This window comes from Eleutherodactylus coqui, chromosome 2 (genome assembly GCF_035609145.1).
Source record: "Eleutherodactylus coqui strain aEleCoq1 chromosome 2, aEleCoq1.hap1, whole genome shotgun sequence".
NCBI lineage: Eukaryota > Metazoa > Chordata > Amphibia > Anura > Eleutherodactylidae > Eleutherodactylus > Eleutherodactylus coqui.
The window spans coordinates 45,535,027-45,674,704 of NC_089838.1; positions in this window are offsets into that span (position 1 = coordinate 45,535,027).

The window sequence follows — 139,678 nt, forward strand, 5'->3', positions numbered from 1 at the left end:
CGGCCTCTGTAGAGATTAGCCCGGCCTCTGTGGAGACTCGCCCAGCCTCTGTATAGACTCACCCGGCCTCTGTGGAGACACGCCCGGCCTTTGTGGAGAATCGCCCGGCCTCTGTAGAGTCTCGCCAGGCCTCTGTGGAGACTCGCCCGGCCTCTGTGGAGACTCGCCCGGTCTCTGTGGAGACTCGCTTGGCCTCTGCGGAGACTCGCCCGGCCTTTGTAAAGACTCGCCCGGCCTCTGTAGAAACTCGCCCGGCCTCTGTGGAGAATCGCCAGGCCTCTGTGGAGACTCGCCCGGCCTCTGTTGAGACTCGCCTGGCCTCTGGGGAGACTCGCTCGGCCTCTGTAGATATTGGCCCGGCCTCTGTAGAGACTCGCCCTGCCTCTATAGAGACTCGCCCGGCCTCTGTGGAGACTCACCCGGCCTCTGTGGAGACTCGCCCTGCCTCAGTAGAGACTCGCCCGACCTCTGTGGAGAGTCGCCCGGCCTCTGTAGAAACTCGCCCGGCCTCTGTGGAGACTAGCCCAGCCTCTGTAGACACTCGCCCGGCATCTGTTGAGACTCGCCCGGCCTCTGTGGAGACTCGCCCGGCCTCTGTTGAGACTTGCCCTGACTCTGGGGAGACTCGCTCGTCCTCTGTAGATATTGGCCCAGCCTCTGTAGAGAATTGCCCGGCCTCTGTTGAGACTCGTCCGGCCTCTGTAGAAACTCACCCGGCCTCTGTGGAGATTCCCCCGGCCTCTGGAGAGACTCGCCCGGCCTCTGTAGAGACTCGACCGGCGACTGGAGAGACTCGCTCGGCCTCTGTAGAAACTCACCCGGCCTCTGTGGAGATTCCCCCGGCCTCTGGAGAGACTCGCCCGGCCTCTGTAGAGACTCGCCCGGCGACTGGAGAGACTCGCCCGGCCTCTGTAGAAAGTCGCTCGGCCTCTGTAGAGATTAGCCCGGCCTCTGTGGAGACTCGCCCAGCCTCTGTATAGACTCACCCGGCCTCTGTGGAGACACGCCCGGCCTTTGTGGAGAATCGCCCGGCCTCTGTAGAGTCTCGCCAGGCCTCTGTGGAGACTCGCCCGGCCTCTGTGGAGACTCGCCCGGTCTCTGTGGAGACTCGCTTGGCCTCTGCGGAGACTCGCCCGGCCTTTGTAAAGACTCGCCCGGCCTCTGTAGAAACTCGCCCGGCCTCTGTGGAGAATCGCCAGGCCTCTGTGGAGACTCGCCCGGCCTCTGTTGAGACTCGCCTGGCCTCTGGGGAGACTCGCTCGGCCTCTGTAGATATTGGCCCGGCCTCTGTAGAGACTCGCCCTGCCTCTATAGAGACTCGCCTGGCCTCTGTGGAGACTCACCCGGCCTCTGTGGAGACTCGCCCGGCCTCTGTGGAGACTCGCTTGGCCTCTGTGGAGACTCGCCCGGCCTCAGTAGAGGCTCGCCCGGCCTCTGTAGAAACTCGCCTGGCCTCTGTGGAGACTCGCCTGGCCTCTGTAGAGATTCGCCCGGCCTCTGTAGAGACTCGCCCGGCCTCTGTTGAGACTCGCTTGACCTCTGTGGATACTCGCCCTGGCCTCTGTATAAACTCGCCCGGCCTCTGTAGAAACTCACCCGGCGTTTGTGGAGACTCGCCCGGCCTTTGGGGAGACTCGCCCGGCCTCTGGAGAGAATCGCGCAGCCTCTGCGGAGACTCGCCCGGCCTCTGCGGAGACTCGCCCTGCCTCTGTGGAGACTCGCCCGGCCTCTGTGGTGAATCGCCCGGCCTCTGTAGAGTCTCGCCAGGCCTCTGTGGAGACTCGCCCGGCCTCTGTGGAGACTCGCCCGGTCTCTGTGGAGACTCGCTTGGCCTCTGCGGAGACTTGCCCGGCCTATGTAAAGACTCGCCCGGCCTCTGTAGAAACTCACCCGGCCTCTGTGGAGACTCGCCCGGCCTCTGTGGAACTCGCTTGGCCTCTGTTGAGACTCGTCCGGCCTCTGTAGAAACTCACCCGGCCTCTGTGGAGATTCCCCCGGCCTCTGGAGAGACTCGCCCGGCCTCTGTAGAGACTCGCCCGGCGACTGGAGAGACTCGCCCGGCCTCTGTAGAAACTCACCCGGCCTCTGTGGAGATTCCCCCGGCCTCTGGAGAGACTCGCCCGGCCTCTGTAGAGACTCGCCCGGCGACTGGAGAGACTCGCCTGGCCTCTGTAGATACTCGCTCGGCCTCTGTAGAGATTAGCCCGGCCTCTGTGGAGACTCGCCCAGCCTCTGAAGATACTCACCCGGCCTCTGTGGAGACTCGCCCGGCCTCTGTGGAACTCGCTTGGACTCTGTTGAGACTCGTCCGGCCTCTGTGGAGATTCCCCCGGCCTCTGTGGAGACTCGCTTGGCCTCTGTGGAGACTAGCCCTGCCTCTGTAGAAACTCGCCCGGCCTCTGTTGAGACTCGCCCGGCCTCTGTGGAAACTCGCCCGGCCTCTGTTGAGACTCGCTTGACCTCTGTGGAGACTCGCCCGGCCTCTGTGAACACTCACCAAGGCTCTGTGGAGACTCGACCGGCCTCTGTGGAGATTCGCCCGGCCTCTGTGGAGACTCGCCCGGCCTCTGTAAAGACTCGCCCTGCCTCTGTGGAGACTGCTCGGCCTCTGTGGAGAATCGCCTGGCCTCTGGAGAGAATCGCCCGGCCTCTGGGGAGACTCGCTCGGCCTCCGTAGATATTGGCCCGGCCTCTGTAGAGACTTGCCCGGCCTCTGTGGAGACTCGCCCGGCTTCTGTGGAGACTCGCGCAGCCTCTGTGGAGACTCGCCCGACCTCTGTGGAGACTCGCCCGGCCTCTGTGGAGACTCGCTTGGCCTCTGTGGAGACTCGCCCTGCCTCAGTAGAGACTCGCCCGACCTCTGTGGAGAGTCGCCCGGCCTCTGTAGAAACTCGCCCGGCCTCTGTGGAGACTAGCCCAGCCTCTGTAGACACTCGCCCGGCATCTGTTGAGACTCGCCCGGCCTCTGTGGAGACTCGCCCGGCCTCTGTTGAGACTTGCCCTGACTCTGGGGAGACTCGCTCGTCCTCTGTAGATATTGGCCCAGCCTCTGTAGAGAATTGCCCGGCCTCTGTTGAGACTCGTCCGGCCTCTGTAGAAACTCACCCGGCCTCTGTGGAGATTCCCCCGGCCTCTGGAGAGACTCGCCCGGCCTCTGTAGAGACTCGACCGGCGACTGGAGAGACTCGCTCGGCCTCTGTAGAAACTCACCCGGCCTCTGTGGAGATTCCCCCGGCCTCTGGAGAGACTCGCCCGGCCTCTGTAGAGACTCGCCCGGCGACTGGAGAGACTCGCCCGGCCTCTGTAGAAAGTCGCTCGGCCTCTGTAGAGATTAGCCCGGCCTCTGTGGAGACTCGCCCAGCCTCTGTAGAGACTCACCCGGCCTCTGTGGAAACACGCACGGCCTTTGTGGAGAATCGCCCGGCCTCTGTAGAGTCTCGCCAGGCCTCTGTGGAGACTCGCCCGGCCTCTGTGGAGACTCGCCCGGTCTCTGTGGAGACTCGCTTGGCCTCTGCGGAGACTCGCCCGGCCTTTGTAAAGACTCGCCCGGCCTCTGTAGAAACTCACCCGGCCTCTGTGGAGGCTCGCCCGGCCTCTGTTGAGACTCGCCTGGCCTCTGGGGAGACTCGCTCGGCCTCTGTAGATATTGGCCCGGCCTCTGTAGAGACTCGCCCTGCCTCTATAGAGACTCGCCCGGCCTCTGTGGAGACTCACCCGGCCTCTGTGGAGACTCGCCCGGCCTCTGTGGAGACTCGCTTGGCCTCTGTGGAGACTCGCCCGGCCTCAGTAGAGGCTCGCCCGGCCTCTGTAGAAACTCGCCTGGCCTCTGTGGAGACTCGCCTGGCCTCTGTAGAGATTCGCCCGGCCTCTGTAGAGACTCGCCCGGCCTCTGTTGAGACTCGCTTGGCCTCTGTGGATACTCGCCCTGGCCTCTGTATAAACTCGCCCGGCCTTTGTAGAAACTCACCCGGCGTTTGTGGAGACTCGCCCGGCCTTTGGGGAGACTCGCCCGGCCTCTGGAGAGACTCGCGCGGCCTCTGCGGAGACTCGCCCGGCCTCTGCGCAGAGTCGCCCGGCCTCTGTAGAGACTCGCCCGGCCTCTGTGGAGAATCGCCTGGCCTCTGTAGAGTCTCGCCCGGCCTCTGTGGAAACTCGCCCGGCCTCTGTGGAGACTTGCCCGGCCTCTGTGGAGACGCGCCCGGTCTCTGTGGAGACTCGCTTGGCCTCTGCGGAGACTCTCCCGGCCTTCGTAAAGACTCGCCCGGCCTCTGTAGAAACTCACCCGGCCTCTGTGGAAACTCGCCAAGCCTCTGTGGAAACTCGCCTGACCTCTGTTGAGACTCATCCGGCCTCTGTGGAGATTCCCCCGGCCTCTGTGGAGACTCGCTTGGCCTTTGGGGAAGACTCGCCCGGCCTCTGGAGAGACTCGCCCGACCTCTGTGGAGACTCGCCCGGACTCTCTAAAGACTCACCTGGCCTCTGTAGAAACTTGCCCGGCCTCTGTGGAGACTCGCCCGGCCTCTGTGGAAACTCGCTTGGCCTCTGTAGAGACTCGTCTGGCCTCTGTGGAGATTCCTCGGCCTCTGTGGAAACTCGCCCGACCTCTGTGGAGACTAGCCCGGCCTCTGTAGAGACTCACCCGGCCTCTGTTCAGAAGCGCCCGGCCTCTGTGGAGACTCGCCCGGCCTCTGTTGAGACTCGCCCGGCCTCTGTGGAGACTCGCCAGACCTCTGTGGAGACTCGCCCGGCCTCTGTGGAAAGTCACCCAGGCTCTGTGGAGACTCGCCCCGCCTCTGTGGAGATTCGCCCGGCCTCTGTAGAGACGCTCCCGGCCTCTGTGGAGACTCGCCCGGCCTCTGATGAGACTCGCCCGGCCTCTGTGGAGACTCGCCAGACCTCTGTGGAGACTCGCCCGGACTCTATGGAGAGTCACCCAGGCTCTGTGGAGACTCGCCCGGCCTCTGTGGAGAATTGCCTGGCCTCTGGAGAGAATCGCCCGGCCTCTGGTTAGACTCGCTCGGCCTCTGTAGATATTCGCCCGGCCTCTGTAGAGACTTCTCCGGCCTCTGTAGAGACTCGCCCGGCTTCTGTGGAGACTCGCGCGGCCTCTGTGGAGTCTCGCCCGATCTCTGTGGTGACTCGCCCGGCCTCTGTGGAGACTCTCTTGACCTCTGTGGAGACTCGCCCGGCCTCTGTGGAGACTCGCCCGGCCTCAGTAGAGACTCGCCCGGCCTCTGTAGAGACTCGCCCGGCCTCTGTGAAGACTCGCCCGGCCTCTGTAGAGACTCGCCCGGCCTCTGGTGAGACTCGCCCGGCCTCTGTAGAGACTCGCCCGGCCTCTGTGGAGACTCGCCCGGCCTCTGGTGAGACTCGCCCGGCCTCTGGTGAGACTCGCCTGGCCTCTGTGGAGACTCACCCTGTCTCTAGGGAGACTCGCCCGGCCTCTGTGGAGACTCGCCAGGCCTCTGTGGAGACTCGCAATGCCTCTGTAGAGACTCGCCCGGCCTCTTTAGAGACTCGCCAGGCCTCTGTGGAAACTCGCCAGGCCTCTGTGGAGCCTCGCCCGGCCTCTGTGGAGACTCGCCCGACCTCTGTGGAGACTCGCCCGGCCTCTGTGGAGACTCACCCGGCCTCTGTGGAAACTCGCCCGGCCTCTGGAGATACTCGCCCGGCCTCTGGAGAGACTCGCCCGGCCTCTGGGGAGACTCGCCCGGCCTCTGTGGAGACTCGCCCGGTCTCTAGAGAGACTCACCCGGCCTCTGTGGAGACTCGCCTGGCCTCTGTGGAGACTTGCACAGCCTCTGTAGAGACTCGCCCGGCCTCTTTAGAGACTCGCCAAGCTTCTTTGGAGATTTGCCAGGCCTCTGTGGAGCCTCGCCCGGCCTCTGTGAAGACTCGCCCGGCCTCTGGAGATACTCGCCCGGCCTCTGGAGAGACTCGCCCGGCCGCTGTGGAGACTCACCAGCCTGTGTGGAGACTCGCCTGGCCTCTGTGGAGAATCGCACGGCCTCTGTTGAAACTTGCCCGGCCTCTGTGGAGACTCGCCCGGCCTCTGGAGATACTCGCCTGGCCTCTGGAGAGACTCGCCCGGCCTCTGGGGAGACTCGCGTGGCCTCTGTGGAGACTCACACGGCCTCTGTAGAAACTCGCCCGGCCTCTTTAGAGACTCGCCAGGCTACAGCTACAGTCAGTGAAGCAAATTAGAGTTACGATCGGTAAAGCACGAATATATAATGGTTACAGTTACAGTTGGTGAAGCAAATATATAATGATTACAGTTACAGTCGGGGAGGTACAGATATATAATGGTTACAGCTACAGTCGGGGAGGCACAGATATATAATGGTTACAGCTACAGTCGGGGAGGCACAGATATATAATGATTACATTTACCATTGGTGAGACAAAAATATAATGGCTACAGTTACAGTTGGTGATGCAAATACATAATGGTTACAGTTACAGTTAGTAATGCAAATATATAATAATTACAGTTACAGTCGGGAAGGCACAGATATATAATGTTTACAGCTACAGTCGGTGAGGCAAAAATATAATGGTTACAGCTACAGTTGGTGAAGCAAATATATAGTGTATACAGTTACAGACGGGGAGGCACAGATATATAATGGTTACAGCTACAGTCTGGGAGGCACAGATATATGATGGTTACAGCTACAGTCGATGAGGCAAAAATATAATGGTTACACCTACAGTCGGTGATGCACAGATAGATAATGGTTATAGCTACATTGAGGCACAGATTTATAATAGTTACAGCTACAATCGGTGAAGCACAAATATATAATGGTTACAGTCAGTGAGGCACAGTTATATAATGGTTACAGCTACAGTCAGTGAGGCCTCTGTGGAGACTCGCCCGGCCTCTGTAGACATTCGGCCGGCCTCTGTAGAGACTCGCCCGGCCTCTGTGGAGACTCACCCGGCCTCTGTGGAGACTCGCCCGGCCTCTGTAAAGACTCGCCTGTCCTCTGTGAAGACTCGCCCGGCCTCTGTAGAGACTCGCCCGGCCTCTGGTGAGACTCGCCCGGCCTCTGTAGAGACTCGCCCGGCCTCTGTGGAGACGCGCCCGGCCTCTGGTGAGACTCGCCCGGCCTCTGATGAGACTCGCCAGGCCTCTGTGGAGACTCGCCCTGTCTCTAGGGAGACTCACCCGGCCTCTGTTGAGACTCGCCCGGCCTCTGTAGAAACTCACCCGGCCTCTGTGGAGACTAGCCCAGCCACTGTAGAGAGTCGCCTGACATCTGTTGAGACTCGCCCGCCCTCTATGGAGACTCGCCCGGCCTCTGTTGAGACTTGCCCGGCCTCTGGGGAGACTCGCTTGGCCTCTGTAGATATTGGCCCAGCCTCTGTAGAGACTTGCCCGGCCTCTGTAGAGACTCGCCCGGCCTCTGTGGAGACTCTCCTGACCTCAGTGGAGACTCGCCCGGCCTCTGTGGAGACTCGCCCGGCCTCTGTAGATATTGGCCCGGCCTCTGTAGAGACTCGCCCGGCCTCTATAGAGACTCGCCCGGCCTCTGTGGAGACTCACCCGGCCGCTGTGGAGACTCGCCCGGCCTCTGTGGAGACTCGCTTGGCCTCTGTGGAGACTCGCCCGGCCTCAGTAGAGACTCGCCCGGCCTCTGTAGAGACTCGCCCGGCCTCTGTAGAAACTCGCCTGGCCTCTGTGGAGACTCGCCTGGCCTCTGTAGAGATTCGCCCGGCCTCTGTAGAGACTCGCCCGGCCTCTGTAGAGACTCGTCTGGCCTCTGTGGAGATTCCCCCGGCCTCTGTGGAAACTCGCCCGACCTCTGTGGAGACTAGCCCGGCCTCTGTAGAGACTCACCCGGCCTCTGTTCAGAAGCGCCCGGCCTCTGTGGAGACTCGCCCGGCCTCTGTTGAGACTCGCCCGGCCTCTGTGGAGACTCGCCAGACCTCTGTGGAGACTCGCCCGGCCTCTGTGGAAAGTCACCCAGGCTCTGTGGAGACTCGCCCCGCCTCTGTGGAGATTCGCCCGGCCTCTGTAGAGACGCTCCCGGCCTCTGTGGAGACTCGCCCGGCCTCTGTTGAGACTCGCCCGGCCTCTGTGGAGACTCTCCTGACCTCAGTGGAGACTCGCCCGGCCTCTGTGGAGACTCGCCCGGCCACTGTAGATATTGGCCCGGCCTCTGTAGAGACTCGCCCGGCCTCTATAGAGACTCGCCCGGCCTCTGTGGAGACTCACCCGGCCTCTGTGGAGACTCGCCCGGCCTCTGTGGAGACTCGCTTGGCCTCTGTGGAGACTCGCCCGTCCTCAGTAGAGACTCGCCCGGCCTCTGTAGAGACTCGCCCGGCCTCTGTAGAAACTCGCCTGGCCTCTGTGGAGACTCGCCTGGCCTCTGTAGAGATTCGCCCGGCCTCTATAGAGACTCGCCCGGCCTCTGTAGAGACTCGTCTGGCCTCTGTGGAGATTCCCCCGGCCTCTGTGGAAACTCGCCCGACCTCTGTGGAGACTAGCCCGGCCTCTGTAGAGACTCACCCGGCCTCTGTTCAGAAGCGCCCGGCCTCTGTGGAGACTCGCCCGGCCTCTGTTGAGACTCGCCCGGCCTCTGTGGAGACTCGCCAGACCTCTGTGGAGACTCGCCCGGCCTCTGTGGAAAGTCACCCAGGCTCTGTGGAGACTCGCCCCGCCTCTGTGGAGATTCGCCCGGCCTCTGTAGAGACGCTCCCGGCCTCTGTGGAGACTCGCCCGGCCTCTGTTGAGACTCGCCCGGCCTCTGTGGAGACTCGCCAGACCTCTGTGGAGACTCGCCCGGACTCTATGGAGAGTCACCCAGGCTCTGTGGAGACTCGCCCGGCCTCTGTGGAGAATTGCCTGGCCTATGGAGAGAATCGCCCGGCCTCTGGTTAGACTCGCTCGGCCTCTGTAGATATTCGCCCGGCCTCTGTAGAGACTTCTCCGGCCTCTGTAGAGACTCGCCCGGCTTCTGTAGAGACTCGCGCGGCCTCTGTGGAGTCTCGCGCGATCTCTGTGGTGACTCGCCCGACCTCTGTGGAGACTCGCCCGGCCTCTGTGGAGACTCGCTTGGCCTCTGGGGAGACTCGCCCTGCCTCAGTAGAGACTCGTCCGGCCTCTGTGGAGAGTCGCCCGGCCTCTGTAGAAACTCGCCCGGCCTCTGTGGAGACTAGCCCAGCCTCTGTAGACACTCGCCCGGCTTCTGTTGAGACTCGCCCGGCCTCTGTGGAGACTCGCCCGGCCTCTGTTGAGACTTGCCCTGACTCTGGGGAGACTCGCTCGTCCTCTGTAGATATTGGCCCAGCCTCTGTAGAGAATTGCCCGGCCTCTGTTGAGACTCGTCCGGCCTCTGTAGAAACTCACCCGGCCTCTGTGGAGATTCCCCCGGCCTCTGGAGAGACTCGCCCGGCCTCTGTAGAGACTCGCCCGGCGACTGGAGAGACTCGCTCGGCCTCTGTAGAAACTCACCCGGCCTCTGTGGAGATTCCCCCGGCCTCTGGAGAGACTCGCCCGGCCTCTGTAGAGACTCGCCCGGCGACTGGAGAGACTCGCCCGGCCTCTGTAGAAAGTCGCTCTGACTCTGTAGAGATTAGCCCGGCCTCTGTGGAGACTCGCCCAGCCTCTGTAGAGACTCACCCGGCCTCTGTGGAGACTCGCCCTGTCTCTAGGGAGACTCACCCGGCCTCTGTTGAGACTCGCCCGGCCCCTGTAGAAACTCACCCGGCCTCTGTGGAGACTAGCCCAGCCACTGTAGAGACTCGCCTGACATCTGTTGAGACTCGCCCGGCCTCTATGGAGACTCGCCCGGCCTCTGTTGAGACTTGCCCGGCCTCTGGGGAGACTCGCTTGGCCTCTGTAGATATTGGCCCAGCCTCTGTAGAGACTTGCCCGGCCTCTGTAGAGATTCGCCCGGCCTCTGTGGAGACTCTCCTGACCTCAGTGGAGACTCGCCCGGCCTCTGTGGAGACTCGCCCAGCCTCTGTTGAGACTTGCACGGCCTCTGGGGAGACTCGCTTGGCCTCTGTAGATATTGGCCCAGCCTCTGTAGAGACTTGCCCGGCCTCTGAAGAGACTCGCCCGGCGACTGGAGAGACTCGCCTGGCCTCTGTAGAAACTCGCTCGGCCTCTGTAGAGATTAGCCCGGCCTCTGTGGAGACTCGCCCAGCCTCTGAAGAGACTCACCCGGCCTCTGTGGAGACTCGCCCGGCCTCTGGGGAACTCGCTTGGCCTCTGTTGAGACTCGTCCGGCCTCTGTGGAGATTCCCCCGGCCTCTGTGGAGACTCGCTTGGCCTCTGTGGAGACTAGCTCTGCCTCTGTAGAAACTCGCCCGGCCTCTGTTGAGACTCGCCCGGCCTCTGTGGAAACTCGCCCGGCCTCTGTTGAGACTCGCTTGACCTCTGTGGAGACTCGCCCGGCCTCTGTGAACACTCACCAAGGCTCTGTGGAGACTCGCCCGGCCTCTGTGGAGATTCGCCCGGCCTCTGTAAAGACTCGCCCGGCCTCTGTGGAGACTGCTCGGCCTCTGTGGAGAATCACCTGGCCTCTGGAGAGAATCGCCCGGCCTCTGGGGAGACTCGCTCGGCCTCCGTAGATATTGGCCCGGCCTCTGTAGAGACTTGCCCGGCCTCTGTGGAGACTCGCCCGGCTTCTGTGGAGACTCGCACGGCCTCTGTGGAGACTCGCCCGACCTCTGTGGAGACTCGCCCGGCCTCTGTGGAGACTCGCTTGGCCTCTGTGGAGACTCGCCCTGCCTCAGTAGAGACTCGCCCGGCCTCTGTAGAAACTCGCCCGGCCTCTGTGGAGACTAGCCCAGCCTCTGTAGACACTCGCCCGGCATCTGTTGAGACTCGCCCGGCCTCTGTGGAGACTCGCCCGGCCTCTGTTGAGACTTGCCCTGACTCTGGGGAGACTCGCTCGTCCTCTGTAGATATTCGCCCAGCCTCTGTAGAGAATTGCCCGGCCTCTGTTGAGACTCGTCCGGCCTCTGTAGAAACTCACCCGGCCTCTGTGGAGATTCCCCCGGCCTCTGGAGAGACTCGCCCGGCCTCTGTAGAGACTCGCCCGGCGACTGGAGAGACTCACCCGGCCTCTGTAGAAACTCACCCGGCCTCTGTGGAGATTCCCCCGGCCTCTGGAGAGACTCGCCCGGCCTCTGTAGAGACTCGCCCGGCGACTGGAGAGACTCGCCTGGCCTCTGTAGATACTCGCTCGGCCTCTGTAGAGATTAGCCCGGCCTCTGTGGAGACTCGCCCAGCCTCTGAAGATACTCACCCGGCCTCTGTGGAGACTCGCCCGGCCTCTGTGGAACTCGCTTGGCCTCTGTTGAGACTCGTCCGGCCTCTGTGGAGATTCCCCCGGCCTCTGTGGAGACTCGCTTGGCCTCTGTGGAGACTAGCCCTGCCTCTGTAGAAACTCGCCCGGCCTCTGTTGAGACTCGCCCGGCCTCTGTGGAAACTCGCCCGGCCTCTGTTGAGACTCGCTTGACCTCTGTGGAGACTCGCCCGGCCTCTGTGGAGATTCGCCCGGCCTCTGTGGAGACTCGCCCGGCCTCTGTAGAGACGCTCCCGACCTCTGTGGAGACTCGCCCGGCCTCTGTTGAGACTCGCCCGGCCTCTGTGGAGACTCGCCAGACCTCTGTGGAGACTCGCCCGGACTCTATGGAGAGTCACCCAGGCTCTGTGAAGACTCGCCCGGCCTCTGTGGAGAATTGCCTGGCCTATGGAGAGAATCGCCCGGCCTCTGGTTAGACTCGCTCGGCCTCTGTAGATATTCGCCCGGCCTCTGTAGAGACTTCTCCGGCCTCTGTAGAGACTCGCCCGGCTTCTGTAGAGACTCGCGCGGCCTCTGTGGAGTCTCGCCCGATCTCTGTGGTGACTCGCCCGACCTCTGTGGAGACTCGCCCGGCCTCTGTGGAGACTCGCTTGGCCTCTGTGGAGACTCGCCCTGCCTCAGTAGAGACTCGCCCGGCCTCTGTGGAGAGTCGCCCGGCCTCTGTAGAAACTCGCCCGGCCTCTGTGGAGACTAGCCCAGCCTCTGTAGACACTCGCCCGGCTTCTGTTGAGACTCGCCCGGCCTCTGTGGAGACTCGCCCGGCCTCTGTTGAGACTTGCCCTGACTCTGGGGAGACTCGCTCGTCCTCTGTAGATATTGGCCCAGCCTCTGTAGAGAATTGCCCGGCCTCTGTTGAGACTCGTCCGGCCTCTGTAGAAACTCACCCGGCCTCTGTGGAGATTCCCCTGGCCTCTGGAGAGACTCGCCCGGCCTCTGTAGAGACTCGCCCGGCGACTGGAGAGACTCGCTCGGCCTCTGTAGAAACTCACCCGGCCTCTGTGGAGATTCCCCCGGCCTCTGGAGAGACTCGCCCGGCCTCTGTAGAGACTCGCCCGGCGACTGGAGAGACTCGCCCGGCCTCTGTAGAAAGTCGCTCTGACTCTGTAGAGATTAGCCCGGCCTCTGTGGAGACTCGCCCAGCCTCTGTAGAGACTCACCCGGCCTCTGTGGAGACTCGCCCTGTCTCTACGGAGACTCACCCGGCCTCTGTTGAGACTCGCCCGGCCCCTGTAGAAACTCACCCGGCCTCTGTGGAGACTAGCCCAGCCACTGTAGAGACTCGCCTGACATCTGTTGAGACTCGCCCGGCCTCTATGGAGACTCGCCCGGCCTCTGTTGAGACTTGCCCGGCCTCTGGGGAGACTCGCTTGGCCTCTGTAGATATTGGCCCAGCCTCTGTAGAGACTTGCCCGGCCTCTGTAGAGACTCGCCCGGCCTCTGTGGAGACTCTCCTGACCTCAGTGGAGACTCGCCCGGCCTCTGTGGAGACTCGCCCAGCCTCTGTTGAGACTTGCACGGCCTCTGGGGAGACTCGCTTGGCCTCTGTAGATATTGGCCCAGCCTCTGTAGAGACTTGCCCGGCCTCTGAAGAGACTCGCCCGGCGACTGGAGAGACTCGCCTGGCCTCTGTAGATACTCGCTCGGCCTCTGTAGAGATTAGCCCGGCCTCTGTGGAGACTCGCCCAGCCTCTGAAGAGACTCACCCGGCCTCTGTGGAGACTCGCCCGGCCTCTGTGGAACTCGCTTGGCCTCTGTTGAGACTCGTCCGGCCTCTGTGGAGATTCCCCCGGCCTCTGTGGAGACTCGCTTGGCCTCTGTGGAGACTAGCTCTGCCTCTGTAGAAACTCGCCCGGCCTCTGTTGAGACTCGCCCGGCCTCTGTGGAAACTCGCCCGGCCTCTGTTGAGACTCGCTTGACCTCTGTGGAGACTCGCCCGGCCTCTGTGAACACTCACCAAGGCTCTGTGGAGACTCGCCCGGCCTCTGTGGAGATTCGCCCGGCCTCTGTGGAGACTCGCCCGGCCTCTGTAAAGACTCGCCCGGCCTCTGTGGAGACTGCTCGGCCTCTGTGGAGAATCGCCTGGCCTCTGGAGAGAATCGCCCGGCCTCTGGGGAGACTCGCTCGGCCTCCGTAGATATTGGCCCGGCCTCTGTAGAGACTTGCCCGGCCTCTGTGGAGACTCGCCCGGCTTCTGTGGAGACTCGCACGGCCTCTGTGGAGACTCGCCCGACCTCTGTGGAGACTCGCCCGGCCTCTGTGGAGACTCGCTTGGCCTCTGTGGAGACTCGCCCTGCCTCAGTAGAGACTCGCCCGGCCTCTGTGGAGAGTCGCCCGGCCTCTGTAGAAACTCGCCCGGCCTCTGTGGAGACTAGCCCAGCCTCTGTAGACACTCGCCCGGCATCTGTTGAGACTCGCCCGGCCTCTGTGGAGACTCGCCCGGCCTCTGTTGAGACTTGCCCTGACTCTGGGGAGACTCGCTCGTCCTCTGTAGATATTGGCCCAGCCTCTGTAGAGAATTGCCCGGCCTCTGTTGAGACTCGTCCGGCCTCTGTAGAAACTCACCCGGCCTCTGTGGAGATTCCCCCGGCCTCTGGAGAGACTCGCCCGGCCTCTGTAGAGACTCGCCCGGCGACTGGAGAGACTCGCCCGGCCTCTGTAGAAACTCACCCGGCCTCTGTGGAGATTCCCCCGGCCTCTGGAGAGACTCGCCCGGCCTCTGTAGAGACTCGCCCGGCGACTGGAGAGACTCGCCTGGCCTCTGTAGATACTCGCTCGGCCTCTGTAGAGATTAGCCCGGCCTCTGTGGAGACTCGCCCAGCCTCTGAAGATACTCACCCGGCCTCTGTGGAGACTCGCCCGGCCTCTGTGGAACTCGCTTGGCCTCTGTTGAGACTCGTCCGGCCTCTGTGGAGATTCCCCCGGCCTCTGTGGAGACTCGCTTGGCCTCTGTGGAGACTAGCCCTGCCTCTGTAGAAACTCGCCCGGCCTCTGTTGAGACTCGCCCGGCCTCTGTGGAAACTCGCCCGGCCTCTGTTGAGACTCGCTTGACCTCTGTGGAGACTCGCCCGGCCTCTGTGAACACTCACCAAGGCTCTGTGGAGACTCGACCGGCCTCTGTGGAGATTCGCCCGGCCTCTGTGGAGACTCGCCCGGCCTCTGTAGAGACGCTCCCGGCCTCTGTGGAGACTCGCCCGGCCTCTGTTGAGACTCGCCCGGCCTCTGTGGAGACTCGCCAGACCTCTGTGGAGACTCGCCCGGACTCTATGGAGAGTCACCCAGGCTCTGTGGAGACTCGCCCGGCCTCTGTGGAGAATTGCCTGGCCTATGGAGAGAATCGCCCGGCCTCTGGTTAGACTCGCTCGGCCTCTGTAGATATTCGCCCGGCCTCTGTAGAGACTTCTCCGGCCTCTGTAGAGACTCGCTTGGCCTCTGTGGAGACTAGCTCTGCCTTTGTAGAAACTCGCCCGGCCTCTGTTGAGACTCGCCCGGCCTCTGTGGAAACTCGCCCGGCCTCTGTTGAGACTCGCTTGACCTCTGTGGAGACTCGCCCTGCCTCAGTAGAGACTCGCCCGGCCTCTGTGGAGAGTCGCCCGGCCTCTGTAGAAACTCGCCCGGCCTCTGTGGAGACTAGCCCAGCCTCTGTAGACACTCGCCCGGCTTCTGTTGAGACTCGCCCGGCCTCTGTGGAGACTCGCCCGGCCTCTGTTGAGACTTGCCCTGACTCTGGGGAGACTCGCTCGTCCTCTGTAGATATTGGCCCAGCCTCTGTAGAGAATTGCCCGGCCTCTGTTGAGACTCGTCCGGCCTCTGTAGAAACTCACCCGGCCTCTGTGGAGATTCCCCCGGCCTCTGGAGAGACTCGCCCGGCCTCTGTAGAGACTCGCCCGGCGACTGGAGAGACTCGCTCGGCCTCTGTAGAAACTCACCCGGCCTCTGTGGAGATTCCCCCGGCCTCTGGAGAGACTCGCCCGGCCTCTGTAGAGACTCGCCCGGCGACTGGAGAGACTCGCCCGGCCTCTGTAGAAAGTCGCTCTGACTCTGTAGAGATTAGCCCGGCCTCTGTGGAGACTCGCCCAGCCTCTGTAGAGACTCACCCGGCCTCTGTGGAGACTCGCCCTGTCTCTAGGGAGACTCACCCGGCCTCTGTTGAGACTCGCCCGGCCTCTGTAGAAACTCACCCGGCCTCTGTGGAGACTAGCCCAGCCACTGTAGAGACTCGCCTGACATCTGTTGAGACTCGCCCGGCCTCTATGGAGACTCGCCCGGCCTCTGTTGAGACTTGCCCGGCCTCTGGGGAGACTCGCTTGGCCTCTGTAGATATTGGCCCAGCCTCTGTAGAGACTTGCCCGGCCTCTGTAGAGACTCGCCCGGCCTCTGTGGAGACTCTCCTGACCTCAGTGGAGACTCGCCCGGCCTCTGTGGAGACTCGCCCAGCCTCTGTTGAGACTTGCCCGGCCTCTGGGGAGACTCGCTTGGCCTCTGTAGATATTGGCCCAGCCTCTGTAGAGACTTGCCCGGCCTCTGAAGAGACTCGCCCGGCGACTGGAGAGACTCGCCTGGCCTCTGTAGATACTCGCTCGGCCTCTGTAGAGATTAGCCCGGCCTCTGTGGAGACTCGCCCAGCCTCTGAAGAGACTCACCCGGCCTCTGTGGAGACTCGCCCGGCCTCTGTGGAACTCGCTTGGCCTCTGTTGAGACTCGTCCGGCCTCTGTGGAGATTCCCCCGGCCTCTGTGGAGACTCGCTTGGCCTCTGTGGAGACTAGCTCTGCCTCTGTAGAAACTCGCCCGGCCTCTGTTGAGACTCGCCCGGCCTCTGTGGAAACTCGCCCGGCCTCTGTTGAGACTCGCTTGACCTCTGTGGAGACTCGCCCGGCCTCTGTGAACACTCACCAAGGCTCTGTGGAGACTCGCCCGGCCTCTGTGGAGATTCGCCCGGCCTCTGTGGAGACTCGCCCGGCCTCTGTAAAGACTCGCCCGGCCTCTGTGGAGACTGCTCGGCCTCTGTGGAGAATCGCCTGGCCTCTGCAGAGAATCGCCCGGCCTCTGGGGAGACTCGCTCGGCCTCCGTAGATATTGGCCCGGCCTCTGTAGAGACTTGCCCGGCCTCTGTGGAGACTCGCCCGGCTTCTGTGGAGACTCGCACGGCCTCTGTGGAGACTCGCCCGACCTCTGTGGAGACTCGCCCGGCCTCTGTGGAGACTCGCTTGGCCTCTGTGGAGACTCGCCCTGCCTCAGTAGAGACTCGTCCGGCCTCTGTGGAGATTCCCCCGGCCTCTGTGGAGACTCGCTTGGCCTCTGTGGAGACTAGCCCTGCCTCTGTAGAAACTCGCCCGGCCTCTGTTGAGACTCGCCCGGCCTCTGTGGAAACTCGCCCGGCCTCTGTTGAGACTCGCTTGACCTCTGTGGAGACTCGCCCGGCCTCTGTGAACACTCACCAAGGCTCTGTGGAGACTCGACCGGCCTCTGTGGAGATTCGCCCGGCCTCTGTGGAGACTCGCCCGGCCTCTGTAAAGACTCGCCCGGCCTCTGTGGAGACTGCTCGGCCTCTGTGGAGAATCGCCTGGCCTCTGGAGAGAATCGCCCGGCCTCTGGGGAGACTCGCTCGGCCTCCGTAGATATTGGCCCGGCCTCTGTAGAGACTTGCCCGGCCTCTGTGGAGACTCGCCCGGCTTCTGTGGAGACTCGCGCGGCCTCTGTGGAGACTCGCCCGACCTCTGTGGAGACTCGCCCGGCCTCTGTGGAGACTCGCTTGGCCTCTGTGGAGACTCGCCCTGCCTCAGTAGAGACTCGCCCGACCTCTGTGGAGAGTCGCCCGGCCTCTGTAGAAACTCGCCCGGCCTCTGTGGAGACTAGCCCAGCCTCTGTAGACACTCGCCCGGCATCTGTTGAGACTCGCCCGGCCTCTGTGGAGACTCGCCCGGCCTCTGTTGAGACTTGGCCTGACTCTGGGGAGACTCGCTCGTCCTCTGTAGATATTGGCCCAGCCTCTGTAGAGAATTGCCCGGCCTCTGTTGAGACTCGTCCGGCCTCTGTAGAAACTCACCCGGCCTCTGTGGAGATTCCCCCGGCCTCTGGAGAGACTCGCCCGGCCTCTGTAGAGACTCGACCGGCGACTGGAGAGACTTGCTCGGCCTCTGTAGAAACTCACCCGGCCTCTGTGGAGATTCCCCCGGCCTCTGGAGAGACTCGCCCGGCCTCTGTAGAGACTCGCCCGGCGACTGGAGAGACTCGCCCGGCCTCTGTAGAAAGTCGCTCGGCCTCTGTAGAGATTAGCCCGGCCTCTGTGGAGACTCGCCCAGCCTCTGTAGAGACTCACCCGGCCTCTGTGGAGACACGCCCGGCCTTTGTGGAGAATCGCCCGGCCTCTGTAGAGTCTCGCCAGGCCTCTGTGGAGACTCGCCCGGCCTCTGTGGAGACTCGCCCGGTCTCTGTGGAGACTCGCTTGGCCTCTGCGGAGACTCGCCCGGCCTTTGTAAAGACTCGCCCGGCCTCTGTAGAAACTCACCCGGCCTCTGTGGAGGCTCGCCCGGCCTCTGTTGAGACTCGCCTGGCCTCTGGGGAGACTCGCTCGGCCTCTGTAGATATTGGCCCGGCCTCTGTAGAGACTCGCCCTGCCTCTATAGAGACTCGCCCGGCCTCTGTGGAGACTCACCCGGCCTCTGTGGAGACTCGCCCGGCCTCTGTGGAGACTCGCTTGGCCTCTGTGGAGACTCGCCCGGCCTCAGTAGAGGCTCGCCCGGCCTCTGTAGAAACTCGCCTGGCCTCTGTGGAGACTCGCCTGGCCTCTGTAGAGATTCGCCCGGCCTCTGTAGAGACTCGCCCGGCCTCTGTTGAGACTCGCTTGGCCTCTGTGGATACTCGCCCTGGCCTCTGTATAAACTCGCCCGGCCTCTGTAGAAACTCACCCGGCGTTTGTGGAGACTCGCCCGGCCTTTGGGGAGACTCGCCCGGCCTCTGGAGAGACTCGCGCGGCCTCTGCGGAGACTCGCCCGGCCTCTGCGCAGAGTCGCCCGGCCTCTGTAGAGACTCGCCCGGCCTCTGTGGAGAATCGCCTGGCCTCTGTAGAGTCTCGCCCGCCTCTGTGGAAACTCGCCCGGCCTCTGTGGAGACTTGCCCGGCCTCTGTGGAGACGCGCCCGGTCTCTGTGGAGACTCGCTTGGCCTCTGCGGAGACTCTCCCGGCCTTCGTAAAGACTCGCCCGGCCTCTGTAGAAACTCACCCGGCCTCTGTGGAAACTCGCCCAGCCTCTGTGGAAACTCGCCTGACCTCTGTTGAGACTCATCCGGCCTCTGTGGAGATTCCCCCGGCCTCTGTGGAGACTCGCTTGGCCTTTGGGGAAGACTCGCCCGGCCTCTGGAGAGACTCGCCCGACCTCTGTGGAGACTCGCCCGGACTCTCTAAAGACTCACCTGGCCTCTGTAGAAACTTGCCCGGCCTCTGTGGAGACTCGCCCGGCCTCTGTGGAAACTCGCTTGGCCTCTGTAGAGACTCGTCTGGCCTCTGTGGAGATTCCCCCGGCCTCTGTGGAAACTCGCCCGACCTCTGTGGAGACTAGCCCGGCCTCTGTAGAGACTCACCCGGCCTCTGTTCAGAAGCGCCCGGCCTCTGTGGAGACTCGCCCGGCCTCTGTTGAGACTCGCCCGGCCTCTGTGGAGACTCGCCAGACCTCTGTGGAGACTCGCCCGGCCTCTGTGGAAAGTCACCCAGGCTCTGTGGAGACTCGCCCCGCCTCTGTGGAGATTCGCCCGGCCTCTGTAGAGACGCTCCCGGCCTCTGTGGAGACTCGCCCGGCCTCTGTTGAGACTCGCCCGGCCTCTGTGGAGACTCGCCAGACCTCTGTGGAGACTCGCCCGGACTCTATGGAGAGTCACCCAGGCTCTGTGGAGACTCGCCCGGCCTCTGTGGAGAATTGCCTGGCCTCTGGAGAGAATCGCCCGGCCTCTGGTTAGACTCGCTCGGCCTCTGTAGATATTCGCCCGGCCTCTGTAGAGACTTCTCCGGCCTCTGTAGAGACTCGCCCGGCTTCTGTGGAGACTCGCGCGGCCTCTGTGGAGTCTCGCCCGATCTCTGTGGTGACTCGCCCGGCCTCTGTGGAGACTCTCTTGACCTCTGTGGAGACTCGCCCGGCCTCTGTGGAGACTCGCCCGGCCTCAGTAGAGACTCGCCCGGCCTCTGTAGAGACTCGCCCGGCCTCTGTGAAGACTCGCCCGGCATCTGTAGAGACTCGCCCGGCCTCTGGTGAGACTCGCCCGGCCTCTGTAGAGACTCGCCCGGCCTCTGTGGAGACTCGCCCGGCCTCTGGTGAGACTCGCCCGGCCTCTGGTGAGACTCGCCTGGCCTCTGTGGAGACTCGCCCTGTCTCTAGGGAGACTCGCCCGGCCTCTGTGGAGACTCGCCAGGCCTCTGTGGAGACTCGCAATGCCTCTGTAGAGACTCGCCCGGCCTCTTTAGAGACTCGCCAGGCCTCTGTGGAAACTCGCCAGGCCTCTGTGGAGCCTCGCCCGGCCTCTGTGGAGACTCGCCCGACCTCTGTGGAGACTCGCCCGGCCTCTGGAGACACTCGCCCGGCCTCTGTGGAGACTCACCCGGCCTCTGTGGAAACTCGCCCGGCCTCTGGAGATACTCGCCCGGCCTCTGGAGAGACTCGCCCGGCCTCTGGGGAGACTCGCCCGGCCTCTGTGGAGACTCGCCCGGTCTCTAGAGAGACTCACCCGGCCTCTGTGGAGACTCGCCTGGCCTCTGTGGAGACTTGCACAGCCTCTGTAGAGACTCGCCCGGCCTCTTTAGAGACTCGCCAAGCTTCTTTGGAGATTTGCCAGGCCTCTGTGGAGCCTCGCCCGGCCTCTGTGAAGACTCGCCCGGCCTCTGGAGATACTCGCCCGGCCTCTGGAGAGACTCGCCCGGCCGCTGTGGAGACTCACCAGCCTGTGTGGAGACTCGCCTGGCCTCTGTGGAGAATCGCACGGCCTCTGTTGAAACTTGCCCGGCCTCTGTGGAGACTCGCCCGGCCTCTGGAGATACTCGCCTGGCCTCTGGAGAGACTCGCCCGGCCTCTGGGGAGACTCGCGTGGCCTCTGTGGAGACTCACACGGCCTCTGTAGAAACTCGCCCGGCCTCTTTAGAGACTCGCCAGGCTACAGCTACAGTCAGTGAAGCAAATTAGAGTTACGATCGGTAAAGCACGAATATATAATGGTTACAGTTACAGTTGGTGAAGCAAATATATAATGATTACAGTTACAGTCGGGGAGGTACAGATATATAATGGTTACAGCTACAGTCGGGGAGGCACAGATATATAATGGTTACAGCTACAGTCGGGGAGGCACAGATATATAATGATTACATTTACCATTGGTGAGACAAAAATATAATGGCTACAGTTACAGTTGGTGATGCAAATACATAATGGTTACAGTTACAGTTAGTAATGCAAATATATAATAATTACAGTTACAGTCGGGAAGGCACAGATATATAATGTTTACAGCTACAGTCGGTGAGGCAAAAATATAATGGTTACAGCTACAGTTGGTGAAGCAAATATATAGTGTATACAGTTACAGACGGGGAGGCACAGATATATAATGGTTACAGCTACAGTCTGGGAGGCACAGATATATGATGGTTACAGCTACAGTCGATGAGGCAAAAATATAATGGTTACACCTACAGTCGGTGATGCACAGATAGATAATGGTTATAGCTACATTGAGGCACAGATTTATAATAGTTACAGCTACAATCGGTGAAGCACAAATATATAATGGTTACAGTCAGTGAGGCACAGTTATATAATGGTTACAGCTACAGTCAGTGAGGCCTCTGTGGAGACTCGCCCGGCCTCTGTAGACATTCGGCCGGCCTCTGTAGAGACTCGCCCGGCCTCTGTGGAGACTCACCCGGCCTCTGTGGAGACTCGCCCGGCCTCTGTAAAGACTCGCCTGTCCTCTGTGAAGACTCGCCCGGCCTCTGTAGAGACTCGCCCGGCCTCTGGTGAGACTCGCCCGGCCTCTGTAGAGACTCGCCCGGCCTCTGTGGAGACGCGCCCGGCCTCTGGTGAGACTCGCCCGGCCTCTGATGAGACTCGCCAGGCCTCTGTGGAGACTCGCCCTGTCTCTAGGGAGACTCACCCGGCCTCTGTTGAGACTCGCCCGGCCTCTGTAGAAACTCACCCGGCCTCTGTGGAGACTAGCCCAGCCACTGTAGAGACTCGCCTGACATCTGTTGAGACTCGCCCGGCCTCTATGGAGACTCGCCCGGCCTCTGTTGAGACTTGCCCGGCCTCTGGGGAGACTCGCTTGGCCTCTGTAGATATTGGCCCAGCCTCTGTAGAGACTTGCCCGGCCTCTGTAGAGACTCGCCCGGCCTCTGTGGAGACTCTCCTGACCTCAGTGGAGACTCGCCCGGCCTCTGTGGAGACTCGCCCGGCCTCTGTGGAGACTCGCTTGGCCTCTGTGGAGACTCGCCCGTCCTCAGTAGAGACTCGCCCGGCCTCTGTAGAGACTCGCCCGGCCTCTGTAGAAACTCGCCTGGCCTCTGTGGAGACTCGCCTGGCCTCTGTAGAGATTCGCCCGGCCTCTGTAGAGACTCGCCCGGCCTCTGTAGAGACTCGTCTGGCCTCTGTGGAGATTCCCCCGGCCTCTGTGGAAACTCGCCCGACCTCTGTGGAGACTAGCCCGGCCTCTGTAGAGACTCACCCGGCCTCTGTTCAGAAGCGCCCGGCCTCTGTGGAGACTCGCCCGGCCTCTGTTGAGACTCGCCCGGCCTCTGTGGAGACTCGCCAGACCTCTGTGGAGACTCGCCCGGCCTCTGTGGAAAGTCACCCAGGCTCTGTGGAGACTCGCCCCGCCTCTGTGGAGATTCGCCCGGCCTCTGTAGAGACGCTCCCGGCCTCTGTGGAGACTCGCCCGGCCTCTGTTGAGACTCGCCCGGCCTCTGTGGAGACTCTCCTGACCTCAGTGGAGACTCGCCCGGCCTCTGTGGAGACTCGCCCGGCCACTGTAGATATTGGCCCGGCCTCTGTAGAGACTCGCCCGGCCTCTATAGAGACTCGCCCGGCCTCTGTGGAGACTCACCCGGCCTCTGTGGAGACTCGCCCGGCCTCTGTGGAGACTCGCTTGGCCTCTGTGGAGACTCGCCGTCCTCAGTAGAGACTCGCCCGGCCTCTGTAGAGACTCGCCCGGCCTCTGTAGAAACTCGCCTGGCCTCTGTGGAGACTCGCCTGGCCTCTGTAGAGATTCGCCCGGCCTCTGTAGAGACTCGCCCGGCCTCTGTAGAGACTCGTCTGGCCTCTGTGGAGATTCCCCCGGCCTCTGTGGAAACTCGCCCGACCTCTGTGGAGACTAGCCCGGCCTCTGTAGAGACTCACCCGGCCTCTGTTCAGAAGCGCCCGGCCTCTGTGGAGACTCGCCCGGCCTCTGTTGAGACTCGCCCGGCCTCTGTGGAGACTCGCCAGACCTCTGTGGAGACTCGCCCGGCCTCTGTGGAAAGTCACCCAGGCTCTGTGGAGACTCGCCCCGCCTCTGTGGAGATTCGCCCGGCCTCTGTAGAGACGCTCCCGGCCTCTGTGGAGACTCGCCCGGCCTCTGTTGAGACTCGCCCGGCCTCTGTGGAGACTCGCCAGACCTCTGTGGAGACTCGCCCGGACTCTATGGAGAGTCACCCAGGCTCTGTGGAGACTCGCCCGGCCTCTGTGGAGAATTGCCTGGCCTATGGAGAGAATCGCCCGGCCTCTGGTTAGACTCGCTCGGCATCTGTAGATATTTGCCCGGCCTCTGTAGAGACTTCTCCGGCCTCTGTAGAGACTTGCCCGGCCTCTGTGGAGACTCGCCCGGCTTCTGTGGAGACTCGCACGGCCTCTGTGGAGACTCGCCCGACCTCTGTGGAGACTCGCCCGGCCTCTGTGGAGACTCGCTTGGCCTCTGTGGAGACTCGCCCTGCCTCAGTAGAGACTCGCCCGGCCTCTGTGGAGAGTCGCCCGGCCTCTGTAGAAACTCGCCCGGCCTCTGTGGAGACTAGCCCAGCCTCTGTAGACACTCGCCCGGCATCTGTTGAGACTCGCCCGGCCTCTGTGGAGACTCGCCCGGCCTCTGTTGAGACTTGCCCTGACTCTGGGGAGACTCGCTCGTCCTCTGTAGATATTGGCCCAGCCTCTGTAGAGAATTGCCCGGCCTCTGTTGAGACTCGTCCGGCCTCTGTAGAAACTCACCCGGCCTCTGTGGAGATTCCCCCGGCCTCTGGAGAGACTCGCCCGGCCTCTGTAGAGACTCGCCCGGCGACTGGAGAGACTCGCTCGGCCTCTGTAGAACCTCACCCGGCCTCTGTGGAGATTTCCCCGGCCTCTGGAGAGACTCGCCCGGCCTCTGTAGAGACTCGCCCGGCGACTGGAGAGACTCGCCCGGCCTCTGTAGAAAGTCGCTCGGCCTCTGTAGAGATTAGCCCGGCCTCTGTGGAGACTCGCCCAGCCTCTGTAGAGACTCACCCGGCCTCTGTGGAGACACGCCCGGCCTTTGTGGAGAATCGCCCGGCCTTTGTAAAGACTCGCCCGGCCTCTGTAGAAACTCACCCGGCCTCTGTGGAGGCTCGCCCGGCCTCTGTTGAGACTCGCCTGGCCTCTGGGGAGACTCGCTCGGCCTCTGTAGATATTGGCCCGGCCTCTGTAGAGACTCGCCCGGCCTCTATAGAGACTCGCCCGGCCTCTGTGGAGACTCGCCCGGCCTCTGTGGAGACTCGCCCGGCCTCTGTGGAGACTCGCTTGGCCTCTGTGGAGACTCGCCCGGCCTCAGTAGAGACTCGCCCGGCCTCTGTAGAGACTCGCCCGGCCTCTGTAGAAACTCGCCTGGCCTCTGTGGAGACTCGCCTGGCCTCTGTAGAGATTCGCCCGGCCTCTGTAGAGACTCGCCCGGCCTCTGTTGAGACTCGCTTGGCCTCCGTGGATACTCGCCCTGGCCTCTGTATAAACTCGCCCGGCCTCTGTAGAAACTCACCCGGCGTTTGTGGAGACTCGCCCGGCCTTTGGGGAGACTCGCCCGGCCTCTGGAGAGACTCGCGCGGCCTCTGCGGAGACTCGCCCGGCCTCTGCACAGAGTCGCCCGGCCTCTGTGAAGAATCGCCTGGCCTCTGTGGAGTCTCGCGCGGCCTCTGTGGAGACTCGCCCGGCCTCTGTGGAGACTTGCCCGGCCTCTGTGGAGACGCGCCCGGTCTCTGTGGAGACTCGCTTGGCCTCTGCGGAGACTCTCCCGGCCTTCGTAAAGACTCGCCCGGCCTCTGTAGAAACTCACCCGGCCTCTGTGGAGACTCGCCCAGCCTCTGTGGAAACTCGCCTGGCCTCTGTTGAGACTCATCCGGCCTCTGTGGAGATTCCCCCGGCCTCTGTGGAGACTCGCTTGGCCTTTGGGGAAGACTCGCCCGGCCTCTGGAGATACTCGCCCCGGCCTCTGGAGAGACTCGCCCGGCCTCTGTGGAGACTCGCCCGGTCTCTAGAGAGACTCACCCGGCCTCTGTGGAGACTCGCCTGGCCTCTGTGGAGACTTGCACAGCCTCTGGAGAGACTCGCCCGACCTCTGTGGAGACTCGCCCGGACTCTCTAAAGACTCAGCTGGCCTCTGTAGAAACTTGCCCGGCCTCTGTGGAGACTCGCCCGGCCTCTGTGGAAACTCGCTTGGCCTCTGTAGAGACTCGTCTGGCCTCTGTGGAGATTCCCCCGGCCTCTGTGGAAACTCGCCCGACCTCTGTGGAGACTAGCCCGGCCTCTGTAGAGACTCGCCCGGCCTCTGTTCAGAAGCGCCCGGCCTCTGTGGAGACTCGCCCGGCCTCTGTTGAGACTCGCCCGGCCTCTGTGGAGACTCGCCAGACCTCTGTGGAGACTCGCCCGGCCTCTGTGGAAAGTCACCCAGGCTCTGTGGAGACTCGCCCCGCCTCTGTGGAGATTCGCCCGGCCTCTGTAGAGATGCTCCCGGCCTCTGTGGAGACTCGCCCGGCCTCTGTTAAGACTTGCCCGGCCTCTGTGGAGACTCGCCAGACCTCTGTGGAGACTCGCCCGGACTCTATGGAGAGTCACCCATGCTCTGTGGAGACTCGCCCGGCCTCTGTGGAGAATTGCCTGGCCTATGGAGAGAATCGCCCGGCCTCTGGTTAGACTCGCTCGGCCTCTGTAGATATTCGCCCGGCCTCTGTAGAGACTTCCCCGGCCTCTGTAGAGACTCGCCCGGCTTCTGTGGAGACTCGCGCGGCCTCTGTGGAGTCTCGCCCGATCTCTGTGCTGACTCGCCCGGCCTCTGTGGAGACTCGCTTGGCCTCTGTGGAGACTCGCCCGGCCTCAGTAGAGACTCGCCCGGCCTCTGTAGAGACTCGCCCGGCCTCTGTGAATACTCGCCCGGCCTCTGTAGAGACTCGCCCGGCCTCTGGTGAGACTCGCCCGGCCTCTGTAGAGACTCGCCCGGCCTCTGTGGAGACTCGCCCGGCCTCTGGTGAGACTCGCCCGGCCTCTGGTGAGACTCGCCTGGCCTCTGTGGAGACTCGACTTGTCTCTAGGGAGACTCACCCGGCCTCTGTGGAGACTCGCCAGGCCTCTGTGGAGACTCGCAATGCCTCTGTAGAGACTCGCCCGGCCTCTTTAGAGACTCGCCAGGCCTCTGTGGAAACTCGCCAGGCCTCTGTGGAGCCTCGCCCGGCCTCTGTGGAGACTCGCCCGACCTCTGTGGAGACTCGCCCGGCCTCTGGAGACATTCGCCCGGCCTCTGTGGAGACTCACCCGGCCTCTGTGGAAACTCGCCCGGCCTCTGGAGATACTCGCCCCGGCCTCTGGAGAGACTCGCCCGGCCTCTGTGGAGACTCGCCCGGTCTCTAGAGAGACTCACCCGGCCTCTGTGGAGACTCGCCTGGCCTCTGTGGAGACTTGCACAGCCTCTGTAGAGACTCGCCCGGCCTCTTTAGAGACTCGCCAAGCTTCTTTGGAGATTTGCCAGGCCTCTGTGGAGCCTCGCCCGGCCTCTGTGAAGACTCGCCCGGCCTCTGGAGATACTCGCCTGGCCTCTGGAGAGACTCGCCCGGCCGCTGTGTAGACTCACCAGCCTGTGTGGAGACTCGCCTGGCCTCTGTGGAGAATCGCACGGCCTCTGTTGAAACTTGCCCGGCCTCTGGGGAGACTCGCCCGGCCTCTGTAGAAACTCGCCCGGCCTCTTTAGAGACTCGCCAGGCTACAGCTACAGTCAGTGAAGCAAATTAGAGTTACGATCGGTAAAGCACGAATATATAATGGTTACAGTTACAGTTGGTGAAGCAAATATATAATGATTACAGTTACAGACGGGGAGGCACAGATATATAATGGTTACAGCTACAGTCTGGGAGGCACAGATATATGATGGTTACAGCTACAGTCGATGAGGCAAAAATATAATGGTTACACCTACAGTCGGTGATGCACAGATAGATAATGGTTATAGCTACATTGAGGCACAGATTTATAATAGTTACAGCTACAATCGGTGAAGCACAAATATATAATGGTTACAGTCAGTGAGGCACAGTTATATAATGGTTACAGCTACAGTCAGTGAGGCCTCTGTGGAGACTCGCCCGGCCTCTGTAGACATTCGGCCGGCCTCTGTAGAGACTCGCCCGGCCTCTGTGGAGACTCACCCGGCCTCTGTGGAGACTCGCCCGGCCTCTGTAAAGACTCGCCTGTCCTCTGTGAAGACTCGCCCGGCCTCTGTAGAGACTCGCCCGGCCTCTGGTGAGACTCGCCCGGCCTCTGTAGAGACTCGCCAGGCCTCTGTGGAGACTCGCCCTGTCTCTAGGGAAACTCACCCGGCCTCTGTGGAGACTCGCCCGGCCTCTGTGGAGACTCGCAATGCCTCTGTAGAGACTCGCCCGGCCTCTTTAGAGACTCGCCAGGCCTCTGTGGAGACTCGCCAGGCCTCTGTGGAGACTCGCCCGGCCTCTGTTGAGACTCGCCCGGCCTCTGTGGAGACTCGCCAGACCTCTGTGGAGACTCGCCCGGCCTCTGTGGAAAGTCACCCAGGCTCTGTGGAGACTCGCCCCGCCTCTGTGGAGATTCGCCCGGCCTCTGTAGAGATGCTCCCGGCCTCTTTGGAGACTCGCCCGGCCTCTGTTAAGACTTGCCCGGCCTCTGTGGAGACTCGCCAGACCTCTGTGGAGACTCGCCCGGACTCTATGGAGAGTCACCCAGGCTCTGTGGAGACTCGCCCGGCCTCTGTGGAGAATTGCCTGGCCTCTGGAGAGAATCGCCCGGCCTCTGGTTAGACTCGCTCGGCCTCTGTAGATATTCGCCCGGCCTCTGTAGAGACTTCCCCGGCCTCTGTAGAGACTCGCCCGGCTTCTGTGGAGACTCGCGCGGCCTCTGTGGAGTCTCGCCCGATCTCTGTGCTGACTCGCCCGGCCTCTGTGGAGACTCGCTTGGCCTCTGTGGAGACTCGCCCGGCCTCAGTAGAGACTCGCCCGGCCTCTGTAGAGACTCGCCCGGCCTCTGTGAATACTCGCCCGGCCTCTGTAGAGACTCGCCCGGCCTCTGGTGAGACTCGCCCGGCCTCTGTAGAGACTCGCCCGGCCTCTGTGGAGACTCGCCCGGCCTCTGGTGAGACTCGCCCGGCCTCTGGTGAGACTCGCCTGGCCTCTGTGGAGACTCGACTTGTCTCTAGGGAGACTCACCCGGCCTCTGTGGAGACTCGCCAGGCCTCAGTAGAGACTCGCCCGGCCTCTGTAGAGACTCGCCCGGCCTCTGTGAATACTCGCCCGGCCTCTGTAGAGACTCGCCCGGCCTCTGGTGAGACTCGCCCGGCCTCTGTAGAGACTCGCCCGGCCTCTGTGGAGACTCGCCCGGCCTCTGGTGAGACTCGCCCGGCCTCTGGTGAGACTCGCCTGGCCTCTGTGGAGACTCGACTTGTCTCTAGGGAGACTCACCCGGCCTCTGTGGAGACTCGCCAGGCCTCTGTGGAGACTCGCAATGCCTCTGTAGAGACTCGCCCGGCCTCTTTAGAGACTCGCCAGGCCTCTGTGGAAACTCGCCAGGCCTCTGTGGAGCCTCGCCCGGCCTCTGTGGAGACTCGCCCGACCTCTGTGGAGACTCGCCCGGCCTCTGGAGACATTCGCCCGGCCTCTGTGGAGACTCACCCGGCCTCTGTGGAAACTCGCCCGGCCTCTGGAGATTCTCGCCCCGGCCTCTGGAGAGACTCGCCCGGCCTCTGTGGAGACTCGCCCGGTCTCTAGAGAGACTCACCCGGCCTCTGTGGAGACTCGCCTGGCCTCTGTGGAGACTTGCACAGCCTCTGTAGAGACTCGCCCGGCCTCTTTAGAGACTCGCCAAGCTTCTTTGGAGATTTGCCAGGCCTCTGTGGAGCCTCGCCCGGCCTCTGTGAAGACTCGCCCGGCCTCTGGAGATACTCGCCTGGCCTCTGGAGAGACTCGCCCGGCCGCTGTGTAGACTCACCAGCCTGTGTGGAGACTCGCCTGGCCTCTGTGGAGAATCGCACGGCCTCTGTTGAAACTTGCCCGGCCTCTGGGGAGACTCGCCCGGCCTCTGTAGAAACTCGCCCGGCCTCTTTAGAGACTCGCCAGGCTACAGCTACAGTCAGTGAAGCAAATTAGAGTTACGATCGGTAAAGCACGAATATATAATGGTTACAGTTACAGTTGGTGAAGCAAATATATAATGATTACAGTTACAGACGGGGAGGCACAGATATATAATGGTTACAGCTACAGTCTGGGAGGCACAGATATATGATGGTTACAGCTACAGTCGATGAGGCAAAAATATAATGGTTACACCTACAGTCGGTGATGCACAGATAGATAATGGTTATAGCTACATTGAGGCACAGATTTATAATAGTTACAGCTACAATCGGTGAAGCACAAATATATAATGGTTACAGTCAGTGAGGCACAGTTATATAATGGTTACAGCTACAGTCAGTGAGGCCTCTGTGGAGACTCGCCCGGCCTCTGTAGACATTCGGCCGGCCTCTGTAGAGACTCGCCCGGCCTCTGTGGAGACTCACCCGGCCTCTGTGGAGACTCGCCCGGCCTCTGTAAAGACTCGCCTGTCCTCTGTGAAGACTCGCCCGGCCTCTGTAGAGACTCGCCCGGCCTCTGGTGAGACTCGCCCGGCCTCTGTAGAGACTCGCCCGGCCTCTGTGGAGACTCGCCCGGCCTCTGGTGAGACTCGCCCGGCCTCTGATGAGACTCGCCAGGCCTCTGTGGAGACTCGCCCTGTCTCTAGGGAAACTCACCCGGCCTCTGTGGAGACTCGCCCGGCCTCTGTGGAGACTCGCAATGCCTCTGTAGAGACTCGCCCGGCCTCTTTAGAGACTCGCCAGGCCTCTGTGGAGACTCGCCAGGCCTCTGTGGAGACTCGCCCGGCCTCTGTTGTGACTCGCCCGGCCTCTGTGGAGACTCGCCAGACCTCTGTGGAGACTCGCCCGGCCTCTGTGGAAAGTCACCCAGGCTCTGTGGAGACTCGCCCCGCCTCTGTGGAGATTCGCCCGGCCTCTGTAGAGATGCTCCCGGCCTCTGTGGAGACTCGCCCGGCCTCTGTTAAGACTTGCCCGGCCTCTGTGGAGACTCGCCAGACCTCTGTGGAGACTCGCCCGGACTCTATGGAGAGTCACCCAGGCTCTGTGGAGACTCGCCCGGCCTCTGTGGAGAATTGCCTGGCCTCTAGAGAGAATCGCCCGGCCTCTGGTTAGACTCGCTCGGCCTCTGTAGATATTCGCCCGGCCTCTGTAGAGACTTCCCCGGCCTCTGTAGAGACTCGCCCGGCTTCTGTGGAGACTCGCGCGGCCTCTGTGGAGTCTCGCCCGATCTCTGTGCTGACTCGCCCGGCCTCTGTGGAGACTCGCTTGGCCTCTGTGGAGACTCGCCCGGCCTCAGTAGAGACTCGCCCGGCCTCTGTAGAGACTCGCCCGGCCTCTGTGAAGACTCGCCCGGCCTCTGTAGAGACTCGCCCGGCCTCTGGTGAGACTCGCCCGGCCTCTGTAGAGACTCGCCCGGCCTCTGTGGAGACTCGCCCGGCCTCTGGTGAGACTCGCCCGGCCTCTGGTGAGACTCACCTGGCCTCTGTGGAGACTCGCCTTGTCTCTAGGGAGACTCACCCGGCCTCTGTGGAGACTCGCCAGGCCTCTGTGGAGACTCGCAATGCCTCTGTAGAGACTCGCCCGGCCTCTTTAGAGACTCGCCAGGCCTCTGTGGAAACTCGCCAGGCCTCTGTGGAGCCTCGCCCGGCCTCTGTGGAGACTCGCCCGACCTCTGTGGAGACTCGCCCGGCCTCTGGAGACATTCGCCCGGCCTCTGTGGAGACTCACCCGGCCTCTGTGGAGACTTGCACAGCCTCTGTAGAGACTCGCCCGGCCTCTTTAGAGACTCGCCAAGCTTCTTTGGAGATTTGCCAGGCCTCTGTGGAGCCTCGCCCGGCCTCTGTGAAGACTCGCCCGGCCTCTGGAGATACTCGCCTGGCCTCTGGAGAGACTCGCCCGGCCGCTGTGTAGACTCACCAGCCTGTGTGGAGACTCGCCTGGCCTCTGTGGAGAATCGCACGGCCTCTGTTGAAACTTGCCCGGCCTCTGGGGAGACTCGCCCGGCCTCTGTAGAAACTCGCCCGGCCTCTTTAGAGACTCGCCAGGCTACAGCTACAGTCAGTGAAGCAAATTAGAGTTACGATCGGTAAAGCACGAATATATAATGGTTACAGTTACAGTTGGTGAAGCAAATATATAATGATTACAGTTACAGACGGGGAGGCACAGATATATAATGGTTACAGCTACAGTCTGGGAGGCACAGATATATGATGGTTACAGCTACAGTCGATGAGGCAAAAATATAATGGTTACACCTACAGTCGGTGATGCACAGATAGATAATGGTTATAGCTACATTGAGGCACAGATTTATAATAGTTACAGCTACAATCGGTGAAGCACAAATATATAATGGTTACAGTCAGTGAGGCACAGTTATATAATGGTTACAGCTACAGTCAGTGAGGCCTCTGTGGAGACTCGCCCGGCCTCTGTAGACATTCGGCCGGCCTCTGTAGAGACTCGCCCGGCCTCTGTGGAGACTCACCCGGCCTCTGTGGAGACTCGCCCGGCCTCTGTAAAGACTCGCCTGTCCTCTGTGAAGACTCGCCCGGCCTCTGTAGAGACTCGCCCGGCCTCTGGTGAGACTCGCCCGGCCTCTGATGAGACTCGCCCGGCCTCTGTGGAGACTCGCCCGGCCTCTGGTGAGACTCGCCCGGCCTTTGATGAGACTCGCCAGGCCTCTGTGGAGACTCGCCCTGTCTCTAGGGAGACTCACCCGGCCTCTGTGGAGACTCGCCCGGCCTCTGTGGAGACTCGCAATGCCTCTGTAGAGACTCGCCCGGCCTCTTTAGAGACTCGCCAGGCCTCTGTGGAGACTCGCCAGGCCTCTGTGGAGCCTCGCCCGGCCTCTTTGGAGACTCGCCCGACCTCTGTGGAGATTCGCCCGGCCTCTGTGGAGACTCGCCTGGTCTATGAGGAGAATCGCACGGCCTCTGTTGAAACTTGCCTGGCCTCTGTGGAGACTCGCCCGGCCTCTGGAGATACTCGCCCGGCCTCTGGAGAGACTCGCCCAGCCTCTGGGGAGACTCGCCCGGCCCTTGTTTAAACTCGCCCGGTCTCTAGAGAGACTCACCCGGCCTCTGTGGAGACTCGCCTGGCCTCTGTGGAGACTTGCACAGCCTCTGTAGAGACTCGCCCGGCCTCTTTAGAGACTCGCCAAGCCTCTTTGGAGACTTGCCAGGCCTCTGTGGAGCCTTGCCCGGCCTCTGTGGAGACTCACCTGACCTCTGTGGAGACTCGCCCGGCCTCTGGAGATACTCGCCCGGCCTCTGGAGAGACTTGCCCGGCCGCTGTGGAGACTCAGCAGCCTGTGTGGAGACTCGCCTGGCCTCTGTGGAGAAACGCACGGCCTCTGTTGAAACTTGCCCGGCCTCTGTGGAGACTCGCCCGGCCTCTGGAGATACTTGCCCGGCCTCTGGAGAGACTCGCCCGGCCTCTGGGGAGACTCGCCCGGCCAATGGGGAGACTCGCGTGGCCTCTGTGGAGACTCGCACGGCCTCTGTAGAAACTCGCCCGGCCTCTTTAGAGACTCACCAGGCCTCTATGGAGACTCGCCAGGCCTCTGTGGAGCATCGACGGCCTCTATGGGGACTCGCACGGCCTCTGTTGAAACTCGCCCGGCCTCGGTGGAGACTCGACCGACCTCTGTGGAGACTCGACCGGCCTCTGTAAAGACTCGACCGGCCTCTGTAAAGATTCGCCCGGCCTCTGAAGAGACTCGCCCGGCCTCTGTGGAGACTCGCTCAGCCACTGTGGAGATTCGCCCGGCCTCTGTAGAGACTTCCCCGGCCTCTGTGGAGACTCACCCGGCCTCTGCGGAGACTCGCCCGGCCTCTGTAAAGACTCGCCTGTCCTCTGTGAAGACTCGCCCGGCCTCTGTAGAGACTCACCCGGCCTCTGGTGAGACTCGCCCGGCCTCTGTAGAGACTCGCCCGGCCTCTGTGGAGACTCGCCCGGCCTCTGGTGAGACTCGCCCGGCCTCTGATGAGACTCGCCAGGCCTCTGTGGAGACTCGCCCTGTCTCTAGAGAGACTCACCCGGCCTCTGTGGAGACTCGCCCGGCCTCTGTGGAGACTCGCAATGCCTCTGTAGAGACTCGCCCGGCCTCTTTAGAGACTCGCCAGGCCTCTGTGGAGACTCGCCCGGCCTCTTTGGAGACTCGCCCGACCTCTGTGGAGACTCGCCCGGCCTCTGGAGATACTCGCCCGGCCTCTGGAGACACTCGCCCGGCCTCTGTGGAGACTCACCCGGCCTCTGTGGAGACTCGCCTGGCCTATGAGGAGAATCGCACGGCCTCTGTTGAAACTTGCCTGGCCTCTGTGGAGACTCGCCCGGCCTCTGGAGATACTCGCCCGGCCCCTGGAGAGACTCGCCCAGCCTCTGTGGAGACTCGCCCGGCCCTTGTTTAAACTCGCCCGGTCTCTAGAGAGACTCACCCGGCCTCTGTGGAGACTCGCCTGGCCTCTGTGGAGACTTGCACAGCCTCTGTAGAGACTCGCCCGGCCTCTTTAGTGACTCGCCAAGCCTCTTTGGAGACTTGCCAAGCCTCTTTGGAGACTTGCCAGGCCTCTGTGGAGCCTTGCCCGGCCTCTGTGGAGACTCGCCCGACCTCTGTGGAGACTCGCCCGGCCTCTGGAGATACTCGCCCGGCCTCTGGAGAGACTCGCCCGGCCGCTGTGGAGACTCACCAGCCTGTGTGGAGACTCGCCTGGCCTCTGTGGAGAAACGCACGGCCTCTGTTGAAACTTGCCCGGCCTCTGTGGAGACTCGCCCGGCCTCTGGAGATACTCGCCCGGCCTCTGGAGAGACTCGCCCGGCCTCTGGGGAGACTCGCCCGGCCACTAGGGAGACTCGCGTGGCCTCTGTGGAGACTCGCACGGCCTCTGTAGAAACTCGCCCGGCCTCTTTAGAGACTCACCAGGCCTCTATGGAGACTCGCCAGGCCTCTGTGGAGCATCGCCCGGCCTCTATGGGGACGCGCACGGCCTCTGTTGAAACTCGCCCGGCCTCGGTGGAGACTCGACCGACCTCTGTGGAGACTCGACCGGCCTCTGTAAAGACTCGACCGGCCTCTGTAAAGACTCGCCTGGCCTCTGAAGAGACTCGCCCGGCCTCTGTGGAGACTCGCTCAGCCACTGTGGAGATTCGCCCGGCCTCTGTAGAGACTTCCCCGGCCTCTGTAGAGACTCGCCCGGCTTCTGTGGAGACTCGCGCGGCCTCTGTGGAGTCTCGCCCGATCTCTGTGGTGACTCGCCCGGCCTCTGTGGAGACTCGCTTGGCAGACTCGCCCGGCCTCAGTAGAGACTCGCCCGGCCTCTGTAGAGACTCGCCCGGCCTCTGTGAAGACCCGCCCGGCCTCTGTAGAGACTCGCCCGGCCTCTGGAAAGATTTGCCCGGCCTCTGTGGAGACTCGCTCAGCCTCTGTGGAGACTCGCCTGGCCTCTGTGGAGACTCGCCCGGCCTCTGTGGAGACTCGCCCGGCCTCTTTAGAGACTCGCCCGGCCTCTGGAGAGACTCGCTCGGCCTCTGTAGACATTCGACCAGCCTCTGTAGAGACTGGCCCGGCCTCTTTAATGACTTGCCCGGCCTCTGCGGAGACTTGCCCGGCCTCTGTGGAGACTCGCCCGGCTTCTGTAAAGACTGGACCGGCCTCTGTGGAGAGTCGCCCGGCTTCTGCGGAGACTCGCTCAGCCTCTGTAGAGACTGGCCCGGCCTCTACGGAGACTCGACTGGCCTCTGCAGAGACTCGCCCAGCCTCTGTGGAGACTCACCCGGCCTCTGGAGAGACTCGCCCGGCCACTGGGGAGACTCGCGTGGCCTCTGTGGAGACTCGCACGGCCTCTGTAGAAACTCGCAAGGCCTCTTTAGAGACTCACCAGGCCTCTATGGAGACTCGCCAGGCCTCTGTGGAGCATCGCCCGGCCTCTATGGGGACTCGCACGGCCTCTGTTGAAACTCGCCCGGCCTCGGTGGAGACTCGCCTGACCTCTGTGGAGACTCGACCGGCCTCTGTAAAGACTCGACCGGCCTCTGTAAAGATTCGCCCGGCCTCTGAAGAGACTCGTCCGGCCTCTGTGGAGACTCGCCCGGCCTCTGTGGAGACTCGCCCGGCATCTGTAAAGATTCGCCCGGCCTCTGGAAAGATTTGCCCGGCCTCTGTGGAGACTCGCTCAGCCTCTGTGGAGACTCGCCTGGCCTCTGTGGAGACTCGCCCGGCCTCTGTGGAGACTCGCCCGGCCTCTGGAGAGACTCGCCTGGCCTCTGGAGAGACTCGCTCGGCCTCTGTAGACATTCGACCGGCCTCTGTAGAGACTGGCCCGGCCTCTTTAATGACTTGCCCGGCCTCTGCGGAGACTTGCCCGGCCTCTGTGGAGACTCGCCCGGCTTCTGTAAAGACTGGACAGGCCTCTGTGGAGAGTCGCCCGGCTTCTGGGGAGACTCGCTCAGCCTCTGTAGAGACTGGCCCGGCCTCTACGGAGACTCGACTGGCCTCTGCAGAGACTCGTTCAGCCTCTGTGGAGACTCACCCGGCCTCTGTTGAGACTCGCCCGGCCTCTGTGGAGACTCGCCCGACCTCTGTGGAGACTCGCCCGGCCTCTGTGGAGACTCACCCAGGCTCTGTGGAGACTCGCCCGGCCTCTGTAGAAACTCGCCCGGCCTCTGTGGAGACGCGCCCGGCCTCTGTAGAGAATCGCCCGGCCTCTGGAGAGACTCGCCCGGCCTCTGTAGAGACTCGTCCGGCGACTGGAGAGACTCGCCCGGCCTCTGTAGAAACTCGCTCGGCCTCTGTAGAGATTAGCCCGGCCTCTGTGGAGACTCGCCCAGCCTCTGGAGAGACTCACCCGGCCTCTGTGGAGACTCGCCCAGCCTCTGTGGAGACTCACCAAGCCTCTGTAGATACTCGTCCGGCCTCTGTAGTAACTCGCCTGGCCTCTGTGGAGACTCGCCCGGCCTCTGTGGAGACTCGCCTGACCTCAGTGGAGACTCCCCCGGCCTCTGTTGAGACTCGCCCGGCCACTGTGGAGACTCGCCCGACCTCTGTAGAGACTCGCCCGGCCTCTGTGGAGACTCACCCGGCCTCTGTGGAGACTCGCCCGACCTCTGTGGAGACTCGCCCGGCCTCTGTTGAGACTCGCTTGGCCTTTGTGGAGACTCGCCCGACCTCAGTAGAGACTCGCCAGGCCTCTGTAGAGACTCGCCCGGCCTCTGTAAAAACTCGCCTTGCCTCTGTGGAGACTCACCTGACCTCTGTAGAGATTCGCTCGGCCTCTGTAGAGACTCGCCCGGCCTCTGTTGAGACTCGCTTGGCCTCTGTGGATACTCGCCCTGGCCTCTGTAGAAACTCGCCCGGCCTCTGTAGAAACTCACCCAGCGTCTGTGGAGACTCGCCCGGCCTCTGGAGAGACTCGCACGGCCTCTGTGGAGACTCGCCCGGCCTCTGCGGAGACTCGCCCGGCTTCTGTGGAGACTCGCCCGGCCTCTGTGGAGAATCGCCCGGCCTCTGTAGAGTCTCGCCAGGCCTCTGTGGAGACTCGCCCGGCCTCTGTGGAGACTCGCCCGGTCTCTGTGGAGACTCGCTTGGCCTCTGCGGAGACTCGCCCGGCCTATGTAAAGACTCGCCCGGCCTCTGTAGAAACTCACCCGGCCTCTGTGGAGACTCGCCCGGCCTCTGTGGAACTCGCTTGGCCTCTGTTGAGACTCGTCCGGCCTCTGTAGAAACTCACCCGGCCTCTGTGGAGATTCCCCCGGCCTCTGGAGAGACTCGCCCGGCCTCTGTAGAGACTCGCCCGGCGACTGTTGAGACTCGCCCGGCCTCTGTAGAAACTCACCCGGCCTCTGTGGAGATTCCCCCGGCCTCTGGAGAGACTCGCCCGGCCTCTGTAGAGACTCACCCGGCGACTGGAGAGACTCGCCTGGCCTCTGTAGAGTCTCGCCAGGCCTCTGTGGAGACTCGCCCGGCCTCTGTGGAGACTCGCCCGGTCTCTGTGGAGACTCGCTTGGCCTCTGCGGAGACTCGCCCGGCCTATGTAAAGACTCGCCCGGCCTCTGTAGAAACTCACCCGGCCTCTGTGGAGACTCGCCCGGCCTCTGTGGAACTCGCTTGGCCTCTGTTGAGACTCGTCCGGCCTCTGTAGAAACTCACCCGGCCTCTGTGGAGATTCCCCCGGCCTCTGGAGAGACTCGCCCGGCCTCTGTAGAGACTCGCCCGGCGACTGTTGAGACTCGCCCGGCCTCTGTAGAAACTCACCCGGCCTCTGTGGAGATTCCCCCGGCCTCTGGAGAGACTCGCCCGGCCTCTGTAGAGACTCACCCGGCGACTGGAGAGACTCGCCTGGCCTCTGTAGATACTCGCTCGGCCTCTGTAGAGATTAGCCCGGCCTCTGTGGAGACTCGCCCAGCCTCTGAAGAGACTCACCCGGCCTCTGTGGAGACGCGCTCGGCCTCTGTGGAGAATCGCCCGGCCTCTGTAGAGTCTCGCCAGGCCTCTGTGGAGACTCGCCCGGCCTCTGTGGAGACTCGCCCGGTCTCTGTGGAGACTCGCTTGGCCTCTGCGGAGACTCGCCCGGCCTTTGTAAAGACTCGCCCGGCCTCTGTAGAAACTCACCCGGCCTCTGTGGAGACTCGCCCGGCCTCTGTGGAACTCGCTTGGCCTCTGTTGAGACTCGTCCGGCCTCTGTGGAGATTCCCCCGGCCTCTGTGGAGACTCGCTTGGCCTCTGTGGAGACTAGCCCTGCCTCTGTAGAAACTCGCCCGGCCTCTGTTGAGACTCGCCCGGCCTCTGTGGAAACTCGCCCGGCCTCTGTTGAGACTCGCTTGACCTCTGTGGAGACTCGCCCGGCCTCTGTGAACACTCACCAAGGCTCTGTGGAGACTCGCCCGGCCTCTGTGGAGATTCGCCCGGCCTCTGTGGAGACTCGCCCAGCCTCTGTAGAGACTTGCCCGGCCTCTGTAGAGACTCGCCCGGCCTCTGTGGAGACTCTCCTGACCTCAGTGGAGACTCGCCTGGCCTCTGTGGAGACTCGCTTGGCCGCTGTAGATATTGGCCCAGCCTCTGTGGAGACTTGCCCGGCCTCTGTAGAGACTCGCCCGGCCTCTGTGGAGACTCACCCGGCCTCTGTGGAGACTCGCCCGACCTCTGTGGAGACTCGCCCGGCCTCTGTTGAGACTCGCTTGGCCTTTGTGGAGACTCGCCCGGCCTCAGTAGAGACTCGCCAGGCCTCTGTAGAGACTCGCCCGGCCTCTGTAAAAACTCGCCTTGCCTCTGTGGAGACTCGCCTGACCTCTGTAGAGATTCGCTCGGCCTCTGTAGAGACTAGCCCGGCCTCTGTTGAGACTCGCTTGGCCTCTGTGGATACTCGCCCTGGCCTCTGTAGAAACTCGCCCGGCCTCTGTAGAAACTCACCCGGCGTCTGTGGAGACTCGCCCGGCCTCTGGAGAGACTCGCACGGCCTCTGTGGAGACTCGCCCGGCCTCTGCGGAGACTCGCCCGGCCTCTGTGGAGACTCGCCCGGCCTCTGTGGAGAATCGCCCGGCCTCTGTAGAGTCTCGCCAGGCCTCTGTGGAGACTCGCCCGGCCTCTGTGGAGACTCGCCCGGCGACTGGAGAGACTCGCCCGGCCTCTGTAGAAAGTCGCTCGGCCTCTGTAGAGATTAGCCCGGCCTCTGTGGAGACTTGCCCAGCCTCTGTAGAGACTCACCCGGCCTCTGTGGAGACACGCCCGGCCTTTGTGGAGAATCGCCCGGCCTCTGTAGAGTCTCGCCAGGCCTCTGTGGAGACTCGCCCGGCCTCTGTGGAGACTCGCCCGGTCTCTGTGGAGACTCGCTTGGCCTCTGCGTAGACTCGCCCGGCCTTTGTAAAGACTCGCCCGGCCTCTGTAGAAACTCACCCGGCCTCTGTGGAGGCTCGCCCGGCCTCTGTTGAGACTCGCCTGGCCTCTGGGGAGACTCGCTCGGCCTCTGTAGATATTGGCCCGGCCTCTGTAGAGACTCGCCCTGCCTCTATAGAGACTCGCCCGGCCTCTGTGGAGACTCACCCGGCCTCTGTGGAGACTCGCCCGGCCTCTGTGGAGACTCGCTTGGCCTCTGTGGAGACTCGCCCGGCCTCAGTAGAGGCTCGCCCGGCCTCTGTAGAGACTCGCCCGGCCTCTGTAGAAACTCGCCTGGCCTCTGTGGAGACTCGCCTGGCCTCTGTAGAGATTCGCCCGGCCTCTGTATAAACTCGCCCGGCCTCTGTAGAAACTCACCCGGCGTTTGTGGAGACTCGCCCGGCCTTTGGGGAGACTCGCCCGGCCTCTGGAGAGACTCGCGCGGCCTCTGCGGAGACTCGCCCGGCCTCTGCGCAGAGTCGCCCGGCCTCTGTAGAGACTCGCCCGGCCTCTGTGGAGAATCGCCTGGCCTCTGTAGAGTCTCGCCCGGCCTCTGTGGAAACTCGCCCGGCCTCTGAAGAGACTCGTCCGGCCTCTGTGGAGACTCGCCCGGCCTCTGTGGAGACTCGCCCGGCATCTGTAAAGACTCGCCCGGCCTCTGGAAAGATTTGCCCGGCCTCTGTGGAGACTCGCTCAGCCTCTGTGGAGACTCGCCTGGCCTCTGTGGAGACTCGCCCGGCCTCTGTGGAGACTCGCCCGGCCTCTGGAGAGACTCGCCTGGCCTCTGGAGAGACTCGCTCGGCCTCTGTAGACATTCGACCGGCCTCTGTAGAGACTGGCCCGGCCTCTTTAATGACTTGCCCGGCCTCTGCGGAGACTTGCCCGGCCTCTGTGGAGACTCGCCCGGCTTCTGTAAAGACTGGACCGGCCTCTGTGGAGAGTCGCCCGGCTTCTGGGGAGACTCGCTCAGCCTCTGTAGAGACTGGCCCAGCCTCTACGGAGACTCGACTGGCCTCTGCAGAGACTCGTTCAGCCTCTGTGGAGACGCACCCGGCCTCTGTTGAGACTCGCCCGGCCTCTGTGGAGACTCGCCCGACCTCTGTGGAGACTCGCCCGGCCTCTGTGGAGACTCACCCAGGCTCTGTGGAGACTCGCCCGGCCTCTGTAGAAACTCGCCCGGCCTCTGTGGAGACGCGCCCGGCCTCTGTAGAGACTCGTCCGGCGACTGGAGAGACTCGCCCGGCCTCTGTAGAAACTCGCTCGGCCTCTGTAGAGATTAGCCCGGCCTCTGTGGAGACTCGCCCAGCCTCTGGAGAGACTCACCCGGCCTCTGTGGAGACTCGCCCAGCCTCTGTGGAGACTCACCAAGCCTCTGTAGATACTCGTCCGGCCTCTGTAGTAACTCGCCCGGCCTCTGTGGAGACTCGCCCGGCCTCTGTGGAGACTCGCCTGACCTCAGTGGAGACTCCCCCGGCCTCTGTTGAGACTCGCCCGGCCACTGTGGAGACTCGCCCGACCTCTGTAGAGACTCGCCCGGCCTCTGTGGAGACTCACCCGGCCTCTGTGGAGACTCGCCCGACCTCTGTGGAGACTCGCCCGGCCTCTGTTGAGACTCGCTTGGCCTTTGTGGAGACTCGCCCGACCTCAGTAGAGACTCGCCAGGCCTCTGTAGAGACTCGCCCGGCCTCTGTAAAAACTCGCCTTGCCTCTGTGGAGACTCACCTGACCTCTGTAGAGATTCGCTCGGCCTCTGTAGAGACTCGCCCGGCCTCTGTTGAGACTCGCTTGGCCTCTGTGGATACTCGCCCTGGCCCCTGTAGAAACTCGCCCGGCCTCTGTAGAAACTCACCCAGCGTCTGTGGAGACTCGCCCGGCCTCTGGAGAGACTCGCACGGCCTCTGTGGAGACTCGCCCGGCCTCTGCGGAGACTCGCCCGGCTTCTGTGGAGACTCGCCCGGCCTCTGTGGAGAATCGCCCGGCCTCTGTAGAGTCTCGCCAGGCCTCTGTGGAGACTCGCCCGGCCTCTGTGGAGACTCGCCCGGTCTCTGTGGAGACTCGCTTGGCCTCTGCGGAGACTCGCCCGGCCTATGTAAAGACTCGCCCGGCCTCTGTAGAAACTCACCCGGCCTCTGTGGAGACTCGCCCGGCCTCTGTGGAACTCGCTTGGCCTCTGTTGAGACTCGTCCGGCCTCTGTAGAAACTCACCCGGCCTCTGTGGAGATTCCCCCGGCCTCTGGAGAGACTCGCCCGGCCTCTGTAGAGACTCGCCCGGCGACTGTTGAGACTCGCCCGGCCTCTGTAGAAACTCACCCGGCCTCTGTGGAGATTCCCCCGGCCTCTGGAGAGACTCGCCCGGCCTCTGTAGAGACTCACCCGGCGACTGGAGAGACTCGCCTGGCCTCTGTAGAGTCTCGCCAGGCCTCTGTGGAGACTCGCCCGGCCTCTGTGGAGACTCGCCCGGTCTCTGTGGAGACTCGCTTGGCCTCTGCGGAGACTCGCCCGGCCTATGTAAAGACTCGCCCGGCCTCTGTAGAAACTCACCCGGCCTCTGTGGAGACTCGCCCGGCCTCTGTGGAACTCGCTTGGCCTCTGTTGAGACTCGTCCGGCCTCTGTAGAAACTCACCCGGCCTCTGTGGAGATTCCCCCGGCCTCTGGAGAGACTCGCCCGGCCTCTGTAGAGACTCGCCCGGCGACTGTTGAGACTCGCCCGGCCTCTGTAGAAACTCACCCGGCCTCTGTGGAGATTCCCCCGGCCTCTGGAGAGACTCGCCCGGCCTCTGTAGAGACTCACCCGGCGACTGGAGAGACTCGCCTGGCCTCTGTAGATACTCGCTCGGCCTCTGTAGAGATTAGCCCGGCCTCTGTGGAGACTCGCCCAGCCTCTGAAGAGACTCACCCGGCCTCTGTGGAGACGCGCTCGGCCTCTGTGGAGAATCGCCCGGCCTCTGTAGAGTCTCGCCAGGCCTCTGTGGAGACTCGCCCGGCCTCTGTGGAGACTCGCCCGGTCTCTGTGGAGACTCGCTTGGCCTCTGCGGAGACTCGCCCGGCCTTTGTAAAGACTCGCCCGGCCTCTGTAGAAACTCACCCGGCCTCTGTGGAGACTCGCCCGGCCTCTGTGGAACTCGCTTGGCCTCTGTTGAGACTCGTCCGGCCTCTGTGGAGATTCCCCCGGCCTCTGTGGAGACTCGCTTGGCCTCTGTGGAGACTAGCCCTGCCTCTGTAGAAACTCGCCCGGCCTCTGTTGAGACTCGCCCGGCCTCTGTGGAAACTCGCCCGGCCTCTGTTGAGACTCGCTTGACCTCTGTGGAGACTCGCCCGGCCTCTGTGAACACTCACCAAGGCTCTGTGGAGACTCGCCCGGCCTCTGTGGAGATTCGCCCGGCCTCTGTGGAGACTCGCCCAGCCTCTGTAGAGACTTGCCCGGCCTCTGTAGAGACTCGCCCGGCCTCTGTGGAGACTCTCCTGACCTCAGTGGAGACTCGCCTGGCCTCTGTGGAGACTCGCTTGGCCGCTGTAGATATTGGCCCAGCCTCTGTGGAGACTTGCCCGGCCTCTGTAGAGACTCGCCCGGCCTCTGTGGAGACTCACCCGGCCTCTGCGGAGACTCGCCCGGCCTCTGCGCAGAGTCGCCCGGCCTCTGTAGAGACTCGCCCGGCCTCTGTGGAGAATCGCCTGGCCTCTGTAGAGTCTCGCCCGGCCTCTGTGGAAACTCGCCCGGCCTCTGAAGAGACTCGTCCGGCCTCTGTGGAGACTCGCCCGGCCTCTGTGGAGACTCGCCCGGCATCTGTAAAGACTCGCCCGGCCTCTGGAAAGATTTGCCCGGCCTCTGTGGAGACTCGCTCAGCCTCTGTGGAGACTCGCCTGGCCTCTGTGGAGACTCGCCCGGCCTCTGTGGAGACTCGCCCGGCCTCTGGAGAGACTCGCCTGGCCTCTGGAGAGACTCGCTCGGCCTCTGTAGACATTCGACCGGCCTCTGTAGAGACTGGCCCGGCCTCTTTAATGACTTGCCCGGCCTCTGCGGAGACTTGCCCGGCCTCTGTGGAGACTCGCCCGGCTTCTGTAAAGACTGGACCGGCCTCTGTGGAGAGTCGCCCGGCTTCTGGGGAGACTCGCTCAGCCTCTGTAGAGACTGGCCCAGCCTCTACGGAGACTCGACTGGCCTCTGCAGAGACTCGTTCAGCCTCTGTGGAGACGCACCCGGCCTCTGTTGAGACTCGCCCGGCCTCTGTGGAGACTCGCCCGACCTCTGTGGAGACTCGCCCGGCCTCTGTGGAGACTCACCCAGGCTCTGTGGAGACTCGCCCGGCCTCTGTAGAAACTCGCCCGGCCTCTGTGGAGACGCGCCCGGCCTCTGTAGAGACTCGTCCGGCGACTGGAGAGACTCGCCCGGCCTCTGTAGAAACTCGCTCGGCCTCTGTAGAGATTAGCCCGGCCTCTGTGGAGACTCGCCCAGCCTCTGGAGAGACTCACCCGGCCTCTGTGGAGACTCGCCCAGCCTCTGTGGAGACTCACCAAGCCTCTGTAGATACTCGTCCGGCCTCTGTAGTAACTCGCCCGGCCTCTGTGGAGACTCGCCCGGCCTCTGTGGAGACTCGCCTGACCTCAGTGGAGACTCCCCCGGCCTCTGTTGAGACTCGCCCGGCCACTGTGGAGACTCGCCCGACCTCTGTAGAGACTCGCCCGGCCTCTGTGGAGACTCACCCGGCCTCTGTGGAGACTCGCCCGACCTCTGTGGAGACTCGCCCGGCCTCTGTTGAGACTCGCTTGGCCTTTGTGGAGACTCGCCCGACCTCAGTAGAGACTCGCCAGGCCTCTGTAGAGACTCGCCCGGCCTCTGTAAAAACTCGCCTTGCCTCTGTGGAGACTCACCTGACCTCTGTAGAGATTCGCTCGGCCTCTGTAGAGACTCGCCCGGCCTCTGTTGAGACTCGCTTGGCCTCTGTGGATACTCGCCCTGGCCCCTGTAGAAACTCGCCCGGCCTCTGTAGAAACTCACCCAGCGTCTGTGGAGACTCGCCCGGCCTCTGGAGAGACTCGCACGGCCTCTGTGGAGACTCGCCCGGCCTCTGCGGAGACTCGCCCGGCTTCTGTGGAGACTCGCCCGGCCTCTGTGGAGAATCGCCCGGCCTCTGTAGAGTCTCGCCAGGCCTCTGTGGAGACTCGCCCGGCCTCTGTGGAGACTCGCCCGGTCTCTGTGGAGACTCGCTTGGCCTCTGCGGAGACTCGCCCGGCCTATGTAAAGACTCGCCCGGCCTCTGTAGAAACTCACCCGGCCTCTGTGGAGACTCGCCCGGCCTCTGTGGAACTCGCTTGGCCTCTGTTGAGACTCGTCCGGCCTCTGTAGAAACTCACCCGGCCTCTGTGGAGATTCCCCCGGCCTCTGGAGAGACTCGCCCGGCCTCTGTAGAGACTCGCCCGGCGACTGTTGAGACTCGCCCGGCCTCTGTAGAAACTCACCCGGCCTCTGTGGAGATTCCCCCGGCCTCTGGAGAGACTCGCCCGGCCTCTGTAGAGACTCACCCGGCGACTGGAGAGACTCGCCTGGCCTCTGTAGAGTCTCGCCAGGCCTCTGTGGAGACTCGCCCGGCCTCTGTGGAGACTCGCCCGGTCTCTGTGGAGACTCGCTTGGCCTCTGCGGAGACTCGCCCGGCCTATGTAAAGACTCGCCCGGCCTCTGTAGAAACTCACCCGGCCTCTGTGGAGACTCGCCCGGCCTCTGTGGAACTCGCTTGGCCTCTGTTGAGACTCGTCCGGCCTCTGTAGAAACTCACCCGGCCTCTGTGGAGATTCCCCCGGCCTCTGGAGAGACTCGCCCGGCCTCTGTAGAGACTCGCCCGGCGACTGTTGAGACTCGCCCGGCCTCTGTAGAAACTCACCCGGCCTCTGTGGAGATTCCCCCGGCCTCTGGAGAGACTCGCCCGGCCTCTGTAGAGACTCACCCGGCGACTGGAGAGACTCGCCTGGCCTCTGTAGATACTCGCTCGGCCTCTGTAGAGATTAGCCCGGCCTCTGTGGAGACTCGCCCAGCCTCTGAAGAGACTCACCCGGCCTCTGTGGAGACGCGCTCGGCCTCTGTGGAGAATCGCCCGGCCTCTGTAGAGTCTCGCCAGGCCTCTGTGGAGACTCGCCCGGCCTCTGTGGAGACTCGCCCGGTCTCTGTGGAGACTCGCTTGGCCTCTGCGGAGACTCGCCCGGCCTTTGTAAAGACTCGCCCGGCCTCTGTAGAAACTCACCCGGCCTCTGTGGAGACTCGCCCGGCCTCTGTGGAACTCGCTTGGCCTCTGTTGAGACTCGTCCGGCCTCTGTGGAGATTCCCCCGGCCTCTGTGGAGACTCGCTTGGCCTCTGTGGAGACTAGCCCTGCCTCTGTAGAAACTCGCCCGGCCTCTGTTGAGACTCGCCCGGCCTCTGTGGAAACTCGCCCGGCCTCTGTTGAGACTCGCTTGACCTCTGTGGAGACTCGCCCGGCCTCTGTGAACACTCACCAAGGCTCTGTGGAGACTCGCCCGGCCTCTGTGGAGATTCGCCCGGCCTCTGTGGAGACTCGCCCAGCCTCTGTAGAGACTTGCCCGGCCTCTGTAGAGACTCGCCCGGCCTCTGTGGAGACTCTCCTGACCTCAGTGGAGACTCGCCTGGCCTCTGTGGAGACTCGCTTGGCCGCTGTAGATATTGGCCCAGCCTCTGTGGAGACTTGCCCGGCCTCTGTAGAGACTCGCCCGGCCTCTGTGGAGACTCACCCGGCCTCTGTGGAGACTCGCCCGACCTCTGTGGAGACTCGCCCGGCCTCTGTTGAGACTCGCTTGGCCTTTGTGGAGACTCGCCCGGCCTCAGTAGAGACTCGCCAGGCCTCTGTAGAGACTCGCCCGGCCTCTGTAAAAACTCGCCTTGCCTCTGTGGAGACTCGCCTGACCTCTGTAGAGATTCGCTCGGCCTCTGTAGAGACTCGCCCGGCCTCTGTTGAGACTCGCTTGGCCTCTGTGGATACTCGCCCTGGCCTCTGTAGAAACTCGCCCGGCCTCTGTAGAAACTCACCCGGCGTCTGTGGAGACTCGCCCGGCCTCTGGAGAGACTCGCACGGCCTCTGTGGAGACTCGCCCGGCCTCTGCGGAGACTCGCCCGGCCTCTGTGGAGACTCGCCCGGCCTCTGTGGAGAATCGCCCGGCCTCTGTAGAGTCTCGCCAGGCCTCTGTGGAGACTCGCCCGGCCTCTGTGGAGACTCGCCCGGCGACTGGAGAGACTCGCCCGGCCTCTGTAGAAAGTCGCTCGGCCTCTGTAGAGATTAGCCCGGCCTCTGTGGAGACTTGCCCAGCCTCTGTAGAGACTCACCCGGCCTCTGTGGAGACACGCCCGGCCTTTGTGGAGAATCGCCCGGCCTCTGTAGAGTCTCGCCAGGCCTCTGTGGAGACTCGCCCGGCCTCTGTGGAGACTCGCCCGGTCTCTGTGGAGACTCGCTTGGCCTCTGCGTAGACTCGCCCGGCCTTTGTAAAGACTCGCCCGGCCTCTGTAGAAACTCACCCGGCCTCTGTGGAGGCTCGCCCGGCCTCTGTTGAGACTCGCCTGGCCTCTGGGGAGACTCGCTCGGCCTCTGTAGATATTGGCCCGGCCTCTGTAGAGACTCGCCCTGCCTCTATAGAGACTCGCCCGGCCTCTGTGGAGACTCACCCGGCCTCTGTGGAGACTCGCCCGGCCTCTGTGGAGACTCGCTTGGCCTCTGTGGAGACTCGCCCGGCCTCAGTAGAGGCTCGCCCGGCCTCTGTAGAGACTCGCCCGGCCTCTGTAGAAACTCGCCTGGCCTCTGTGGAGACTCGCCTGGCCTCTGTAGAGATTCGCCCGGCCTCTGTATAAACTCGCCCGGCCTCTGTAGAAACTCACCCGGCGTTTGTGGAGACTCGCCCGGCCTTTGGGGAGACTCGCCCGGCCTCTGGAGAGACTCGCGCGGCCTCTGCGGAGACTCGCCCGGCCTCTGCGCAGAGTCGCCCGGCCTCTGTAGAGACTCGCCCGGCCTCTGTGGAGAATCGCCTGGCCTCTGTAGAGTCTCGCCCGGCCTCTGTGGAAACTCGCCCGGCCTCTGAAGAGACTCGTCCGGCCTCTGTGGAGACTCGCCCGGCCTCTGTGGAGACTCGCCCGGCATCTGTAAAGACTCGCCCGGCCTCTGGAAAGATTTGCCCGGCCTCTGTGGAGACTCGCTCAGCCTCTGTGGAGACTCGCCTGGCCTCTGTGGAGACTCGCCCGGCCTCTGTGGAGACTCGCCCGGCCTCTGGAGAGACTCGCCTGGCCTCTGGAGAGACTCGCTCGGCCTCTGTAGACATTCGACCGGCCTCTGTAGAGACTGGCCCGGCCTCTTTAATGACTTGCCCGGCCTCTGCGGAGACTTGCCCGGCCTCTGTGGAGACTCGCCCGGCTTCTGTAAAGACTGGACCGGCCTCTGTGGAGAGTCGCCCGGCTTCTGGGGAGACTCGCTCAGCCTCTGTAGAGACTGGCCCAGCCTCTACGGAGACTCGACTGGCCTCTGCAGAGACTCGTTCAGCCTCTGTGGAGACGCACCCGGCCTCTGTTGAGACTCGCCCGGCCTCTGTGGAGACTCGCCCGACCTCTGTGGAGACTCGCCCGGCCTCTGTGGAGACTCACCCAGGCTCTGTGGAGACTCGCCCGGCCTCTGTAGAAACTCGCCCGGCCTCTGTGGAGACGCGCCCGGCCTCTGTAGAGACTCGTCCGGCGACTGGAGAGACTCGCCCGGCCTCTGTAGAAACTCGCTCGGCCTCTGTAGAGATTAGCCCGGCCTCTGTGGAGACTCGCCCAGCCTCTGGAGAGACTCACCCGGCCTCTGTGGAGACTCGCCCAGCCTCTGTGGAGACTCACCAAGCCTCTGTAGATACTCGTCCGGCCTCTGTAGTAACTCGCCCGGCCTCTGTGGAGACTCGCCCGGCCTCTGTGGAGACTCGCCTGACCTCAGTGGAGACTCCCCCGGCCTCTGTTGAGACTCGCCCGGCCACTGTGGAGACTCGCCCGACCTCTGTAGAGACTCGCCCGGCCTCTGTGGAGACTCACCCGGCCTCTGTGGAGACTCGCCCGACCTCTGTGGAGACTCGCCCGGCCTCTGTTGAGACTCGCTTGGCCTTTGTGGAGACTCGCCCGACCTCAGTAGAGACTCGCCAGGCCTCTGTAGAGACTCGCCCGGCCTCTGTAAAAACTCGCCTTGCCTCTGTGGAGACTCACCTGACCTCTGTAGAGATTCGCTCGGCCTCTGTAGAGACTCGCCCGGCCTCTGTTGAGACTCGCTTGGCCTCTGTGGATACTCGCCCTGGCCCCTGTAGAAACTCGCCCGGCCTCTGTAGAAACTCACCCAGCGTCTGTGGAGACTCGCCCGGCCTCTGGAGAGACTCGCACGGCCTCTGTGGAGACTCGCCCGGCCTCTGCGGAGACTCGCCCGGCTTCTGTGGAGACTCGCCCGGCCTCTGTGGAGAATCGCCCGGCCTCTGTAGAGTCTCGCCAGGCCTCTGTGGAGACTCGCCCGGCCTCTGTGGAGACTCGCCCGGTCTCTGTGGAGACTCGCTTGGCCTCTGCGGAGACTCGCCCGGCCTATGTAAAGACTCGCCCGGCCTCTGTAGAAACTCACCCGGCCTCTGTGGAGACTCGCCCGGCCTCTGTGGAACTCGCTTGGCCTCTGTTGAGACTCGTCCGGCCTCTGTAGAAACTCACCCGGCCTCTGTGGAGATTCCCCCGGCCTCTGGAGAGACTCGCCCGGCCTCTGTAGAGACTCGCCCGGCGACTGTTGAGACTCGCCCGGCCTCTGTAGAAACTCACCCGGCCTCTGTGGAGATTCCCCCGGCCTCTGGAGAGACTCGCCCGGCCTCTGTAGAGACTCACCCGGCGACTGGAGAGACTCGCCTGGCCTCTGTAGAGTCTCGCCAGGCCTCTGTGGAGACTCGCCCGGCCTCTGTGGAGACTCGCCCGGTCTCTGTGGAGACTCGCTTGGCCTCTGCGGAGACTCGCCCGGCCTATGTAAAGACTCGCCCGGCCTCTGTAGAAACTCACCCGGCCTCTGTGGAGACTCGCCCGGCCTCTGTGGAACTCGCTTGGCCTCTGTTGAGACTCGTCCGGCCTCTGTAGAAACTCACCCGGCCTCTGTGGAGATTCCCCCGGCCTCTGGAGAGACTCGCCCGGCCTCTGTAGAGACTCGCCCGGCGACTGTTGAGACTCGCCCGGCCTCTGTAGAAACTCACCCGGCCTCTGTGGAGATTCCCCCGGCCTCTGGAGAGACTCGCCCGGCCTCTGTAGAGACTCACCCGGCGACTGGAGAGACTCGCCTGGCCTCTGTAGATACTCGCTCGGCCTCTGTAGAGATTAGCCCGGCCTCTGTGGAGACTCGCCCAGCCTCTGAAGAGACTCACCCGGCCTCTGTGGAGACGCGCTCGGCCTCTGTGGAGAATCGCCCGGCCTCTGTAGAGTCTCGCCAGGCCTCTGTGGAGACTCGCCCGGCCTCTGTGGAGACTCGCCCGGTCTCTGTGGAGACTCGCTTGGCCTCTGCGGAGACTCGCCCGGCCTTTGTAAAGACTCGCCCGGCCTCTGTAGAAACTCACCCGGCCTCTGTGGAGACTCGCCCGGCCTCTGTGGAACTCGCTTGGCCTCTGTTGAGACTCGTCCGGCCTCTGTGGAGATTCCCCCGGCCTCTGTGGAGGCTCGCTTGGCCTCTGTGGAGACTAGCCCTGCCTCTGTAGAAACTCGCCCGGCCTCTGTTGAGACTCGCCCGGCCTCTGTGGAAACTCGCCCGGCCTCTGTTGAGACTCGCTTGACCTCTGTGGAGACTCGCCCGGCCTCTGTGAACACTCACCAAGGCTCTGTGGAGACTCGCCCGGCCTCTGTGGAGATTCGCCCGGCCTCTGTGGAGACTCGCCCAGCCTCTGTAGAGACTTGCCCGGCCTCTGTAGAGACTCGCCCGGCCTCTGTGGAGACTCTCCTGACCTCAGTGGAGACTCGCCTGGCCTCTGTGGAGACTCGCTTGGCCGCTGTAGATATTGGCCCAGCCTCTGTGGAGACTTGCCCGGCCTCTGTAGAGACTCGCCCGGCCTCTGTGGAGACTCACCCGGCCTCTGTGGAGACTCGCCCGACCTCTGTGGAGACTCGCCCGGCCTCTGTTGAGACTCGCTTGGCCTTTGTGGAGACTCGCCCGGCCTCAGTAGAGACTCGCCAGGCCTCTGTAGAGACTCGCCCGGCCTCTGTAAAAACTCGCCTTGCCTCTGTGGAGACTCGCCTGACCTCTGTAGAGATTCGCTCGGCCTCTGTAGAGACTCGCCCGGCCTCTGTTGAGACTCGCTTGGCCTCTGTGGATACTCGCCCTGGCCTCTGTAGAAACTCGCCCGGCCTCTGTGGAAACTCACCCGGCGTCTGTGGAGACTCGCCCGGCCTCTGGAGAGACTCGCACGGCCTCTGTGGAGACTCGCCCGGCCTCTGCGGAGACTCGCCCGGCCTCTGTGGAGACTCGCCCGGCCTCTGTGGAGAATCGCCCAGCCTCTGTAGAGTCTCGCCAGGCCTCTGTGGAGACTCGCCCGGCCTCTGTGGAGACTCGCCCGGCGACTGGAGAGACTCGCCCGGCCTCTGTAGAAAGTCGCTCGGCCTCTGTAGAGATTAGCCCGGCCTCTGTGGAGACTCGCCCAGCCTCTGTAGAGACTCACCCGGCCTCTGTGGAGACACGCCCGGCCTTTGTGGAGAATCGCCCGGCCTCTGTAGAGTCTCGCCAGGCCTCTGTGGAGACTCGCCCGGCCTCTGTGGAGACTCGCCCGGTCTCTGTGGAGACTCGCTTGGCCTCTGCGGAGACTCGCCCGGCCTTTGTAAAGACTCGCCCGGCCTCTGTAGAAACTCACCCGGCCTCTGTGGAGGCTCGCCCGGCCTCTGTTGAGACTCGCCTGGCCTCTGGGGAGACTCGCTCGGCCTCTGTAGATATTGGCCCGGCCTCTGTAGAGACTCGCCCTGCCTCTATAGAGACTCGCCCGGCCTCTGTGGAGACTCACCCGGCCTCTGTGGAGACTCGCCCGGCCTCTGTGGAGACTCGCTTGGCCTCTGTGGAGACTCGCCCGGCCTCAGTAGAGGCTCGCCCGGCCTCTGTAGAGACTCGCCCGGCCTCTGTAGAAACTCGCCTGGCCTCTGTGGAGACTCGCCTGGCCTCTGTAGAGATTCGCCCGGCCTCTGTAGAGACTCGCCCGGCCTCTGTTGAGACTCGCTTGGCCTCTGTGGATACTCGCCCTGGCCTCTGTATAAACTCGCCCGGCCTCTGTAGAAACTCACCCGGCGTTTGTGGAGACTCGCCCGGCCTTTGGGGAGACTCGCCCGGCCTCTGGAGAGACTCGCGCGGCCTCTGCGGAGACTCGCCCGGCCTCTGCGCAGAGTCGCCCGGCCTCTGTAGAGACTCGCCCGGCCTCTGTGGAGAATCGCCTGGCCTCTGTAGAGTCTCGCCCGGCCTCTGTGGAAACTCGCCCGGCCTCTGTGGAGACTTGCCCGGCCTCTGTGGAGACGCGCCCGGTCTCTGTGGAGACTCGTTTGGCCTCTGCGGAGACTCTCCCGGCCTTCGTAAAGACTCGCCCGGCCTCTGTAGAAACTCACCCGGCCTCTGTGGAAACTCGCCCAGCCTCTGTGGAAACTCGCCTGACCTCTGTTGAGACTCATCCGGCCTCTGTGGAGATTCCCCCGGCCTCTGTGGAGACTCGCTTGGCCTTTGGGGAAGACTCGCCCGGCCTCTGGAGAGACTCGCCCGACCTCTGTGGAGACTCGCCCGGACTCTCTAAAGACTCACCTGGCCTCTGTAGAAACTTGCCCGGCCTCTGTGGAGACTCGCCCGGCCTCTGTGGAAACTCGCTTGGCCTCTGTAGAGACTCGTCTGGCCTCTGTGGAGATTCCCCCGGCCTCTGTGGAAACTCGCCCGACCTCTGTGGAGACTAGCCCGGCCTCTGTAGAGACTCACCCGGCCTCTGTTCAGAAGCGCCCGGCCTCTGTGGAGACTCGCCCGGCCTCTGTTGAGACTCGCCCGGCCTCTGTGGAGACTCGCCAGACCTCTGTGGAGACTCGCCCGGCCTCTGTGGAAAGTCACCCAGGCTCTGTGGAGACTCGCCCCGCCTCTGTGGAGATTCGCCCGGCCTCTGTAGAGACGCTCCCGGCCTCTGTGGAGACTCGCCCGGCCTCTGTTGAGACTCGCCCGGCCTCTGTGGAGACTCGCCAGACCTCTGTGGAGACTCGCCCGGACTCTATGGAGAGTCACCCAGGCTCTGTGGAGACTCGCCCGGCCTCTGTGGAGAATTGCCTGGCCTCTGGAGAGAATCGCCCGGCCTCTGGTTAGACTCGCTCGGCCTCTGTAGATATTCGCCCGGCCTCTGTAGAGACTTCTCCGGCCTCTGTAGAGACTCGCCCGGCTTCTGTGGAGACTCGCGCGGCCTCTGTGGAGTCTCGCCCGATCTCTGTGGTGACTCGCCCGGCCTCTGTGGAGACTCGCTTGACCTCTGTGGAGACTCGCCCGGCCTCTGTGGAGACTCGCCCGGCCTCAGTAGAGACTCGCCCGGCCTCTGTAGAGACTCGCCCGGCCTCTGTGAAGACTCGCCCGGCCTCTGTAGAGACTCGCCCGGCCTCTGGTGAGACTCGCCCGGCCTCTGTAGAGACTCGCCCGGCCTCTGTGGAGACTCACCCGGCCTCTGGTGAGACTCGCCCGGCCTCTGGTGAGACTCGCCTGGCCTCTGTGGAGACTCGCCCTGTCTCTAGGGAGACTCGCCCGGCCTCTGTGGAGACTCGCCAGGCCTCTGTGGAGACTCGCAATGCCTCTGTAGAGACTCGCCCGGCCTCTTTAGAGACTCGCCAGGCCTCTGTGGAAACTCGCCAGGCCTCTGTGGAGCCTCGCCTGGCCTCTGTGGAGACTCGCCCGACCTCTGTGGAGACTCGCCCGGCCTCTGGAGACACTCGCCCCCGGCCTCTGTGGAGACTCACCCGGCCTCTGTGGAAACTCGCCCGGCCTCTGGAGATACTCGCCCGGCCTCTGGAGAGACTCGCCCGGCCTCTGGGGAGACTCGCCCGGCCTCTGTGGAGACTCGCCCGGTCTCTAGAGAGACTCACCCGGCCTCTGTGGAGACTCGCCTGGCCTCTGTGGAGACTTGCACAGCCTCTGTAGAGACTCGCCCGGCCTCTTTAGAGACTCGCCAAGCTTCTTTGGAGATTTGCCAGGCCTCTGTGGAGCCTCGCCCGGCCTCTGTGAAGACTCGCCCGGCCTCTGGAGATACTCGCCCGGCCTCTGGAGAGACTCGCCCGGCCGCTGTGGAGACTCACCAGCCTGTGTGGAGACTCGCCTGGCCTCTGTGGAGAATCGCACGGCCTCTGTTGAAACTTGCCCGGCCTCTGTGGAGACTCGCCCGGCCTCTGGAGATACTCGCCTGGCCTCTGGAGAGACTCGCCCGGCCTCTGGGGAGACTCGCGTGGCCTCTGTGGAGACTCACACGGCCTCTGTAGAAACTCGCCCGGCCTCTTTAGAGACTCGCCAGGCTACAGCTACAGTCAGTGAAGCAAATTAGAGTTACGATCGGTAAAGCACGAATATATAATGGTTACAGTTACAGTTGGTGAAGCAAATATATAATGATTACAGTTACAGTCGGGGAGGTACAGATATATAATGGTTACAGCTACAGTCGGGGAGGCACAGATATATAATGGTTACAGCTACAGTCGGGGAGGCACAGATATATAATGATTACATTTACCATTGGTGAGACAAAAATATAATGGCTACAGTTACAGTTGGTGATGCAAATACATAATGGTTACAGTTACAGTTAGTAATGCAAATATATAATAATTACAGTTACAGTCGGGAAGGCACAGATATATAATGTTTACAGCTACAGTCGGTGAGGCAAAAATATAATGGTTACAGCTACAGTTGGTGAAGCAAATATATAGTGTATACAGTTACAGACGGGGAGGCACAGATATATAATGGTTACAGCTACAGTCTGGGAGGCACAGATATATGATGGTTACAGCTACAGTCGATGAGGCAAAAATATAATGGTTACACCTACAGTCAGTGATGCACAGATAGATAATGGTTATAGCTACATTGAGGCACAGATTTATAATAGTTACAGCTACAATCGGTGAAGCACAAATATATAATGGTTACAGTCAGTGAGGCACAGTTATATAATGGTTACAGCTACAGTCAGTGAGGCCTCTGTGGAGACTCGCCCGGCCTCTGTAGACATTCGGCCGGCCTCTGTAGAGACTCGCCCGGCCTCTGTGGAGACTCACCCGGCCTCTGTGGAGACTCGCCCGGCCTCTGTAAAGACTCGCCTGTCCTCTGTGAAGACTCGCCCGGCCTCTGTAGAGACTCGCCCGGCCTCTGGTGAGACTCGCCCGGCCTCTGTAGAGACTCGCCCGGCCTCTGTGGAGACGCGCCCGGCCTCTGGTGAGACTCGCCCGGCCTCTGATGAGACTCGCCAGGCCTCTGTGGAGACTCGCCCTGTCTCTAGGGAGACTCACCCGGCCTCTGTTGAGACTCGCCCGGCCTCTGTAGAAACTCACCCGGCCTCTGTGGAGACTAGCCCAGCCACTGTAGAGACTCGCCTGACATCTGTTGAGACTCGCCCGGCCTCTATGGAGACTCGCCCGGCCTCTGTTGAGACTTGCCCGGCCTCTGGGGAGACTCGCTTGGCCTCTGTAGATATTGGCCCAGCCTCTGTAGAGACTTGCCCGGCCTCTGTAGAGACTTGCCCGGCCTCTGTGGAGACTCGCCCGGCCTCTGTGGAGACTCGCTTGACCTCTGTGGAGACTCGCCCGGCCTCTGTGGAGACTCGCCCGGCCTCAGTAGAGACTCGCCCGGCCTCTGTAGAGACTCGCCCGGCCTCTGTGAAGACTCGCCCGGCCTCTGTAGAGACTCGCCCGGCCTCTGGTGAGACTCGCCCGGCCTCTGTAGAGCCTCGCCCGGCCTCTGTGGAGACTCGCCCGGCCTCTGGTGAGACTCGCCCGGCCTCTGGTGAGACTCGCCTGGCCTCTGTGGAGACTCGCCCTGTCTCTAGGGAGACTCGCCCGGCCTCTGTGGAGACTCGCCAGGCCTCTGTGGAGACTCGCAATGCCTCTGTAGAGACTCGCCCGGCCTCTTTAGAGACTCGCCAGGCCTCTGTGGAAACTCGCCAGGCCTCTGTGGAGCCTCGCCTGGCCTCTGTGGAGACTCGCCCGACCTCTGTGGAGACTCGCCCGGCCTCTGGAGACACTCGCCCGGCCTCTGTGGAGACTCACCCGGCCTCTGTGGAAACTCGCCCGGCCTCTGGAGATACTCGCCCGGCCTCTGGAGAGACTCGCCCGGCCTCTGGGGAGACTCGCCCGGCCTCTGTGGAGACTCGCCCGGTCTCTAGAGAGACTCACCCGGCCTCTGTGGAGACTCGCCTGGCCTCTGTGGAGACTTGCACAGCCTCTGTAGAGACTCGCCCGGCCTCTTTAGAGACTCGCCAAGCTTCTTTGGAGATTTGCCAGGCCTCTGTGGAGCCTCGCCCGGCCTCTGTGAAGACTCGCCCGGCCTCTGGAGATACTCGCCCGGCCTCTGGAGAGACTCGCCCGGCCGCTGTGGAGACTCACCAGCCTGTGTGGAGACTCGCCTGGCCTCTGTGGAGAATCGCACGGCCTCTGTTGAAACTTGCCCGGCCTCTGTGGAGACTCGCCCGGCCTCTGGAGATACTCGCCTGGCCTCTGGAGAGACTCGCCCGGCCTCTGGGGAGACTCGCGTGGCCTCTGTGGAGACTCACACGGCCTCTGTAGAAACTCGCCCGGCCTCTTTAGAGACTCGCCAGGCTACAGCTACAGTCAGTGAAGCAAATTAGAGTTACGATCGGTAAAGCACGAATATATAATGGTTACAGTTACAGTTGGTGAAGCAAATATATAATGATTACAGTTACAGTCGGGGAGGTACAGATATATAATGGTTACAGCTACAGTCGGGGAGGCACAGATATATAATGGTTACAGCTACAGTCGGGGAGGCACAGATATATAATGATTACATTTACCATTGGTGAGACAAAAATATAATGGCTACAGTTACAGTTGGTGATGCAAATACATAATGGTTACAGTTACAGTTAGTAATGCAAATATATAATAATTACAGTTACAGTCGGGAAGGCACAGATATATAATGTTTACAGCTACAGTCGGTGAGGCAAAAATATAATGGTTACAGCTACAGTTGGTGAAGCAAATATATAGTGTATACAGTTACAGACGGGGAGGCACAGAAATATAATGGTTACAGCTACAGTGTGGGAGGCACAGATATATAATGGTTACAGCTACAGTCGATGAGGCAAAAATATAATGGTTACACCTACAGTCAGTGATGCACAGATAGATAATGGTTATAGCTACATTGAGGCACAGATTTATAATAGTTACAGCTACAATCGGTGAAGCACAAATATATAATGGTTACAGTCAGTGAGGCACAGTTATATAATGGTTACAGCTACAGTCAGTGAGGCCTCTGTGGAGACTCGCCCGGCCTCTGTAGACATTCGGCCGGCCTCTGTAGAGACTCGCCCGGCCTCTGTGGAGACTCACCCGGCCTCTGTGGAGACTCGCCCGGCCTCTGTAAAGACTCGCCTGTCCTCTGTGAAGACTCGCCCGGCCTCTGTAGAGACTCGCCCGGCCTCTGGTGAGACTCGCCCGGCCTCTGTAGAGACTCGCCCGGCCTCTGTGGAGACGCGCCCGGCCTCTGGTGAGACTCGCCCGGCCTCTGATGAGACTCGCCAGGCCTCTGTGGAGACTCGCCCTGTCTCTAGGGAGACTCACCCGGCCTCTGTTGAGACTCGCCCGGCCTCTGTAGAAACTCACCCGGCCTCTGTGGAGACTAGCCCAGCCACTGTAGAGACTCGCCTGACATCTGTTGAGACTCGCCCGGCCTCTATGGAGACTCGCCCGGCCTCTGTTGAGACTTGCCCGGCCTCTGGGGAGACTCGCTTGGCCTCTGTAGATATTGGCCCAGCCTCTGTAGAGACTTGCCCGGCCTCTGTAGAGACTCGCCCGGCCTCTGTGGAGACTCTCCTGACCTCAGTGGAGACTCGCCCGGCCTCTGTGGAGACTCGCCCGGCCACTGTAGATATTGGCCCGGCCTCTGTAGAGACTCGCCCGGCCTCTATAGAGACTCGCCCGGCCTCTGTGGAGACTCACCCGGCCTCTGTGGAGACTCGCCCGGCCTCTGTGGAGACTCGCTTGGCCTCTGTGGAGACTCGCCCGTCCTCAGTAGAGACTCGCCCGGCCTCTGTAGAGACTCGCCCGGCCTCTGTAGAAACTCGCCTGGCCTCTGTGGAGACTCGCCTGGCCTCTGTAGAGATTCGCCCGGCCTCTGTAGAGACTCGCCCGGCCTCTGTAGAGACTCGTCTGGCCTCTGTGGAGATTCCCCCGGCCTCTGTGGAAACTCGCCCGACCTCTGTGGAGACTAGCCCGGCCTCTGTAGAGACTCACCCGGCCTCTGTTCAGAAGCGCCCGGCCTCTGTGGAGACTCGCCCGGCCTCTGTTGAGACTCGCCCGGCCTCTGTGGAGACTCGCCCGGCCTCTGTGGAAAGTCACCCAGGCTCTGTGGAGACTCGCCCCGCCTCTGTGGAGATTCGCCCGGCCTCTGTAGAGACGCTCCCGGCCTCTGTGGAGACTCGCCCGGCCTCTGTTGAGACTCGCCCGGCCTCTGTGGAGACTCTCCTGACCTCAGTGGAGACTCGCCCGGCCTCTGTGGAGACTCGCCCGGCCACTGTAGATATTGGCCCGGCCTCTGTAGAGACTCGCCCGGCCTCTATAGAGACTCGCCCGGCCTCTGTGGAGACTCACCCGGCCTCTGTGGAGACTCGCCCGGCCTCTGTGGAGACTCGCTTGGCCTCTGTGGAGACTCGCCCGTCCTCAGTAGAGACTCGCCCGGCCTCTGTAGAGACTCGCCCGGCCTCTGTAGAAACTCGCCTGGCCTCTGTGGAGACTCGCCTGGCCTCTGTAGAGATTCGCCCGGCCTCTGTAGAGACTCGCCCGGCCTCTGTAGAGACTCGTCTGGCCTCTGTGGAGATTCCCCCGGCCTCTGTGGAAACTCGCCCGACCTCTGTGGAGACTAGCCCGGCCTCTGTAGAGACTCACCCGGTCTCTGTTCAGAAGCGCCCGGCCTCTGTGGAGACTCGCCCGGCCTCTGTTGAGACTCGCCCGGCCTCTGTGGAGACTCGCCAGACCTCTGTGGAGACTCGCCCGGCCTCTGTGGAAAGTCACCCAGGCTCTGTGGAGACTCGCCCCGCCTCTGTGGAGATTCGCCCGGCCTCTGTAGAGACGCTCCCGGCCTCTGTGGAGACTCGCCCGGCCTCTGTTGAGACTCGCCCGGCCTCTGTGGAGACTCGCCAGACCTCTGTGGAGACTCGCCCGGACTCTATGGAGAGTCACCCAGGCTCTGTGGAGACTCGCCCGGCCTCTGTGGAGAATTGCCTGGCCTATGGAGAGAATCGCCCGGCCTCTGGTTAGACTCGCTCGGCCTCTGTAGATATTCGCCCGGCCTCTGTAGAGACTTCTCCGGCCTCTGTAGAGACTCGCCCGGCTTCTGTAGAGACTCGCGCGGCCTCTGTGGAGTCTCGCCCGATCTCTGTGGTGACTCGCCCGGCCTCTGTGGAGACTCGCTTGGCCTCTGTGGAGACTCGCCCGGCCTCTGTGGAGACTCGCCCGGCCTCAGTAGAGACTCGCCCGGCCTCTGTAGAGACTCGCCCGGCCTCTGTGAAGACTCGCCCGGCCTCTGTAGAGACTCGCCCGGCCTCTGGTGAGACTCGCCCGGCCTCTGTAGAGACTCGCCCGGCCTCTGTGGAGACTCGCCCGGCCTCTGGTGAGACTCGCCCGGCCTCTGGTGAGACTCGCCTGGCCTCTGTGGAGACTCGCCCTGTCTCTAGGGAGACTCACCCGGCCTCTGTGGAGACTCGCCAGGCCTCTGTGGAGACTCGCAATGCCTTTGTAGAGACTCGCCCGGCCTCTTTAGAGACTCGCCAGGCCTCTGTGGAAACTCGCCAGGCCTCTGTGGAGCCTCGCCCGGCCTCTGTGGAGACTCGCCCGACCTCTGTGGAGACTCGCCCGGCCTCTGGAGACACTCGCCCGGCCTCTGTGGAGACTCACCCGGCCTCTGTGGAAACTCGCCCGGCCTCTGGAGATACTCGCCCGGCCTCTGGAGAGACTCGCCCGGCCTCTGGGGAGACTCGCCCGGCCTCTGTGGAGACTCGCCCGGTCTCTAGAGAGACTCACCCGGCCTCTGTGGAGACTCGCCTGGCCTCTGTGGAGACTTGCACAGCCTCTGTAGAGACTCGCCCGGCCTCTTTAGAGACTCGCCAAGCTTCTTTGGAGATTTGCCAGGCCTCTGTGGAGCCTCGCCCGGCCTCTGTGAAGACTCGCCCGGTCTCTGGAGATACTCGCCCGGCCTCTGGAGAGACTCGCCCGGCCGCTGTGGAGACTCACCAGCCTGTGTGGAGACTCGCCTGGCCTCTGTGGAGAATCGCACGGCCTCTGTTGAAACTTGCCCGGCCTCTGTGGAGACTCGCCCGGCCTCTGGAGATACTCGCCTGGCCTCTGGAGAGACTCGCCCGGCCTCTGGGGAGACTCGCCCGGCCTCTGGGGAGACTCGCGTGGCCTCTGTGGAGACTCACACGGCCTCTGTAGAAACTCGCCCGGCCTCTTTAGAGACTCGCCAGGCTACAGCTACAGTCAGTGAAGCAAATTAGAGTTACGATCGGTAAAGCACGAATATATAATGGTTACAGTTACAGTTGGTGAAGCAAATATATAATGATTACAGTTACAGTCGGGGAGGTACAGATATATAATGGTTACAGCTACAGTCGGGGAGGCACAGATATATAATGGTTACAGCTACAGTCGGGGAGGCACAGATATATAATGATTACATTTACCATTGGTGAGACAAAAATATAATGGCTACAGTTACAGTTGGTGATGCAAATACATAATGGTTACAGTTACAGTTAGTAATGCAAATATATAATAATTACAGTTACAGTCGGGAAGGCACAGATATATAATGTTTACAGCTACAGTCGGTGAGGCAAAAATATAATGGTTACAGCTACAGTTGGTGAAGCAAATATATAGTGTATACAGTTACAGACGGGAAGGCACAGATATATAATGGTTACAGCTACAGTCTGGGAGGCACAGATATATGAGCTACAGTCGATGAGGCAAAAATATAATGGTTACACCTACAGTCGGTGATGCACAGATAGATAATGGTTATAGCTACATTGAGGCACAGATTTATAATAGTTACAGCTACAATCGGTGAAGCACAAATATATAATGGTTACAGTCAGTGAGGCACAGTTATATAATGGTTACAGCTACAGTCAGTGAGGCCTCTGTGGAGACTCGCCCGGCCTCTGTAGACATTCGGCCGGCCTCTGTAGAGACTCGCCCGGCCTCTGTGGAGACTCACCCGGCCTCTGTGGAGACTCGCCCGGCCTCTGTAAAGACTCGCCTGTCCTCTGTGAAGACTCGCCCGGCCTCTGGTGAGACTCGCCCGGCCTCTGATGAGACTCGCCAGGCCTCTGTGGAGACTCGCCCTGTCTCTAGGGAGACTCACCCGGCCTCTGTTGAGACTCGCCCGGCCTCTGTAGAAACTCACCCGGCCTCTGTGGAGACTAGGCCAGCCACTGTAGAGACTCGCCTGACATCTGTTGAGACTCGCCCGGCCTCTATGGAGACTCGCCCGGCCTCTGTTGAGACTTGCCCGGCCTCTGGGGAGACTCGCTTGGCCTCTGTAGATATTGGCCCAGCCTCTGTAGAGACTTGCCCGGCCTCTGTAGAGACTCGCCCGGCCTCTGTGGAGACTCTCCTGACCTCAGTGGAGACTCGCCCGGCCTCTGTGGAGACTCGCCCGGCCTCTGTAGATATTGGCCCGGCCTCTGTAGAGACTCGCCCGGCCTCTATAGAGACTCGCCCGGCCTCTGTGGAGACTCACCCGGCCTCTGTGGAGACTCGCCCGGCCTCTGTGGAGACTCGCTTGGCCTCTGTGGAGACTCGCCCGTCCTCAGTAGAGACTCGCCCGGCCTCTGTAGAGACTCGCCCGGCCTCTGTAGAAACTCGCCTGGCCTCTGTGGAGACTCGCCTGGCCTCTGTAGAGATTCGCCCGGCCTCTGTAGAGACTCGCCCGGCCTCTGTAGAGACTCGTCTGGCCTCTGTGGAGATTCCCCCGGCCTCTGTGGAAACTCGCCCGACCTCTGTGGAGACTAGCCCGGCCTCTGTAGAGACTCACCCGGCCTCTGTTCAGAAGCGCCCGGCCTCTGTGGAGACTCGCCCGGCCTCTGTTGAGACTCGCCCGGCCTCTGTGGAGACTCGCCAGACCTCTGTGGAGACTCGCCCGGCCTCTGTGGAAAGTCACCCAGGCTCTGTGGAGACTCGCCCCGCCTCTGTGGAGATTCGCCCGGCCTCTGTAGAGACGCTCCCGGCCTCTGTGGAGACTCGCCCGGCCTCTGTTGAGACTCGCCCGGCCTCTGTGGAGACTCGCCAGACCTCTGTGGAGACTCGCCCGGACTCTATGGAGAGTCACCCAGGCTCTGTGGAGACTCGCCCGGCCTCTGTGGAGAATTGCCTGGCCTCTGGAGAGAATCGCCCGGCCTCTGGTTAGACTCGCTCGGCCTCTGTAGATATTCGCCCGGCCTCTGTAGAGACTTCTCCGGCCTCTGTAGAGACTCGCCCGGCTTCTGTGGAGACTCGCGCGGCCTCTGTGGAGTCTCGCCCGATCTCTGTGGTGACTCGCCCGGCCTCTGTGGAGACTCGCTTGACCTCTGTGGAGACTCGCTTGACCTCTGTGGAGACTCGCCCGGCCTCTGTGGAGACTCGCCCGGCCTCAGTAGAGACTCGCCCGGCCTCTGTAGAGACTCGCCCGGCCTCTGTGAAGACTCGCCCGGCCTCTGTAGAGACTCGCCCGGCCTCTGGTGAGACTCGCCCGGCCTCTGTAGAGACTCGCCTGGCCTCTGTGGAGACTCGCCCGGCCTCTGGTGAGACTCGCCCGGCCTCTGGTGAGACTCGCCTGGCCTCTGTGGAGACTCGCCCTGTCTCTAGGGAGACTCGCCCGGCCTCTGTGGAGACTCGCCAGGCCTCTGTGGAGACTCGCAATGCCTCTGTAGAGACTCGCCCGGCCTCTTTAGAGACTCGCCAGGCCTCTGTGGAAACTCGCCAGGCCTCTGTGGAGCCTCGCCCGGCCTCTGTGGAGACTCGCCCGACCTCTGTGGAGACTCGCCCGGCCTCTGGAGACACTCGCCCGGCCTCTGTGGAGACTCACCCGGCCTCTGTGGAAACTCGCCCGGCCTCTGGAGATACTCGCCCGGCCTCTGGAGAGACTCGCCCGGCCTCTGGGGAGACTCGCCCGGCCTCTGTGGAGACTCGCCCGGTCTCTAGAGAGACTCACCCGGCCTCTGTGGAGACTCGCCCGGCCTCTGTGGAGACTCTCCTGACCTCAGTGGAGACTCGCCCGGCCTCTGTGGAGACTCGCCCGGCCTCTGTAGATATTGGCCCGGCCTCTGTAGAGACTCGCCCGGCCTCTATAGAGACTCGCCCGGCCTCTGTGGAGACTCACCCGGCCTCTGTGGAGACTCGCCCGGCCTCTGTGGAGACTCGCTTGGCCTCTGTGGAGACTTGCCCGTCCTCAGTAGAGACTCGCCCGGCCTCTGTAGAGACTCGCCCGGCCTCTGTAGAAACTCGCCTGGCCTCTGTGGAGACTCGCCTGGCCTCTGTAGAGATTCGCCCGGCCTCTGTAGAGACTCGCCCGGCCTCTGTAGAGACTCGTCTGGCCTCTGTGGAGATTCCCCCGGCCTCTGTGGAAACTCGCCCGACCTCTGTGGAGACTAGCCCGGCCTCTGTAGAGACTCACCCGGCCTCTGTTTAGAAGCGCCCGGCCTCTGTGGAGACTCGCCCGGCCTCTGTTGAGACTCGCCCGGCCTCTGTGGAAAGTCACCCAGGCTCTGTGGAGACTCGCCCCGCCTCTGTGGAGATTCGCCCGGCCTCTGTAGAGACGCTCCCGGCCTCTGTGGAGACTCGCCCGGCCTCTGTTGAGACTCGCCCGGCCTCTGTGGAGACTCGCCAGACCTCTGTGGAGACTCGCCCGGACTCTATGGAGAGTCACCCAGGCTCTGTGGAGACTCGCCTGGCCTCTGTGGAGAATTGCCTGGCCTCTGGAGAGAATCGCCCGGCCTCTGGTTAGACTCGCTCGGCCTCTGTAGATATTCGCCCGGCCTCTGTAGAGACTTCTCCGGCCTCTGTAGAGACTCGCCCGGCTTCTGTGGAGACTCGCGCGGCCTCTGTGGAGTCTCGCCCGATCTCTGTGGTGACTCGCCCGCCCTCTGTGGAGACTCGCTTGACCTCTGTGGAGACTCGCTTGACCTCTGTGGAGACTCGCCCGGCCTCTGTGGAGACTCGCCCGGCCTCAGTAGAGACTCGCCCGGCCTCTGTAGAGACTCGCCCGGCCTCTGTGAAGACTCGCCCGGCCTCTGTAGAGACTCGCCCGGCCTCTGGTGAGACTCGCCCGGCCTCTGTAGAGACTCGCCCGGCCTCTGTGGAGACTCGCCCGGCCTCTGGTGAGACTCGCCCGGCCTCTGGTGAGACTCGCCTGGCCTCTGTGGAGACTCGCCCTGTCTCTAGGGAGACTCGCCCGGCCTCTGTGGAGACTCGCCAGGCCTCTGTGGAGACTCGCAATGCCTCTGTAGAGACTCGCCCGGCCTCTTTAGAGACTCGCCAGGCCTCTGTGGAAACTCGCCAGGCCTCTGTGGAGCCTCGCCCGGCCTCTGTGGAGACTCGCCCGACCTCTGTGGAGACTCGCCCGGCCTCTGGAGACACTCGCCCGGCCTCTGTGGAGACTCACCCGGCCTCTGTGGAAACTCGCCCGGCCTCTGGAGATACTCGCCCGGCCTCTGGAGAGACTCGCCCAGCCTCTGGGGAGACTCGCCCGGCCTCTGTGGAGACTCGCCCGGTCTCTAGAGAGACTCACCCGGCCTCTGTGGAGACTCGCCTGGCCTCTGTGGAGACTTGCACAGCCTCTGTAGAGACTCGCCCGGCCTCTTTAGAGACTCGCCAAGCTTCTTTGGAGATTTGCCAGGCCTCTGTGGAGCCTCGCCCGGCCTCTGTGTAGACTCGCCCGGCCTCTGGAGATACTCGCCTGGCCTCTGGAGAGACTCGCCCGGCCGCTGTGGAGACTCACCAGCCTGTGTGGAGACTCGCCTGGCCTCTGTGGAGAATCGCACGGCCTCTGTTGAAACTTGCCCGGCCTCTGTGGAGACTCGCCCGGCCTCTGGAGATACTCGCCTGGCCTCTGGAGAGACTCGCCCGGCCTCTGGGGAGACTCGCGTGGCCTCTGTGGAGACTCACACGGCCTCTGTAGAAACTCGCCCGGCCTCTTTAGAGACTCGCCAGGCTACAGCTACAGTCAGTGAAGCAAATTAGAGTTACGATCGGTAAAGCACGAATATATAATGGTTACAGTTACAGTTGGTGAAGCAAATATATAATGATTACAGTTACAGTCGGGGAGGTACAGATATATAATGGTTACAGCTACAGTCGGGGAGGCACAGATATATAATGGTTACAGCTACAGTCGGGGAGGCACAGATATATAATGATTACATTTACCATTGGTGAGACAAAAATATAATGGCTACAGTTACAGTTGGTGATGCAAATACATAATGGTTACAGTTACAGTTAGTAATGCAAATATATAATAATTACAGTTACAGTCGGGAAGGCACAGATATATAATGTTTACAGCTACAGTCGGTGAGGCAAAAATATAATGGTTACAGCTACAGTTGGTGAAGCAAATATATAGTGTATACAGTTACAGACGGGGAGGCACAGATATATAATGGTTACAGCTACAGTCTGGGAGGCACAGATATATGATGGTTACAGCTACAGTCGATAAGGCAAAAATATAATGGTTACACCTACAGTCGGTGATGCACAGATAGATAATGGTTATAGCTACATTGAGGCACAGATTTATAATAGTTACAGCTACAATCGGTGAAGCACAAATATATAATGGTTACAGTCAGTGAGGCACAGTTATATAATGGTTACAGCTACAGTCAGTGAGGCCTCTGTGGAGACTCGCCCGGCCTCTGTAGACATTCGGCCGGCCTCTGTAGAGACTCGCCCGGCCTCTGTGGAGACTCACCCGGCCTCTGTGGAGACTCGCCCGGCCTCTGTAAAGACTCGCCTGTCCTCTGTGAAGACTCGCCCGGCCTCTGTAGAGACTCGCCCGGCCTCTGGTGAGACTCGCCCGGCCTCTGTAGAGACTCGCCCGGCCTCTGTGGAGACGCGCCCGGCCTCTGGTGAGACTCGCCCGGCCTCTGATGAGACTCGCCAGGCCTCTGTGGAGACTCGCCCTGTCTCTAGGGAGACTCACCCGGCCTCTGTTGAGACTCGCCCGGCCTCTGTAGAAACTCACCCGGCCTCTGTGGAGACTAGCCCAGCCACTGTAGAGACTCGCCTGACATCTGTTGAGACTCGCCCGGCCTCTATGGAGACTCGCCCGGCCTCTGTTGAGACTTGCCCGGCCTCTGGGGAGACTCGCTTGGCCTCTGTAGATATTGGCCCAGCCTCTGTAGAGACTTGCCCGGCCTCTGTAGAGACTCGCCCGGCCTCTGTGGAGACTCTCCTGACCTCAGTGGAGACTCGCCCGGCCTCTGTGGAGACTCGCCCGGCCACTGTAGATATTGGTCCGGCCTCTGTAGAGACTCGCCCGGCCTCTATAGAGACTCGCCCGGCCTCTGTGGAGACTCACCCGGCCACTGTGGAGACTCGCCCGGCCTCTGTGGAGACTCGCTTGGCCTCTGTGGAGACTCGCCCGTCCTCAGTAGAGACTCGCCCGGCCTCTGTAGAGACTCGCCCGGCCTCTGTAGAAACTCGCCTGGCCTCTGTGGAGACTCGCCTGGCCTCTGTAGAGATTCGCCCGGCCTCTGTAGAGACTCGCCCGGCCTCTGTAGAGACTCGTCTGGCCTCTGTGGAGATTCCCCCGGCCTCTGTGGAAACTCGCCCGACCTCTGTGGAGACTAGCCCGGCCTCTGTAGAGACTCACCCGGCCTCTGTTCAGAAGCGCCCGGCCTCTGTGGAGACTCGCCCGGCCTCTGTTGAGACTCGCCCGGCCTCTGTGGAGACTCGCCAGACCTCTGTGGAGACTCGCCCGGCCTCTGTGGAAAGTCACCCAGGCTCTGTGGAGACTCGCCCCGCCTCTGTGGAGATTCGCCCGGCCTCTGTAGAGACGCTCCCGGCCTCTGTGGAGACTCGCCCGGCCTCTGCTGAGACTCGCCCGGCCTCTGTGGAGACTCGCCAGACCTCTGTGGAGACTCGCCCGGACTCTATGGAGAGTCACCCAGGCTCTGTGGAGACTCGCCCGGCCTCTGTGGAGAATTGCCTGGCCTCTGGAGAGAATCGCCCGGCCTCTGGTTAGACTCGCTCGGCCTCTGTAGATATTCGCCCGGCCTCTGTAGAGACTTCTCCGGCCTCTGTAGAGACTCGCCCGGCTTCTGTGGAGACTCGCGCGGCCTCTGTGGAGTCTCGCCCGATCTCTGTGGTGACTCGCCCGGCCTCTGTGGAGACTCGCTTGACCTCTGTGGAGACTCGCTTGACCTCTGTGGAGACTCGCCCGGCCTCTGTGGAGACTCGCCCGGCCTCAGTAGAGACTCGCCCGGCCTCTGTAGAGACTCGCCCGGCCTCTGTGAAGACTCGCCCGGCCTCTGTAGAGACTCGCCCGGCCTCTGGTGAGACTCGCCCGGCCTCTGTAGAGACTCGCCCGGCCTCTGTGGAGACTCGCCCGGCCTCTGGTGAGACTCGCCCGGCCTCTGGTGAGACTCGCCTGGCCTCTGTGGAGACTCGCCCTGTCTCTAGGGAGACTCGCCCGGCCTCTGTGGAGACTCGCCAGGCCTCTGTGGAGACTCGCAATGCCTCTGTAGAGACTCGCCCGGCCTCTTTAGAGACTCGCCAGGCCTCTGTGGAAACTCGCCAGGCCTCTGTGGAGCCTCGCCCGGCCTCTGTGGAGACTCGCCCGACCTCTGTGGAGACTCGCCCGGCCTCTGGAGACACTCGCCCGGCCTCTGTGGAGACTCACCCGGCCTCTGTGGAAACTCGCCCGGCCTCTGGAGATACTCGCCCGGCCTCTGGAGAGACTCGCCCGGCCTCTGGGGAGACTCGCCCGGCCTCTGTGGAGATTCGCCCGGTCTCTAGAGAGACTCACCCGGCCTCTGTGGAGACTCGCCCGGCCTCTGTGGAGACTCTCCTGACCTCAGTGGAGACTCGCCCGGCCTCTGTGGAGACTCGCCCGGCCTCTGTAGATATTGGCCCGGCCTCTGTAGAGACTCGCCCGGCCTCTATAGAGACTCGCCCGGCCTCTGTGGAGACTCATTCGGCCTCTGTGGAGACTCGCCCGGCCTCTGTGGAGACTCGCTTGGCCTCTGTGGAGACTCGCCCGTCCTCAGTAGAGACTCGCCCGGCCTCTGTAGAGACTCGCCCGGCCTCTGTAGAAACTCGCCTGGCCTCTGTGGAGACTCGCCTGGCCTCTGTAGAGATTCGCCCGGCCTCTGTAGAGACTCGCCCGGCCTCTGTAGAGACTCGTCTGGCCTCTGTGGAGATTCCCCCGGCCTCTGTGGAAACTCGCCCGACCTCTGTGGAGACTAGCCCGGCCTCTGTAGAGACTCACCCGGCCTCTGTTCAGAAGCGCCCGGCCTCTGTGGAGACTCGCCCGGCCTCTGTTGAGACTCGCCCGGCCTCTGTGGAGACTCGCCAGACCTCTGTGGAGACTCGCCCGGCCTCTGTGGAAAGTCACCCAGGCTCTGTGGAGACTCGCCCCGCCTCTGTGGAGATTCGCCCGGCCTCTGTAGAGACGCTCCCGGCCTCTGTGGAGACTCGCCCGGCCTCTGTTGAGACTCGCCCGGCCTCTGTGGAGACTCGCCAGACCTCTGTGGAGACTCGCCCGGACTCTATGGAGAGTCACCCAGGCTCTGTGGAGACTCGCCCGGCCTCTGTGGAGAATTGCCTGGCCTCTGGAGAGAATCGCCCGGCCTCTGGTTAGACTCGCTCGGCCTCTGTAGATATTCGCCCGGCCTCTGTAGAGACTTCTCCGGCCTCTGTAGAGACTCGCCCGGCTTCTGTGGAGACTCGCGCGGCCTCTGTGGAGTCTCGCCCGATCTCTGTGGTGACTCGCCCGGCCTCTGTGGAGACTCGCTTGACCTCTGTGGAGACTCGCTTGACCTCTGTGGAGACTCGCCCGCCCTCTGTGGAGACTCGCCCGGCCTCAGTAGAGACTCGCCCGGCCTCTGTAGAGACTCGCCCGGCCTCTGTGAAGACTCGCCCGGCCTCTGTAGAGACTCGCCCGGCCTCTGGTGAGACTCGCCCGGCCTCTGTAGAGACTCGCCCGGCCTCTGTGGAGACTCGCCCGGCCTCTGGTGAGACTCGCCCGGCCTCTGGTGAGACTCGCCTGGCCTCTGTGGAGACTCGCCCTGTCTCTAGGGAGACTCGCCCGGCCTCTGTGGAGACTCGCCAGGCCTCTGTGGAGACTCGCAATGCCTCTGTAGAGACTCGCCCGGCCTCTTTAGAGACTCGCCAGGCCTCTGTGGAAACTCGCCAGGCCTCTGTGGAGCCTCGCCCGGCCTCTGTGGAGACTCGCCCGACCTCTGTGGAGACTCGCCCGGCCTCTGGAGACACTCGCCCGGCCTCTGTGGAGACTCACCCGGCCTCTGTGGAAACTCGCCCGGCCTCTGGAGATACTCGCCCGGCCTCTGGAGAGACTCGCCCGGCCTCTGGGGAGACTCGCCCGGCCTCTGTGGAGACTCGCCCGGTCTCTAGAGACACTCACCCGGCCTCTGTGGAGACTCGCCCGGCCTCTGTGGAGACTCTCCTGACCTCAGTGGAGACTCGCCCGGCCTCTGTGGAGACTCGCCCGGCCTCTGTAGATATTGGCCCGGCCTCTGTAGAGACTCGCCCGGCCTCTATAGAGACTCGCCCGGCCTCTGTGGAGACTCATCCGGCCTCTGTGGAGACTCGCCCGGCCTCTGTGGAGACTCGCTTGGCCTCTGTGGAGACTCGCCCGTCCTCAGTAGAGACTCGCCCGGCCTCTGTAGAGACTCGCCCGGCCTCTGTAGAAACTCGCCTGGCCTCTGTGGAGACTCGCCTGGCCTCTGTAGAGATTCGCCCGGCCTCTGTAGAGACTCGCCCGGCCTCTGTAGAGACTCGTCTGGCCTCTGTGGAGATTCCCCCGGCCTCTGTGGAAACTCGCCCGACCTCTGTGGAGACTAGCCCGGCCTCTGTAGAGACTCACCCGGCCTCTGTTCAGAAGCGCCCGGCCTCTGTGGAGACTCGCCCGGCCTCTGTTGAGACTCGCCCGGCCTCTGTGGAGACTCGCCAGACCTCTGTGGAGACTCGCCCGGCCTCTGTGGAAAGTCACCCAGGCTCTGTGGAGACTCGCCCCGCCTCTGTGGAGATTCGCCCGGCCTCTGTAGAGACGCTCCCGGCCTCTGTGGAGACTCGCCCGGCCTCTGTTGAGACTCGCCCGGCCTCTGTGGAGACTCGCCAGACCTCTGTGGAGACTCGCCCGGACTCTATGGAGAGTCACCCAGGCTCTGTGGAGACTCGCCCGGCCTCTGTGGAGAATTGCCTGGCCTCTGGAGAGAATCGCCCGGCCTCTGGTTAGACTCGCTCGGCCTCTGTAGATATTCGCCCGGCCTCTGTAGAGACTTCTCCGGCCTCTGTAGAGACTCGCCCGGCTTCTGTGGAGACTCGCGCGGCCTCTGTGGAGTCTCGCCCGATCTCTGTGGTGACTCGCCCGGCCTCTGTGGAGACTCGCTTGACCTCTGTGGAGACTCGCTTGACCTCTGTGGAGACTCGCCCGGCCTCTGTGGAGACTCGCCCGGCCTCAGTAGAGACTCGCCCGGCCTCTGTAGAGACTCGCCCGGCCTCTGTGAAGACTCGCCCGGCCTCTGTAGAGACTCGCCCGGCCTCTGGTGAGACTCGCCCGGCCTCTGTAGAGACTCGCCCGGCCTCTGTGGAGACTCGCCCGGCCTCTGGTGAGACTCGCCCGGCCTCTGGTGAGACTCGCCTGGCCTCTGTGGAGACTCGCCCTGTCTCTAGGGAGACTCGCCCGGCCTCTGTGGAGACTCGCCAGGCCTCTGTGGAGACTCGCAATGCCTCTGTAGAGACTCGCCCGGCCTCTTTAGAGACTCGCCAGGCCTCTGTGGAAACTCGCCAGGCCTCTGTGGAGCCTCGCCCGGCCTCTGTGGAGACTCGCCCGACCTCTGTGGAGACTCGCCCGGCCTCTGGAGACACTCGCCCGGCCTCTGTGGAGACTCACCCGGCCTCTGTGGAAACTCGCCCGGCCTCTGGAGATACTCGCCCGGCCTCTGGAGAGACTCGCCCGGCCTCTGGGGAGACTCGCCCGGCCTCTGTGGAGACTCGCCCGGTCTCTAGAGAGACTCACCCGGCCTCTGTGGAGACTCGCCTGGCCTCTGTGGAGACTTGCACAGCCTCTGTAGAGACTCGCCCGGCCTCTTTAGAGACTCGCCAAGCTTCTTTGGAGATTTGCCAGGCCTCTGTGGAGCCTCGCCCGGCCTCTGTGAAGACTCGCCCGGCCTCTGGAGATACTCGCCCGGCCTCTGGAGAGACTCGCCCGGCCGCTGTGGAGACTCACCAGCCTGTGTGGAGACTCGCCTGGCCTCTGTGGAGAATCGCACGGCCTCTGTTGAAACTTGCCCGGCCTCTGTGGAGACTCGCCCGGCCTCTGGAGATACTCGCCTGGCCTCTGGAGAGACTCGCCCGGCCTCTGGGGAGACTCGCGTGGCCTCTGTGGAGACTCACACGGCCTCTGTAGAAACTCGCCCGGCCTCTTTAGAGACTCGCCAGGCTACAGCTACAGTCAGTGAAGCAAATTAGAGTTACGATCGGTAAAGCACGAATATATAATGGTTACAGTTACAGTTGGTGAAGCAAATATATAATGATTACAGTTACAGTCGGGGAGGTACAGATATATAATGGTTACAGCTACAGTCGGGGAGGCACAGATATATAATGGTTACAGCTACAGTCGGGGAGGCACAGATATATAATGATTACATTTACCATTGGTGAGACAAAAATATAATGGCTACAGTTACAGTTGGTGATGCAAATACATAATGGTTACAGTTACAGTTAGTAATGCAAATATATAATAATTACAGTTACAGTCGGGAAGGCACAGATATATAATGTTTACAGCTACAGTCGGTGAGGCAAAAATATAATGGTTACAGCTACAGTTGGTGAAGCAAATATATAGTGTATACAGTTACAGACGGGGAGGCACAGATATATAATGGTTACAGCTACAGTCTGGGAGGCACAGATATATGATGGTTACAGCTACAGTCGATGAGGCAAAAATATAATGGTTACACCTACAGTCGGTGATGCACAGATAGATAATGGTTATAGCTACATTGAGGCACAGATTTATAATAGTTACAGCTACAATCGGTGAAGCACAAATATATAATGGTTACAGTCAGTGAGGCACAGTTATATAATGGTTACAGCTACAGTCAGTGAGGCCTCTGTGGAGACTCGCCCGGCCTCTGTAGACATTCGGCCGGCCTCTGTAGAGACTCGCCCGGCCTCTGTGGAGACTCACCCGGCCTCTGTGGAGACTCGCCCGGCCTCTGTAAAGACTCGCCTGTCCTCTGTGAAGACTCGCCCGGCCTCTGTAGAGACTCGCCCGGCCTCTGGTGAGACTCGCCCGGCCTCTGTAGAGACTCGCCCGGCCTCTGTGGAGACGCGCCCGCCCTCTGGTGAGACTCGCCCGGCCTCTGATGAGACTCGCCAGGCCTCTGTGGAGACTCGCCCTGTCTCTAGGGAGACTCACCCGGCCTCTGTTGAGACTCGCCCGGCCTCTGTAGAAACTCACCCGGCCTCTGTGGAGACTAGCCCAGCCACTGTAGAGACTCGCCTGACATCTGTTGAGACTCGCCCGGCCTCTATGGAGACTCGCCCGGCCTCTGTTGAGACTTGCCCGGCCTCTGGGGAGACTCGCTTGGCCTCTGTAGATATTGGCCCAGCCTCTGTAGAGACTTGCCCGGCCTCTGTAGAGACTCGCCCGGCCTCTGTGGAGACTCTCCTGACCTCAGTGGAGACTCGCCCGGCCTCTGTGGAGACTCGCCCGGCCACTGTAGATATTGGCCCGGCCTCTGTAGAGACTCGCCCGGCCTCTATAGAGACTCGCCCGGCCTCTGTGGAGACTCACCCGGCCTCTGTGGAGACTCGCCCGGCCTCTGTGGAGACTCGCTTGGCCTCTGTGGAGACTCGCCCGTCCTCAGTAGAGACTCGCCCGGCCTCTGTAGAGACTCGCCCGGCCTCTGTAGAAACTCGCCTGGCCTCTGTGGAGACTCGCCTGGCCTCTGTAGAGATTCGCCCGGCCTCTGTAGAGACTCGCCCGGCCTCTGTAGAGACTCGTCTGGCCTCTGTGGAGATTCCCCCGGCCTCTGTGGAAACTCGCCCGACCTCTGTGAAGACTAGCCCGGCCTCTGTAGAGACTCACCCGGCCTCTGTTCAGAAGCGCCCGGCCTCTGTGGAGACTCGCCCGGCCTCTGTTGAGACTCGCCCGGCCTCTGTGGAGACTCGCCAGACCTCTGTGGAGACTCGCCCGGCCTCTGTGGAAAGTCACCCAGGCTCTGTGGAGACTCGCCCCGCCTCTGTGGAGATTCGCCCGGCCTCTGTAGAGACGCTCCCGGCCTCTGTGGAGACTCGCCCGGCCTCTGTTGAGACTCGCCCGGCCTCTGTGGAGACTCTCCTGACCTCAGTGGAGACTCGCCCGGCCTCTGTGGAGACTCGCCCGGCCACTGTAGATATTGGCCCGGCCTCTGTAGAGACTCGCCCGGCCTCTATAGAGACTCGCCCGGCCTCTGTGGAGACTCACCCGGCCTCTGTGGAGACTCGCCCGGCCTCTGTGGAGACTCGCTTGGCCTCTGTGGAGACTCGCCCGTCCTCAGTAGAGACTCGCCCGGCCTCTGTAGAGACTCGCCCGGCCTCTGTAGAAACTCGCCTGGCCTCTGTGGAGACTCGCCTGGCCTCTGTAGAGATTCGCCCGGCCTCTGTAGAGACTCGCCCGGCCTCTGTAGAGACTCGTCTGGCCTCTGTGGAGATTCCCCCGGCCTCTGTGGAAACTCGCCCGACCTCTGTGGAGACTAGCCCGGCCTCTGTAGAGACTCACCCGGCCTCTGTTCAGAAGCGCCCGGCCTCTGTGGAGACTCGCCCGGCCTCTGTTGAGACTCGCCCGGCCTCTGTGGAGACTCGCCAGACCTCTGTGGAGACTCGCCCGGCCTCTGTGGAAAGTCACCCAGGCTCTGTGGAGACTCGCCCCGCCTCTGTGGAGATTCGCCCGGCCTCTGTAGAGACGCTCCCGGCCTCTGTGGAGACTCGCCCGGCCTCTGTTGAGACTCGCCCGGCCTCTGTGGAGACTCGCCAGACCTCTGTGGAGACTCGCCCGGACTCTATGGAGAGTCACCCAGGCTCTGTGGAGACTCGCCCGGCCTCTGTGGAGAATTGCCTGGCCTATGGAGAGAATCGCCCGGCCTCTGGTTAGACTCGCTCGGCCTCTGTAGATATTCGCCCGGCCTCTGTAGAGACTTCTCCGGCCTCTGTAGAGACTCGCCCGGCTTCTGTAGAGACTCGCACGGCCTCTGTGGAGTCTCGCCCGATCTCTGTGGTGACTCGCCCGGCCTCTGTGGAGACTCGCTTGGCCTCTGTGGAGACTCGCCCGGCCTCTGTGGAGACTCGCCCGGCCTCAGTAGAGACTCGCCCGGCCTCTGTAGAGACTCGCCCGGCCTCTGTGAAGACTCGCCCGGCCTCTGTAGAGACTCGCCCGGCCTCTGGTGAGACTCGCCCGGCCTCTGTAGAGACTCGCCCGGCCTCTGTGGAGACTCGCCCGGCCTCTGGTGAGACTCGCCCGGCCTCTGGTGAGACTCGCCTGGCCTCTGTGGAGACTCGCCCTGTCTCTAGGGAGACTCACCCGGCCTCTGTGGAGACTCGCCAGGCCTCTGTGGAGACTCGCAATGCCTCTGTAGAGACTCGCCCGGCCTCTTTAGAGACTCGCCAGGCCTCTGTGGAAACTCGCCAGGCCTCTGTGGAGCCTCGCCCGGCCTCTGTGGAGACTTGCCCGACCTCTGTGGAGACTCGCCCGGCCTCTGGAGACACTCGCCCGGCCTCTGTGGAGACTCACCCGGCCTCTGTGGAAACTCGCCCGGCCTCTGGAGATACTCGCCCGGCCTCTGGAGAGACTCGCCCGGCCTCTGGGGAGACTCGCCCGGCCTCTGTGGAGACTCGCCCGGTCTCTAGAGAGACTCACCCGGCCTCTGTGGAGACTCGCCTGGCCTCTGTGGAGACTCGCCTGGCCTCTGTGGAGACTTGCACAGCCTCTGTAGAGACTCGCCCGGCCTCTTTAGAGACTCGCCAAGCTTCTTTGGAGATTTGCCAGGCCTCTGTGGAGCCTCGCCCGGCCTCTGTGAAGACTCGCCCGGCCTCTGGAGATACTCGCCCGGCCTCTGGAGAGACTCGCCCGGCCGCTTTGGAGACTCACCAGCCTGTGTGGAGACTCGCCTGGCCTCTGTGGAGAATCGCACGGCCTCTGTTGAAACTTGCCCGGCCTCTGTGGAGACTCGCCCGGCCTCTGGAGATACTCGCCTGGCCTCTGGAGAGACTCGCCCGGCCTCTGGGGAGACTCGCCCGGCCTCTGGGGAGACTCGCGTGGCCTCTGTGGAGACTCACACGGCCTCTGTAGAAACTCGCCCGGCCTCTTTAGAGACTCGCCAGGCTACAGCTACAGTCAGTGAAGCAAATTAGAGTTACGATCGGTAAAGCACGAATATATAATGGTTACAGTTACAGTTGGTGAAGCAAATATATAATGATTACAGTTACAGTCGGGGAGGTACAGATATATAATGGTTACAGCTACAGTCGGGGAAGCACAGATATATAATGGTTACAGCTACAGTCGGGGAGGCACAGATATATAATGATTACATTTACCATTGGTGAGACAAAAATATAATGGCTACAGTTACAGTTGGTGATGCAAATACATAATGGTTACAGTTACAGTTAGTAATGCAAATATATAATAATTACAGTTACAGTCGGGAAGGCACAGATATATAATGTTTACAGCTACAGTCGGTGAGGCAAAAATATAATGGTTACAGCTACAGTTGGTGAAGCAAATATATAGTGTATACAGTTACAGACGGGGAGGCACAGATATATAATGGTTACAGCTACAGTCTGGGAGGCACAGATATATGATGGTTACAGCTACAGTCGATGAGGCAAAAATATAATGGTTACACCTACAGTCGGTGATGCACAGATAGATAATGGTTATAGCTACATTGAGGCACAGATTTATAATAGTTACAGCTACAATCGGTGAAGCACAAATATATAATGGTTACAGTCAGTGAGGCACAGTTATATAATGGTTACAGCTACAGTCAGTGAGGCCTCTGTGGAGACTCGCCCGGCCTCTGTAGACATTCGGCCGGCCTCTGTAGAGACTCGCCCGGCCTCTGTGGAGACTCACCCGGCCTCTGTGGAGACTCGCCCGGCCTCTGTAAAGACTCGCCTGTCCTCTGTGAAGACTCGCCCGGCCTCTGTAGAGACTCGCCCGGCCTCTGGTGAGACTCGCCCGGCCTCTGTAGAGACTCGCCCGGCCTCTGTGGAGACGCGCCCGGCCTCTGGTGAGACTCGCCCGGCCTCTGATGAGACTCGCCAGGCCTCTGTGGAGACTCGCCCTGTCTCTAGGGAGACTCACCCGGCCTCTGTTGAGACTCGCCCGGCCTCTGTAGAAACTCACCCGGCCTCTGTGGAGACTAGCCCAGCCACTGTAGAGACTCGCCTGACATCTGTTGAGACTCGCCCGGCCTCTATGGAGACTCGCCCGGCCTCTGTTGAGACTTGCCCGGCCTCTGGGGAGACTCGCTTGGCCTCTGTAGATATTGGCCCAGCCTCTGTAGAGACTTGCCCGGCCTCTGTAGAGACTCGCCCGGCCTCTGTGGAGACTCTCCTGACCTCAGTGGAGACTCGCCCGGCCTCTGTGGAGACTCGCCCGGCCACTGTAGATATTGGCCCGGCCTCTGTAGAGACTCGCCCGGCCTCTATAGAGACTCGCCCGGCCTCTGTGGAGACTCACCCGGCCTCTGTGGAGACTCGCCCGGCCTCTGTGGAGACTCGCTTGGCCTCTGTGGAGACTCGCCCGTCCTCAGTAGAGACTCGCCCGGCCTCTGTAGAGACTCGCCCGGCCTCTGTAGAAACTCGCCTGGCCTCTGTGGAGACTCGCCTGGCCTCTGTAGAGATTCGCCCGGCCTCTGTAGAGACTCGCCCGGCCTCTGTAGAGACTCGTCTGGCCTCTGTGGAGATTCCCCCGGCCTCTGTGGAAACTCGCCCGACCTCTGTGAAGACTAGCCCGGCCTCTGTAGAGACTCACCCGGCCTCTGTTCAGAAGCGCCCGGCCTCTGTGGAGACTCGCCCGGCCTCTGTTGAGACTCGCCCGGCCTCTGTGGAGACTCGCCAGACCTCTGTGGAGACTCGCCCGGCCTCTGTGGAAAGTCACCCAGGCTCTGTGGAGACTCGCCCCGCCTCTGTGGAGATTCGCCCGGCCTCTGTAGAGACGCTCCCGGCCTCTGTGGAGACTCGCCCGGCCTCTGTTGAGACTCGCCCGGCCTCTGTGGAGACTCTCCTGACCTCAGTGGAGACTCGCCCGGCCTCTGTGGAGACTCGCCCGGCCACTGTAGATATTGGCCCGGCCTCTGTAGAGACTCGCCCGGCCTCTATAGAGACTCGCCCGGCCTCTGTGGAGACTCACCCGGCCTCTGTGGAGACTCGCCCGGCCTCTGTGGAGACTCGCTTGGCCTCTGTGGAGACTCGCCCGTCCTCAGTAGAGACTCGCCCGGCCTCTGTAGAGACTCGCCCGGCCTCTGTAGAAACTCGCCTGGCCTCTGTGGAGACTCGCCTGGCCTCTGTAGAGATTCGCCCGGCCTCTGTAGAGACTCGCCCGGCCTCTGTAGAGACTCGTCTGGCCTCTGTGGAGATTCCCCCGGCCTCTGTGGAAACTCGCCCGACCTCTGTGGAGACTAGCCCGGCCTCTGTAGAGACTCACCCGGCCTCTGTTCAGAAGCGCCCGGCCTCTGTGGAGACTCGCCCGGCCTCTGTTGAGACTCGCCCGGCCTCTGTGGAGACTCGCCAGACCTCTGTGGAGACTCGCCCGGCCTCTGTGGAAAGTCACCCAGGCTCTGTGGAGACTCGCCCCGCCTCTGTGGAGATTCGCCCGGCCTCTGTAGAGACGCTCCCGGCCTCTGTGGAGACTCGCCCGGCCTCTGTTGAGACTCGCCCGGCCTCTGTGGAGACTCGCCAGACCTCTGTGGAGACTCGCCCGGACTCTATGGAGAGTCACCCAGGCTCTGTGGAGACTCGCCCGGCCTCTGTGGAGAATTGCCTGGCCTATGGAGAGAATCGCCCGGCCTCTGGTTAGACTCGCTCGGCCTCTGTAGATATTCGCCCGGCCTCTGTAGAGACTTCTCCGGCCTCTGTAGAGACTCGCCCGGCTTCTGTAGAGACTCGCACGGCCTCTGTGGAGTCTCGCCCGATCTCTGTGGTGACTCGCCCGGCCTCTGTGGAGACTCGCTTGGCCTCTGTGGAGACTCGCCCGGCCTCTGTGGAGACTCGCCCGGCCTCAGTAGAGACTCGCCCGGCCTCTGTAGAGACTCGCCCGGCCTCTGTGAAGACTCGCCCGGCCTCTGTAGAGACTCGCCCGGCCTCTGGTGAGACTCGCCCGGCCTCTGTAGAGACTCGCCCGGCCTCTGTGGAGACTCGCCCGGCCTCTGGTGAGACTCGCCCGGCCTCTGGTGAGACTCGCCTGGCCTCTGTGGAGACTCGCCCTGTCTCTAGGGAGACTCACCCGGCCTCTGTGGAGACTCGCCAGGCCTCTGTGGAGACTCGCAATGCCTCTGTAGAGACTCGCCCGGCCTCTTTAGAGACTCGCCAGGCCTCTGTGGAAACTCGCCAGGCCTCTGTGGAGCCTCGCCCGGCCTCTGTGGAGACTTGCCCGACCTCTGTGGAGACTCGCCCGGCCTCTGGAGACACTCGCCCGGCCTCTGTGGAGACTCACCCGGCCTCTGTGGAAACTCGCCCGGCCTCTGAAGATACTCGCCCGGCCTCTGGAGAGACTCGCCCGGCCTCTGGGGAGACTCGCCCGGCCTCTGTGGAGACTCGCCCGGTCTCTAGAGAGACTCACCCGGCCTCTGTGGAGACTCGCCTGGCCTCTGTGGAGACTCGCCTGGCCTCTGTGGAGACTTGCACAGCCTCTGTACAGACTCGCCCGGCCTCTTTAGAGACTCGCCAAGCTTCTTTGGAGATTTGCCAGGCCTCTGTGGAGCCTCGCCCGGCCTCTGTGAAGACTCGCCCGGCCTCTGGAGATACTCGCCCGGCCTCTGGAGAGACTCGCCCGGCCGCTTTGGAGACTCACCAGCCTGTGTGGAGACTCGCCTGGCCTCTGTGGAGAATCGCACGGCCTCTGTTGAAACTTGCCCGGCCTCTGTGGAGACTCGCCCGGCCTCTGGAGATACTCGCCTGGCCTCTGGAGAGACTCGCCCGGCCTCTGGGGAGACTCGCCCGGCCTCTGGGGAGACTCGCGTGGCCTCTGTGGAGACTCACACGGCCTCTGTAGAAACTCGCCCGGCCTCTTTAGAGACTCGCCAGGCTACAGCTACAGTCAGTGAAGCAAATTAGAGTTACGATCGGTAAAGCACGAATATATAATGGTTACAGTTACAGTTGGTGAAGCAAATATATAATGATTACAGTTACAGTCGGGGAGGTACAGATATATAATGGTTACAGCTACAGTCGGGGAAGCACAGATATATAATGGTTACAGCTACAGTCGGGGAGGCACAGATATATAATGATTACATTTACCATTGGTGAGACAAAAATATAATGGCTACAGTTACAGTTGGTGATGCAAATACATAATGGTTACAGTTACAGTTAGTAATGCAAATATATAATAATTACAGTTACAGTCGGGAAGGCACAGATATATAATGTTTACAGCTACAGTCGGTGAGGCAAAAATATAATGGTTACAGCTACAGTTGGTGAAGCAAATATATAGTGTATACAGTTACAGACGGGGAGGCACAGATATATAATGGTTACAGCTACAGTCTGGGAGGCACAGATATATGATGGTTACAGCTACAGTCGATGAGGCAAAAATATAATGGTTACACCTACAGTCGGTGATGCACAGATAGATAATGGTTATAGCTACATTGAGGCACAGATTTATAATAGTTACAGCTACAATCGGTGAAGCACAAATATATAATGGTTACAGTCAGTGAGGCACAGTTATATAATGGTTACAGCTACAGTCAGTGAGGCCTCTGTGGAGACTCGCCCGGCCTCTGTAGACATTCGGCCGGCCTCTGTAGAGACTCGCCCGGCCTCTGTGGAGACTCACCCGGCCTCTGTGGAGACTCGCCCGGCCTCTGTAAAGACTCGCCTGTCCTCTGTGAAGACTCGCCCGGCCTCTGTAGAGACTCGCCCGGCCTCTGGTGAGACTCGCCCGGCCTCTGTAGAGACTCGCCCGGCCTCTGTGGAGACGCGCCCGGCCTCTGGTGAGACTCGCCCGGCCTCTGATGAGACTCGCCAGGCCTCTGTGGAGACTCGCCCTGTCTCTAGGGAGACTCACCCGGCCTCTGTTGAGACTCGCCCGGCCTCTGTAGAAACTCACCCGGCCTCTGTGGAGACTAGGCCAGCCACTGTAGAGACTCGCCTGACATCTGTTGAGACTCGCCCGGCCTCTATGGAGACTCGCCCGGCCTCTGTTGAGACTTGCCCGGCCTCTGGGGAGACTCGCTTGGCCTCTGTAGATATTGGCCCAGCCTCTGTAGAGACTTGCCCGGCCTCTGTTGAGACTCGCCCGGCCTCTGTGGAGACTCTCCTGACCTCAGTGGAGACTCGCCCGGCCTCTGTGGAGACTCGCCCGGCCACTGTAGATATTGGCCCGGCCTCTGTAGAGACTCGCCCGGCCTCTATAGAGACTCGCCCGGCCTCTGTGGAGACTCACCCGGCCTCTGTGGAGACTCGCCCGGCCTCTGTGGAGACTCGCTTGGCCTCTGTGGAGACTCGCCCGTCCTCAGTAGAGACTCGCCCGGCCTCTGTAGAGACTCGCCCGGCCTCTGTAGAAACTCGCCTGGCCTCTGTGGAGACTCGCCTGGCCTCTGTAGAGATTCGCCCGGCCTCTGTAGAGACTCGCCCGGCCTCTGTAGAGACTCGTCTGGCCTCTGTGGAGATTCCCCCGGCCTCTGTGGAAACTCGCCCGACCTCTGTGGAGACTAGCCCGGCCTCTGTAGAGACTCACCCGGCCTCTGTTCAGAAGCGCCCGGCCTCTGTGGAGACTCGCCCGGCCTCTGTTGAGACTCGCCCGGCCTCTGTGGAGACTCGCCAGACCTCTGTGGAGACTCGCCCGGCCTCTGTGGAAAGTCACCCAGGCTCTGTGGAGACTCGCCCCGCCTCTGTGGAGATTCGCCCGGCCTCTGTAGAGACGCTCCCGGCCTCTGTGGAGACTCGCCCGGCCTCTGTTGAGACTCGCCCGGCCTCTGTGGAGACTCTCCTGACCTCAGTGGAGACTCGCCCGGCCTCTGTGGAGACTCGCCCGGCCACTGTAGATATTGGCCCGGCCTCTGTAGAGACTCGCCCGGCCTCTATAGAGACTCGCCCGGCCTCTGTGGAGACTCACCCGGCCTCTGTGGAGACTCGCCCGGCCTCTGTGGAGACTCGCTTGGCCTCTGTGGAGACTCGCCCGTCCTCAGTAGAGACTCGCCCGGCCTCTGTAGAGACTCGCCCGGCCTCTGTAGAAACTCGCCTGGCCTCTGTGGAGACTCGCCTGGCCTCTGTAGAGATTCGCCCGGCCTCTGTAGAGACTCGCCCGGCCTCTGTAGAGACTCGTCTGGCCTCTGTGGAGATTCCCCCGGCCTCTGTGGAAACTCGCCCGACCTCTGTGGAGACTAGCCCGGCCTCTGTAGAGACTCACCCGGCCTCTGTTCAGAAGCGCCCGGCCTCTGTGGAGACTCGCCCGGCCTCTGTTGAGACTCGCCCGGCCTCTGTGGAGACTCGCCAGACCTCTGTGGAGACTCGCCCGGCCTCTGTGGAAAGTCACCCAGGCTCTGTGGAGACTCGCCCCGCCTCTGTGGAGATTCGCCCGGCCTCTGTAGAGACGCTCCCGGCCTCTGTGGAGACTCGCCCGGCCTCTGTTGAGACTCGCCCGGCCTCTGTGGAGACTCGCCAGACCTCTGTGGAGACTCGCCCGGACTCTATGGAGAGTCACCCAGGCTCTGTGGAGACTCGCCCGGCCTCTGTGGAGAATTGCCTGGCCTATGGAGAGAATCGCCCGGCCTCTGGTTAGACTCGCTCGGCCTCTGTAGATATTCGCCCGGCCTCTGTAGAGACTTCTCCGGCCTCTGTAGAGACTCGCCCGGCTTCTGTAGAGACTCGCGCGGCCTCTGTGGAGTCTCGCCCGATCTCTGTGGTGACTCGCCTGGCCTCTGTGGAGACTCGCTTGGCCTCTGTGGAGACTCGCCCGGCCTCTGTGGAGACTCGCCCGGCCTCAGTAGAGACTCGCCCGGCCTCTGTAGAGACTCGCCCGGCCTCTGTGAAGACTCGCCCGGCCTCTGTAGAGACTCGCCCGGCCTCTGGTGAGACTCGCCCGGCCTCTGTAGAGACTCGCCCGGCCTCTGTGGAGACGCGCCCGGCCTCTGGTGAGACTCGCCCGGCCTCTGATGAGACTCGCCAGGCCTCTGTGGAGACTCGCCCTGTCTCTAGGGAGACTCACCCGGCCTCTGTTGAGACTCGCCCGGCCTCTGTAGAAACTCACCCGGCCTCTGTGGAGACTAGGCCAGCCACTGTAGAGACTCGCCTGACATCTGTTGAGACTCGCCCGGCCTCTATGGAGACTCGCCCGGCCTCTGTTGAGACTTGCCCGGCCTCTGGGGAGACTCGCTTGGCCTCTGTAGATATTGGCCCAGCCTCTGTAGAGACTTGCCCGGCCTCTGTTGAGACTCGCCCGGCCTCTGTGGAGACTCTCCTGACCTCAGTGGAGACTCGCCCGGCCTCTGTGGAGACTCGCCCGGCCTCTGTAGATATTGGCCCGGCCTCTGTAGAGACTCGCCCGGCCTCTATAGAGACTCGCCCGGCCTCTGTGGAGACTCACCCGGCCTCTGTGGAGACTCGCCCGGCCTCTGTGGAGACTCGCTTGGCCTCTGTGGAGACTCGCCCGTCCTCAGTAGAGACTCGCCCGGCCTCTGTAGAGACTCGCCCGGCCTCTGTAGAAACTCGCCTGGCCTCTGTGGAGACTCGCCTGGCCTCTGTAGAGATTCGCCCGGCCTCTGTAGAGACTCGCCCGGCCTCTGTAGAGACTCGTCTGGCCTCTGTGGAGATTCCCCCGGCCTCTGTGGAAACTCGCCCGACCTCTGTGGAGACTAGCCCGGCCTCTGTAGAGACTCACCCGGCCTCTGTTCAGAAGCGCCCGGCCTCTGTGGAGACTCGCCCGGCCTCTGTTGAGACTCGCCCGGCCTCTGTGGAGACTCGCCAGACCTCTGTGGAGACTCGCCCGGCCTCTGTGGAAAGTCACCCAGGCTCTGTGGAGACTCGCCCCGCCTCTGTGGAGATTCGCCCGGCCTCTGTAGAGACGCTCCCGGCCTCTGTGGAGACTCGCCCGGCCTCTGTTGAGACTCGCCCGGCCTCTGTGGAGACTCTCCTGACCTCAGTGGAGACTCGCCCGGCCTCTGTGGAGACTCGCCCGGCCACTGTAGATATTGGCCCGGCCTCTGTAGAGACTCGCCCGGCCTCTATAGAGACTCACCCGGCCTCTGTGGAGACTCACCCGGCCTCTGTGGAGACTCGCCCGGCCTCTGTGGAGACTCGCTTGGCCTCTGTGGAGACTCGCCCGTCCTCAGTAGAGACTCGCCCGGCCTCTGTAGAGACTCGCCCGGCCTCTGTAGAAACTCGCCTGGCCTCTGTGGAGACTCGCCTGGCCTCTGTAGAGATTCGCCCGGCCTCTGTAGAGACTCGCCCGGCCTCTGTAGAGACTCGTCTGGCCTCTGTGGAGATTCCCCCGGCCTCTGTGGAAACTCGCCCGACCTCTGTGGAGACTAGCCCGGCCTCTGTAGAGACTCACCCGGCCTCTGTTCAGAAGCGCCCGGCCTCTGTGGAGACTCGCCCGGCCTCTGTTGAGACTCGCCCGGCCTCTGTGGAGACTCGCCAGACCTCTGTGGAGACTCGCCCGGCCTCTGTGGAAAGTCACCCAGGCTCTGTGGAGACTCGCCCCGCCTCTGTGGAGATTCGCCCGGCCTCTGTAGAGACGCTCCCGGCCTCTGTGGAGACTCGCCCGGCCTCTGTTGAGACTCGCCCGGCCTCTGTGGAGACTCGCCAGACCTCTGTGGAGACTCGCCCGGACTCTATGGAGAGTCACCCAGGCTCTGTGGAGACTCGCCCGGCCTCTGTGGAGAATTGCCTGGCCTATGGAGAGAATCGCCCGGCCTCTGGTTAGACTCGCTCGGCCTCTGTAGATATTCGCCCGGCCTCTGTAGAGACTTCTCCGGCCTCTGTAGAGACTCGCCCGGCTTCTGTAGAGACTCGCGCGGCCTCTGTGGAGTCTCGCCCGATCTCTGTGGTGACTCGCCTGGCCTCTGTGGAGACTCGCTTGGCCTCTGTGGAGACTCGCCCGGCCTCTGTGGAGACTCGCCCGGCCTCAGTAGAGACTCGCCCGGCCTCTGTAGAGACTCGCCCGGCCTCTGTGAAGACTCGCCCGGCCTCTGTAGAGACTCGCCCGGCCTCTGGTGAGACTCGCCCGGCCTCTGTAGAGACTCGCCCGGCCTCTGTGGAGACTCGCCCGGCCTCTGGTGAGACTCGCCCGGCCTCTGGTGAGACTCGCCTGGCCTCTGTGGAGACTCGCCCTGTCTCTAGGGAGACTCACCCGGCCTCTGTGGAGACTCGCCAGGCCTCTGTGGAGACTCGCAATGCCTCTGTAGAGACTCGCCCGGCCTCTTTAGAGACTCGCCAGGCCTCTGTGGAAACTCGCCAGGCCTCTGTGGAGCCTCGCCCGGCCTCTGTGGAGACTCGCCCGACCTCTGTGGAGACTCGCCCGGCCTCTGGTGAGACTCGCCTGGCCTCTGTGGAGACTCGCCCTGTCTCTAGGGAGACTCACCCGGCCTCTGTGGAGACTCGCCAGGCCTCTGTGGAGACTCGCAATGCCTCTGTAGAGACTCGCCCAGCCTCTTTAGACACTCGCCCGGCCTCTGTGGAGACTCACCCGGCCTCTGTGGAAACTCGCCCGGCCTCTGGAGATACTCGCCCGGCCTCTGGAGAGACTCGCCCGGCCTCTGGGGAGACTCGCCCGGCCTCTGTGGAGACTCGCCCGGTCTCTAGAGAGACTCACCCGGCCTCTGTGGAGACTCGCCTGGCCTCTGTGGAGACTTGCACAGCCTCTGTAGAGACTCGCCCGGCCTCTTTAGAGACTCGCCAAGCTTCTTTGGAGATTTGCCAGGCCTCTGTGGAGCCTCGCCCGGCCTCTGTGAAGACTCGCCCGGCCTCTGGAGATACTCGCCCGGCCTCTGGAGAGACTCGCCCGGCCGCTGTGGAGACTCACCAGCCTGTGTGGAGACTCGCCTGGCCTCTGTGGAGAATCGCACGGCCTCTGTTGAAACTTGCCCGGCCTCTGTGGAGACTCGCCCGGCCTCTGGAGATACTCGCCTGGCCTCTGGAGAGACTCGCCCGGCCTCTGGGGAGACTCGCCCGGCCTCTGGGGAGACTCGCGTGGCCTCTGTGGAGACTCACACGGCCTCTGTAGAAACTCGCCCGGCCTCTTTAGAGACTCGCCAGGCTACAGCTACAGTCAGTGAAGCAAATTAGAGTTACGATCGGTAAAGCACGAATATATAATGGTTACAGTTACAGTTGGTGAAGCAAATATATAATGATTACAGTTACAGTCGGGGAGGTACAGATATATAATGGTTACAGCTACAGTCGGGGAGGCACAGATATATAATGGTTACAGCTACAGTCGGGGAGGCACAGATATATAATGATTACATTTACCATTGGTGAGACAAAAATATAATGGCTACAGTTACAGTTGGTGATGCAAATACATAATGGTTACAGTTACAGTTAGTAATGCAAATATATAATAATTACAGTTACAGTCGGGAAGGCACAGATATATAATGTTTACAGCTACAGTCGGTGAGGCAAAAATATAATGGTTACAGCTACAGTTGGTGAAGCAAATATATAGTGTATACAGTTACAGACGGGGAGGCACAGATATATAATGGTTACAGCTACAGTCTGGGAGGCACAGATATATGATGGTTACAGCTACAGTCGATGAGGCAAAAATATAATGGTTACACCTACAGTCGGTGATGCACAGATAGATAATGGTTATAGCTACATTGAGGCACAGATTTATAATAGTTACAGCTACAATCGGTGAAGCACAAATATATAATGGTTACAGTCAGTGAGGCACAGTTATATAATGGTTACAGCTACAGTCAGTGAGGCCTCTGTAGAGACTCGCCCGGCCTCTGTAGACATTCGGCCGGCCTCTGTAGAGACTCGCCCGGCCTCTGTGGAGACTCACCCGGCCTCTGTGGAGACTCGCCCGGCCTCTGTAAAGACTCGCCTGTCCTCTGTGAAGACTCGCCCGGCCTCTGTAGAGACTCGCCCGGCCTCTGGTGAGACTCGCCCGGCCTCTGTAGAGACTCGCCCGGCCTCTGTGGAGACGCGCCCGGCCTCTGGTGAGACTCGCCCGGCCTCTGATGAGACTCGCCAGGCCTCTGTGGAGACTCGCCCTGTCTCTAGGGAGACTCACCCGGCCTCTGTTGAGACTCGCCCGGCCTCTGTAGAAACTCACCCGGCCTCTGTGGAGACTAGGCCAGCCACTGTAGAGACTCGCCTGACATCTGTTGAGACTCGCCCGGCCTCTATGGAGACTCGCCCGGCCTCTGTTGAGACTTGCCCGGCCTCTGGGGAGACTCGCTTGGCCTCTGTAGATATTGGCCCAGCCTCTGTAGAGACTTGCCCGGCCTCTGTAGAGACTCGCCCGGCCTCTGTGGAGACTCTCCTGACCTCAGTGGAGACTCGCCCGGCCTCTGTGGAGACTCGCCCGGCCTCTGTAGATATTGGCCCGGCCTCTGTAGAGACTCGCCCGGCCTCTATAGAGACTCGCCCGGCCTCTGTGGAGACTCACCCAGCCTCTGTGGAGACTCGCCCGGCCTCTGTGGAGACTCGCTTGGCCTCTGTGGAGACTCGCCCGTCCTCAGTAGAGACTCGCCCGGCCTCTGTAGAGACTCGCCCGGCCTCTGTAGAAATTCGCCTGGCCTCTGTGGAGACTCGCCTGGCCTCTGTAGAGATTCGCCCGGCCTCTGTAGAGACTCGCCCGGCCTCTGTAGAGACTCGTCTGGCCTCTGTGGAGATTCCCCCGGCCTCTGTGGAAACTCGCCCGACCTCTGTGGAGACTAGCCCGGCCTCTGTAGAGACTCACCCGGCCTCTGTTCAGAAGCGCCCGGCCTCTGTGGAGACTCGCCCGGCCTCTGTTGAGACTCGCCCGGCCTCTGTGGAGACTCGCCAGACCTCTGTGGAGACTCGCCCGGCCTCTGTGGAAAGTCACCCAGGCTCTGTGGAGACTCGCCCCGCCTCTGTGGAGATTCGCCCGGCCTCTGTAGAGACGCTCCCGGCCTCTGTGGAGACTCGCCCGGCCTCTGTTGAGACTCGCCCGGCCTCTGTGGAGACTCGCCAGACCTCTGTGGAGACTCGCCCGGACTCTATGGAGAGTCACCCAGGCTCTGTGGAGACTCGCCCGGCCTCTGTGGAGAATTGCCTGGCCTCTGGAGAGAATCGCCCGGCCTCTGGTTAGACTCGCTCGGCCTCTGTAGATATTCGCCCGGCCTCTGTAGAGACTTCTCCGGCCTCTGTAGAGACTCGCCCGGCTTCTGTAGAGACTCGCGCGGCCTCTGTGGAGTCTCGCCCGATCTCTGTGGTGACTCGCCCGGCCTCTGTGGAGACTCGCTTGGCCTCTGTGGAGACTCGCCCGGCCTCTGTGGAGACTCGCCCGGCCTCAGTAGAGACTCGCCCGGCCTCTGTAGAGACTCGCCCGGCCTCTGTGAAGACTCGCCCGGCCTCTGTAGAGACTCGCCCGGCCTCTGGTGAGACTCGCCCGGCCTCTGTAGAGACTCGCCCGGCCTCTGTGGAGACTCGCCCGGCCTCTGGTGAGACTCGCCCGGCCTCTGGTGAGACTCGCCTGGCCTCTGTGGAGACTCGCCCTGTCTCTAGGGAGACTCACCCGGCCTCTGTGGAGACTCGCCAGGCCTCTGTGGAGACTCGCAATGCCTCTGTAGAGACTCGCCCGGCCTCTTTAGTGACTCGCCAGGCCTCTGTGGAAACTCGCCAGGCCTCTGTGGAGCCTCGCCCGGCCTCTGTTGAGACTCGCCCGACCTCTGTGGAGACTCGCCCGGCCTCTGGAGACACTCGCCCGGCCTCTGTGGAGACTCACCCGGCCTCTGTGGAAACTCGCCCGGCCTCTGGAGATACTCGCCCGGCCTCTGGAGAGACTCGCCCGGCCTCTGGGGAGACTCGCCCGGCCTCTGTGGAGACTCGCCCGGTCTCTAGAGAGACTCACCCGGCCTCTGTGGAGACTCGCCTGGCCTCTGTGGAGACTTGCACAGCCTCTGTAGAGACTCGCCCGGCCTCTTTAGAGACTCGCCAAGCTTCTTTGGAGATTTGCCAGGCCTCTGTGGAGCCTCGCCCGGCCTCTGTGAAGACTCGCCCGGCCTCTGGAGATACTCGCCCGGCCTCTGGAGAGACTCGCCCGGCCGCTGTGGAGACTCACCAGCCTGTGTGGAGACTCGCCTGGCCTCTGTGGAGAATCGCACGGCCTCTGTTGAAACTTGCCCGGCCTCTGTGGAGACTCGCCCGGCCTCTGGAGATACTCGCCTGGCCTCTGGAGAGACTCGCCCGGCCTCTGGGGAGACTCGCCCGGCCTCTGGGGAGACTCGCGTGGCCTCTGTGGAGACTCACACGGCCTCTGTAGAAACTCGCCCGGCCTCTTTAGAGACTCGCCAGGCTACAGCTACAGTCAGTGAAGCAAATTAGAGTTACGATCGGTAAAGCACGAATATATAATGGTTACAGTTACAGTTGGTGAAGCAAATATATAATGATTACAGTTACAGTCGGGGAGGTACAGATATATAATGGTTACAGCTACAGTCGGGGAGGCACAGATATATAATGGTTACAGCTACAGTCGGGGAGGCACAGACATATAATGATTACATTTACCATTGGTGAGACAAAAATATAATGGCTACAGTTACAGTTGGTGATGCAAATACATAATGGTTACAGTTACAGTTAGTAATGCAAATATATAATAATTACAGTTACAGTCGGGAAGGCACAGATATATAATGTTTACAGCTACAGTCGGTGAGGCAAAAATATAATGGTTACAGCTACAGTTGGTGAAGCAAATATATAGTGTATACAGTTACAGACGGGGAGGCACAGATATATAATGGTTACAGCTACAGTCTGGGAGGCACAGATATATGATGGTTACAGCTACAGTCGATGAGGCAAAAATATAATGGTTACACCTACAGTCGGTGATGCACAGATAGATAATGGTTATAGCTACATTGAGGCACAGATTTATAATAGTTACAGCTACAATCGGTGAAGCACAAATATATAATGGTTACAGTCAGTGAGGCACAGTTATATAATGGTTACAGCTACAGTCAGTGAGGCCTCTGTGGAGACTCGCCCGGCCTCTGTAGACATTCGGCCGGCCTCTGTAGAGACTCGCCAGGCCTCTGTGGAGACTCACCCGGCCTCTGTGGAGACTCGCCCGGCCTCTGTAAAGACTCGCCTGTCCTCTGTGAAGACTCGCCCGGCCTCTGTAGAGACTCGCCCGGCCTCTGGTGAGACTCGCCCGGCCTCTGTAGAGACTCGCCCGGCCTCTGTGGAGACGCGCCCGGCCTCTGGTGAGACTCGCCCGGCCTCTGATGAGACTCGCCAGGCCTCTGTGGAGACTCGCCCTGTCTCTAGGGAGACTCACCCGGCCTCTGTTGAGACTCGCCCGGCCTCTGTAGAAACTCACCCGGCCTCTGTGGAGACTAGCCCAGCCACTGTAGAGACTCGCCTGACATCTGTTGAGACTCGCCCGGCCTCTATGGAGACTCGCCCGGCCTCTGTTGAGACTTGCCCGGCCTCTGGGGAGACTCGCTTGGCCTCTGTAGATATTGGCCCAGCCTCTGTAGAGACTTGCCCGGCCTCTGTAGAGACTCGCCCGGCCTCTGTGGAGACTCTCCTGACCTCAGTGGAGACTCGCCCGGCCTCTGTGGAGACTCGCCCGGCCTCTGTAGATATTGGCCCGGCCTCTGTAGAGACTCGCCCGGCCTCTATAGAGACTCGCCCGGCCTCTGTGGAGACTCACCCGGCCTCTGTGGAGACTCGCCCGGCCTCTGTGGAGACTCGCTTGGCCTCTGTGGAGACTCGCCCGTCCTCAGTAGAGACTCGCCCGGCCTCTGTAGAGACTCGCCCGGCCTCTGTAGAAACTCGCCTGGCCTCTGTGGAGACTCGCCTGGCCTCTGTAGAGATTCGCCCGGCCTCTGTAGAGACTCGCCCGGCCTCTGTAGAGACTCGTCTGGCCTCTGTGGAGATTCCCCCGGCCTCTGTGGAAACTCGCCCGACCTCTGTGGAGACTAGCCCGGCCTCTGTAGAGACTCACCCGGCCTCTGTTCAGAAGCGCCCGGCCTCTGTGGAGACTCGCCCGGCCTCTGTTGAGACTCGACCGGCCTCTGTGGAGACTCGCCAGACCTCTGTGGAGACTCGCCCGGCCTCTGTGGAAAGTCACCCAGGCTCTGTGGAGACTCGCCCCGCCTCTGTGGAGATTCGCCCGGCCTCTGTAGAGACGCTCCCGGCCTCTGTGGAGACTCGCCCGGCCTCTGTTGAGACTCGCCCGGCCTCCGTGGAGACTCGCCAGACCTCTGTGGAGACTCGCCCGGACTCTATGGAGAGTCACCCAGGCTCTGTGGAGACTCGCCCGGCCTCTGTGGAGAATTGCCTGGCCTCTGGAGAGAATCGCCCGGCCTCTGGTTAGACTCGCTCGGCCTCTGTAGATATTCGCCCGGCCTCTGTAGAGACTTCTCCGGCCTCTGTAGAGACTCGCCCGGCTTCTGTGGAGACTCGCGCGGCCTCTGTGGAGTCTCGCCCGATCTCTGTGGTGACTCGCCCGGCCTCTGTGGAGACTCGCTTGACCTCTGTGGAGACTCGCCCGGCCTCTGTGGAGACTCGCCCGGCCTCAGTAGAGACTCGCCCGGCCTCTGTAGAGACTCGCCCGGCCTCTGTGAAGACTCGCCCGGCCTCTGTAGAGACTCGCCCGGCCTCTGTGGAGACTCGCCCGGCCTCTGGTGAGACTCGCCCGGCCTCTGGTGAGACTCGCCTGGCCTCTGTGGAGACTCGCCCTGTCTCTAGGGAGACTCGCCCGGCCTCTGTGGAGACTCGCCAGGCCTCTGTGGAGACTCGCAATGCCTCTGTAGAGACTCGCCCGGCCTCTTTAGAGACTCGCCAGGCCTCTGTAGAAACTCGCCAGGCCTCTGTGGAGCCTCGCCCGGCCTCTGTGGAGACTCGCCCGACCTCTGTGGAGACTCGCCCGGCCTCTGGAGACACTCGCCCGGCCTCTGTGGAGACTCACCCGGCCTCTGTGGAAACTCGCCCGGCCTCTGGAGATACTCGCCCGGCCTCTGGAGAGACTCGCCCGGCCTCTGGGGAGACTCGCCCGGCCTCTGTGGAGACTCGCCCGGTCTCTAGAGAGACTCACCCGGCCTCTGTGGAGACTCGCCTGGCCTCTGTGGAGACTTGCACAGCCTCTGTAGAGACTCGCCCGGCCTCTTTAGAGACTCGCCAAGCTTCTTTGGAGATTTGCCAGGCCTCTGTGGAGCCTCGCCCGGCCTCTGTGAAGACTCGCCCGGCCTCTGGAGATACTCGCCCGGCCTCTGGAGAGACTCGCCCGGCCGCTGTGGAGACTCACCAGCCTGTGTGGAGACTCGCCTGGCCTCTGTGGAGAATCGCACGGCCTCTGTTGAAACTTGCCCGGCCTCTGTGGAAACTCGCCCGGCCTCTGGAGATACTCGCCTGGCCTCTGGAGAGACTCGCCCGGCCTCTGGGGAGACTCGCCTGGCCTCTGTGGAGACTTGCACAGCCTCTGTAGAGACTCGCCCGGCCTCTTTAGAAACTCGCCAAGCTTCTTTGGAGATTTGCCAGGCCTCTGTGGAGCCTCGCCCGGCCTCTGTGAAGACTCGCCCGGCCTCTGGAGAGACTCGCCCGGCCTCTGGGGAGACTCGCCCGGCCTCTGGGGAGACTCGCGTGGCCTCTGTGGAGACTCACACGGCCTCTGTAGAAACTCGCCCGGCCTCTTTAGAGACTCGCCAGGCTACAGCTACAGTCAGTGAAGCAAATTAGAGTTACGATCGGTAAAGCACGAATATATAATGGTTACAGTTACAGTTGGTGAAGCAAATATATAATGATTACAGTTACAGTCGGGGAGGTACAGATATATAATGGTTACAGCTACAGTCGGGGAGGCACAGATATATAATGGTTACAGCTACAGTCGGGGAGGCACAGATATATAATGATTACATTTACCATTGGTGAGACAAAAATATAATGGCTACAGTTACAGTTGGTGATGCAAATACATAATGGTTACAGTTACAGTTAGTAATGCAAATATATAATAATTACAGTTACAGTCGGGAAGGCACAGATATATAATGTTTACAGCTACAGTCGGTGAGGCAAAAATATAATGGTTACAGCTACAGTTGGTGAAGCAAATATATAGTGTATACAGTTACAGACGGGGAGGCACAGATATATAATGGTTACAGCTACAGTCTGGGAGGCACAGATATATGATGGTTACAGCTACAGTCGATGAGGCAAAAATATAATGGTTACACCTACAGTCGGTGATGCACAGATAGATAATGGTTATAGCTACATTGAGGCACAGATTTATAATAGTTACAGCTACAATCGGTGAAGCACAAATATATAATGGTTACAGTCAGTGAGGCACAGTTATATAATGGTTACAGCTACAGTCAGTGAGGCCTCTGTGGAGACTCGCCCGGCCTCTGTAGACATTCGGCCGGCCTCTGTAGAGACTCGCCCGGCCTCTGTGGAGACTCACCCGGCCTCTGTGGAGACTCGCCCGGCCTCTGTAAAGACTCGCCTGTCCTCTGTGAAGACTCGCCCGGCCTCTGTAGAGACTCGCCCGGCCTCTGGTGAGACTCGCCCGGCCTCTGTAGAGACTCGCCCGGCCTCTGTGGAGACGCGCCCGGCCTCTGGTGAGACTCGCCCGGCCTCTGATGAGACTCGCCAGGCCTCTGTGGAGACTCGCCCTGTCTCTAGGGAGACTCACCCGGCCTCTGTTGAGACTCGCCCGGCCTCTGTAGAAACTCACCCGGCCTCTGTGGAGACTAGCCCAGCCACTGTAGAGACTCGCCTGACATCTGTTGAGACTCGCCCGGCCTCTATGGAGACTCGCCCGGCCTCTGCTGAGACTTGCCCGGCCTCTGGGGAGACTCGCTTGGCCTCTGTAGATATTGGCCCAGCCTCTGTAGAGACTTGCCCGGCCTCTGTAGAGACTCGCCCGGCCTCTGTGGAGACTCTCCTGACCTCAGTGGAGACTCGCCCGGCCTCTGTGGAGACTCGCCCGGCCACTGTAGATATTGGCCCGGCCTCTGTAGAGACTCGCCCGGCCTCTATAGAGACTCGCCCGGCCTCTGTGGAGACTCACCCGGCCTCTGTGGAGACTCGCCCGGCCTCTGTGGAGACTCGCTTGGCCTCTGTGGAGACTCGCCCGTCCTCAGTAGAGACTCGCCCGGCCTCTGTAGAGACTCGCCCGGCCTCTGTAGAAACTCGCCTGGCCTCTGTGGAGACTCGCCTGGCCTCTGTAGAGATTCGCCCGGCCTCTGTAGAGACTCGCCCGGCCTCTGTAGAGACTCGTCTGGCCTCTGTGGAGATTCCCCCGGCCTCTGTGGAAACTCGCCCGACCTCTGTGGAGACTAGCCCGGCCTCTGTAGAGACTCACCCGGCCTCTGTTCAGAAGCGCCCGGCCTCTGTGGAGACTCGCCCGACCTCTGTGGAGACTCGCCCGGCCTCTGTGGAAAGTCACCCAGGCTCTGTGGAGACTCGCCCCGCCTCTGTGGAGATTCGCCCGGCCTCTGTAGAGACGCTCCCGGCCTCTGTGGAGACTCGCCCGGCCTCTGTTGAGACTCGCCCGGCCTCTGTGGAGACTCTCCTGACCTCAGTGGAGACTCGCCCGGCCTCTGTGGAGACTCGCCCGGCCACTGTAGATATTGGCCCGGCCTCTGTAGAGACTCGCCCGGCCTCTATAGAGACTCGCCCGGCCTCTGTGGAGACTCACCCGGCCTCTGTGGAGACTCGCCCGGCCTCTGTGGAGACTCGCTTGGCCTCTGTGGAGACTCGCCCGTCCTCAGTAGAGACTCGCCCGGCCTCTGTAGAGACTCGCCCGGCCTCTGTAGAAACTCGCCTGGCCTCTGTGGAGACTCGCCTGGCCTCTGTAGAGATTCGCCCGGCCTCTGTAGAGACTCGCCCGGCCTCTGTAGAGACTCGTCTGGCCTCTGTGGAGATTCCCCCGGCCTCTGTGGAAACTCGCCCGACCTCTGTGGAGACTAGCCCGGCCTCTGTAGAGACTCACCCGGCCTCTGTTCAGAAGCGCCCGGCCTCTGTGGAGACTCGCCCGGCCTCTGTTGAGACTCGCCCGGCCTCTGTGGAGACTCGCCAGACCTCTGTGGAGACTCGCCCGGCCTCTGTGGAAAGTCACCCAGGCTCTGTGGAGACTCGCCCCGCCTCTGTGGAGATTCGCCCGGCCTCTGTAGAGACGCTCCCGGCCTCTGTGGAGACTCGCCCGGCCTCTGTTGAGACTCGCCCGGCCTCTGTGGAGACTCGCCAGACCTCTGTGGAGACTCGCCCGGACTCTATGGAGAGTCACCCAGGCTCTGTGGAGACTCGCCCGGCCTCTGTGGAGAATTGCCTGGCCTATGGAGAGAATCGCCCGGCCTCTGGTTAGACTCGCTCGGCCTCTGTAGATATTCGCCCGGCCTCTGTAGAGACTTCTCCGGCCTCTGTAGAGACTCGCCCGGCTTCTGTAGAGACTCGCGCGGCCTCTGTGGAGTCTCGCCCGATCTCTGTTGTGACTCGCCCGGCCTCTGTGGAGACTCGCTTGGCCTCTGTGGAGACTCGCCCGGCCTCTGTGGAGACTCGCCCGGCCTCAGTAGAGACTCGCCCGGCCTCTGTAGAGACTCGCCCGGCCTCTGTGAAGACTCGCCCGGCCTCTGTAGAGACTCGCCCGGCCTCTGGTGAGACTCGCCCGGCCTCTGTAGAGACTCGCCCGGCCTCTGTGGAGACTCGCCCGGCCTCTGGTGAGACTCGCCCGGCCTCTGGTGAGACTCGCCTGGCCTCTGTGGAGACTCGCCCTGTCTCTAGGGAGACTCACCCGGCCTCTGTGGAGACTCGCCAGGCCTCTGTGGAGACTCGCAATGCCTCTGTAGAGACTCGCCCGGCCTCTTTAGAGACTCGCCAGGCCTCTGTGGAAACTCGCCAGGCCTCTGTGGAGCCTCGCCCGGCCTCTGTGGAGACTCGCCCGACCTCTGTGGAGACTCGCCCGGCCTCTGGAGACACTCGCCCGGCCTCTGTGGAGACTCACCCGGCCTCTGTGGAAACTCGCCCGGCCTCTGGAGATACTCGCCCGGCCTCTGGAGAGACTCGCCCGGCCTCTGGGGAGACTCGCCCGGCCTCTGTGGAGACTCGCCCGGTCTCTAGAGAGACTCACCCGGCCTCTGTGGAGACTCGCCTGGCCTCTGTGGAGACTTGCACAGCCTCTGTAGAGACTCGCCCGGCCTCTTTAGAGACTCGCCAAGCTTCTTTGGAGATTTGCCAGGCCTCTGTGGAGCCTCGCCCGGCCTCTGTGAAGACTCGCCCGGCCTCTGGAGATACTCGCCCGGCCTCTGGAGAGACTCGCCCGGCCGCTGTGGAGACTCACCAGCCTGTGTGGAGACTCGCCTGGCCTCTGTGGAGAATCGCACGGCCTCTGTTGAAACTTGCCCGGCCTCTGTGGAGACTCGCCCGGCCTCTGGAGATACTCGCCTGGCCTCTGGAGAGACTCGCCCGGCCTCTGGGGAGACTCGCCCGGCCTCTGGGGAGACTCGCGTGGCCTCTGTGGAGACTCACACGGCCTCTGTAGAAACTCGCCCGGCCTCTTTAGAGACTCGCCAGGCTACAGCTACAGTCAGTGAAGCAAATTAGAGTTACGATCGGTAAAGCACGAATATATAATGGTTACAGTTACAGTTGGTGAAGCAAATATATAATGATTACAGTTACAGTCGGGGAGGTACAGATATATAATGGTTACAGCTACAGTCGGGGAGGCACAGATATATAATGGTTACAGCTACAGTCGGGGAGGCACAGATATATAATGATTACATTTACCATTGGTGAGACAAAAATATAATGGCTACAGTTACAGTTGGTGATGCAAATACATAATGGTTACAGTTACAGTTAGTAATGCAAATATATAATAATTACAGTTACAGTCGGGAAGGCACAGATATATAATGTTTACAGCTACAGTCGGTGAGGCAAAAATATAATGGTTACAGCTACAGTTGGTGAAGCAAATATATAGTGTATACAGTTACAGACGGGGAGGCACAGATATATAATGGTTACAGCTACAGTCTGGGAGGCACAGATATATGATGGTTACAGCTACAGTCGATGAGGCAAAAATATAATGGTTACACCTACAGTCGGTGATGCACAGATAGATAATGGTTATAGCTACATTGAGGCACAGATTTATAATAGTTACAGCTACAATCGGTGAAGCACAAATATATAATGGTTACAGTCAGTGAGGCACAGTTATATAATGGTTACAGCTACAGTCAGTGAGGCCTCTGTGGAGACTCGCCCGGCCTCTGTAGACATTCGGCCGGCCTCTGTAGAGACTCGCCCGGCCTCTGTGGAGACTCACCCGGCCTCTGTGGAGACTCGCCCGGCCTCTGTAAAGACTCGCCTGTCCTCTGTGAAGACTCGCCCGGCCTCTGTAGAGACTCGCCCGGCCTCTGGTGAGACTCGCCCGGCCTCTGTAGAGACTCGCCCGGCCTCTGTGGAGACGCGCCGGCCTCTGGTGAGACTCGCCCGGCCTCTGATGAGACTCGCCAGGCCTCTGTGGAGACTCGCCCTGTCTCTAGGGAGACTCACCCGGCCTCTGTTGAGACTCGCCCGGCCTCTGTAGAAACTCACCCGGCCTCTGTGGAGACTAGGCCAGCCACTGTAGAGACTCGCCTGACATCTGTTGAGACTCGCCCGGCCTCTATGGAGACTCGCCCGGCCTCTGTTGAGACTTGCCCGGCCTCTGGGGAGACTCGCTTGGCCTCTGTAGATATTGGCCCAGCCTCTGTAGAGACTTGCCCGGCCTCTGTAGAGACTCGCCCGGCCTCTGTGGAGACTCTCCTGACCTCAGTGGAGACTCGCCCGGCCTCTGTGGAGACTCGCCCGGCCTCTGTAGATATTGGCCCGGCCTCTGTAGAGACTCGCCCGGCCTCTATAGAGACTCGCCCGGCCTCTGTGGAGAATCACCCGGCCTCTGTGGAGACTCGCCCGGCCTCTGTGGAGACTCGCTTGGCCTCTGTGGAGACTCGCCCGTCCTCAGTAGAGACTCGCCCGGCCTCTGTAGAGACTCGCCCGGCCTCTGTAGAAACTCGCCTGGCCTCTGTGGAGACTCGCCTGGCCTCTGTAGAGATTCGCCCGGCCTCTGTAGAGACTCGCCCGGCCTCTGTAGAGACTCGTCTGGCCTCTGTGGAGATTCCCCCGGCCTCTGTGGAAACTCGCCCGACCTCTGTGGAGACTAGCCCGGCCTCTGTAGAGACTCACCCGGCCTCTGTTCAGAAGCGCCCGGCCTCTGTGGAGACTCGCCCGGCCTCTGTTGAGACTCGCCCGGCCTCTGTGGAGACTCGCCAGACCTCTGTGGAGACTCGCCCGGCCTCTGTGGAAAGTCACCCAGGCTCTGTGGAGACTCGCCCCGCCTCTGTGGAGATTCGCCCGGCCTCTGTAGAGACGCTCCCGGCCTCTGTGGAGACTCGCCCGGCCTCTGTTGAGACTCGCCCGGCCTCTGTGGAGACTCGCCAGACCTCTGTGGAGACTCGCCCGGACTCTATGGAGAGTCACCCAGGCTCTGTGGAGACTCGCCCGGCCTCTGTGGAGAATTGCCTGGCCTCTGGAGAGAATCGCCCGGCCTCTGGTTAGACTCGCTCGGCCTCTGTAGATATTCGCCCGGCCTCTGTAGAGACTTCTCCGGCCTCTGTAGAGACTCGCCCGGCTTCTGTAGAGACTCGCGCGGCCTCTGTGGAGTCTCGCCCGATCTCTGTGGTGACTCGCCCGGCCTCTGTGGAGACTCGCTTGGCCTCTGTGGAGACTCGCCCGGCCTCTGTGGAGACTCGCCCGGCCTCAGTAGAGACTCGCCCGGCCTCTGTAGAGACTCGCCCGGCCTCTGTGAAGACTCGCCCGGCCTCTGTAGAGACTCGCCCGGCCTCTGGTGAGACTCGCCCGGCCTCTGTAGAGACTCGCCCGGCCTCTGTGGAGACTCGCCCGGCCTCTGGTGAGACTCGCCCGGCCTCTGGTGAGACTCGCCTGGCCTCTGTGGAGACTCGCCCTGTCTCTAGGGAGACTCACCCGGCCTCTGTGGAGACTCGCCAGGCCTCTGTGGAGACTCGCAATGCCTCTGTAGAGACTCGCCCGGCCTCTTTAGTGACTCGCCAGGCCTCTGTGGAAACTCGCCAGGCCTCTGTGGAGCCTCGCCCGGCCTCTGTGGAGACTCGCCCGACCTCTGTGAAGACTCGCCCGGCCTCTGGAGATACTCGCCCGGCCTCTGGAGAGACTCGCCCGGCCGCTGTGGAGACTCACCAGCCTGTGTGGAGACTCGCCTGGCCTCTGTGGAGAATCGCACGGCCTCTGTTGAAACTTGCCCGGCCTCTGTGGAAACTCGCCCGGCCTCTGGAGATACTCGCCTGGCCTCTGGAGAGACTCGCCCGGCCTCTGGGGAGACTCGCCTGGCCTCTGTGGAGACTTGCACAGCCTCTGTAGAGACTCGCCCGGCCTCTTTAGAAACTCGCCAAGCTTCTTTGGAGATTTGCCAGGCCTCTGTGGAGCCTCGCCCGGCCTCTGTGAAGACTCGCCCGGCCTCTGGAGAGACTCGCCCGGCCTCTGGGGAGACTCGCCCGGCCTCTGGGGAGACTCGCGTGGCCTCTGTGGAGACTCACACGGCCTCTGTAGAAACTCGCCCGGCCTCTTTAGAGACTCGCCAGGCTACAGCTACAGTCAGTGAAGCAAATTAGAGTTACGATCGGTAAAGCACGAATATATAATGGTTACAGTTACAGTTGGTGAAGCAAATATATAATGATTACAGTTACAGTCGGGGAGGTACAGATATATAATGGTTACAGCTACAGTCGGGGAGGCACAGATATATAATGGTTACAGCTACAGTCGGGGAGGCACAGATATATAATGATTACATTTACCATTGGTGAGACAAAAATATAATGGCTACAGTTACAGTTGGTGATGCAAATACATAATGGTTACAGTTACAGTTAGTAATGCAAATATATAATAATTACAGTTACAGTCGGGAAGGCACAGATATATAATGTTTACAGCTACAGTCGGTGAGGCAAAAATATAATGGTTACAGCTACAGTTGGTGAAGCAAATATATAGTGTATACAGTTACAGACGGGGAGGCACAGATATATAATGGTTACAGCTACAGTCTGGGAGGCACAGATATATGATGGTTACAGCTACAGTCGATGAGGCAAAAATATAATGGTTACACCTACAGTCGGTGATGCACAGATAGATAATGGTTATAGCTACATTGAGGCACAGATTTATAATAGTTACAGCTACAATCGGTGAAGCACAAATATATAATGGTTACAGTCAGTGAGGCACAGTTATATAATGGTTACAGCTACAGTCAGTGAGGCCTCTGTGGAGACTCGCCCGGCCTCTGTAGACATTCGGCCGGCCTCTGTAGAGACTCGCCCGGCCTCTGTGGAGACTCACCCGGCCTCTGTGGAGACTCGCCCGGCCTCTGTAAAGACTCGCCTGTCCTCTGTGAAGACTCGCCCGGCCTCTGTAGAGACTCGCCCGGCCTCTGGTGAGACTCGCCCGGCCTCTGTAGAGACTCGCCCGGCCTCTGTGGAGACGCGCCCGGCCTCTGGTGAGACTCGCCCGGCCTCTGATGAGACTCGCCAGGCCTCTGTGGAGACTCGCCCTGTCTCTAGGGAGACTCACCCGGCCTCTGTTGAGACTCGCCCGGCCTCTGTAGAAACTCACCCGGCCTCTGTGGAGACTAGCCCAGCCACTGTAGAGACTCGCCTGACATCTGTTGAGACTCGCCCGGCCTCTATGGAGACTCGCCCGGCCTCTGCTGAGACTTGCCCGGCCTCTGGGGAGACTCGCTTGGCCTCTGTAGATATTGGCCCAGCCTCTGTAGAGACTTGCCCGGCCTCTGTAGAGACTCGCCCGGCCTCTGTGGAGACTCTCCTGACCTCAGTGGAGACTCGCCCGGCCTCTGTGGAGACTCGCCCGGCCACTGTAGATATTGGCCCGGCCTCTGTAGAGACTCGCCCGGCCTCTATAGAGACTCGCCCGGCCTCTGTGGAGACTCACCCGGCCTCTGTGGAGACTCGCCCGGCCTCTGTGGAGACTCGCTTGGCCTCTGTGGAGACTCGCCCGTCCTCAGTAGAGACTCGCCCGGCCTCTGTAGAGACTCGCCCGGCCTCTGTAGAAACTCGCCTGGCCTCTGTGGAGACTCGCCTGGCCTCTGTAGAGATTCGCCCGGCCTCTGTAGAGACTCGCCCGGCCTCTGTAGAGACTCGTCTGGCCTCTGTGGAGATTCCCCCGGCCTCTGTGGAAACTCGCCCGACCTCTGTGGAGACTAGCCCGGCCTCTGTAGAGACTCACCCGGCCTCTGTTCAGAAGCGCCCGGCCTCTGTGGAGACTCGCCCGGCCTCTGTTGAGACTCGCCCGGCCTCTGTGGAGACTCGCCAGACCTCTGTGGAGACTCGCCCGGCCTCTGTGGAAAGTCACCCAGGCTCTGTGGAGACTCGCCCCGCCTCTGTGGAGATTCGCCCGGCCTCTGTAGAGACGCTCCCGGCCTCTGTGGAGACTCGCCCGGCCTCTGTTGAGACTCGCCCGGCCTCTGTGGAGACTCTCCTGACCTCAGTGGAGACTCGCCCGGCCTCTGTGGAGACTCGCCCGGCCACTGTAGATATTGGCCCGGCCTCTGTAGAGACTCGCCCGGCCTCTATAGAGACTCGCCCGGCCTCTGTGGAGACTCACCCGGCCTCTGTGGAGACTCGCCCGGCCTCTGTGGAGACTCGCTTGGCCTCTGTGGAGACTCGCCCGTCCTCAGTAGAGACTCGCCCGGCCTCTGTAGAGACTCGCCCGGCCTCTGTAGAAACTCGCCTGGCCTCTGTGGAGACTCGCCTGGCCTCTGTAGAGATTCGCCCGGCCTCTGTAGAGACTCGCCCGGCCTCTGTAGAGACTCGTCTGGCCTCTGTGGAGATTCCCCCGGCCTCTGTGGAAACTCGCCCGACCTCTGTGGAGACTAGCCCGGCCTCTGTAGAGACTCACCCGGCCTCTGTTCAGAAGCGCCCGGCCTCTGTGGAGACTCGCCCGGCCTCTGTTGAGACTCGCCCGGCCTCTGTGGAGACTCGCCAGACCTCTGTGGAGACTCGCCCGGCCTCTGTGGAAAGTCACCCAGGCTCTGTGGAGACTCGCCCCGCCTCTGTGGAGATTCGCCCGGCCTCTGTAGAGACGCTCCCGGCCTCTGTGGAGACTCGCCCGGCCTCTGTTGAGACTCGCCCGGCCTCTGTGGAGACTCGCCAGACCTCTGTGGAGACTCGCCCGGACTCTATGGAGAGTCACCCAGGCTCTGTGGAGACTCGCCCGGCCTCTGTGGAGAATTGCCTGGCCTATGGAGAGAATCGCCCGGCCTCTGGTTAGACTCGCTCGGCCTCTGTAGATATTCGCCCGGCCTCTGTAGAGACTTCTCCGGCCTCTGTAGAGACTCGCCCGGCTTCTGTAGAGACTCGCGCGGCCTCTGTGGAGTCTCGCCCGATCTCTGTGGTGACTCGCCCGGCCTCTGTGGAGACTCGCTTGGCCTCTGTGGAGACTCGCCCGGCCTCTGTGGAGACTCGCCCGGCCTCAGTAGAGACTCGCCCGGCCTCTGTAGAGACTCGCCCGGCCTCTGTGAAGACTCGCCCGGCCTCTGTAGAGACTCGCCCGGCCTCTGGTGAGACTCGCCCGGCCTCTGTAGAGACTCGCCCGGCCTCTGTGGAGACTCGCCCGGCCTCTGGTGAGACTCGCCCGGCCTCTGGTGAGACTCGCCTGGCCTCTGTGGAGACTCGCCCTGTCTCTAGGGAGACTCACCCGGCCTCTGTGGAGACTCGCCAGGCCTCTGTGGAGACTCGCAATGCCTCTGTAGAGACTCGCCCGGCCTCTTTAGAGACTCGCCAGGCCTCTGTGGAAACTCGCCAGGCCTCTGTGGAGCCTCGCCCGGCCTCTGTGGAGACTCGCCCGACCTCTGTGGAGACTCGCCCGGCCTCTGGAGACACTCGCCCGGCCTCTGTGGAGACTCACCCGGCCTCTGTGGAAACTCGCCCGGCCTCTGGAGATACTCGCCCGGCCTCTGGAGAGACTCGCCCGGCCTCTGGGGAGACTCGCCCGGCCTCTGTGGAGACTCGCCCGGTCTCTAGAGAGACTCACCCGGCCTCTGTGGAGACTCGCCTGGCCTCTGTGGAGACTTGCACAGCCTCTGTAGAGACTCGCCCGGCCTCTTTAGAGACTCGCCAAGCTTCTTTGGAGATTTGCCAGGCCTCTGTGGAGCCTCGCCCGGACTCTGTGAAGACTCGCCCGGCCTCTGGAGATACTCGCCCGGCCTCTGGAGAGACTCGCCCGGCCGCTGTGGAGACTCACCAGCCTGTGTGGAGACTCGCCTGGCCTCTGTGGAGAATCGCACGGCCTCTGTTGAAACTTGCCCGGCCTCTGTGGAGACTCGCCCGGCCTCTGGAGATACTCGCCTGGCCTCTGGAGAGACTCGCCCGGCCTCTGGGGAGACTCGCCCGGCCTCTGGGGAGACTCGCGTGGCCTCTGTGGAGACTCACACGGCCTCTGTAGAAACTCGCCCGGCCTCTTTAGAGACTCGCCAGGCTACAGCTACAGTCAGTGAAGCAAATTAGAGTTACGATCGGTAAAGCACGAATATATAATGGTTACAGTTACAGTTGGTGAAGCAAATATATAATGATTACAGTTACAGTCGGGGAGGTACAGATATATAATGGTTACAGCTACAGTCGGGGAGGCACAGATATATAATGGTTACAGCTACAGTCGGGGAGGCACAGATATATAATGATTACATTTACCATTGGTGAGACAAAAATATAATGGCTACAGTTACAGTTGGTGATGCAAATACATAATGGTTACAGTTACAGTTAGTAATGCAAATATATAATAATTACAGTTACAGTCGGGAAGGCACAGATATATAATGTTTACAGCTACAGTCGGTGAGGCAAAAATATAATGGTTACAGCTACAGTTGGTGAAGCAAATATATAGTGTATACAGTTACAGACGGGGAGGCACAGATATATAATGGTTACAGCTACAGTCTGGGAGGCACAGATATATGATGGTTACAGCTACAGTCGATGAGGCAAAAATATAATGGTTACACCTACAGTCGGTGATGCACAGATAGATAATGGTTATAGCTACATTGAGGCACAGATTTATAATAGTTACAGCTACAATCGGTGAAGCACAAATATATAATGGTTACAGTCAGTGAGGCACAGTTATATAATGGTTACAGCTACAGTCAGTGAGGCCTCTGTGGAGACTCGCCCGGCCTCTGTAGACATTCGGCCGGCCTCTGTAGAGACTCGCCCGGCCTCTGTGGAGACTCACCCGGCCTCTGTGGAGACTCGCCCGGCCTCTGTAAAGACTCGCCTGTCCTCTGTGAAGACTCGCCCGGCCTCTGTAGAGACTCGCCCGGCCTCTGGTGAGACTCGCCCGGCCTCTGTAGAGACTCGCCCGGCCTCTGTGGAGACGCGCCCGGCCTCTGGTGAGACTCGCCCGGCCTCTGATGAGACTCGCCAGGCCTCTGTGGAGACTCGCCCTGTCTCTAGGGAGACTCACCCGGCCTCTGTTGAGACTCGCCCGGCCTCTGTAGAAACTCACCCGGCCTCTGTGGAGACTAGGCCAGCCACTGTAGAGACTCGCCTGACATCTGTTGAGACTCGCCCGGCCTCTATGGAGACTCGCCCGGCCTCTGTTGAGACTTGCCCGGCCTCTGGGGAGACTCGCTTGGCCTCTGTAGATATTGGCCCAGCCTCTGTAGAGACTTGCCCGGCCTCTGTAGAGACTCGCCCGGCCTCTGTGGAGACTCTCCTGACCTCAGTGGAGACTCGCCCGGCCTCTGTGGAGACTCGCCCGGCCTCTGTAGATATTGGCCCGGCCTCTGTAGAGACTCGCCCGGCCTCTATAGAGACTCGCCCGGCCTCTGTGGAGACTCACCCGGCCTCTGTGGAGACTCGCCCGGCCTCTGTGGAGACTCGCTTGGCCTCTGTGGAGACTCGCCCGTCCTCAGTAGAGACTCGCCCGGCCTCTGTAGAGACTCGCCCGGCCTCTGTAGAAACTCGCCTGGCCTCTGTGGAGACTCGCCTGGCCTCTGTAGAGATTCGCCCGGCCTCTGTAGAGACTCGCCCGGCCTCTGTGGAGACTAGCCCGGCCTCTGTAGAGACTCACCCGGCCTCTGTTCAGAAGCGCCCGGCCTCTGTGGAGACTCGCCCGGCCTCTGTTGAGACTCGCCCGGCCTCTGAGGAGACTCGCCAGACCTCTGTGGAGACTCGCCCGGCCTCTGTGGAAAGTCACCCAGGCTCTGTGGAGACTCGCCCCGCCTCTGTGGAGATTCGCCCGGCCTCTGTAGAGACGCTCCCGGCCTCTGTGGAGACTCGCCCGGCCTCTGTTGAGACTCGCCCGGCCTCTGTGGAGACTCGCCAGACCTCTGTGGAGACTCGCCCGGACTCTATGGAGAGTCACCCAGGCTCTGTGGAGACTCGCCCGGCCTCTGTGGAGAATTGCCTGGCCTCTGGAGAGAATCGCCCGGCCTCTGGTTAGACTCGCTCGGCCTCTGTAGATATTCGCCCGGCCTCTGTAGAGACTTCTCCGGCCTCTGTAGAGACTCGCCCGGCTTCTGTAGAGACTCGCGCGGCCTCTGTGGAGTCTCGCCCGATCTCTGTGGTGACTCGCCCGGCCTCTGTGGAGACTCGCTTGGCCTCTGTGGAGACTCGCCCGGCCTCTGTGGAGACTCGCCCGGCCTCAGTAGAGACTCGCCCGGCCTCTGTAGAGACTCGCCCGGCCTCTGTGAAGACTCGCCCGGCCTCTGTAGAGACTCGCCCGGCCTCTGGTGAGACTCGCCCGGCCTCTGTAGAGACTCGCCCGGCCTCTGTGGAGACTCGCCCGGCCTCTGGTGAGACTCGCCCGGCCTCTGGTGAGACTCGCCTGGCCTCTGTGGAGACTCGCCCTGTCTCTAGGGAGACTCACCCGGCCTCTGTGGAGACTCGCCAGGCCTCTGTGGAGACTCGCAATGCCTCTGTAGAGACTCGCCCGGCCTCTTTAGTGACTCGCCAGGCCTCTGTGGAAACTCGCCAGGCCTCTGTGGAGCCTCGCCCGGCCTCTGTGGAGACTCGCCCGACCTCTGTGGAGACTCGCCCGGCCTCTGGAGACACTCGCCCGGCCTCTGTGGAGACTCACCCGGCCTCTGTGGAAACTCGCCCGGCCTCTGGAGATACTCGCCCGGCCTCTGGAGAGACTCGCCCAGCCTCTGGGGAGACTCGCCCGGCCTCTGTGGAGACTCGCCCGGTCTCTAGAGAGACTCACCCGGCCTCTGTGGAGACTCGCCTGGCCTCTGTGGAGACTTGCACAGCCTCTGTAGAGACTCGCCCGGCCTCTTTAGAGACTCGCCAAGCTTCTTTGGAGATTTGCCAGGCCTCTGTGGAGCCTCGCCCGGCCTCTGTGAAGACTCGCCCGGCCTCTGGAGATACTCGCCCGGCCTCTGGAGAGACTCGCCCGGCCGCTGTGGAGACTCACCAGCCTGTGTGGAGACTCGCCTGGCCTCTGTGAAGAATCGCACGGCCTCTGTTGAAACTTGCCCGGCCTCTGTGGAGACTCGCCCGGCCTCTGGAGATACTCGCCTGGCCTCTGGAGAGACTCGCCCGGCCTCTGGGGAGACTCGCCCGGCCTCTGGGGAGACTCGCGTGGCCTCTGTGGAGACTCACACGGCCTCTGTAGAAACTCGCCCGGCCTCTTTAGAGACTCGCCAGGCTACAGCTACAGTCAGTGAAGCAAATTAGAGTTACGATCGGTAAAGCACGAATATATAATGGTTACAGTTACAGTTGGTGAAGCAAATATATAATGATTACAGTTACAGTCGGGGAGGTACAGATATATAATGGTTACAGCTACAGTCGGGGAGGCACAGATATATAATGGTTACAGCTACAGTCGGGGAGGCACAGACATATAAAGATTACATTTACCATTGGTGAGACAAAAATATAATGGCTACAGTTACAGTTGGTGATGCAAATACATAATGGTTACAGTTACAGTTAGTAATGCAAATATATAATAATTACAGTTACAGTCGGGAAGGCACAGATATATAATGTTTACAGCTACAGTCGGTGAGGCAAAAATATAATGGTTACAGCTACAGTTGGTGAAGCAAATATATAGTGTATACAGTTACAGACGGGGAGGCACAGATATATAATGGTTACAGCTACAGTCTGGGAGGCACAGATATATGATGGTTACAGCTACAGTCGATGAGGCAAAAATATAATGGTTACACCTACAGTCGGTGATGCACAGATAGATAATGGTTATAGCTACATTGAGGCACAGATTTATAATAGTTACAGCTACAATCGGTGAAGCACAAATATATAATGGTTACAGTCAGTGAGGCACAGTTATATAATGGTTACAGCTACAGTCAGTGAGGCCTCTGTGGAGACTCGCCCGGCCTCTGTAGACATTCGGCCGGCCTCTGTAGAGACTCGCCCGGCCTCTGTGGAGACTCACCCGGCCTCTGTGGAGACTCGCCCGGCCTCTGTAAAGACTCGCCTGTCCTCTGTGAAGACTCGCCCGGCCTCTGTAGAGACTCGCCCGGCCTCTGGTGAGACTCGCCCGGCCTCTGTAGAGACTCGCCCGGCCTCTGTGGAGACGCGCCCGGCCTCTGGTGAGACTCGCCCGGCCTCTGATGAGACTCGCCAGGCCTCTGTGGAGACTCGCCCTGTCTCTAGGGAGACTCACCCGGCCTCTGTTGAGACTCGCCCGGCCTCTGTAGAAACTCACCCGGCCTCTGTGGAGACTAGGCCAGCCACTGTAGAGACTCGCCTGACATCTGTTGAGACTCGCCCGGCCTCTATGGAGACTCGCCCGGCCTCTGTTGAGACTTGCCCGGCCTCTGGGGAGACTCGCTTGGCCTCTGTAGATATTGGCCCAGCCTCTGTAGAGACTTGCCCGGCCTCTGTAGAGACTCGCCCGGCCTCTGTGGAGACTCTCCTGACCTCAGTGGAGACTCGCCCGGCCTCTGTGGAGACTCGCCCGGCCTCTGTAGATATTGGCCCGGCCTCTGTAGAGACTCGCCCGGCCTCTATAGAGACTCGCCCGGCCTCTGTGGAGACTCACCCGGCCTCTGTGGAGACTCGCCCGGCCTCTGTGGAGAATCGCTTGGCCTCTGTGGAGACTCGCCCGTCCTCAGTAGAGACTCGCCCGGCCTCTGTAGAGACTCGCCCGGCCTCTGTAGAAACTCGCCTGGCCTCTGTGGAGACTCGCCTGGCCTCTGTAGAGATTCGCCCGGCCTCTGTAGAGACTCGCCCGGCCTCTGTAGAGACTCGTCTGGCCTCTGTGGAGATTCCCCCGGCCTCTGTGGAAACTCGCCCGACCTCTGTGGAGACTAGCCCGGCCTCTGTAGAGACTCACCCGGCCTCTGTTCAGAAGCGCCCGGCCTCTGTGGAGACTCGCCCGGCCTCTGTTGAGACTCGCCCGGCCTCTGAGGAGACTCGCCAGACCTCTGTGGAGACTCGCCCGGCCTCTGTGGAAAGTCACCCAGGCTCTGTGGAGACTCGCCCCGCCTCTGTGGAGATTCGCCCGGCCTCTGTAGAGACGCTCCCGGCCTCTGTGGAGACTCGCCCGGCCTCTGTTGAGACTCGCCCGGCCTCTGTGGAGACTCGCCAGACCTCTGTGGAGACTCGCCCGGACTCTATGGAGAGTCACCCAGGCTCTGTGGAGACTCGCCCGGCCTCTGTGGAGAATTGCCTGGCCTCTGGAGAGAATCGCCCGGCCTCTGGTTAGACTCGCTCGGCCTCTGTAGATATTCGCCCGGCCTCTGTAGAGACTTCTCCGGCGTCTGTAGAGACTCGCCCGGCTTCTGTAGAAACTCGCCCGGCCTCTTTAGAGACTCGCCAGGCTACAGCTACAGTCAGTGAAGCAAATTAGAGTTACGATCGGTAAAGCACGAATATATAATGGTTACAGTTACAGTTGGTGAAGCAAATATATAATGATTACAGTTACAGTCGGGGAGGTACAGATATATAATGGTTACAGCTACAGTCGGGGAGGCACAGATATATAATGGTTACAGCTACAGTCGGGGAGGCACAGACATATAAAGATTACATTTACCATTGGTGAGACAAAAATATAATGGCTACAGTTACAGTTGGTGATGCAAATACATAATGGTTACAGTTACAGTTAGTAATGCAAATATATAATAATTACAGTTACAGTCGGGAAGGCACAGATATATAATGTTTACAGCTACAGTCGGTGAGGCAAAAATATAATGGTTACAGCTACAGTTGGTGAAGCAAATATATAGTGTATACAGTTACAGACGGGGAGGCACAGATATATAATGGTTACAGCTACAGTCTGGGAGGCACAGATATATGATGGTTACAGCTACAGTCGATGAGGCAAAAATATAATGGTTACACCTACAGTCGGTGATGCACAGATAGATAATGGTTATAGCTACATTGAGGCACAGATTTATAATAGTTACAGCTACAATCGGTGAAGCACAAATATATAATGGTTACAGTCAGTGAGGCACAGTTATATAATGGTTACAGCTACAGTCAGTGAGGCCTCTGTGGAGACTCGCCCGGCCTCTGTAGACATTCGGCCGGCCTCTGTAGAGACTCGCCCGGCCTCTGTGGAGACTCACCCGGCCTCTGTGGAGACTCGCCCGGCCTCTGTAAAGACTCGCCTGTCCTCTGTGAAGACTCGCCCGGCCTCTGTAGAGACTCGCCCGGCCTCTGGTGAGACTCGCCCGGCCTCTGTAGAGACTCGCCCGGCCTCTGTGGAGACGCGCCCGGCCTCTGGTGAGACTCGCCCGGCCTCTGATGAGACTCGCCAGGCCTCTGTGGAGACTCGCCCTGTCTCTAGGGAGACTCACCCGGCCTCTGTTGAGACTCGCCCGGCCTCTGTAGAAACTCACCCGGCCTCTGTGGAGACTAGGCCAGCCACTGTAGAGACTCGCCTGACATCTGTTGAGACTCGCCCGGCCTCTATGGAGACTCGCCCGGCCTCTGTTGAGACTTGCCCGGCCTCTGGGGAGACTCGCTTGGCCTCTGTAGATATTGGCCCAGCCTCTGTAGAGACTTGCCCGGCCTCTGTAGAGACTCGCCCGGCCTCTGTGGAGACTCTCCTGACCTCAGTGGAGACTCGCCCGGCCTCTGTGGAGACTCGCCCGGCCTCTGTAGATATTGGCCCGGCCTCTGTAGAGACTCGCCCGGCCTCTATAGAGACTCGCCCGGCCTCTGTGGAGACTCACCCGGCCTCTGTGGAGACTCGCCCGGCCTCTGTGGAGACTCGCTTGGCCTCTGTGGAGACTCGCCCGTCCTCAGTAGAGACTCGCCCGGCCTCTGTAGAGACTCGCCCGGCCTCTGTAGAAACTCGCCTGGCCTCTGTGGAGACTCGCCTGGCCTCTGTAGAGATTCGCCCGGCCTCTGTAGAGACTCGCCCGGCCTCTGTAGAGACTCGTCTGGCCTCTGTGGAGATTCCCCCGGCCTCTGTGGAAACTCGCCCGACCTCTGTGGAGACTAGCCCGGCCTCTGTAGAGACTCACCCGGCCTCTGTTCAGAAGCGCCCGGCCTCTGTGGAGACTCGCCCGGCCTCTGTTGAGACTCGCCCGGCCTCTGTGGAGACTCGCCAGACCTCTGTGGAGACTCGCCCGGCCTCTGTGGAAAGTCACCCAGGCTCTGTGGAGACTCGCCCTGCCTCTGTGGAGATACGCCCGGCCTCTGTAGAGACGCTCCCGGCCTCTGTGGAGACTCGCCCGGCCTCTGTTGAGACTCGCCCGGCCTCTGTGGAGACTCGCCAGACCTCTGTGGAGACTCGCCCGGACTCTATGGAGAGTCACCCAGGCTCTGTGGAGACTCGCCCGGCCTCTGTGGAGAATTGCCTGGCCTCTGGAGAGAATCGCCCGGCCTCTGGTTAGACTCGCTCGGCCTCTGTAGATATTCGCCCGGCCTCTGTAGAGACTTCTCCGGCCTCTGTAGAGACTCGCCCGGCTTCTGTGGAGACTCGCGCGGCCTCTGTGGAGTCTCGCCCGATCTCTGTGGTGACTCGCCCGGCCTCTGTGGAGACTCGCTTGACCTCTGTGGAGACTCGCCCGGCCTCTGTGGAGACTCGCCCGGCCTCAGTAGAGACTCGCCCGGCCTCTGTAGAGACTCGCCCGGCCTCTGTGAAGACTCGCCCGGCCTCTGTAGAGACTCGCCCGGCCTCTGGTGAGACTCGCCCGGCCTCTGTAGAGACTCGCCCGGCCTCTGTGGAGACTCGCCCGGCCTCTGGTGAGACTCGCCCGGCCTCTGGTGAGACTCGCCTGGCCTCTGTGGAGACTCGCCCTGTCTCTAGGGAGACTCGCCCGGCCTCTGTGGAGACTCGCCAGGCCTCTGTGGAGACTCGCAATGCCTCTGTAGAGACTCGCCCGGCCTCTTTAGAGACTCGCCAGGCCTCTGTGGAAACTCGCCAGGCCTCTGTGGAGCCTCGCCCGGCCTCTGTGGAGACTCGCCCGACCTCTGTGGAGACTCGCCCGGCCTCTGGAGACACTCGCCCGGCCTCTGTGGAGACTCACCCGGCCTCTGTGGAAACTCGCCCGGCCTCTGGAGATACTCGCCCGGCCTCTGGAGAGACTCGCCCGGCCTCTGGGGAGACTCGCCCGGCCTCTGTGGAGACTCGCCCGGTCTCTAGAGAGACTCACCCGTCCTCTGTGGAGACTCGCCCGGCCTCTGTGGAGACTTGCACAGCCTCTGTAGAGACTCGCCCGGCCTCTTTAGAGACTCGCCAAGCTTCTTTGGAGATTTGCCAGGCCTCTGTGGAGCCTCGCCCGGCCTCTGTGAAGACTCGCCCGGCCTCTGGAGATACTCGCCCGGCCTCTGGAGAGACTCGCCCGGCCGCTGTGGAGACTCACCAGCCTGTGTGGAGACTCGCCTGGCCTCTGTGGAGAATCGCACGGCCTCTGTTGAAACTTGCCCGGCCTCTGTGGAAACTCGCCCGGCCTCTGGAGATACTCGCCTGGCCTCTGGAGAGACTCGCCCGGCCTCTGGGGAGACTCGCCTGGCCTCTGTGGAGACTTGCACAGCCTCTGTAGAGACTCGCCCGGCCTCTTTAGAGACTCGCCAAGCTTCTTTGGAGATTTGCCAGGCCTCTGTGGAGCCTCGCCCGGCCCCTGTGAAGACTCGCCCGGCCTCTGGAGAGACTCGCCCGGCCTCTGGGGAGACTCGCCCGGCCTCTGGGGAGACTCGCGTGGCCTCTGTGGAAACTCACACGGCCTCTGTAGAAACTCGCCCGGCCTCTTTAGAGACTCGCCAGGCTACAGCTACAGTCAGTGAAGCAAATTAGAGTTACGATCGGTAAAGCACGAATATATAATGGTTACAGTTACAGTTGGTGAAGCAAATATATAATGATTACAGTTACAGTCGGGGAGGTACAGATATATAATGGTTACAGCTACAGTCGGGGAGGCACAGATATATAATGGTTACAGCTACAGTCGGGGAGGCACAGATATATAATGATTACATTTACCATTGGTGAGACAAAAATATAATGGCTACAGTTACAGTTGGTGATGCAAATACATAATGGTTACAGTTACAGTTAGTAATGCAAATATATAATAATTACAGTTACAGTCGGGAAGGCACAGATATATAATGTTTACAGCTACAGTCGGTGAGGCAAAAATATAATGGTTACAGCTACAGTTGGTGAAGCAAATATATAGTGTATACAGTTACAGACGGGGAGGCACAGATATATAATGGTTACAGCTACAGTCTGGGAGGCACAGATATATGATGGTTACAGCTACAGTCGATGAGGCAAAAATATAATGGTTACACCTACAGTCGGTGATGCACAGATAGATAATGGTTATAGCTACATTGAGGCACAGATTTATAATAGTTACAGCTACAATCGGTGAAGCACAAATATATAATGGTTACAGTCAGTGAGGCACAGTTATATAATGGTTACAGCTACAGTCAGTGAGGCCTCTGTGGAGACTCGCCCGGCCTCTGTAGACATTCGCCCGGCCTCTGTAGAGACTCGCCCGGCCTCTGTGGAGACTCACCCGGCCTCTGTGGAGACTCGCCCGGCCTCTGTAAAGACTCGCCTGTCCTCTGTGAAGACTCGCCCGGCCTCTGTAGAGACTCGCCCGGCCTCTGGTGAGACTCGCCCGGCCTCTGTAGAGACTCGCCCGGCCTCTGTGGAGACGCGCCCGGCCTCTGGTGAGACTCGCCCGGCCTCTGATGAGACTCGCCAGGCCTCTGTGGAGACTCGCCCTGTCTCTAGGGAGACTCACCCGGCCTCTGTTGAGACTCGCCCGGCCTCTGTAGAAACTCACCCGGCCTCTGTGGAGACTAGGCCAGCCACTGTAGAGACTCGCCTGACATCTGTTGAGACTCGCCCGGCCTCTATGGAGACTCGCCCGGCCTCTGTTGAGACTTGCCCGGCCTCTGGGGAGACTCGCTTGGCCTCTGTAGATATTGGCCCAGCCTCTGTAGAGACTTGCCCGGCCTCTGTAGAGACTCGCCCGGCCTCTGTGGAGACTCTCCTGACCTCAGTGGAGACTCGCCCGGCCTCTGTGGAGACTCGCCCGGCCTCTGTAGATATTGGCCCGGCCTCTGTAGAGACTCGCCCGGCCTCTATAGAGACTCGCCCGGCCTCTGTGGAGACTCACCCGGCCTCTGTGGAGACTCGCCCAGCCTCTGTGGAGACTCGCTTGGCCTCTGTGGAGACTCGCCCGTCCTCAGTAGAGACTCGCCCGGCCTCTGTAGAGACTCGCCCGGCCTCTGTAGAAACTCGCCTGGCCTCTGTGGAGACTCGCCTGGCCTCTGTAGAGATTCGCCCGGCCTCTGTAGAGACTCGCCCGGCCTCTGTAGAGACTCGTCTGGCCTCTGTGGAGATTCCCCCGGCCTCTGTGGAAACTCGCCCGACCTCTGTGGAGACTAGCCCGGCCTCTGTAGAGACTCACCCGGCCTCTGTTCAGAAGTGCCCGGCCTCTGTGGAGACTCGCCCGGCCTCTGTTGAGACTCGCCCGGCCTCTGTGGAGACTCGCCAGACCTCTGTGGAGACTCGCCCGGCCTCTGTGGAAAGTCACCCAGGCTCTGTGGAGACTCGCCCCGCCTCTGTGGAGATTCGCCCGGCCTCTGTAGAGACGCTCCCGGCCTCTGTGGAGACTCGCCCGGCCTCTGTTGAGACTCGCCCGGCCTCTGTGGAGACTCGCCAGACCTCTGTGGAGACTCGCCCGGACTCTATGGAGAGTCACCCAGGCTCTGTGGAGACTCGCCCGGCCTCTGTGGAGAATTGCCTGGCCTCTGGAGAGAATCGCCCGGCCTCTGGTTAGACTCGCTCGGCCTCTGTAGATATTCGCCCGGCCTCTGTAGAGACTTCTCCGGTCTCTGTAGAGACTCGCCCGGCTTCTGTAGAGACTCGCGCGGCCTCTGTGGAGTCTCGCCCGATCTCTGTGGTGACTCGCCCGGCCTCTGTGGAGACTCGCTTGGCCTCTGTGGAGACTCGCCCGGCCTCTGTGGAGACTCGCCCGGCCTCAGTAGAGACTCGCCCGGCCTCTGTAGAGACTCGCCCGGCCTCTGTGAAGACTCGCCCGGCCTCTGTAGAGACTCGCCCGGCCTCTGGTGAGACTCGCCCGGCCTCTGTAGAGACTCGCCCGGCCTCTGTGGAGACTCGCCCGGCCTCTGGTGAGACTCGCCCGGCCTCTGGTGAGACTCGCCTGGCCTCTGTGGAGACTCGCCCTGTCTCTAGGGAGACTCACCCGGCCTCTGTGGAGACTCGCCAGGCCTCTGTGGAGACTCGCAATGCCTCTGTAGAGACTCGCCCGGCCTCTTTAGTGACTCGCCAGGCCTCTGTGGAAACTCGCCAGACCTCTGTGGAGCCTCGCCCGGCCTCTGTGGAGACTCGCCCGACCTCTGTGGAGACTCGCCCGGCCTCTGGAGACACTCGCCCGGCCTCTGTGGAGACTCACCCGGCCTCTGTGGAAACTCGCCCGGCCTCTGGAGATACTCGCCCGGCCTCTGGAGAGACTCGCCCGGCCTCTGGGGAGACTCGCCCGGCCTCTGTGGAGACTCGCCCGGTCTCTAGAGAGACTCACCCGGCCTCTGTGGAGACTCGCCTGGCCTCTGTGGAGACTTGCACAGCCTCTGTAGAGACTCGCCCGGCCTCTTTAGAGACTCGCCAAGCTTCTTTGGAGATTTGCCAGGCCTCTGTGGAGCCTCGCCCGGCCTCTGTGAAGACTCGCCCGGCCTCTGGAGATACTCGCCCGGCCTCTGGAGAGACTCGCCCGGCCGCTGTGGAGACTCACCAGCCTGTGTGGAGACTCGCCTGGCCTCTGTGGAGAATCGCACGGCCTCTGTTGAAACTTGCCCGGCCTCTGTGGAGACTCGCCCGGCCTCTGGAGATACTCGCCTGGCCTCTGGAGAGACTCGCCCGGCCTCTGGGGAGACTCGCCCGGCCTCTGGGGAGACTCGCGTGGCCTCTGTGGAGACTCACACGGCCTCTGTAGAAACTCGCCCGGCCTCTTTAGAGACTCGCCAGGCTACAGCTACAGTCAGTGAAGCAAATTAGAGTTACGATCGGTAAAGCACGAATATATAATGGTTACAGTTACAGTTGGTGAAGCAAATATATAATGATTACAGTTACAGTCGGGGAGGTACAGATATATAATGGTTACAGCTACAGTCGGGGAGGCACAGATATATAATGGTTACAGCTACAGTCGGGGAGGCACAGACATATAATGATTACATTTACCATTGGTGAGACAAAAATATAATGGCTACAGTTACAGTTGGTGATGCAAATACATAATGGTTACAGTTACAGTTAGTAATGCAAATATATAATAATTACAGTTACAGTCGGGAAGGCACAGATATATAATGTTTACAGCTACAGTCGGTGAGGCAAAAATATAATGGTTACAGCTACAGTTGGTGAAGCAAATATATAGTGTATACAGTTACCGACGGGGAGGCACAGATATATAATGGTTACAGCTACAGTCTGGGAGGCACAGATATATGATGGTTACAGCTACAGTCGATGAGGCAAAAATATAATGGTTACACCTACAGTCGGTGATGCACAGATAGATAATGGTTATAGCTACATTGAGGCACAGATTTATAATAGTTACAGCTACAATCGGTGAAGCACAAATATATAATGGTTACAGTCAGTGAGGCACAGTTATATAATGGTTACAGCTACAGTCAGTGAGGCCTCTGTGGAGACTCGCCCGGCCTCTGTAGACATTCGGCCGGCCTCTGTAGAGACTCGCCCGTCCTCAGTAGAGACTCGCCCGTCCTCAGTAGAGACTCGCCCGGCCTCTGTAGAGACTCGCCCGGCCTCTGTAGAAACTCGCCTGGCCTCTGTGGAGATTCGCCCGGCCTCTGTAGAGACTCGCCCGGCCTCTGTAGAGACTCGTCTGGCCTCTGTGGAGATTCCCCCGGCCTCTGTGGAAACTCGCCCGACCTCTGTGGAGACTAGCCCGGCCTCTGTAGAGACTCACCCGGCCTCTGTTCAGAAGCGCCCGGCCTCTGTGGAGACTCGCCCGGCCTCTGTTGAGACTCGCCCGGCCTCTGTGGAGACTCGCCAGACCTCTGTGGAGACTCGCCCGGCCTCTGTGGAAAGTCACCCAGGCTCTGTGGAGACTCGCCCCGCCTCTGTGGAGATTCGCCCGGCCTCTGTAGAGACGCTCCCGGCCTCTGTGGAGACTCGCCCGGCCTCTGTTGAGACTCGCCCGGCCTCTGTGGAGACTCGCCAGACCTCTGTGGAGACTCGCCCGGACTCTATGGAGAGTCACCCAGGCTCTGTGGAGACTCGCCCGGCCTCTGTGGAGAATTGCCTGGCCTCTGGAGAGAATCGCCCGGCCTCTGGTTAGACTCGCTCGGCCTCTGTAGATATTCGCCCGGCCTCTGTAGAGACTTCTCCGGCCTCTGTAGAGACTCGCCCGGCTTCTGTAGAGACTCGCGCGGCCTCTGTGGAGTCTCGCCCGATCTCTGTGGTGACTCGCCCGGCCTCTGTGGAGACTCGCTTGGCCTCTGTGGAGACTCGCCCGGCCTCTGTGGAGACTCGCCCGGCCTCAGTAGAGACTCGCCCGGCCTCTGTAGAGACTCGCCCGGCCTCTGTGAAGACTCGCCCGGCCTCTGTAGAGACTCGCCCGGCCTCTGGTGAGACTCGCCCGGCCTCTGTAGAGACTCGCCCGGCCTCTGTGGAGACTCGCCCGGCCTCTGGTGAGACTCGCCCGGCCTCTGGTGAGACTCGCCTGGCCTCTGTGGAGACTCGCCCTGTCTCTAGGGAGACTCACCCGGCCTCTGTGGAGACTCGCCAGGCCTCTGTGGAGACTCGCAATGCCTCTGTAGAGACTCGCCCGGCCTCTTTAGTGACTCGCCAGGCCTCTGTGGAAACTCGCCAGGCCTCTGTGGAGCCTCGCCCGGCCTCTGTGGAGACTCGCCCGACCTCTGTGGAGACTCGCCCGGCCTCTGGAGACACTCGCCCGGCCTCTGTGGAGACTCACCCGGCCTCTGTGGAAACTCGCCCGGCCTCTGGAGATACTCGCCCGGCCTCTGGAGAGACTCGCCCGGCCTCTGGGGAGACTCGCCCGGCCTCTGTGGAGACTCGCCCGGTCTCTAGAGAGACTCACCCGGCCTCTGTGGAGACTCGCCTGGCCTCTGTGGAGACTTGCACAGCCTCTGTAGAGACTCGCCCGGCCTCTTTAGAGACTCGCCAAGCTTCTTTGGAGATTTGCCAGGCCTCTGTGGAGCCTCGCCCGGCCTCTGTGAAGACTCGCCCGGCCTCTGGAGATACTCGCCCGGCCTCTGGAGAGACTCGCCCGGCCGCTGTGGAGACTCACCAGCCTGTGTGGAGACTCGCCTGGCCTCTGTGGAGAATCGCACGGCCTCTGTTGAAACTTGCCCGGCCTCTGTGGAGACTCGCCCGGCCTCTGGAGATACTCGCCTGGCCTCTGGAGAGACTCGCCCGGCCTCTGGGGAGACTCGCCCGGCCTCTGGGGAGACTCGCGTGGCCTCTGTGGAGACTCACACGGCCTCTGTAGAAACTCGCCCGGCCTCTTTAGAGACTCGCCAGGCTACAGCTACAGTCAGTGAAGCAAATTAGAGTTACGATCGGTAAAGCACGAATATATAATGGTTACAGTTACAGTTGGTGAAGCAAATATATAATGATTACAGTTACAGTCGGGGAGGTACAGATATATAATGGTTACAGCTACAGTCGGGGAGGCACAGATATATAATGGTTACAGCTACAGTCGGGGAGGCACAGACATATAATGATTACATTTACCATTGGTGAGACAAAAATATAATGGCTACAGTTACAGTTGGTGATGCAAATACATAATGGTTACAGTTACAGTTAGTAATGCAAATATATAATAATTACAGTTACAGTCGGGAAGGCACAGATATATAATGTTTACAGCTACAGTCGGTGAGGCAAAAATATAATGGTTACAGCTACAGTTGGTGAAGCAAATATATAGTGTATACAGTTACCGACGGGGAGGCACAGATATATAATGGTTACAGCTACAGTCTGGGAGGCACAGATATATGATGGTTACAGCTACAGTCGATGAGGCAAAAATATAATGGTTACACCTACAGTCGGTGATGCACAGATAGATAATGGTTATAGCTACATTGAGGCACAGATTTATAATAGTTACAGCTACAATCGGTGAAGCACAAATATATAATGGTTACAGTCAGTGAGGCACAGTTATATAATGGTTACAGCTACAGTCAGTGAGGCCTCTGTGGAGACTCGCCCGGCCTCTGTAGACATTCGGCCGGCCTCTGTAGAGACTCGCCCGGCCTCTGTGGAGACTCACCCGGCCTCTGTGGAGACTCGCCCGGCCTCTGTAAAGACTCGCCTGTCCTCTGTGAAGACTCGCCCGGCCTCTGTAGAGACTCGCCCGGCCTCTGGTGAGACTCGCCCGGCCTCTGTGGAGACGCGCCCGGCCTCTGGTGACACTCGCCCGGCCTCTGATGAGACTCGCCAGGCCTCTGTGGAGACTCGCCCTGTCTCTAGGGAGACTCACCCGGCCTCTGTTGAGACTCGCCCGGCCTCTGTAGAAACTCACCCGGCCTCTGTGGAGACTAGCCCAGCCACTGTAGAGAGTCGCCTGACATCTGTTGAGACTCGCCCGCCCTCTATGGAGACTCGCCCGGCCTCTGTTGAGACTTGCCCGGCCTCCGGGGAGACTCGCTTGGCCTCTGTAGATATTGGCCCAGCCTCTGTAGAGACTTGCCCGGCCTCTGTAGAGACTCGCCCGGCCTCTGTGGAGACTCTCCTGACCTCAGTGGAGACTCGCCCGGCCTCTGTGGAGACTCGCCCGGCCTCTGTAGATATTGGCCCGGCCTCTGTAGAGACTCGCCCGGCCTCTATAGAGACTCGCCCGGCCTCTGTGGAGACTCACCCGGCCTCTGTGGAGACTCGCCCGGCCTCTGTGGAGACTTGCTTGGCCTCTGTGGAGACTCGCCCGGCCTCAGTAAAGACTCGCCCGGCCTCTGTAGAGACTCGCCCGGCCTCTGTAGAAACTCGCCTGGCCTCTGTGGAGACTCGCCTGGCCTCTGTAGAGATTCGCCCGGCCTCTGTAGAGACTCGCCCGGCCTCTGTTGAGACTCGCTTGGCCTCTGTGGATACTCGCCCTGGCCTCTGTATAAACTCGCCCGGCTTCTGTAGAAACTCACCCGGCGTCTGTGGAGACTCGCCCGGCCTTTGGGGAGACTCGCCCGGCCTCTGGAGAGACTCGCGCGGCCTCTGCGGAGACTCGCCCGGCCTCTGCGCAGAGTCGCCCGGCCTCTGTAGAGATTCGCCCGGCCTCTGTGGAGAATCGCCTGGCCTCTGTAGAGTCTCGCCCGACCTCTGTGGAAACTCGCCCGGCCTCTGTGGAGACTTGCCCGGCCTCTGTGGAGACGCGCCCGGTCTCTGTGGAGACTCGCTTGGCCTCTGCGGAGACTCTCCCGGCCTTCGTAAAGACTCGCCCGGCCTCTGTAGAAACTCACCCGGCCTCTGTGGAGACTCGCCCAGCCTCTGTGGAAACTCGCCTGGCCTCTGTTGAGACTCATCCGGCCTCTGTGGAGATTCCCCCGGCCTCTGTGGAGACTCGCTTGGCCTTTGGGGAAGACTCGCCCGGCCTCTGGAGAGACTCGCCCGACCTCTGTGGAGACTCGCCCGGACTCTCTAAAGACTCAGCTGGCCTCTGTAGAAACTTGCCCGGCCTCTGTGGAGACTCGCCCGGCCTCTGTGGAAACTCGCTTGGCCTCTGTAGAGACTCGTCTGGCCTCTGTGGAGATTCCCCCGGCCTCTGGGGAAACTCGCCCGACCTCTGTGGAGACTAGCCCGGCCTCTGTAGAGACTCGCCCGGCCTCTGTTCAGAAGCGCCCGGCCTCTGTGGAGACTCGCCCGGCCTCTGTTGAGACTCGCCCGGCCTCTGTGGAGACTCGCCAGACCTCTGTGGAGACTCGCCCGGCCTCTGTGGAAAGTCACCCAGGCTCTGTGGAGACTCGCCCCGCCTCTGTGGAGATTCGCCCGGCCTCTGTAGAGACGCTCCCGGCCTCTGTGGAGACTCGCCCGGCCTCTGTTGAGACTTGCCCGGCCTCTGTGGAGACTCGCCAGACCTCTGTGGAGACTCGCCCGGACTCTATGGAGAGTCACCCAGGCTCTGTGGAGACTCGCCCGGCCTCTGTGGAGAATTGCCTGGCCTCTGGAGAGAATCGCCCGGCCTCTGGTTAGACTCGCTCGGCCTCTGTAGATATTCGCCCGACCTCTGTAGAGACTTCCCCGGCCTCTGTAGAGACTCGCCCGGCTTCTGTGGAGACTCGCGCGGCCTCTGTGGAGTCTCGCGCGATCTCTGTGGTGACTCGCCCAGCCTCAGTAGAGACTCGCCCGGCCTCTGTAGAGACTCGCCCGGCCTCTGATGAGACTCGCCAGGTCTCTGTGGAGACTCGCCCTGTCTCTAGGGAGACTCACCCGGCCTCTGTTGAGACTCGCCCGGCCTCTGTAGAAACTCACCCGGCCTCTGTGGAGACTAGCCCAGCCACTGTAGAGAGTCGCCTGACATCTGTTGAGACTCGCCCGCCCTCTATGGAGACTCGCCCGGCCTCTGTTGAGACTTGCCCGGCCTCTGGGGAGACTCGCTTGGCCTCTGTAGATATTGGCCCAGCCTCTGTAGAGACTTGCCCGGCCTCTGTAGAGACTCGCCCGGCCTCTGTGGAGACTCTCCTGACCTCAGTGGAGACTCGCCCGGCCTCTGTGGAGACTCGCCCGGCCTCTGTAGATATTGGCCCGGCCTCTGTAGAGACTCGCCCGGCCTCTGTGGAGACTCACCCGGCCTCTGTGGAGACTCGCCCGGCCTCTGTGGAGACTCGCTTGGCCTCTGTGGAGATTCGCCCGGCCTCAGTAGAGACTCGCCCGGCCTCTGTAGAGACTCGCCCGGCCTCTGATGAGACTCGACAGGCCTCTGTGGAGACTCGCCCTGTCTCTAGGGAGACTCACCCGGCCTCTGTTGAGACTCGCCCGGCCTCTGTAGAAACTCACCCGGCCTCTGTGGAGACTAGCCCAGCCACTGTAGAGACTCGCCTGACATCTGTTGAGACTCGCCCGGCCTCTATGGAGACTCGCCCGGCCTCTGTTGAGACTTGCCCGGCCTCTGGGGAGACTCGCTTGGCCTCTGTAGATATTGGCCCAGCCTCTGTAGAGACTTGCCCGGCCTCTGTAGAGACTCGCCCGGCCTCTGTGGAGACTCTCCTGACCTCAGTGGAGACTCGCCCGGCCTCTGTGGAGACTCGCCCGGCCTCTGTAGATATTGGCCCGGCCTCTGTAGAGACTCGCCCGGCCTCTATAGAGACTCGCCCGGCCTCTGTGGAGACTCACCCGGCCTCTGTGGAGACTCGCCCGGCATCTGTGGAGACTCGCTTGGCCTCTGTGGAGACTCGCCCGGCCTCAGTAGAGACTCGCCCGGCCTCTGTAGAGACTCGCCCGGCCTCTGTAGAAACTCGCCTGGCCTCTGTGGAGACTCGCCTGGCCTCTGTAGAGATTCGCCCGGCCTCTGTAGAGACTCGCCCGGCCTCTGTTGAGACTCGCTTGGCCTCTGTGGATACTCGCCCTGGCCTCTGTATAAACTCGCCCGGCCTCTGTAGAAACTCACCCGGCGTCTGTGGAGACTCGCCCGGCCTTTGGGGAGACTCGCCCGGCCTCTGGAGAGACTCGCGCGGCCTCTGCGGAGACTCGCCCGGCCTCTGCGCAGAGTCGCCCGGCCTCTGTAGAGACTCGCCCGGCCTCTGTGGAGAATCGCCTGGCCTCTGTAGAGTCTCGCCCGGCCTCTGTGGAAACTCGCCCGGCCTCTGTGGAGACTTGCCCGGCCTCTGTGGAGACGCGCCCGGTCTCTGTGGAGACTCGCTTGGCCTCTGCGGAGACTCTCCCGGCCTTCGTAAAGACTCGCCCGGCCTCTGTAGAAACTCACCCGGCCTCTGTGGAGACTCGCCCAGCCTCTGTGGAAACTCGCCTGGCCTCTGTTGAGACTCATCCGGCCTCTGTGGAGATTCCCCCGGCCTCTGTGGAGACTCGCTTGGCCTTTGGGGAAGACTCGCCCGGCCTCTGGAGAGACTCGCCCGACCTCTGTGGAGACTCGCCCGGACTCTCTAAAGACTCAGCTGGCCTCTGTAGAAACTTGCCCGGCCTCTGTGGAGACTCGCCCGGCCTCTGTGGAAACTCGCTTGGCCTCTGTAGAGACTCGTCTGGCCTCTGTGGAGATTCCCCCGGCCTCTGGGGAAACTCGCCCGACCTCTGTGGAGACTAGCCCGGCCTCTGTAGAGACTCGCCCGGCCTCTGTTCAGAAGCGCCCGGCCTCTGTGGAGACTCGCCCGGCCTCTGTTGAGACTCGCCCGGCCTCTGTGGAGACTCGCCAGACCTCTGTGGAGACTCGCCCGGCCTCTGTGGAAAGTCACCCAGGCTCTGTGGAGACTCGCCCCGCCTCTGTGGAGATTCGCCCGGCCTCTGTAGAGACGCTCCCGGCCTCTGTGGAGACTCGCCCGGCCTCTGTTGAGACTTGCCCGGCCTCTGTGGAGACTCGCCAGACCTCTGTGGAGACTCGCCCGGACTCTATGGAGAGTCACCCAGGCTCTGTGGAGACTCGCCCGGCCTCTGTGGAGAATTGCCTGGCCTCTGGAGAGAATCGCCCGGCCTCTGGTTAGACTCGCTCGGCCTCTGTAGATATTCGCCCGGCCTCTGTAGAGACTTCCCCGGCCTCTGTAGAGACTCGCCCGGCTTCTGTGGAGACTCGCGCGGCCTCTGTGGAGTCTCGCCCGATCTCTGTGGTGACTCGCCCGGCCTCTGTGGAGACTCGCTTGGCCTCTGTGGAGATTCGCCCGGCCTCAGTAGAGACTCGCCCGGCCTCTGTAGAGACTCGCCCGGCCTCTGATGAGACTCGCCAGGCCTCTGTGGAGACTCGCCCTGTCTCTAGGGAGACTCACCCGGCCTCTGTTGAGACTCGCCCGGCCTCTGTAGAAACTCACCCGGCCTCTGTGGAGACTAGCCCAGCCACTATAGAGACTCGCCTGACTTCTGTTGAGACTCGCCCGGCCTCTATGGAGACTCGCCCGGCCTCTGTTGAGACTTGCCCGGCCTCTGGGGAGACTCGCTTGGCCTCTGTAGATATTGGCCCAGCCTCTGTAGAGACTTGCCCGGCCTCTGTAGAGACTCGCCCGGCATCTGTGGAGACTCTCCTGACCTCAGTGGAGACTCGCCCGGCCTCTGTGGAGACTCGCCCGGCCTCTGTAGATATTGGCCCGGCCTCTGTAGAGACTCGCCCGGCCTCTATAGAGACTCGCCCGGCCTCTGTGGAGACTCACCCGGCCTCTGTGGAGACTCGCCCGGCCTCTGTGGAGACTCGCTTGGCCACTGTGGAGACTCGCCCGGCCTCAGTAGAGACTCGCCCGACCTCTGTAGAGACTCGCCCGGCCTCTGTAGAAACTCGCCTGGCCTCTGTGGAGACTCGCCTGGCCTCTGTAGAGATTCGCCCGGCCTCTGTAGAGACTCGCCCGGCCTCTGTTGAGACTCGCTTGGCCTCTGTGGATACTCGCCCTGGCCTCTGTATAAACTCGCCCGGCCTCTGTAGAAACTCACCCGGCATCTGTGGAGACTCGCCCGGCCTTTGGGGAGACTCGCCCGGCCTCTGGAGAGACTCGCGCGGCCTCTGCGGAGACTCGCCCGGCCTCTGCGCAGAGTCGCCCGGCCTCTGTAGAGACTCGCCCGGCCTCTGTGGAGAATCGCCTGGCCTCTGTAGAGTCTCGCCCGGCCTCTGTGGAAACTCGCCCGGCCTCTGTGGAGACTTGCCCGGCCTCTGTGGAGACGCGCCCGGTCTCTGTGGAGACTCGCTTGGCCTCTGCGGAGACTCTCCCGGCCTTCGTAAAGACTCGCCCGGCCTCTGTAGAAACTCACCCGGCCTCTGTGGAGACTCGCCCAGCCTCTGTGGAAACTCGCCTGGCCTCTGTTGAGACTCATCCGGCCTCTGTGGAGATTCCCCCGGCCTCTGTGGAGACTCGCTTGGCCTTTGGGGAAGACTCGCCCGGCCTCTGGAGAGACTCGCCCGACCTCTGTGGAGACTCGCCCGGACTCTCTAAAGACTCAGCTGGCCTCTGTAGAAACTTGCCCGGCCTCTGTGGAGACTCGCCCGGCCTCTGTGGAAACTCGCTTGGCCTCTGTAGAGACTCGTCTGGCCTCTGTGGAGATTCCCCCGGCCTCTGTGGAAACTCGCCCGACCTCTGTGGAGACTAGCCCGGCCTCTGTAGAGACTCGCCCGGCCTCTGTTCAGAAGCGCCCGGCCTTTGTGGAGACTCGCCCGGCCTCTGTTGAGACTCGCCCGGCCTCTGTGGAGACTCGCTAGACCTCTGTGGAGACTCGCCCGGCCTCTGTGGAAAGTCACCCAGGCTCTGTGGAGACTCGCCCCGCCTCTGTGGAGATTCGCCCGGCCTCTGTAGAGACGCTCCCGGCCTCTGTGGAGACTCGCCCGGCCTCTGTTGAGACTTGCCCGGCCTCTGTGGAGACTCGCCAGACCTCTGTGGAGACTCGCCCGCACTCTATGGAGAGTCACCCAGGCTCTGTGGAGACTCGCCCGGCCTCTGTGGAGAATTGCCTGGCCTCTGGAGAGAATCGCCCGGCCTCTGGTTAGACTCGCTCGGCCTCTGTAGATATTCGCCCGGCCTCTGTAGAGACTTCCCCGACCTCTGTAGAGACTCGCCCGGCTTCTGTGGAGACTCGCGCGGCCTCTGTGGAGTCTCGCCCGATCTCTGTGCTGACTCGCCCGGCCTCTGTGGAGACTCGCTTGGCCTCTGTGGAGACTCGCCCGGCCTCAGTAGAGACTCGCCCGGCCTCTGTAGAGACTCGCCCGGCCTCTGTGAAGACTCGCCCGGCCTCTGTAGAGACTCGCCCGGCCTCTGGTGAGACTCGCCCGGCCTCTGTAGAGACTCGCCCGGCCTCTGTGGAGACTCGCCCGGCCTCTGGTGAGACTCGCCCGGCCTCTGGTGAGACTCGCCTGGCCTCTGTGGAGACTCGCCCTGTCTCTAGGGAGACTCACCCGGCCTCTGTGGAGACTCGCCAGGCCTCTGTGGAGACTCGCAATGCCTCTGTAGAGACTCGCCCGGCCTCTTTAGAGACTCGCCAGGCCTCTGTGGAAACTCGCCAGGCCTCTGTGGAGCCTCGCCCGGCCTCTGTGGAGACTCGCCCGACCTCTGTGGAGACTCGCCCGGCCTCTGGAGACACTCGCCCGGCCTCTGTGGAGACTCACCCGGCCTCTGTGGAAACTCGCCCGGCCTCTGGAGATACTCGCCCGGCCTCTGGAGAGACTCGCCCGGCCTCTGGGGAGACTCGCCTGGCCTCTGTGGAGACTCGCCCGGTCTCTAGAGAGACTCACCCGGCCTCTGTGGAGACTCGCCTGGCCTCTGTGGAGACTTGCACAGCCTCTGTAGAGACTTGCCCGGCCTCTTTAGAGACTCGCCAAGCTTCTTTGGAGATTTGCCAGGCCTCTGTGGAGCCTCGCCCGGCCTCTGTGAAGACTCGCCCGGCCTCTGGAGATACTCGCCCGGCCTCTGGAGAGACTCGCCCGGCCGCTGTGGAGACTCACCAGCCTGTGTGGAGACTCGCCTGGCCTCTGTGGAGAATCACACGGCCTCTGTTGAAACTTGCCCGGCCTCTGTGGAGACTCGCCCGGCCTCTGGAGATACTCGCCTGGCCTCTGGAGAGACTCGCCCGGCCTCTGGGGAGACTCGCCCGGCCTCTGGGGAGACTCGCGTGGCCTCTGTGGAGACTCACACGGCCTCTGTAGAAACTCGCCCGTACTCTTTAGAGACTCGCCAGGCTACAGCTACAGTCAGTGAAGCAAATTAGAGTTACAATCGGTAAAGCACGAATATATAATGGTTACAGTTACAGTTGGTGAAGCAAATATATAATGATTACAGTTACAGTCGGGGAGGTACAGATATATAATGGTTACAGCTACAGTCGGGGAGGCACAGATATATAATGGTTACAGCTACAGTCGGGGAGGCACAGACATATAATGATTACATTTACCATTGGTGAGACAAAAATATAATGGCTACAGTTACAGTTGGTGATGCAAATACATAATGGTTACAGTTACAGTTAGTAATGCAAATATATAATAATTACAGTTACAGTCGGGAAGGCACAGATATATAATGTTTACAGCTACAGTCGGTGAGGCAAAAATATAATGGTTACAGCTACAGTTGGTGAAGCAAATATATAGTGTATACAGTTACAGACGGGGAGGCACAGATATATAATGGTTACAGCTACAGTCTGGGAGGCACAGATATATGATGGTTACAGCTACAGTCGATGAGGCAAAAATATAATGGTTACACCTACAGTCGGTGATGCACAGATAGATAATGGTTATAGCTACATTGAGGCACAGATTTATAATAGTTACAGCTACAATCGGTGAAGCACAAATATATAATGGTTACAGTCAGTGAGGCACAGTTATATAATGGTTACAGCTACAGTCAGTGAGGCCTCTGTGGAGACTCGCCCGGCCTCTGTAGACATTCGGCCGGCCTCTGTAGAGACTCGCCCGGCCTCTGTGGAGACTCACCCGGCCTCTGTGGAGACTCGCCCGGCCTCTGTAAAGACTCGCCTGTCCTCTGTGAAGACTCGCCCGGCCTCTGTAGAGACTCGCCCGGCCTCTGGTGAGACTCGCCCGGCCTCTGTAGAGACTCGCCCGGCCTCTGTGGAGACTCGCCCGGCCTCTGGTGAGACTCGCCCGGCCTCTGATGAGACTCGCCAGGCCTCTGTGGAGACTCGCCCTGTCTCTAGGGAGACTCACCCGGCCTCTGTGGAGACTCGCCCGGCCTCTGGAGATACTCGCCCGGCCTCTGGAGACACTCGCCCGGCCTCTGTGGAGACTCACCCGGCCTCTGTGGAGACTCGCCTGGCCTATGAGGAGAATCGCACGGCCTCTGTTGAAACTTGCCCGGCCTCTGTGGAGACTCGCCCGGCCTCTGGAGATACTCGCCCGGCCTCTGGAGAGACTCGCCCAGCCTCTGGGGAGACTCGCCCGGCCCTTGTTTAAACTCGCCCGGTCTCTAGAGAGACTCACTCGGCCTCTGTGGAGACTCGCCTGGCCTCTGTGGAGACTTGCACAGCCTCTGTAGAGACTCGCCCGGCCTCTTTAGAGACTCGCCAAGCCTCTTTGGAGACTTGCCAGGCCTCTGTGGAGCCTTGCCCGGCCTCTGTGGAGACTCGCCCGACCTCTGTGGAGACTCGCCCGGCCTCTGTAGATACTCGCCCGGCCTCTGGAGAGACTCGCCCGGCCGCTGTGGAGACTCACCAGCCTGTGTGGAGACTCGCCTGGCCTCTGTGGAGAAACGCACGGCCTCTGTTGAAACTTACCCGGCCTCTGTGGAGACTCGCCCGGCCTCTGGAGATACTCGCCCGGCCTCTGGAGAGACTCACCCGGCCTCTGGGGAGACTCGCCCGGCCACTGGGGAGACTCGCGTGGCCTCTGTGGAGACTCGCACGGCCTCTGTAGAAACTCGCCCGGCCTCTTTAGAGACTCACCAGGCCTCTATGGAGACTCGCCAGGCCTCTGTGGAGCATCGCCCGGCCTCTATGGGGACTCGCACGGCCTCTGTTGAAACTCGCCCGGCCTCGGTGGAGACTCGACCGACCTCTGTGGAGACTCGACCGGCCTCTGTAAAGACTCGACCGGCCTCTGTAAAGATTCGCCCGGCATCTGAAGAGACTCGCCCGGCCTCTGTGGAGACTCGCTCAGCCACTGTGGAGATTCGCCCGGCCTCTGTAGAGACTTCCCCGGTTTCTGTGGAGACTCACCCGGCCTCTGTGGAGACTCGCCCGGCCTCTGTAAAGACTCGCCTGTCCTCTGTGAAGACTCGCCCGGCCTCTGTAGAGACTCGCCCGGCCTCTGGTGAGACTCGCCCGGCCTCTGTAGAGACTCGCCCGGCCTCTGTGGAGACTCGCCCGGCCTCTGGTGAGACTCGCCCGGCCTCTGATGAGACTCGCCAGGCCTCTGTGGAGACTCGCCCTGTCTCTAGAGAGACTCACCCGGCCTCTGTGGAGACTCGCCAGGCCTCTGTGGAGACTCGCAATGCCTCTGTAGAGACTCGCCCGGCCTCTTTAGAGACTCGCCAGGCCTCTGTGGAGACTCGCCAGGCCTCTTTGGAGACTCGCCCGACCTCTGTGGAGACTCGCCCGGCCTCTGGAGATACTCGCCCGGCCTCTGGAGACACTCGCCCGGCCTCTGTGGAGACTCACCCGGCCTCTGTGGAGACTCGCCTGGCCTATGAGGAGAATCGCACGGCCTCTGTTGAAACTTGCCTGGCCTCTGTGGAGACTCGCCCGGCCTCTGGAGATACTCGCCCGGCCTCTGGAGAGACTCACCCAGCCTCTGGGGAGACTCGCCCGGCCCTTGTTTAAACTCGCCCGGTCTCTAGAGAGACTCACCCGGCCTCTGTGGAGACTCGCCTGGCCTCTGTGGAGACTTGCACAGCCTCTGTAGAGACTCGCCCGGCCTCTTTAGAGACTCGCCAAGCCTCTTTGGAGACTTGCCAGGCCTCTGTGGAGCCTTGCCCGTCCTCTGTGGAGACTCGCCCGACCTCTGTGGAGACTCGCCCGGCCTCTTTGGAGACTCGCCCGGCCTCTTTAGAGACTCGCCAGGCCTCTGTGGAGACTCGACAGGCCTCTGTGGAGCCTCGCCCGGCCTCTTTGGAGACTCGCCCGACCTCTGGGGAGACTCGCCCGGCCTCTGGAGATACTCGCCCGGCCTCTGGAGACACTCGCCCGGCCTCTGTGGAGACTCACCCGGCCTCTGTGGAGACTCGCCTGGCCTATGAGGAGAATCGCACGGCCTCTGTTGAAACTTGCCTGGCCTCTGTGGAGACTCGCCCGGCCTCTGGAGATACTCGCCCGGCCTCTGGAGAGACTCGCCCAGCCTCTGGGGAGACTCGCCCGGCCCTTGTTTAAACTCGCCCGGTCTCTAGAGAGACTCACCCGGCCTCTGTGGAGACTCGCCTGGCCTCTGTGGAGACTTGCACAGCCTCTGTAGAGACTCGCCCGGCCTCTTTAGAGACTCGCCAAGCCTCTTTGGAGACTTGCCAGGCCTCTGTGGAGCCTTACCCGGCCTCTGTGGAGACTCGCCCGACCTCTGTGGAGACTCGCCCGGCCTCTGGAGATACTCGCCCGGCCTCTGGAGAGACTCGCCCGGCCGCTGTGGAGACTCACCAGCCTGTGTGGAGACTCGCCTGGCCTCTGTGGAGAAACGCACGGCCTCTGTTGAAACTTGCCCGGCCTCTGTGGAGACTCGCCCGGCCTCTGGAGATACTCGCCCGGCCTCTGGAGAGACTCGCCCGGCCTCTGGGGAGACTCGCCCGGCCACTGGGGAGACTCGCGTGGCCTCTGTGGAGACTGGCACGGCCTCTGTAGAAACTCGCCCGGCCTCTTTAGAGACTCACCAGGCCTCTATGGAGACTCGCCAGGCCTCTGTGGAGCATCGCCCGGCCTCTATGGGGACTCGCACGGCCTCTGTTGAAACTCGCCCGGCCTCGGTGGAGACTCGACCGGCCTCTGTAAAAACTCGACCGGCCTCTGTAAAGATTCGCCCGGCCTCTGAAGAGACTCGCCCGGCCTCTGTGGAGACTCGCTCAGCCACTGTGGAGATTCGCCCGGCCTCTGTAGAGACTTCCCCGGCCTCTGTAGAGACTCGCCCGGCTTCTGTGGAGACTCGCGCGGCCTCTGTGGAGTCTCGCCCGATCTCTGTGGTGACTCGCCCGGCCTCTGTGGAGACTCGCTTGGCCTCTGTGGAGACTCGCCCGGCCTCAGTAGAGACTCGCCCGGCCTCTGTAGAGACTCGCCCGGCCTCTGTGAAGACTCGCCCGGCCTCTGTAGAGACTCGCTCGGCCTCTGGAAAGATTTGCCCGGCCTCTGTGGAGACTCGCTCAGCCTCTGTCGAGACTCGCCTGGCCTCTGTGGAGACTCGCCCGGCCTCTGTGGAGACTCGCCCGGCCTCTGGAGAGACTCGCCCGGCCTCTGGAGAGACTCGCTCGGCCTCTGTAGACATTCGACCAGCCTCTGTAGAGACTGGCCCGGCCTCTTTAATGACTTGCCCGGCCTCTGCGGAGACTTGCCCGGCCTCTGTGGAGACTCGCCCGGCTTCTGTAAAGACTGGACCGGCCTCTGTGGAGAGTCGCCTGGCTTCTGCGGAGACTCGCTCAGCCTCTGTAGAGACTGGCCCGGCCTCTACGGAGACTCGACTGGCCTCTGCAGAGACTCGCCCAGCCTCTGTGGAGACTCACCCGGCCTCTGGAGAGACTCGCCCGGCCTCTTGCGAGCCTCGCCCGGCCACTGGGGAGACTCGCGTGGCCTCTGTGGAGACTCGCACGGCCTCTGTAGAAACTCGCCCGGCCTCTTTAGAAACTCACCAGGCCTCTATGGAGACTCGCGTGGCCTCTGTGGAGACTCGCACGGCCTCTGTAGAAACTCGCCCGGCCTCTTTAGAAACTCACCAGGCCTCTTTAGAGACTCGCCAAGCCTCTTTGGAGACTCGCCTGGCCTCTGTGGAGACTTGCACAGCCTCTGTAGAGACTCGCCCGGCCTCTTTAGAGACTCGCCAAGCCTCTTTGGAGACTTGCCAGGCCTCTGTGGAGCCTTACCCGGCCTCTGTGGAGACTCGCCCGACCTCTGTGGAGACTCGCCCGGCCTCTGGAGATACTCGCCCGGCCTCTGGAGAGACTCGCCCGGCCGCTGTGGAGACTCACCAGCCTGTGTGGAGACTCGCCTGGCCTCTGTGGAGAAACGCACGGCCTCAGTTGAAACTTGCCCGGCCTCTGTGGAGACTCGCCCGGCCTCTGGAGATACTCGCCCGGCCTCTGGAGAGACTCGCCCGGCCTCTGGGGAGACTCGCCCGGCCACTGGGGAGACTCGCGTGGCCTCTGTGGAGACTCGCACGGCCTCTGTAGAAACTCGCCCGGCCTCTTTAGAGACTCACCAGGCCTCTATGGAGACTCGCCAGGCCTCTGTGGAGCATCGCCCGGCCTCTATGGGGACTCGCACGGCCTCTGTTGAAACTCGCCCGGCCTCGGTGGAGACTCGACCGGCCTCTGTAAAGACTCGACCGGCCTCTGTAAAGATTCGCCCGGCCTCTGAAGAGACTCGCCCGGCCTCTGTGGAGACTCGCTCAGCCACTGTGGAGATTCGCCCGGCCTCTGTAGAGACTTCCCCGGCCTCTGTAGAGACTCGCCCGGCTTCTGTGGAGACTCGCGCGGCCTCTGTGGAGTCTCGCCCGATCTCTGTGGTGACTCGCCCGGCCTCTGTGGAGACTCGCTTGGCCTCTGTGGAGACTCGCCCGGCCTCAGTAGAGACTCGCCCGGCCTCTGTAGAGACGCGCCCGGCCTCTGTGAAGACTCGCCCGGCCTCTGTAGAGACTCGCCCGGCCTCTGGAAAGATTTGCCCGGCCTCTGTGGAGACTCGCTCAGCCTCTGTGGAGACTCGCCCGGCCTCTGTGGAGACTCGCCCGGCCTCTGTGGAGACTCGCCCGGCCTCTGGAGAGACTCGCCCGGCCTCTGGAGAGACTCGCCCGGCCTCTGGAGAGACTCGCTCGGCCTCTGTAGACATTCGACCAGCCTCTGTAGAGACTGGCCCGGCCTCTTTAATGACTTGCCCGGCCTCTGCGGAGACTTGCCCGGCCTCTGTGGAGACTCGCCCGGCTTCTGTAAAGACTGGACCGGCCTCTGTGGAGAGTCGCCTGGCTTCTGCGGAGACTCGCTCAGCCTCTGTAGAGACTGGCCCGGCCTCTACGGAGACTCGACTAGCCTCTGCAGAGACTCGCCCAGCCTCTGTGGAGACTCACCCGGCCTCTGGAGAGACTCGCCCGGCCTCTTGCGAGACTCGCCCGGCCACTGGGGAGACTCGCGTGGCCTCTGTGGAGACTCGCACGGCCTCTGTAGAAACTCGCCCGGCCTCTTTAGAAACTCACCAGGCCTCTATGGAGACTCGCGTGGCCTCTGTGGAGACTCGCACGGCCTCTGTAGAAACTCGCCCGGCCTCTTTAGAAACTCACCAGGCCTCTTTAGAGACTCGCCAAGCCTCTTTGGAGACTTGCCAGGCCTCTGTGGAGCCTTGCCCGGCCTCTTTGGAGACTTGCCAGGCCTCTGTGGAGACTCGCCCGGCCTCTGGAGATACTCGCCCGGCCTCTGGAGAGACTCGCCCGGCCGCTGTGGAGACTCACCAGCCTGTGTGGAGACTCGCCTGGCCTCTGTGGAGAAACGCACGGCCTCTGTTGAAACTTGCCCGGCCTCTGTGGAGACTCGCCCGGCCTCTGGAGATACTCGCCCGGCCTCTGGAGAGACTCGCCCAGCCTCTGGGGAGACTCGCCCGGCCTCTGTGGAGACTCGCCCGGCCTCTGGAGATACTCGCCCGGCCTCTGGAGAGACTCGCCCAGCCTCTGGGGAGACTCGCCCGGCCACTGGGGAGACTCGCACGGCCTCTGTAGAAACTCGCCCGGCCTCTTTAGAGACTCACCAGGCCTCTATGGAGACTCGCCCGGCCTCTGTGGAGCATCGCCCGGCCTCTATGGGGACTCGCACGGCCTCTGTTGAAACTCGCCCGGCCTCGGTGGAGACTCGACCGGCCTCTGTAAAGACTCGCCCGGCCTCTGGAGAGACTCGCCCGGCCTCTGGAGAGACTCGCTCGGCCTCTGTAGACATTCGACCAGCCTCTGTAGAGACTGGCCCGGCCTCTTTAATGACTTGCCCGGCCTCTGCGGAGACTTGCCCGGCCTCTGTGGAGACTCGCCCGGCTTCTGTAAAGACTGGACCGGCCTCTGTGGAGAGTCGCCTGGCTTCTGCGGAGACTCGCTCAGCCTCTGTAGAGACTGGCCCGGCCTCTACGGAGACTCGACTGGCCTCTGCAGAGACTCGCCCAGCCTCTGTGGAGACTCACCCGGCCTCTGGAGAGACTCGCCCGGCCTCTTGCGAGACTCGCCCGGCCACTGGGGAGACTCGCGTGGCCTCTGTGGAGACTCGCACGGCCTCTGTAGAAACTCGCCCGGCCTCTTTAGAAACTCACCAGGCCTCTATGGAGACTCGCCAGGCCTCTGTGGAGCATCGCCCGGCCTCTATGGGGACTCGCACGGCCTCTGTTGAAACTCGCCCGGCCTCGGTGGAGACTCGCCTGACCTCTGTGGAGACTCGACCGGCCTCTGTAAAGACTCGACCGGCCTCTGTAAAGATTCGCCCGGCCTCTGAAGAGACTCGCCCGGCCTCTGTGGAGACTCGCCCGGCCTCTGTGGAGACTCGCCCGGCCTCTTTAATGACTTGCCCGGCCTCTGCGGAGACTTGCCCGGCCTCTGTGGAGACTCGCCCGGCTTCTGTAAAGACTGGACCGGCCTCTGTGGAGAGTCGCCCGGCTTCTGCGGAGACTCGCTCAGCCTCTGTAGAGACTGGCCCGGCCTCTACGGAGACTCGACTGGCCCCTGCAGAGACTCGCCCAGCCTCTGTGGAGACTCACCCGGCCTCTGTTGAGACTCGCCCGGCCTCTGTGGAGACTCGCCCGACCTCTGTGGAGACTCGCCCGGCCTCTGTGGAGACTCACCCAGGCTCTGTGGAGACTCGCCCGGCCTCTGTAGAAACTCGCCCGGCCTCTGTGGAGACTCACCCAGGCTCTGTGGAGACTCGCCCGGCCTCTGTAGAAACTCGCCCGGCCTCTGTGGAGACGCGCCCGGCCTCTGTAGAGAATCGCCCGGCCTCTGGAGAGCCTCGCCCGGCCTCTGTAGAGACTCGTCCGGCGACTGGAGAGACTCGCCCGGCCTCTGTAGAAACTCGCTCAGCCTCTGTAGAGATTAGCCCGGCCTCTGTGGAGACTCGCCCAGCCTCTGTAGAGACTCACCCGGCCTCTGTAGAGACTCGCCCGGCCTCTGTGGAGACTCGCCCGGCCTCTGTGGAGACTCGCCCGGCATCTGTAAAGACTCGCCCGGCCTCTGGAAAGATTTGCCCGGCCTCTGTGGAGACTCGCTCAGCCTCTGTGGAGACTCGCCTGGCCTCTGTGGAGACTCGCCCGGCCTCTGTGGAGACTCGCCCGGCCTCTGGAGAGACTCGCCCGACCTCTGGAGAGACTCGCTCGGCCTCTGTAGACATTCGACCGGCCTCTGTAGAGACTGGCCCGGCCTCTTTAATGACTTGCCCGGCCTCTGCGGAGACTTGCCCGGCCTCTGTGGAGACTCGCCCGGCTTCTGTAAAGACTGGACCGGCCTCTGTGGAGAGTCGCCCGGCTTCTGCGGAGACTCGCTCAGCCTCTGTAGAGACTGGCCCGGCCTCTACGGAGACTCGACTGGCCCCTGCAGAGACTCGCCCAGCCTCTGTGGAGACTCACCCGGCCTCTGTAGAAACTCGCCCGGCCTCTGTGGAGACGCGCCCGGCCTCTGTAGAGAATCGCCCGGCCTCTGGAGAGACTCGCCCGGCCTCTGTAGAGACTCGTCCGGCGACTGGAGAGACTCGCCCGGCCTCTGTAGAAACTCGCTCAGCCTCTGTAGAGATTAGCCCGGCCTCTGTGGAGACTCGCCCAGCCTCTGTAGAGACTCACCCGGCCTCTGTGGAGACTCGCCAGGCCTCTGTGGAGCATCGCCCGGCCTCTATGGGGACTCGCACGGCCTCTGTTGAAACTCGCCCGGCCTCGGTGGAGCATCGCCTGACCTCTGTGGAGACTCGACCGGCCTCTGTAAAGACTCGACCGGCCTCTGTAAAGATTCGCCCGGCCTCTGAAGAGACTCGCCCGGCCTCTGTGGAGACTCGCCCGGCCTCTGTGGAGACTCGCCCGGCATCTGTAAAGACTCGCCCGGCCTCTGGAAAGATTTGCCCGGCCTCTGTGGAGACTCGCTCAGCCTCTGTGGAGACTCGCCTGGCCTCTGTGGAGACTCGCCCGGCCTCTGTGGAGACTCGCCCGGCCTCTGTGGAGACTCGCCCGGCCTCTGGTGAGACTCGCCCGACCTCTGGAGAGACTCGCTCGGCCTCTGTAGACATTCGACCGGCCTCTGTAGAGACTGGCCCGGCCTCTTTAATGACTTGCCCGGCCTCTGCGGAGACTCGCCCGGCTTCTGTAAAGACTGGACCGGCCTCTGTGGAGAGTCGCCCGGCTTCTGCGGAGACTCGCTCAGCCTCTGTAGAGACTGGCCCGGCCTCTACGGAAAATCGACTGGCCCCTGCAGAGACTCGCCCAGCCTCTGTGGAGACTCACCCGGCCTCTGTTGAGACTCGCCCGGCCTCTGTGGAGACTCGCCCGACCTCTGTGGAGACTCGCCCGGCCTCTGTGGAGACTCACCCAGGCTCTGTGGAGACTCGCCCGGCCTCTGTAGAAACTCGCCCGGCCTCTGTGGAGACGCGCCCGGCCTCTGTAGAGAATCGCCCGGCCTCTGGAGAGACTCGCCCGGCCTCTGTAGAGACTCGTCCGGCGACTGGAGAGACTCGCCCGGCCTCTGTAGAAACTCGCTCAGCCTCTGTAGAGATTAGCCCGGCCTCTGTGGAGACTCGCCCAGCCTCTGTAGAGACTCACCCGGCCTCTGTGGAGACTCGCCCAGCCTCTGTGGAGACTCACCAAGCCTCTGTAGATACTCGTCCGGCCTCTGTAGAAACTCGCCCGGCCTCTGTGGAGAATCGCCCGGCCTCTGTGGAGACTCGCCTGACCTCAGTGGAGACTCCCGCGGCCTCTGTTGAGACTCGCCCGGCCTCTGTGGAGACTCGCCCGACCTCTGTGGAGACTCGCCCGGCCTCTGTGGAGACTCACCCAGGCTCTGTGGAGACTTGCCCGGCCTCTGTAGAAACTCGCTCGGCCTCTGTGGAGACTCGCCCGGCCTCTGTAGAGACTCGCCCGGCCTCTGGTGAGACTCGCCCGGCCTCTGTAGAGACTCGCCCGGCCTCTGTGGAGACTCGCCCGGCCTCTGGTGAGACTCGCCCGGCCTCTGATGAGACTCGCCAGGCCTCTGTGGAGACTCACCAGGCCTCTATGGAGACTCGCCAGGCCTCTGTGGAGCATCGCCCGGCCTCTATGGGGACTCGCACAGCCTCTGTTGAAACTCGCCCGGCCTCGGTGGAGACTCGCCCGACCTCTGTGGAGACTCGCCCGGCCTCTGGAGATACTCGCCCGGCCTCTGGAAAGACTCGCCCGGCCGCTGTGGAGACTCACCAGCCTGTGTGGAGACTCGCCTGGCCTCTGTGGAGAAACGCACGGCCTCTGTTGAAACTTGCCCGGCCTCTGTGGAGACTCGCCCGGCCTCTGAAAATACTCGCCCGGCCTCTGGAGAGACTCGCCCGGCCTCTGGGGAGATTCGCCCGGCCACTGGGGAGACTCGCGTGGCCTCTGTGGAGACTCGCACGGCATCTGTAGAAACTCGCCCGGCCTCTTTAGAGACTCGCCAGGCCTCTATGGAGACTCGACAGGCCTCTGTGGAGCCTCGCCCGGCCTCTGTGGGGACTCGCACGGCCTCTGTTGAAACTCGCCCGGCCTCGGTGGAGAGTCGCCCGACCTCTGTGGAGACTCCACCGGCCTCTGTAAAGACTCGACCGGCCTCTGTAAAGATTCGCCCGGCCTCTGAAGAGACTCGCCCGGCATCTGTAAAGACTCGCCCGGCCTCTGGAAAGATTTGCCCGGCCTCTGTGGAGACTCGCTCAGCCTCTGTGGAGACTCGCCTGGCCTCTGTGGAGACTCGCCCGGCCTCTGTGGAGACTCGCCCGGCCTCTGGAGAGACTCGCTCGGCCTCTGTAGACATTCGACCGGCCTCTGTAGATATTCGCCCGGCCTCTGTAGAGACTGGCCCGGCCTCTTTAATGACTTGCCCGGCCTCTGCGGAGACTTGCCCGGCCTCTTTGGAGACTCGCCCGCCTTCTGTAAAGACTGGACCGGCCTCTGCGGAGACTCGCTCAGCCTCTGTAGAGACTGGCCCGGCCTCTACGGAAACTCGACCGGCCTCTGTGGAGACTCGCCCAACCTCTGTGGAGACTCACCCGGCCTCTGTTGAGACTCGCCCGGCCTCTGTGGAGACTCGCCCGACCTCTGTGGAGACTCGCCCGGCCTCTGTAGAAACTCGCCCGGCCTCTGTGGAGACTCGCCCGGCCTCTGTGGAGACTCGTCTGACCTCAGTGGAGACTCCCCCGGCCTCTGTTGAGACTCGCCCGGCCTCTGTGGAGACTCGCCCGGCCTCTGTGGAGACTCACCAAGGCTCTTTGGAGACTCGCCCGGCCTCTGTAGAAACTCGCTCGGCCTCTGTGGAGACTCGCCTGGCCTCTGTGGAGACTCGCCCGGCCTCTGGTGAGACTCGCCCGGCCTCTGTAGAGACTCGCCCGGCCTCTGTGGAGACTCGCCCGGCCTCTGATGAGACTCGCCAGGCCTCTGTGGAGACTCGCCCTGTCTCTAGGGAGACTCACCCGGCCTCTGTGGAGATTCGCCAGGCCTCTGTGGAGACTCGCGATGCCTCTGTAGAGACTCGCCCGGCCTCTTTAGAGACTCGCCAGGACTCTGTGGAGACTCGCCCGGCCTCTTTGTAGACTCGCCCGACCTCTGTGGAGACTCGCCCGGCCTCTGGAGATACTCGCCCGACCTCTGGAGACACTCGCCCGGCCTCTGTGGAGACTCACCCGGCCTCTGTGGAGACTCGCCTGGCCTATGAGGAGAATCGCACGGCCTCTGTTGAAACTTGCCTGGCCTCTGTGGAGACTCGCCCGGCCTCTGGAGATACTCGCCCGGCCTCTGGAGAGACTCGCCCAGCCTTTGGGGAGACTCGCCCGGCCTCTGTGGAGACTCGCCCGGTCTCTAGAGAGACTCACCCGGCCTCTGTGGAGACTCGCCTGGCCTCTGTGGAGACTTGCACAGCCTCTGTAGAGACTCGCCCGGCCTCTTTAGAGACTCGCCAAGCCTCTTTGGAGACTTGCCAGGCCTCTGTGGAGCCTTTCCCGGCCTCTGTGGAGACTCGCCCGACCTCTGTGGAGACTCGCCCGGCCTCTGGAGATACTCGCCCGGCCTCTGGAGAGACTCGCCCAGCCGCTGTGGAGACTCACCAGCCTGTGTGGAGACTCGCCTGGCCTCTGTGGAGAAACGCACGGCCTCTGTTGAAACTTTCCCGGCCTCTGTGGAGACTCGCCCGGCCTCTGGAAATACTCGCCCGGCCTCTGGAGAGACTCGCCCGGCCTCTGGGGAGACTCGCCCGGCCACTGGGGAGACTCGCGTGGCCTCTGTGGAGACTCGCACGGCCTCTGTAGAAACTCGCCCGGCCTCTTTAGAGACTCGCCAGGCCTCTATGGAGACTCGCCAGGCCTCTGTGGAGCCTCGCCCGGCCTCTGTGGGGACTCGCACGGCCTCTGTTGAAACTCGCCCGGCCTCGGTGGAGAGACGCCCGACCTCTGTGGAGACTCCACCGGCCTCTGTAAAGACTCCACCGGCCTCTGTAAAGATTCGCCCGGCCTCTGAAGAGACTCGCCCGGCATCTGTAAAGACTCGCCCGGCCTCTGGAAAGATTTGCCCGGCCTCTGTGGAGACTCGATCAGCCTCTGTGGAGACTCGCCTGGCCTCTGTGGAGACTCGCCCGGCCTCTGTGGAGACTCGCCCGGCCTCTGGAGAGACTCGCTCGGCCTCTGTAGACATTCGCCCGGCCTCTGTAGATATTCGCCCGGCCTCTGTAGAGACTGGCCCGGCCTCTTTAATGACTTGCCCGGCCTCTGCGGAGACTTGCCCGGCCTCTGTGGAGACTCGCCCGGCTTCTGTAAAGACAGGACAGGCCTCTGTGGAGACTCGCCCGACCTCTGTGGAGACTCGCCCGGCCTCTGTGGAGACTCACCCAGGCACTGTGGAGACTCGCCCGGCCTCTGTAGGAACTCGCCTGGCCTCTGTGGAGACGCGCCCGGCCTCTGTTGAGAATCGCTTGGCCTCTGTGGAGACTCGCCCGACCTCTGTGGAGACTCGCTCGGCCTCTGTGAACACTCACCAAGGCTCTGTGGAGACTCGCCCGGCCTCTGTGGAGAATCGCCAGGCCTCTGTAGAAAATGGCCCGACCTCTGTGGAGACTCACCTGGCTTCTGTGGAGACTCGCGCGGCCTCTGTGGAGACTCGCTTGGCCTCTGTGGAGACTCGCCCGACCTCTGTGGAGACTCGCTCGGCCTCTGTGAACACTCACCAAGGCTCTGTGGAGACTCGCCCGGCCTCTGTGGAGAATCGCCAGGCCTCTGTAGAAAATGGCCCGACCTCTGTGGAGACTCACCTGGCTTCTGTGGAGACTCGCGCGGCCTCTGTGGAGACTCGCCCGACCTCTGTGGAGACTCGCCCGGCCTCTGTGGAGACTCGCTTGGCCTCTGTGGAGACTCGCCCGGCCTCTGTAGAGACTCGCCCGGCCTCTGCGGAGACTCGCCCGGCCTCTGTGGAGACTCGCCCGACCTCTGTGGAGACTCGCCCGGCCTCTGGAGATACTCGCCCGGCCTCTGGAGAGACTCGCCCAGCCGCTGTGGAGACTCACCAGCCTGTGTGGAGACTCGCCTGGCCTCTGTGGAGAAACGCACGGCCTCTGTTGAAACTTTCCCGGCCTCTGTGGAGACTCGCCCGGCCTCTGGAAATACTCGCCCGGCCTCTGGAGAAACTCGCCCGGCCTCTGGGGAGACTCGCCCGGCCACTGGGGAGACTCGCGTGGCCTCTGTGGAGACTCGCACGCCCTCTGTAGAAACTCGCCCGGCCTCTTTAGAGACTCGCCAGGCCTCTATGGAGACTCGCCAGGCCTCTGTGGAGCCTCGCCCGGCCTCTGTGGGGACTCGCACGGCCTCTGTTGAAACTCGCCCGGCCTCGGTGGAGAGACGCCCGACCTTTGTGGAGACTCCACCGGCCTCTGTAAAGACTCGACCGGCCTCTGTAAAGATTCGCCCGGCCTCTGAAGAGACTCGCCCGGCATCTGTAAAGACTCGCCCGGCCTCTGGAAAGATTTGCCCGGCCTCTGTGGAGACTCGATCAGCCTCTGTGGAGACTCGCCTGGCCTCTGTGGAGACTCGCCCGGCCTCTGTGGAGACTCGCCCGGCCTCTGGAGAGACTCGCTCGGCCTCTGTAGACATTCGCCCGGCCTCTGTAGATATTCGCCCGGCCTCTGTAGAGACTTGCCCGGCCTCTGCGGAGACTTGCCCGGCCTCTGTGGAGACTCGCCCGGCTTCTGTAAAGACAGGACCGGCCTCTGCGGAGACTCGCTCAGCCTCTGTAGAGACTGGCCCGGCCTCTACGAAGACTCGACTGGCCACTGTGGAGACTCGCCCAGCCTCTGTGGAGACTCACCCGGCCTCTGTTG